The 101,125-nt window shown below is 47.0% G+C and overlaps 1 long non-coding RNA gene and 1 pseudogene across 1 annotated transcript; both read left to right on the top strand.

The window, feature by feature from the left end:
* The first annotated feature begins 32,456 nt into the window (after window positions 1–32,456).
* Window positions 32,457–76,616, top strand: LOC146049859 (uncharacterized). Its single transcript, XR_014466223.1, has 3 exons — window positions 32,457–32,547; window positions 41,192–41,273; window positions 74,986–76,616. It is a non-coding gene; the product is annotated as an uncharacterized LOC146049859 (long non-coding RNA).
* Window positions 71,975–72,110, top strand: LOC146050926 (U2 spliceosomal RNA; annotated as a pseudogene).
* Window positions 76,617–101,125: the final 24,509 nt, after the last annotated feature.

The raw sequence follows: 101,125 nt of genomic DNA, 5'->3' as shown, positions 1-101,125 counted from the left end.
TATAGTAGCTCTTAATAACTGCGTTGGGGCTCATCTACATTTGGATATAAGTCATTTTAAAAGATTCCTCTCAGATGTAGCAGTACACACCCACGCTTCTAGGTGCCATGTTCACAATCTCTTTTCACAATCTCTCCATATATGGAACTAGACACGCCCTTTGGGTGGAGCATGACACGACCCCTCAATGGGGTGCTGTGCAGAATTCTATTACCAACTATAATCTCCCTGAAACTAGTTTTCAAAAGTAGGCAAGTATGTTGTGTGTAGGCATCACCCAGATCCGGTCGACGGAACATACAATGTTTACAATGACCATGTTATGGGTGACCACGCTTACTGGAACACGTCTAGTTACACGCCTAAAGATAGTTGACCGCTTCTAGATGGACAGTAATGGAAGTTAGATGCAGCGTTAGAGCGATGGGAGCATGGTCGACTGTCTTATGGCCGACATGAGTTTTTCACGTTTTTTTCGGTGCTTAATGTCTTCGCGGGACAGTCCTGCTTTTGAAGACTGTACCGCTGTCCGACCCGCAGGCAGCAGTGTATTGCAGTGGGGGACCAGCTACTGGACCGGTCATTTTGAGGAACCATAGTTAAGATTTGGTGTTGCAACAGGGAGGAGTGCCTGGTACCTGGGGAATACTGGTCATCAGCAGCTTAATGATCACATGCTTGGTTGCAGTGGTACAGCTCAAACAACATACAGCTCATGTTTTCAGCATATCCTTAACTATGCCCCATGAGTTAATTCTGGGAAGGGTATCCTAGTACTTCCTCAAGCATAAATCCTCAAATACAGTATATGAGCCAAAGGGAGGTTGGGCATACCACTCAACTGTTCCGTTAACCGCAAGAACATCCCCCGGCTTTCAGTCCCACGGCGCGGGGGGGGGGGGGGGGGGGGGGGAGGATTGGGAGTCCCTGCTGCCACTCACTTGTCAGAGGGGAATAAACTCTACCAATGTGGATTATGAACTGGTTTCCTAGGCGCTATAGCAAACATCCAATTGAGTCCAGAAGATATACCCAGAAAAAAAGAGAAATGCTACAATAGTGTAATATTGTTTAGACATCAAATCAATTCCGGCATTATATGAAATAATGGACTCGTACCCTAAAGTATGGTCTACATATGGTGTAGACAACAGAGCATAAACATGAGGGACGATGCACGTCACACTGGATGAGGTCCTCTCCTTTCCTCCTCCGTTAAATGCGATATATGTCTCAAATATATAAAAGAGACTTCATGGTGTAGTATGTACACACTTTAATAAAACAATTTAAAAACAAAGAATAGGGATACAAGTGGACTCTCACCATATGGTTATGTCTACAAGCAGAGTGCAGACAAACAAAGCATGTGATGTTACAAGTTCCAATACAGGCGTCCCTGGATACGGAAACGGGTAAGAAGTCCTTCTGGATCCCCTTCACTTGTTCCTCCAAATGGCCCCATGCATGCGCACAGGCAGAGGAGCAGCAGCGGTTAAACGGGGTGTGACCTCACATAAGTGATGCGATTTGAAGGCCACCCCCCCCCCCCCCACCCCAAATTTGGTTGCGCCATACGCGAAGGTCCCGCTGGACCACCAATAAAAGTTGGGAGGTATGGGTAGGGGGTAAGTACGGCTGCTTTTCTGGAAACACAGTAACGTACACAATCCATCCTGGGACACCAGCGTTATGTGCTGAGTGATCATGTTTAAGCAAGTCACTCAACAAAAGTGCCGGTTCGCCTACTGTGTACGGGGCTTTACAGCCAATCAGATCCTGTCATTTTTCAAACACAGCCTGCAACTCGGAAGCAAGGAGCTGATTGGCTGGTACTTTACCTCTGTTCACTTTATCTCTCTTTGGGGATTACTACATAGACCCCAGAGTCTACTTTCCAATATGAAAACCTGCTGCGTCTGAGCTTAATGTACGGTCCTGGCGCTGAGCTGGATATTGCTTACCAGGACTGTTATTGTTTATTACAATGACTTTCTGTTGTTAATGGACTTTAATGACGTCTGTGACAGGTTCTGTGTGTGATCTCCTTATTGCTCACCTCGCGCTCACAGGCAGAGACTCAGAGTCTGCGATAAAAATGGCCCCTGAAATTATGCCCATTTCCAGCCTTTGAAGTCCACTCGGCAAAGGATGCAAAGATTTGCTGGAGTTCTTTATAGCCTGCGATACATTACCGCCAATGCCATGATTACTGTAGGTAGGGGGAAGAGAAGCATCGGGGGGGGGGGGGGGGGGTGTCTTTCTGTGTACACACAAGTGAAAATGCGACAAAACTTCACACAAATTGCACAGTGAAGCATTGTGCCGTGAGGAATATAGTGACTGAACACACAAAACTACTTTGAACAGTATCCCCGGGTCTAACAATAAATAATGGCGGTGCCTTAAAATATATGTAGTAATGCTTGGCAATATATAGATAGGGCTCTGCATATACATTACATGTGAATTATGTGTCTGTATATGTTGCAGTACAGTACATATAGATGCCATGTGTGAGGACATCGGTGTAGGGGTAAGCTCTACTGGGGTCGATGGGCTCACAGAAACACATAGCAGCCAGGAGAACAGCAAACCAGTCCAGGGTTTCTGTGCAGCTAGACTCTGTAACGAGGTGGGCAGAGCCCTCAGCCGGGACCACTGTTTAGATCGGTCATGGCGCACCCTACACTGGGTCTGTTGACCTCCTCGGGCAGATGACAGTAGTCTGCAGATAGCTAGGCTTCACCTCTAATCGCCACGTTCGAAGGAGCGAGTTAGGCCCGCTCCAACCCGATGCAACCAGGTCTTATGAGATGACAAATCTACGGCGATCGTCAGAGGTAGTGCCAAAAGGAGATCTTGCTAATAGGCGCTATCTGGAAGGAAAATCCTGACTGACGGCACCAGGCCAAGGATGGGGGGTGTGACCTAGTCACAGACACCAGATATTGATGGACTGGGGTGCCACCAAACAAAAACACACCAAAGCAAATACTGGATACTCAATAACTTAGGGTACCCCAAAACAAGCACACACTCACAACTGTGGACCTCTCCGTACCTAGGAGAGCCGGACAAAGAAAATAACAAGGACAAAGGACCACCGTAATAAAGAAAGTAAAAGGCTTCACTGGAGCATTTACGTGACCAAACTGCGAACCCTGGCAGCACGGGATGGAGTAGATCAGGCCAGGAACGACTGACAGGACTGGACGTGACAGCAACGCTGACAGGACTGGACCAGAACCGAACCAGGACGAGACAGGACCCGAACAGGACCAGGACAGGACCAAGACGTGACCGCACCAGGACAGGACCAAGACGTGACTGGTCCAAGACAAGAGCCAGACAGGTTCAGGACAGGACGAAGACTGCAGCATGGCCAGGACACACTGCTGGAAGCAATATCACCGGCGGGGCTGAGCTGGGACAGATCCCTTAAAACGGATACTCTGGCCAATCAGCCTCCGCCGTGAAGCCGGCCCCTTGTAATTAATATTATTCTCAGGTGGCCAAGCGCTCGCCACCCGGCATCCCCTGGTTGCTAGGCAACCGTCGGGCGATGCAGCCTGAGTATTCACAGCGTCCCTCGGCCGTTCGGAAGTGACGCGACCTGGCCGGGCGGACGTGACATTCCTGCAGCAGTGCGGATGTCAGCGCTCAGACTCACAGCCTTACGAGTCCCCAATATTCATTCATTTACGAATGAATTCGAATAACCCCCCACAATGTACATACCCTGATATCAATTACATTTCTGGCACAAGAGTGTCAATCAAGGTTAAAAAGAAGCCTGTGATTTCATGTTGTATTGAAGGTGGGGCAGAGAGAATTTTATAAGTGAGAGGGGCATATCTTGCTGTAGATCAAATCTAAATTGTTATATTAAAATCAAGCTGTTCAGAATGTGTTGGCTTACATGCAAAAGCAGACAGTATTTACCCTACATGCAAAAAAAAAAAAGCACTTGCACTCAGTACAGTACAATACAGTACCTCAGGGAGGAGAGTATGCCACCCACTCGTCTCAGGTAAATATCTGCACCACCGAAGCTCTGACCCATCTGCATTATTTTCTTGTCCCTTCTGGTATCTGTAATATCACAGCACCTAATAGAGATTTCCTTTCCCCAGAAATGACGAGCCCATCTGCTGTAACCCGCTGCATATGTTTGGCTGCTTAGTCAATGGAAATAAGCAGGAATATAGAATGGAGATGAAGTAATGATACTTGTAGGCCTGGTGTGAATCTCCTCCGTGCAGCCTTCCCCGCACATCTCATTTATGCAAGGGAAGAATCTTGCAGTATTTCGGATGATTGCAGACACATAGAGAACAGGATGGCGCTCTTCCAGCAGCCCCCTCCCCCCCGACACCTGTGATTTGGAGGTGCGATGGAGAGCGCAGGTGACAGACTTCATTACGCTTTGCTAAGATCATGTCTTAAGACCAGAACGGGGTCTAGAAGCCGATCCTGCTTAATTGGCAGCTCTAATTTACAAACCTGTTACATTCTTTTTTAGCGAGCCCAGCGGAATTTGGTGATTGGCAGCCCTGGGAGTTTTTGGGTTTATGCTTTATTTAGTAACAATGAACAGATCAGAAGTTTCTCGGGCTGCTAAGTAATATGCTGAACGCCAGTGATTATTGCCCGCGGAACGCAGATATAAAATGTGACTGACAGGACAGGCAACTTATCCCGAAACCAGCCTTTGGGGGCACAGCTGGAACTAAGGGGTCTATGTACTAAGCCTTGGAGAGAGATAAACTGGATGGAGATAAAGTAACAGCCATCAGCTCCTAACTGCCATTTTATAGCTGTTGCTTAAAAAATGACAGCTACAGATCTCATCTGAGCGGCTCCCGTCGCGCCATCTGCCATGCTCCACCAGAATGGGGCGCACGCACTTCGAGACGCTAGTGCTCCCCATTCTCGGCAATAGATGCATGAGACGCTCGCGAGTCCATGTCCCGTCTGCCAGATCGCCATCCCCCAGTATCCTGCGGATGGCGGTCTGGTGGAAGCAATGATTCTGGCCCCATCTGTAGGAGCTGGTTGGTTGGTTGCTACATTATCTCTCTCCACTTTATTCTGTCCTTGAAAAGACCTCAACCCTCAAGTTCCCCAGCAAGTCATATTTTGCAGGTTTCTCCCTGCAGAATCCCTCCGACATCGGAGCTGTAAATTTGGCGGGTCTAGCAAGCTGACAAATTACCGGTCTCAGTCCAACTCTGGAAATGACCAGATATGGGGACCAGGGACATAGTCCTGGATATATATACTCGAGTATAAGCTGAGTTTTTTAGCCCTTTTTTTTGCTGAAAAAGCCCCCCTTGGCTTATACTCGAGTCAATGGCTTTATTAATGTAGCCACAGCCTAGGGAACATGGCCGTGGCTACGGGAACATGGCGCAAGTCTCCTGCACTGAGGACTTGTCTAGTGCAGGAGGTCTGGATGCTACAGAGCCAACTCCAGTCCTTGGGCGAGATGTATTCCCGCCGCGATGCCAGCGCATATGTACTGGTATCGCGGCTGGTATCGCGGTGCGGTGACGGAGACGCCCCGCGATACCATACTATGGTGTGCGGGGGGGTCTCCATCATCTCCCTGCCACCTGCCTCTCCCCTCACGCCAGGGACAGCTAAGAAGGCTGTCCCCGGCGCCTCCTCCTCCCCCCTGCAGCCGGAAGGACATCCGGCTGCGTTACTAGGGGGAGGAAGGGCTTATCTTCCGGGTCCAGGAGGACCTGGACTAAGGTAAGCCGGGGGGAGGGGGGTGTCAGAGTTGGCGTCGGGCGGTGATAAAAGAAACTGGGGTTTTACTGCATTTTCCCCTTAGTACATCCCGCCCCTCTAGAGCTACCAACAGTTCATGTTTTCCAGACCACCTAGCAGGTGCACAGGTGCACTCTTTCCTCACTGCCAAATTACAAAAGATCCACAGGTAGAGATAATTACAGTACTTAACATGTGATTCTGGGAGGAGACCTGGAAAATGTTAACTGTGGGTTGCTCTGGAGGACTGCAGTTGGCTGCCCGTGCACTATGCAATCAGATTTTAGTCACATCCTTTGGCCGCTAATCTCACTGAACTCACTTTACTGACATGAAGTAAAATAACTGTAACTAGCGGATGAGTCACATGAAGGCCGTCTGCTCCGTCACAAAATAAAAGTTAATTCTATTTGGGATCTTGGACCCCGTTACACCCTACTGATCACTGGGTTAGACTTTGGTCTTTGCAGAATCACTGGTGTGCAGCCAAGGCTGGAAATAACAAGGGAAAATAATCAATTAACTGCTGTCCGTGCTGGCGGGTGTCGCAGACTTTAGACTGTAAGCTCCAATGGGTCAGGGACTGACGTGAGTGATCAAATACTCCTGGACAAGTGCTGCATAAATAATGCACTCGAAGTCTTCAAAACAGCATCCTTACTTCATTCTACACTTCACGGATCTCCGCCCCCTTTGTCCAGACCCCTGAAATGTAAAATTAAATAAAAATGTTGTTTTGAAAACTTTAGGAGTTGCGGGACAGATTTGTTCTCAAAATGGGCAATACGATGCTGCACTGCAGGTGGGGCGGATGTAACATGTGCTCATAGAGTTATGCTGGCCAAATATTAGGACAACCAGCATCTAAATTGTCTCATGATTTCTCTTGGACTCCTTGGCAGATCCCTGGAAGTCCCGGTCTCACGATTTGGTGTATTTTTTTTAACACTCAGGCCCTGATTGCAGTTGACTCGGATTGGGGCCAATTTGTTTGTTGACCTCATACACCCCACCTACGTAACACAGAGATGCACCACACAAACATCATTAAGCTTCCAGAGCCGTTGGCCGTTCCTAGCGTCTGTTCAGCTCTTGTATGACTTGCTGCTTAGCGTTTGGCTTCCAGAGTGAGCGGCACAAGACGCTGGACCTGTAGCACTGCCGGCCCGGCTGGATCCGTCTCTGGTATTAATTAAAGAAATCTTTCTTTATGTTATACAACAATTAGATGGTTTTCTGGCTCATCTCTCCCAAATGTTTCCAATCTCCCCTCGGGTTCCCATATGAGTAACAGAGTGAAAAGCTTGCCATTTCCTTACAGCAATTATACAGTTATTTTATTTCCAGAGAGGTAACCGGACGCAAATAACAGAGGAGACAGCGCCAGGAGCGAGCTACATACTGATACACATTACTGTAATGACTACAGGACAGTGCACTACATCTCAGTCAGATATAGATGCGACTTACTGTATCCTGTATCCATCAGCAGCTCCCACCCTCTGACACTGTATCATAGCTGTCATCTGCCTCTGATGTGGAGCACATGACAGATTTCTGCTGGAAATAATATTCTCTCTGTTCTTCATCTCATACAGTCTGCACTGATTCTGTCTACCATAAGATTTATACAACGTCTGCGCTTGTGAAACAATTGCAAAACTAGATTATAGTACCTGGTATAGGGGTAATTCAGACCTGGTTGCAGGACAAATTAGTTCTCAAAAGGGGCAAAACCGTGCTGCACTGCAAGTGGGGCAGATGTAACAAGTGCAGTGAGAGAGTTATGCCTCGCAATTTCACTTGAACTTCCCGGTAGCTCCCTGGCTAACAGTGTAACGGTAGTGTGTGGTCAGGAATCGGGCCCCTCTGTGTCTGGCCGCTGGCTGTGTACTGTCTCTGGTAGCGGAGAAGTAGTGTGCAGTCAGGAATCGGGCCCCTCTGTGTCTGGCCGCTGGCTGTATGCTGTCTTTGGTAGCGGAGGAGTAGTGTGTGGTCAGGAATCGGGCCCCTCTGTGTCTGGCCGCTGGCTGTGTACTGTCTCTGGTAACGGAGGAGTAGTGTGTGGTCAGGAATCGGGCCCCTCTGTGTCTGGCCGCTGGCTGTGTACTGTCTCTGGTAACGGAGGAGTAGTGTGCAGTCAGGAATCGGGCCCCTCTGTGTCTGGCCGCTGGCTGTATGCTGTCTCCGGTAGCGGAGGAGTAGTGTGTGGTCAGGAATCGGGTCCCTCTGTGTCTGGCCACTGGCTGTGTACTGTCTCCGGTAGCGGAGGAGTAGTGTGTGGTCAGGAATCAGGCCCCTTTGTGTCCGGCCGCTGGCTGTGTGCTGTCTCCTGTAGTGGAGTGGTGTGTGGTCAGGAATCGGGTCCCTCTGTGTATGGCCGCTGGCTGTGTACTGTCTCTGGTAGCGGAGGAGTAGTGTGCGGTCAGGAATCGGGCCCCTCTGTGTCTGGCCGCTGGCTGTGTACTGTCTCAGGTAGCGGAGGAGTGGTGTGAGGTCAGGAATCGGGCCCCTCTGGGTCTGGCCGCTGGCTGTGTACTGTCTCTGGTAGCGGAGGAGTAGTGTGAGGTCAGGAATCGGGCCCTTCTGTGTCTGGCCGCTGGCTGTATGCTGTCTCCGGTAGCGGAGGAGTAGTGTGTGGTCAGGAATCGGGTCCCTCTGTGTCTGGCCGCTGGCTGTGTACTGTCTCTGGTAGCGGAAGAGTAGTGTGCAGTCAGGAATCGGGCCCCTCTGTGTCTGGCCACTGGCTGTGTACTGTCTCCGGTAGCGGAGGAGTAGTGTGCGGTCAGGAATCGGGCCCCTCTGTGTCTGGCCGCTGGCTGTGTACTGTCTCGGGTAGTGCAGGAGCACAGTGTGGTCAGGAATCGAGCCCCTCTGTGTCTGGCCACTGGCTATGTACTGTCTCCGGTAGCGGAGGAGTAGTGTGCGGTCAGGAATCGGGCCCTTCTGTGTCTGGCCGCTGGCTGTGTACTGTCTCGGCTAGTGCAGGAGCACAGTGTGGTCAGGAATCAGGTCCCTCTGTGTCTGGCCACTGGCTATGTACTGTCTCCGGTAGCGGAGGAGTAGTGTGCGGTCAGGAATCAGGTCCCTCTGTGTCTGGCCACTGGCTGTGTACTTCCTCCGGTAGCGGAAGAGTAGTGTGCGGTCAGGAATCGGGCCCTTCTGTGTCTGCCTTCTGGCTGTGTACTGTCTCCGGGGTTACCGCTAATGCCTGCAGGATTAATGCTGCTACTTCCTCCACCCATATCAGCGCAGGGCAGATGATTGCTGATGTCTGAGGGCAGTGCGGGTAGCTCCCAGTAGATTGCTGGTCGGGCAAAAGCACGAGGAGACACTGATGACATGCACACCAGAACTTACACGACATGGTTAGTATTCACGGGAATGGGAAACTTCTTCCGCAATCAGGGGACTGGTTCCTGCCCTGCAATCTGCGTCTCCCTGAAAACGCCAATCTTGCGACACGTCTTGTAGTGTTGTTTGTAGACAGGGCATGTAATAGGATGTCTTACATATTGCACGCAGCTGGAGCCCGGAGTGTCCCCCTTGTCCCCATCCTAATGGCCTGCAGCAGGTTGGCTCCACTAACCTGCGTCCTACAGGAGACCCTCCCAATATCTTGCAGTAAATTAACGGAGGAGCAGGAGGATTGAGACAATTAACTTGACTAACGCAAACTAATAACCAAGGATTTCCTCCAGATTAGCCGAGATCTGTTTAATAACTTTCTAAATGTCAGCTGAAGAGTTTCCTGAGGAGACGGTGCGTAGGGTTTATATCGCTCTCCGGAAAATAAATGAAATGGTTTTCAAGTGCGGAAGGCTCCAGTCTCATAGATATCGCTTTCATTTCACGTTGTGATGTTTTCCACTTTGTAGTTTAATGTAGGGTGGCGGGAGTGAGGGTACAAAGCTAATGTTGTCATTTGTCACTTGGCCGTGCTGGTTAGGTGGCGCAGGCGGAAGATGTGTACTGTGTAAACATTGGAGGAATGTCTCTAACCTTTAGCTGAGGTGCAAATTTCTATAGTCACATTCTGCTTCTCCAGCGCTGCTTAGTGGTAGGGCTGCATATATCACACCATGACCTGCATATATCACATCATGACCTGTATATACAGTATCACACCATGGCCTGTATATATCACACCATGACCTGCATATATCACACCATGACCTGTACATATCACACCATGACCTGTATATATCACACCATGACCTGTACATATCACACCATGACCTGCGTATATCACACCATGGCCTGCATATATCACACCATGACCTGTATATATCACACCATGACCTGCGTATATCACACCATGGCCTGCATATATCACACCATGACCTGCGTATATCACACCATGACCTGCGTATATCACACCATGGCCTGCATATATCACACCATGACCTGTATATATCACACCATGACCTGCATATATCACACCATGACCTGCGTATATCACACCATGGCCTGTACATATCACACCATGGCCTGTACATATCACACCATGACCTGCGTATATCACACCATGGCCTGCATATATCACACCATGGCCTGTACATATCACACCATGACCTGCATATATCACACCATGACCTGCATATATCACACCATGACCTGCACATATCACACCATGGCCTGTATATATCACACCATGACCTGTATATATCACACCATGACCTGCATATATCACACCATGACCTGCGTATATCACACCATGGCCTGTATATATCACACCATGGCCTGTATAGATCACACCATGGCCTGTATAGATCACACCATGGCCTGTATAGATCACACCATGGCCTGTATAGATCACACCATGGCCTGTATAGATCACACCATGACCTGCGTATATCACACCATGGCCTGCATATATCACACCATGGCCTGTACATATCACACCATGACCAGGCTGTATATATCACACCATGGCCTGTATATATCACACCATGACCTGCGTATATCACACCATGGCCTGCATATATCACACCATGGCCTGTACATATCACACCATGACCAGGCTGTATATATCACACCATGGCCTGTATATATCACACCATGGCCTGCATATATCACACCATGGCCTGCATATATCACACCATGGCCTGTACATATCACACCATGGCCTGTACATATCACACCATGACCTGTATATATCACACCATGACCTGTATATATCACACCATGGCCTGTACATATCACACCATGGCCTGTATATATCACACCATGGCCTGTATATATCACACAATGACCTGTATATATCACACCATGGCCTGTACATATCACACCATGGCCTGTACATATCACACCATGACCTGTATATATCACACCATGACCTGTATATATCACACCATGGCCTGTACATATCACACCATGGCCTGTATATATCACACCATGACCTGCACATATCACACCATGGCCTGTACATATCACACCATGGCCTGTATATATCACACCATGGCCTGTATATATCACACAATGACCTGTATATATCACACCATGGCCTGTACATATCACACCATGGCCTGTATATATCACACCATGACCTGTACATATCACACCATGGCCTGTATATATCACACCATGACCTGCATATATCACACCATGACCTGCATATATCACACCATGACCTGCATATATCACACCATGACCTGTACATATCACACCATGGCCTGTATATATCACACCATGACCTGTACATATCACACCATGACCTGCATATATCACACCATGACCTGCATATATCACACCATGACACCATGACCTGCGTATATCACACCATGACCTGCGTATATCACACCATGACCTGCGTATATCACAATATGGCCTGTACATATCACACCATGGCCTGTACATATCACACCATGACCTGTACATATCACACCATGGCCTGTACATATCACACCATGACCTGTATATATCACACCATGACCTGTATATATCACACCATGGCCTGTACATATCACACCATGACCTGTATATATCACACCATGACCTGTATATATCACACCATGGCCTGTATATATCACACAATGACCTGTATATATCACACCATGACCTGTATATATCACACCATGACCTGCATATATCACACCATGACCTGCATATATCACACCATGACCTGCATATATCACACCATGACCTGTACATATCACACCATGGCCTGTATATATCACACCATGACCTGTACATATCACACCATGACCTGCATATATCACACCATGACCTGCATATATCACACCATGACACCATGACCTGCATATATCACACCATGACCTGCATATATCACACCATGACCTGTACATATCACACCATGGCCTGTATATATCACACCATGACCTGTACATATCACACCATGACCTGCACATATCACACCATGGCCTGTATATATCACACCATGACCTGTACATATCACACCATGACCTGCACATATCACACCATGGCCTGTATATATCACACCATGACCTGTATATATCACACCATGGCCTGTATATATCACACCATGACCTGCATATATCACACCATGACACCATGACCTGCGTATATCACACCATGACCTGCGTATATCACACCATGACCTGTATATATCACACCATGACCTGCATATATCACACCATGACCTGCATATATCACACCATGACCTGTACATATCACACCATGACCTGCACATATCACACCATGGCCTGTATATATCACACCATGACCTGTATATATCACACCATGGCCTGTATATATCACACCATGACCTGTATATATCACACCATGGCCTGCATATATCACACCATGGCCTGCATATATCACACCATGGCCTGCATATATCACACCATGGCCTGCATATATCACACCATGACCTGTATATCACCATGGCCTGCATATATCACACCATGGCCTGTATATATCACACCATGGCCTGTACATATCACACCATGGCCTGTACATATCACACCATGGCCTGTACATATCACACCATGGCCTGTACATATCACACCATGACCTGTACATATCACACCATGACCTGTATATATCACACCATGGCCTGCATATATCACATTGTGACTTGTACATATCATAGGAAGGCAGATTTCTCCGCCTGAATGTGTTTGTGCCATGTGCAGCATGGTATAACCCCAGCGCAGCCGCCATAACATTACAGGCACACGCAGTGCGGCATTGCGCCCTCCTCGCCATAGAGAAACGACTTATAATATGAGGGACCGGCGCCTTTGATGCGGTATCTGTACTTGTCATCGCCTTGTCAGCGGCCTAGCGCAGGAATAACGTGATGTATTTCACTAGGAAAGTGATGGTGTCTGTGACAGGGCTCCTGCAGTTGGCTGAAAGCATCAGCGCGCAGGTTACTGCCCCACTTTCCTTAAATATCCATTCTGTACTGACAGATCAGACAAAGAACTGTCCAATTATGATAATTTAGCATCTTCTCTCCCTGGTCAGCAGCAGCTTCCAGCAGGAGCAGGCGTTCTGCGAGATAGCCTTGTTTTCCTAAGCACAGAGCCCCAACAGCAGGGGAAGTGAAGTGTAGCGCGATGCCAGCCGTGCGCTGTGAGATGTATGCACAGAGCTGGCTGTGGCAGGAGACAGGTGTGATGTGTGTCTGTCATACAGAACCCACATCAAGAGCCGGGAGCTTTCATCATTTCTCCTCTCATCAGGACCAGAAGGGAGGCCGGGCGGATTTACTGCAGGAACTGTGTCCTTTAGGAATTGTAGATGCTTGGTTGGGAAATAGTGAGGAATAGATGCTAGGACTATTGTCCTGGATAATGGCAATTAGATCAGAAAGTATTTGCTAGGGGGATAGTGCAGCAGCTAATTCAGGGATAATCAAAAATTCCCGTTTGTATTGAAACTTGTGGTGTCACATGGTCCCCCCATCATGCTGCTAGGCCCCTTTATATATACCCAGACAATAAAGAAATGGGGCTATGGGTCTAGGGCAGTACAGATGGTGTAATGGTTAGCAATACTGCCTCACAGCTCTGAGGGCATGGGTTCCATTCCCACGATGGCCCTGACTGTGCGGAGTTTGTATATTCTCTCCTTACTTGCGTGGGTTTCCTCTGGGTACTCCGGTTTCCTTCCACATTCCAAAAATATACTGCTAGGTTATTTGACGCAGAACAAAAAAAATTAACCCTAGAATGGATGAGTGTGCGTATACATGTGGTACAGAATATAGATTGCAAGCTCCACTGGGGCAGGGACTGATGTGAATGTTCAAATACTCTCTCTGTAAAGTGCTGCGGAATATGTGTGCGCTATATAAGAAACTGTTAATAAATAATAAATAAATAAATATGGGTCATCACAGTAAACTGAGGCCCAGATACAATCTCACAATAAGACTGGAAATTGTAATTGGGTCTGTCCAATGTGGTTGGTAATCAGGTTTATCAATCTTGCTAGCAATCAGTGGTGGCCCGTACCTTTTTGGGGGAGGGGGGCTGCCTCTGGCCGCAGCCGGGGTACCGTGATGCAGACAAATCCCCAGGGCCAACGCTACCCGCTTCAGCAGAGGATGTAGAGCAGGGAGGCACCGGGCATTAAAGGCGCTCTCCCTGCTGTTCTCTCTCCTCTGTGGCTGCTGCTGTGCATGTCACACTTGCTGACAGGCAGCAGCGCTGACAGCACGTTCCCTCCCAGGTTCTAAACACCATGGTCAGACTCAGAGGGGAGCCGCGGCAGGGACAAAAAAGGAGGCGTGGCTACATGGATGGAGGGGGCAGAGCTATAAGGAAGCAAGACTGATGGAAAAAGAAATAGGAGAGAATGGGCTGCTACCAGCCTGTACTAGGTGAGTAACATGTGAGTATACTGCATCTGGTGTGGGCTGGCATATGTACAGACAGCACTACTACTGTCAGCAACTGGTGTCAGCATATGTACAGGCAGCACTAATACTGTCAGCAACTGGTGTCAGCATATGTACAGACAGCACTACTACTGTCAGCAACTGGTGTCAGCATATGTACAGGCAGCACTAATACTGTCAGCAACTGGTGTCAGCATATGTATAGGCAGCACTACTAGTGTTGGCAACTGGTGTGGGCATATGTACAGGCAGCGCTACTACTGTCAGCAACTGGTGTCAGCATATGTATAGGCAGCACTACTACTGTCAGCAACTGGTGTGGGCATATGAACAGGCAGCGCTACTATCATCAGCAACTGGAGTGGGCATTATGTATAGGCAGCACTCGTACTGTCAGTAACTGGTGTCGGCATATGTACAGGCAGCGCTACTAGTGTCGGTAACTGGTGTGGGCATACAGATGTAGCCACTGTCATCTATCCCTATAATAGGATTAAGTGAGTAATAGGATTACTCTGCTAATCCCCTACTGTATTGTTCTATGTATTGTATTGCAGCTGAGAACAATAGGATAGCCATGGCTAGCCATGCTGAGCCATGGCCTAAGGAAGATAGATGAGATGGACTCCTACTGTATGTATAGGCAGCGCTACTAGTGTCGGCAACTGGCGTGGGCATATGACTAGGCAGCACTGCTACTGTTGGTAACTGGCGTGGGCATATGTATAGACAGCGCTACTACTGTCAGCAACTGGTGTGGGCATGTGTATAGGCAGTGCTACTACTTTCAGCAACTGGTGTGGAAATATGTATAGCCAGTGCTACTAGTGTTGGCAACTGGTGTGGGCATATGTACAGTATAGGCAGCGCTACTAGTGTCGGCAACTGGTGTGGACATATGAACAGTCAGCGCTACTAGTGTCGGCAACTGGTATGGGCAAATGTATAGGCAGCACTACTACTGTTGGCGACTGGTGTGGGCATATGTATAGGCAGTGCTACTTCTGTCGGAAACTGGTGTGGGCATATGTATAGGCAGCACTACTACTGTCAGCAACTGGTGTGGGCATATGTATAGGCAGCACTACTACTATCAGCAACTGGTGTGGGCATATGTATAGGCAGTGCTAATTCTGTCAGGCAACTGGTGTTGGGGTATGTATCGGCAGCACTACTACCATCAGCAACGGGTGTGGGCATATGTATAGGCAGCGCTGCCACTGTCAGCAACTGGTGTGGGCATATGTATATGCAGCGCTACTACTGTCAGCAACTGGTGTTGTTGGCATATGTATAGGCAGCGTTACTACTGTCAGTAACTGGTGTGGGCGTTACGTTTAAGAACCGCTACTACTGTCGGCAATTGGTATGGACGTTACGTGTAAGCAGCGCTACTCCTGTTGGAAACTGGTGTGGGCATTATGTATCGGCAGTGCAACTCCTGTCGGCAACTTGTGTGGGCGTTACATATACATAAGTTGCGCTACTACTGTCAGAAACTGGTGTGGGCGTTATGTATAAGCAGAGCTATATATATATATACTGTACTGCAGTGCTACTACTGTTGGTAACTGTGGGTGTTATGTAGGCACATGCAGGAGTACTCAGGGCATTGGGTGGAGCATAATATGTGTCATAAAATTATATGGGCATTATTGTGTGTGGCATATTGTGTAAGGGGCATTACAGTGTGTGGCATAATGTGTAATGGGCATTACGGTGTGCTGCATATTGTGTAAGGGGCATCATGATCTGTGGCATAATACATAATGGGCATTACTGTGTGAGATATAATGTGTTATGGGTGTTACGATGTTATTAGTACTTTTATATGACCACGCCCCTTTTGCATGAAGCCACACTCCTACATTTTGCCGAGCACCGACGGCGCGCACTCTCCCTGCTTTGACTGTGGCGGTGGGGTGGTCACCTGGCACAGGATACCAAAATGGCTAGTTACGCCACTGGTTCTGTTGTGCTACTGTGTGGTGTAATTTGGAATGGGAGTACTATTGTGTGGCCATGCCCCTACCTTGTGAGACCACACGTCTTTCTTTCGGTGTGCGCTGTCCCTTTGTAAAGTTTGGGAGAGGTCAAATTTATAGTTTGCAGGAGGGCGCCGAACACCCTAGCACCGGCCCTGCACCCCCCCCCCCCTCTCCACCAATGCTGGTCCCTGCAGAGTTCCCAGCACCTGTGCTCTGATGACTGGCGCATGAGCAGTACAAACCTCTGTCCTGCGCATGCGGCCAGCTTCTATGGGCTGCTTCAGCAACAGCCCATAGATGGAATCATGGTCCCAACGCCTGTACAATACAAATGACAGGCACCACCGGGAACAGTGCGTGGGCAGTACTAATATACGTACTGCGCATGCGCAATCGGTTATACAAGGCAGGAGGGAGGGAACACCTCCCAATGGGACTGCCTTGGTGACTGGCAGATAGGACTTCCAATAGGAAGTCACTTCCAGTCACAGTGAAGCCAGTGCAGTCTCACAGACTCCAACTGGTTCCACTACAGCCAATAGGTAAAAACCGCCACTGCTTGCAATGCAATCTGTGTAATGGATCCATGGGCCAGATTCCAAGTTGATCGCTTTTCGGCGATTTGCAAGCAGATTGATTATCCAATGACATTGCATGCGTACAGTATGCATCGCTCATGTGCAAACCCGAATATTGACAGAAAATGAGTATGGATCGTAAACGCAATGTGGGCAGATGTTGACTAAAAGGAAGTCGGCATTTTTGGGGGGGTCACCGGCCATATTCTGGGAATGTCAGAATAAATGCAGGTGTGATCAGGGATGATGTGTGACATCATCTACGGCACTGATCAGCCTCTGTTGCAGGCTTAGAGGGAGAATATAATAGTGTGCCGAGGGCATTGAGGGGATCCGGTACACTAATACGGTGCCCACATCAGCCTTTGTCGACATTAGCAAAAAAAAATTTTCACATGTCTAAATTTTTCTTGTGTCGACTGGGTGCATGTTGACCTTTTTCCTGTGTCAACCTTCTGCTTACTGAATGTTGGCCTAGACACTGTCATCCAAATGATCCACAAATATTATTATTATTATTATTATTATTATTACAGGGTTGCCAACCCTCCCGGAATGGCCGGGAGGATAACGAAAATCGGGTCCCCCTCCCAGTCCCCCGGAAAGGGGGGCAACCCTCCCGGATTCTGTCCCCTTCCCTTCTCATGTACCTTGTGGTGGCGGAAGCGTTAAATTGCCATGATTCGCTGTATTTCGGCGGAAGGGGCGGGGCTAAATATGCAAATCGCGCATATTTAGCGCCGCCCCCGCATCGGAGACCCGCGTATTGCGGTATTTGCATTACTGGGGCAGGGACTGATGATGTCTCCATCAGGAGCCGCCCCTAGAAGTGATGCTGACAGTCTCCTCTCCGGGGTTGTCCCGGAGAGGAGATTGTAAAAGTTGGCAACCCTGTATTATTATTATTATTATTATTATTATGTATCACTCCAATAGCCTGCCCAGTGATTACTAACAGACATATTTCATTGATTAGGGGAATCCATACATTTAAAATCCAGAGTATACAGTATATACACACTGTACAGTAGATTAGATTGTTACTGACCTTTCCGCTACATGCTGAGACCACCCATATGAGAGCACAGGAAGAGCCTGCTCTGGTTACATTAGCTGTCCAGGATGTTAGTTACATGGGTGATACATGACAGTAACTGTGACTGACACCAGAATCAGTAAAGTAACATACTAACGATGTGTGTATTAATTACTGGGTTATATTTTCACCTGATAATTGTAATATCTGATGAATGCTGTTCACTGCATTGAAAAACACATGCAGTGGTCCTGAAATTAGCACATCCATCTGTATGTTAGAAGTGGTTGCATTATTGGTCAATTAACTTTTATATTGGGACCCTACCGCATCGCTGATTGGCCAAGACCTACCAGGGCTGTAAGTAGGATGGCGTAGAGAGTGCCACCACATATATCGCTGCTGGGTAGGGGGCATTGTGCTAGTTCTTGGCTCTGGGCAGCTGGAGGTTCCAGGTGCTGTGCTAGTTCCAGGCAGTGGGCTGTGGGTGATTACAGATGCTGTGCTAGTTCCTGGCTCTGGGCAGGAGGGGATTACAGGTGCTGTGCTAGTTCCTGGCTCTTGGCAGTGGGTTCTTACAGGCTCTGTGCTAGTTCCGGGCTCTGGGCAGTGGTGATTACAGGTGCTGTGCTAGTTCCTGACTCTGGGCAGCTGGTGGTTACAAGCGCTGTGCTTGTTCCTGGCTCTGGGAAACTGGTGGTTACAAGCACTGTGCTAGTTCCTGGCTCTGGCCAGTTGGTGATTACAGGCACTGTGCAAGTTCCTGGCTCTGGGCAGTTGGTGATTACAGGCACTGTGCAAGTTCCTGGCTCTGGGCAGTGTGTGATTACAGGTGCTGTGCTAGTTCCTGGCATGGACCCTGAAGAAGAAATGTTTTACTCAGTGCCTCCCTTATAGCCCTCTATAGTCCTATTCCCAAAGTACCGCAGAGCGCGTGTCTAGTGATGGTGCTGCAGCACAGATCGCAGGGCCCTTCCTGTCGGTCCAAGCCTGGTTAGTGAAGACGCCATTTTACTGGCCCCTGCTGAATTCTGATGCTGTAACCGATGGTGGTGATGTTGCCACTCTAAAGGTGCCCATACACTGAGGCGATTTGGTCCGATTTCGGTCAATTGCGACCAATTGGCCCATTAAATCAAACCAAATTGTCCCTCCCTGACATGCCGTTGGGTCCGATGCGCACGGGACCGCGCATCGGACCCAACCAGGTGGTCGGACCAGCAGGCCGTCCGACCACCCGTTCCTCCTGGTGGCGAGGCGGGCAGGAAGCAGGGACGCATGTGATCCATCACAACGGATCGCATGCGTCCCTGCCGCCGGGAAGGCTCGCAGGCTGTCGGGTGTCCGTACACTGCTGCGAGACATCGCAGGCAGTGTATGGGCACCTTAAGTCACCCTAGAGTGCACACCTTAACTATGTATAATGAGAGGTCCTACTGTTGGGACCTGTAGTTCCACACACAACGAGGTAAGATGCTGGTTAATAATGATTTTATTCAATCATTAATAATTACAACATTTTTTGCAATACATTTGTAGGGGGAAGTATGGTCACTCCCTCGTCTGTCTCAAACGTACTTGTGTATTAAAGCAGCGCCCCCGATGTACATCGCGCGATGTTTTTATCGCATCGCATGCCATGCACCCGATGGAATGCGATGCGACGCGATTTTGGCCCCCTATGCGATGAAACATTGTATAAGCACCCTAAAGGGTGCTTTTAAGCACCCAAATGGGTGCTTACAATGTTAAATGCACCCCCACGCCACCCCTCCACTATAATTGTGAACCCGAAGCGTGGCGAGCGCAGCGAGCCCGCGAGGGGCGGCGGTACGCATCCTCCGACCTTTTCATACCCCCACTATCCATGTCGGCATGGAGTTGAGAATAGAAAGTGTGGCGAGTGCAGGGAGCCCCGCGAGGGGACGCGGATACCTGTGAAGCCAGGTATCCGCGACCCCTCGCCACGCTTCCGGCTCGGTGGCTCGCTGCGCTCGCCACACTTTCTATTCTCAACTCCGACGTGGATAGTGGGGGTATGAAAAGGTCGGAGGACGCGTACCACCACCCCTCGCGGGCTCGCTGCGCTCGCCACGCTTCGGGTTCACGTTTATAGTGGGGGGGGGGGGTGGCGTGGGGGTGCATTTAACATTGTAAGCACCCATTAGGGTGCTTATACAATTTTTAATCGCATCGCAATTTTAAAATTGTATGACATTGTACAATATCGCGTCGTATCGCATACCATCGCATTCCTTATGGTATGCGATGCGATGGGCGCCGCTATAATACACAAGTACCGTCTCAAACTCTTATACAAATGTATATCAACAAATAACACCGTCATACAGTCCTTATAAAATGACCAAGTTTTATTAGCACATAAATGTAACAACACAAATACAGAACGTTATTGGAATTTCTATTGACAGCCACAATACTTAGGGTGTAAAGAACAAACAAATATGGAAACAGAAGGACGCACTGTACAGTTTCCTTGAAATAAATGGAACAGTAACAGAAAATGAAATTACTTTCCATGTCATTTTTTTGTTTGCCCGGGGAGGTAAATGGAATGAACTAACCTTCTGTTTATGACATATTTTGTTTGCTAGTCATAGTTATACATTTTGTTATTTTGTTAACTGATAATTAGGCCCTAAGAAGGAGAATCCCCCTCCCTTTACATATACCACCTTCACTAATTATCGATTGATGATGGAGCTTTGCATGATTTCATCAACAGAGAAGACTGTTGTCTAAACCAGTGGTTCCCAACCTGGGGGTACTCTACAGACCATTTGGGGGTACTTGAAAATACTGTTGGTAATAGCAGAAGAGGAAGAAATCTCCCGTTGCCTTGGAGATGAACCATGTCACGTCACTTCTGGTTCCGTCTGCAGTGTTATCAGCATCTCCTCGTGCATTTGCCTTCCACTGGAAGCTCCCCACGCTACCCTCAGACATCACCGATCATCTGCTCCGCGCTGACATGGGTGGAGGAAACAGCGGCATTAATCCTACAGGCGTTAGCGTGAACCCTGGAGACAGTACGCAGCCGGTGGTCAGACACGGGCCCGATTCTTGACCGCACACTACTCCACTACTCCTTAATATAAGACACGCATACTGCTCACTTCCACTCCACTCGTAAGTATATTCAAATTGAGAGATAGGGGTACTCATAAATGAAAAGTCTAATCAAGGGGTATGGGAGTGAAAAAAGGTTGGGAACTGCTGGTCTAAACAAATGACTATCGTATTGATTGACATGATGTGGCAGCTAAGGGCTGGCACAGCCATCATTCCAGAAAATGCATCCCACTAGCCCTGGCAGCGTAAAAACTAGAGATGTGCCTGAGACCATTTTTGCTGGTTTTCGGTTCGTTTTTAATTAGTCTACTGGTTTTGCCAAAATTGCCTTCACAAATAATATGCAAATTACACTGTACCCGCACAGGAAGGTCCATTATTACACCCCACAGTAGTGTCTGTTAAAAATATTATGCCATACATTACTGTGCATTAGTCGAATTACACAGTAGTGCCCTATACATGTTACACCACAGTAGTAGCCGCTTATACATGTCTCGCCAAAGAAGATCCCCTTACACACATTATACCATCTCATTATTCATCAGTCCTGCTCATAATTTCTCCTTCCCTTCTCCACTGCACTGTATCAGCACACAAACAGGAATATATATATATATATATATATATATATATATATATAAAAATATATATATATATAAACTTTAATGTATGAAAATCTACATTTTTATGCAGCAAGTACTGACTAGTATAATGCATAAGTACATCTCTACTGAGTGTGTGGGCACCGTGAAAATAAATGATACAGCAATAACATTTTGGGATTGGAACCGAACCAATACAGTACGGGGGACGTTATAGGTACATCTCCAACCATACATTTAATAAGTGGTTTTATTACCTATATACGACTAACATTATGATCACTGTTAAAGCAGAGTATCACCACTACAATTCTGTTTTATTGTCACTCTTTCAGGTGTTTAATATAGGAAGCTGGAAACTGTTCAGCGCTTCATGGATTAGAAAAAAAAATCCAAAAAAGACGCAGAAACTGTTAATAACAATAAAAAAAAGTATATTGTGATCCTAAATAGCACCAGGCAGCTGTGGGCAGGAACGTGTCGTTTTAGGAGAAGCCAATTGAGGACTACTCATGCAGTAAGGCTCCCGAAATTGGTTTTGGTAGTTAAGATAGTATTCAATAAAACATAGAACAAAAAATGCAGCAACGACAATAGAGATGGAGCAGAGTTTCAGCACCTAGTGTACACCATGCAGACCAACAACTCATTACCATAACCCCCTGAATATTATATATATATATATATATATATATATATATATATATATATATATATATATCCACCCCTCCCCAGTGGAGCCTAGAAACACCCCAAACACTGTTACACCCCAGTTAACACCCAGTCCTGTCCCTTTAACATCTGCGGCTGCTCCAGAGGGGGTGCTGCTGCACAGTAAAACATTCAAATAGTGAAGCCAAACCCACTGCTACCAACTGCTATTACATACTGACTGGCAGTTGGCGTTCCTCCCGTATTTGAATTTTGAACTGGCCCAGGTCAAAAGATGTGGACACTGACACAATAAAAAAAAAAAAACTCATATCAACCATTTGCTTGTGTCAACCTTTTGTCAATATCGACCTTTTTTTTCCCATGTAGTGTCTTTCACCCTTTTGGGGGTCAACATTTTGACTGTTGACCTAGATACTGTTGACCCTTAGATCGACATCGTGTGAACCAGCAAAGGCTGTTTGTGTGGGAGACATGAGTGGGAGGGTCCAGGACTCACTGCCGGCCCCCTCTCTTCCCTACTCCTCTTCTCCCACTCTGTCGCTTCGTTCAATAGCCCTTTCATATGAGCTCACATACTGGCAGCTTATTTATTTGCTGCCAAGCTGCGAGCGCCGATTGATTTGTGAGTTGATGCCATCTTTGAAATGGACGCTGGACAATGCAACTGGGTAGGAGAAGCATGTGCTCCGCTCTTCTCCGCTTAGTGAAGGCCAGTGGCAGGGTAGCAGCAGTGGTGGTAGAAGCCAATCCGGTGCAGAGCGCTAAGTCCTACTAGGGACATTATGTGTGTAAGAGGTACTACAGTGACATTATGTGTAATCTGCACTAAAATGTGCATAGCATAATGTATAGTGGGCATTATGGTGTGGGGCATAATGTGTAAGGGGCATTACAATGTGTAGCATAATGTGTAATGGACTTTATGGTCGGTGGCATAATGTGTAATGGGCATAGAAGTGTGACAATGTATAACGGGCATTATGTTATATGGCATAATGTGTAAAGGGTATTACAGTGTGTGACATAATGTGTAATGGGTATTACAATGTGTGGCAAAATGTGTAATGGGTATTATTGTCTGTGGCATAATGTGTAATGGGCATTACGATGCTTGGCAGAATGTGTAATGGATATTACAGTGTGTGGCATAATATATAACAAGCATTTGCAGTGTGTGGCATAATGTGTAAAGGGTATTACAGTGTGTGGCATAATGTATAACAGGCATTTATGGTGTGTGGTATCATGTGTAATGGGTATTTTGGAGTGTGCCATACATTATGTGTAAGGGGCATTACAGTGTGTAGAATAATGTGTAAGGGGCATTACGATGTGTGGCATCATGTGTAATGAGTATTACGGTGTGTTACATAATGTTTAAGGGGCATTAGTATAAGAAGGAACAATCACATGCGGGGTGAAACCATACCCTTGCCCAGGGCACCATGTCACCTAGCTACTACTCTGTCAGGGAGGTCCATCCATCCATACCCGATACTGTTACCCTGTATTTAGCAGACCTGTCCTCAGTGCACCCAGCTCACACAGAATGTAATTATTGCGAATGAGAATATTAGGGATCAGCATTTTCTCCAAGTCACTGATAAGAAGCTTTGATGTCTCCACAAGGCAGAGATAGAAACTTTCCTTGAGAAAATGAACTTTATCAGCGGAGTTTGGTCTGCACTGCAGACCTCCCACATGAGGGGGTGACACTTATTAGAGGAATGAAAAAAATGATCTCTCCGACACATTGAGTAAGTGCCTGGTGCTATCTGCTAAGGTATGCACCGGATCCCTAAACTGCCCATAAATCCTTATTATGACAGCCACTATCTGAGAGGAGAGGCAGAAACTCATTAGTAAGGCTTTTGGTATTCTCATCAAACTATCAAAGAAAATCCTCTTGGCCCAATATTATGTCTCAGAGGTTGTGACTCCGGCACTTAGGGGCTTATTTATCCCACTATTCTTTACTTAATATATGTGGAAATCGCCGCAGAATTGCTGTAAGTGTCCACATGTTATAAGATGGAAAGCAGGAGATATCGGAATTATTGCCTGCTTTATGGCGAACCTGGTAGTTAAGTGATCGTAAAAGCGGCCAATTTACTTTGGGTCCATGGCCGAAACTTCCAGACCTTTGATGCCCAGGCCGATACTCCCAAATCATCGGATCCCAGGCCGAAACTCCCAGAACAACGATTCCCAGGTCGATACTCCCAGACTATCTGTTTCCAGGCCAATACTCCGAAAGCATCGGTTCCTGGGCCGTTACTCCCAGACCATCGTTTCCCAGGCTGATTCTCCCAGAAGACCATCGGTTCCCAGGCAGATACTTCCAGACCGTCAGTTCCCAGGCAGATACTCTCAGACCATCGGTTCCCAGGTAGATACTCCCAGACCATCAGCTCCCAGTCCAATACTCCCAGACCATCGGTTCCCAGGACGTTATTCATAGAACATTGGTTCCCAGACCTTTGCTCCCAGACCATCGTTTCCCAGGACGTTATTCGTAGAACATCGGTTCCCAGGCCGAAACCCCCAGACCATTGGTTCCCAGGCAGATACTACCAGACAATCGGTTCCCAGGCAGATACTCCTAGACCATTTATTCCCAGGTCAATACTCCCAGACCATCAGTTCCCGGGCTCATACTCCCAGACCATCAGTTCCCAGGCCGATGCTCCCAGACCATCAAATCCCAGGCCGATGCTCCCAGACCATTGGTCCCCAGGCTAATACTCCCAGACCATTGGTTCCCAGGCTAATACTCCCAGACCATCGGTTCCCAGACCAATACTCCCAGACCATCGGTTCCCAGGCCAATACTCCCAGACCATCGGTTCCCAGGCCAATACTCCCAGACCATCAGTTCCCAGGTCAATACTCCCAGACCATCTGTTCCCAGGCCGATACTCCCAGACCATCGGTTCCCAGGCCAATACTCCCAGACCATCGGTTGCCAGGTCAATACTCCCAGACCATCGGTTGCCAGGTCAATACTCCCAGACCATCAGTTCCCAGGCCAATGCTTCCTGACCACTGGTTCCCTAGCCGATTGTGTTACCATTGATTCACAGTCCCTTTGTGTATCTACAGTTATGTACAAGGAGACCCAGGCAGAGGGCCACAACCTGACCATTGGTAACAGCAAAAATCATATCCCCTTGTGTGGTTTCCTAGAGGAGACCGCCGGCGGGTTAGACAAGTGCCTCGGTTCTGGGTATCTTCCAACTCCTTTGTACCATCTGTGCCCTCCATGTTCACTCTCTCTCAATCATATCATTTCTCCATTATATGCATCCATGTTACATAAAACCTTCCAAGTTCCAGTTCTCTACGTCCACCACTGGCCCACTACGGTCACGGCTGGGAACACAAGATCACCCATTCCTGACAGACATGACATATACAACAAGCAGTCCCTCCTGCCTCCAGGCCGTACGCTGGGCACGAAGTACAGGTATACAACTGATCCACCTGGGGGTCCGTCCTCTCGTTGTGTCGTGTCCAGACACATCATGTACCAGGGGAGGTTAGGCTGGAGGAGAGTGCATAGGGGCAGTGGGAGGGGGTTGCTGCTGGCTGAATGATGGGCTGCGGAGGGAGCTGCACTGTGGGTAGGAGAGGGGGCCACAGGGGGTGAGATGGGTGAGGTGGGAGATGGGGAATCATGCTGCGGGAAGGAGATGGACTGCAGAGGGTGAGGCAGGTGCTGGGGGAGTCGCACTGCAGGAGGGATACCACCGATAATCCAAGAAAAATGGATAATCGAGAACACTGCTAGAACGAGGGTGCTGGATTATCAGTGGTGTACCTGTGTATTGGCTGTATCTTGTTATCCACAAGTCGGTCCTCAGGACCCCACACAGTTCATGTTTTACAGGTCTCCTCACAGAATCACAAGTGAAATAATTAGCTCCACCTGTGGATCTTTTAAAATGTGTCAGTCAGTAATGAGTGCACCTGTCGGGTGACCTGGAAAACGTGAACGTATGGGTTCCTGAGGACCGAGTTTGAGAACCACTGGTCTAATGTGTATCCTCAATTCTACCCAGTTCATCATTTGATGAATTGGGTGGTTTCCCAGTCCCATCAGATGTGCTGCAAGTCATATGGGATGGGTGCCGGATGGGGTTCCGACAGTTGGGATCCCGACAGTCATTTACTAGATGTCGGGATCCCAACAGTCAAAACCCGGACACACTGGGCCCGACGGCCACCGGCTATTCTCTCTCTTGGGGGTCCACGACCCCCATAGAGTGAGAACAGAATAGGTGGTGAGCGTAGCGAGCCACCGTGCCCGCAGCGTGGCGAGCGCAGTGTGCCCGCAAGGGGCTTTGTTGCGCTCACCATGCTGTCTGGATCCGGCCAGTCGGGATAATGACTGTCGGGATCCTGACTGTCGGAACCCTATACCACACCCGATGGGACGACAACACCACCTGCTTCAAAGTTTTTTACTTATATACACAATATATTGCGCCATCATACATGTAGGTTACTTTATATCGGCCGGTCGCTGTCTCTCTTGTGTCTACCGGGCTTTCCCGTTCCTTTAATAATTTATCAGAAATTAACTTTTTTTCCCCCTCTTAATGATTTCAGCTGCTGTTCCGGCATTATCAGAGGTGCTGGGAACCAGAGCACTCTGCAGCAGTGTTATGGGGTCACATTGACGGCTGCTGAATCAGCGGACACAGGCTACTGGTTCCGGAGACAGGAATGTGCCACGTAGGCTCTATCTGAGGTCACCAAATCTTTAATTTTGCTCCAATTAGCCGATCCCGTCTGACAGCTCGGAATCCATGGTCTCATGTGGTTAACTTGAGACAGAACGCATTACAGGCTTCCAAGTGACAGTGAGTTTGTCTTTGAAGTGGGAGAGCGCTATTTGGGATTAGCGGAGGGGGATTATCACAGCTTCCTCTGGTTTGTTTTCGTACGCAGCTAATGATTCACATCTCGCTTGTTAGATCAGATCATGTCACGCGGTTTGTGCGGGAAGCGCTAGCACTACTATAATATGGCCCACAGGGGACGCCACATGCGACGGACAACCTTCTCTATTTGGCAGATGAATACGGCCCTCGCTCACCTGTCAGCCTTTTATTTGCATTAAGAACATTAGGAATGACTTAGCGCTGTGCGCGGACCACTCCATGGAGGCCGTTATGAGTTGTGTGTGGCGGATGCCGCTGACTTTGTGCTTTAGCGCTGCGTGACGCACAACTAATGTTTAAAATTATAGACAGTTAAGTAAAGTGACTGCTACAGGTGACACATGTCAGGCAATGTGCGCGTAATGTGCTAATGGGGTTATGGCGGGCCAAGCATGTACCCAAATAATACATTAGTATATTATACAGGAAAATAGCAGAACAACAAGCTGTGTATTGCAGAAATATACATATTGTACCTGACAGGTAGAACAATGCAACAGCGGGAGCAGGAGGTGGAATTATATCCTGTTGTCTGCTGCAGCAAACCGTACATACAGTATCTAATAGGGAAATATCAGTGGTGGATTTATAATGGGTGCAGTGTTTGCAGTGAACATGGGCAGGGGCGCTGACAGGTCGGCCAGGCCATGGTAAAATAAAGGGGCATGGACACCAGGACGGCCCACACCGCACACATTGCAACTTTGGTGCTGCACCAATTTTTACAGGGATCTGCACATGCGCTCTAGTGCTCAGACTCCGCAACGTTGCGCTGCTATCGGCAACAGCAGCGATACTACACAGCACCACTTACATTATATTTTTGCACCTGGGCCCACAACCCACAAAGCTCCTTATTATATGGAATCTTGGAAGCACGCGTCATTACCTGTATAAAAATACGGCCCAGCCTTCCCTTCCGCCAGGGGCGGATTTAGGGGTGAGGGCGCCCATAGGCACAAAAATAATGGCTGCCCCCTGCCTAATTGTATTATTTGTATTGATTAGCTACAAGTCATCATTTGATGATTGGCAATTTAATAGAATAATAAAAAGCCACCAACTGTAACATATTTTTTATTTTTATTATGTATACATATTTACTAAGTAGGACAACTTACAGGGGCAGTATATTTATGTCCTATCCATTTACACTCTATTCAAGATGGAACCTGGTGCAGGGCAGTGGAAACATTTTGCAGTAACTGGTACATTTCAGGCTGACAGTACTATCACAGGCATCCAAGTTCCACCCCCAAACATGTGCCGCCCCTAGGCACGTGCCTCACGTGCCTAATGGGAAATTCGGCACTGCCTTCCACGATACATGGAAGACTCTCAAAGTGACCAAATCCCGACAAAGAACAAAACTTTTCAGATTGTTTTGATCCAAGCTATACAATTAAATATGAGGAGGAAAAGCTCGTAATCGCCTGGCACCGTTGCAGCCCCTCGTCCTGCAGTCTGCCTGAGGCCTGCAAGTCCCGGATGAATGGAGCTGCGGCAGGTTGCAGAGGCTCTGACGAGGGGCCAGGTGCCTGACGGCATTCACTAAATTGTGTCTCTTACAGGAATTCAGCCAAATGGATGAACCACAATACCCCGCGGTCTTGGCTCCTCTCTAGCGGCAAAATGTCATCGTCCTCTATCAAACAACGGGATGGAGAGGAAGGTGGTAAATGAGAGGAACGTTTGCACAAAGCGATTTCCTGAGAGGTTCTGTATGTTATAGTGACAAGTCCATATCTCCTCCAGGCTCTGCTATATGCAGGGCAAACAGTGACTAGAGCTCTGCCCGGCCCCTGCGCCGCAAAGATCTAAGGGGTGGGGTTGGGGCGCCATGCTAATGAACCTTTCTGCAAGATTTAAGTATTAAGTAGTAGGAAAGGGTTAATGGAAGGGTATGGGTCATATGAGGCTGACATGCATTGGGTCGACCACTGAAGTTTGACGGCTTAGGTCGACATCGCTAAGGTCGACAGTGTTGGAAGGTCGACAGTCAAAAGGTGGACATGAGTTTTTCACGTTTTTTCAGAAGTGAACATGGAGTATACGGCATCCCTTCACATGGCTCACTGCACCCGGCACACTATTTTATTCTCCTCATTGTCGACTTAATGCTTGTGTTGACCTTCCAACCATGTCGACCTTAGTGAGTCAAGGAATGTACGAAAACCTTCACCTAATGGTCAACAGTCATTAGGTCGACACCACTAGGTCAACATACTGGAAGGTCGACAGGTGTCTAGGTCGACATGGCACAATGTCGACACAAGCATTATGTTGACATGGTCTAGGTCGACAGTCAAAATGTCATTATGGGTTTTTTTTACTGTTTTTTGAGCCGACATGTGCCGACAGGCGGTATTTCATGCCCATCTTTCCACAAGGGTGTGGTGGGAGAATCAAATAGTATGACGAGCACAATGAGCCATGCGAGGGGATGTGGTGCACTTAAAACTGTGTCCATGTTGACTGTGTCGACATTCGGGCAAAAAAAAAAAAAAACAGCGACCCTGTGTCGACCTTTTGACTGTCGACCTTGACCATGTCGACTTAATGCTTGTGTTGACCTAATGACCTGTCGACCTTGTGCCATGTCGACTTAGACCCCTGTCGACCTTCCAGTATGTCGACCTAGTGGTGTTGACCTAATGACTGTCGACCATAAGTCCAAAATGCAGCCACAACTCTAGAAATCCCCCTTTGGGAACTCTCCCCCATTCCCATATACGCAGCAAGCTCCGGAATACGATACCTCTGGAATGGAGAACCCTTATTATAGATCTCAGACCTCAGAGTAACGGAGAGACGTGCTAAGGAAAAAGCAATTAAACGTATAATAAAGAAATCAAATGTTATGAAAGTCGCACATTGTTACTTTGTAGCAAACATGGGACTTGCTGACTGCACGTAAGTAAATCTATCGCTCCCAACTGGTTTGTTTCTCTTGGCGTAAGAGAATGTAATTGACACTAACTCTTGTGTCAGATAAGATAAAATGGAATTATAATGGCTCTTTGAATGGGCCCTTTACGGTACTCTGTTTATTTTACCAACTGATCAAGTGGGAGAAAGTGACTTCATTGCGCAGACAGCGATACAAGAGGCCGCACTAACAACTTCTCAAATCACCCGGCTACTTAGCTGGGCAGGTGCCAGTGATACGCAGCTGACAGTTTAAGAGCACAAAGTATGTCTCGTCACCCTACCGATAGTGTGGTCAGCACTTGCTATCGGAGAGGGACTCAGCCTCCAGGGGAGAGATAACGGGAACCAGGATGCCTGTGGTCACATTGCTGCTGTGTGAATTCAGTGACAGCCGAATGTGTGCAAATGAGAGCATTGTATCGATCATTTATGTATGAGCCCCGGCTGGCGATGTTTGTTCAGGGTGGTAGTTACTGTATGGAATAAGGTATTAATATCAAACACTATAGATTGTCTATAGTATAGGCTGTAGCACACAGTTACATAATATAAATAAGTGGAGAGCAAAAGGTTAAGCATCCCATAATAAATACACAAACATAATAGAACCAGTACTGCACTTTCTAATCTCACCTTCTCCCACTTCATGGTAAGGCTCCTGTCTCTTCTTCCTGGTAGCTGTTCTCTGGCCCAGTGCACTGATTGAGGACTCACACACAGCAAACTTGGTAGAAGAAACTGCTACCACTGGGCATGTGCAGCAGCTCCGCTCTGTCCCTTACACTGCATGATGTGGCAGCCAGCGCTGCCATCAGAAATGATGGGGCACGGGACTGTCAAAAAAGACAGGGGCCCCTTGTATATATGTATGTATGTATGTATGAGAGAGATAAGGTGCGTACACACGGGGGCGATTTTGTGCAAAATCTCGGGAAATATGGTCGCTCAGCGACCATATTGCCTGCAATGGGAGTGTGCACCGGCAATATATCACCGGGTGCGCGCTCCCGTTTTTGCCCCTGTGGTGATCGCTGGTCGCAGGAACATGCTCCTGCGACCAGCTGATTACCACTGCCGGGCTCCCCCAGCAGTTTCTTTTTCATCAGCGACCATCTCTGGTCGCTGATGAACAGGAGAAACTGAGCAATATATTGCTCAGCCATATATTGCTCAGCACTATATGGCTGAGCAATATATCTCCCCCGTGTGTACGGGGCTTTAGAGAAGGGAATATGTGGAAATTGAAGAGGGAGGGTGAGAGAAAATGAATATGGGAAATTGGTGAGCGTTAGGGATGGCCATCGACCATCGATGATTCGAAATCATCAATGGTTCATGGCTGATGTCGAATACTTTTACCATCGATGGGGGAGAACCAGATGGTTTCCCTCCATCGATGGATCAGCAAAACGATGTTTTGCTTTTTTTTTTTTTCTTCAAAGTGCTGGGACACTGAGCATAGCTCCGCCCCCTGACACCCACAAAGCCCCGCCCTCGTGTTTTGATTGGCCCACAGGCCAATCAATCAAACACAATGGATGACCATTGATATGTAAAAATATCGATGGTCATCCATTGCATAGTTTAGCACTATCGATGGCCTGTTGCAGAATTGCCATCGATGGCAACCATCGATGGCAATGGCAACGATGGCCATCCCTAGTGAGCGTGTGAGAGAGAAAAGCAATAGAGAGATTAGCCTGACCAAGAATATATCATACAAGTACTCACTGTGGTGGGGGCTGACAGGGAAATCCATGCTGCAGTGTTTTCTTTGGATCCCTGTGACTTGCTGGGTCCTCCTCCTCACCTCATCCGCACAGGCAGTGCAGTGCACCATGATCTCCTCTTACCGAGAACTGCTTTCAGGCATCCATTAGTCTGGTCTGCTCTGGTCCCGGACAGCAGGGGCTGCTGGGACATGTAGTTTTGTTTTAAGTGCCTGGCTGCCAGACACTTAAAAAAAACTACATGACCCAGCAGCCCCTGCTGTCCGAGACCAGAGCAGAGTCTGGCTGCAGCAGAGCCGATGGACAGTGACACACCACGGGCGGGGACAGAAATCAGAGGCAGCTAGATAGCTGGTAAACAGCTATTTAATATTTATAGTTGTAGGATCATGTCTGGTCCCCCTTCTCTGTCAGGGCCTAGGACTCCAGACCCCACCTATCGGCGGGCCTGGTGGCAGCAGGTCTATGTAGTGTGCAGCCAATGAATAGAGTGTCTAGCTCTGGGGTAGCCAACCCTAGTCCTCGAGAGCTACCAACAGTGCATGTTTTGCAGGTCTCCTCACAGAATCACAAGTGAGCTAATTAGCTCCATCTGTGTATCTCTTAAAATATGTCAGTGATTAATGAGTGCAGCAGCTAGGTTGTCTGGAAAATGTGAACTGTTGGTAGCTTTTGAGGGCTAGGCCTGGCTACCACTGGTCTAGCTAAAGTACCACAGGTAGTGGGCTTGAGTCCTGAGTGCATCATCATCTTGAAATTTAGTAAGGGGGAGCGTGACTGGCAAAGTGCTCCCAATTTGGGTTCATGAATATTGAAGGGGAAGGAGACAGGGGTGGTCTAGAGATGCCGGACCCCATAGAGTTAAGTTACACGTGAAAGTAAATAAAACAGATCATTGACAACAGTGCCCTATCCTCGTGGTGCTATGTGCGGTAGCACTCTCCACACCCCCCTAGTTATGGCCCTGGTTACAGGAGCCAAACGCTGCAGTGTGACATTATAATGCTGCGTCTGGCTCCTGTCACTGAGAAGGAGCCGGCATTGATTACACTGTGGGATATCATCTGTGGTAATACTGGCTAGAAGTGATGTCGTGTGAGGGAAATCCCGCTAAGCCATGCCCCCTTAGTGACATCAGTGGGGGGGACTTCCTCTGGCAACACCCCTTTCTGTGGGGCTGCAACACTTTTTCAGACATGCGCCGCAGTAGCCTTGGAACCTGAATCAGGCCCCTGTTTTCCAGGCTGCCCTTATATTCTGCACATTGAAAGATTATCTGAACATCTGGCGCGCCCACATCTATATCTACATAACAATATTCCTCTGTGTCTGCTCCTCGGTATGTTTTCAATTAGTTTAAAAATAATCAGGATAGTACATGTGTGTATATGATATCACTCACTATGGTTCCTGCCGACGCCGAGGTTGTAGCTGTTATAGTAACCTAATGATTATACGATGTCTTCTCATGTAATAAATAATAGATCTCATTGCAATGTGTACACTATAAAGTTCTGGACACACAGACGCTATGGGGTTATCTGACAGCTTCAGGTCAGGTCATATTTCATTAATATCAATGAGGAACTTGTGGTGTTTACGCTATTTAATGGGCAATTAAAAGGGGATTAAATGAATTTACTTAATGGCTTATTGTAGCAGTGGTTTGTACGCAGTTTGGTTTAAGTACAGAATATTATGTAACTGATGCATAGAGATGGTTATATTAAACTACAGTATTTCCCATTTTATATTGTTAGGTGCATCGTATTCATCTAAAAACTGTGTCTACCTATCACTTCACTAACATCAAGACTCTAAGGCTGGTTTCACACACTCCGGCTCCTGCCGGACGGTGAAATCCCGCACAGCCTGGGAGCCGTGCCGCACACACTAGTTTATCATGGAAGGGATGACCACAGCCCGGCAGCCGTCCCTTCCAGTGGCGGGATCCGGCTGCAGCCGTGCGGCCGGGCCGTGGCCGTCCCGTGTGAATGGACACAATAGTGTCCATTCACAACTAATGTGTGCGGCACGGCTCCCTGGCCGTGCGGGATTTCACCGTCCGGCAGGAGCCGGAGTGTGTGAAACCGGCCTAAGAAGTGGAAAGGGAGCGTGTCCTCTACAAAAGGGGGCGTGGCTTTGTGAGTATGATGTGACTGTGAGCCACGCCCCCATTGTCATCACATTGGAGGCATGCCCATGACCTTCTCTGTCTCCCATGAATAGTCGCGGTGCGCCTGCATTTTTAATTAACCTTAAACTCATTTTGACCTTTTCACATGTCATGTCAACCTTTTGGTTGTGTCGATCTTTTGTCAATGTCAACCTTGTTCATGTTGACCTTTTCGTGCCGACCTAATGATAGTCTACCTAGATGCCGCCGACCTATGATCCGGATACCATATGAACTATACTGTGTTTTACATCTGCATTACACATTGGCACTGGAAATCAGACCATATACATGAATTTAACCATTTCAGTGACAATATTGCTGTGGGAGATGTCCAAAATAGCAGCTAAAATGCCTGAGATCGCACCGCATGCAAAAATCGCATGTAATCGCATGCGATTTTATAGGGTGCGATGCCATTTACTTTACTATACACTTATATGAGTTGCATTGAGATTTAGGCACCCCCCCACTATCCACGCCACCCCGAAGTGTGGCGAGCGCAGCAGAACGCGTCCTCTGACCTTTTCATACCCCCACTATCCACGTTGGCGTGGAGTTGAACTTCTATAGTGTGGTGAGCGCAGTGAGCCCCCGAGCCCGAAGCGTGGCGAGCAGACACGGAATAGATGTAACCAAATCCGCGTCCGCTCGCCACGCTTCGGGCTCGGTGGCTCGCTGCGCTCGCCACACTATATAAAATCGACTCCACACCGACATGGATAGTGGGGGTATGAAAAGGTCGGGAGGACGCGTTTCCGCTGTGCTCACCACGCTTCGGGGTGGCGTGGATAGTGGGGGGGTGCCTAAATCTCAAAGCATTTCATATAAGTCTATAGTAAAGTAAATGGCATCGCACCCTATAAAATCGCATGCGATTACATGCAATTTTTGCATGCGGTGCGATCGCATGTGATGCATCGCACCTCCCACGAGCAAAAAAGAGCAGTGAATAAATTACATAGGAAATTCGCATCGCATGCGATCGCATCACAAGCAAAAAAAATCGCATGCGATACGATTTGCCTACGGTGCCATACATAGTTAAATAGTAGGTAAGGCTGAAAAAAGACTTGCGTCCATCTAGTTCAACCTGGTATAGATATCCATTGCTGATTTGGTAGGTTCTGGTATTTTACAGACAGATTATATTTCTTATTTGTACCCATGGATGCTTTTCTCCAGTAAATGTTTGTCCAGCTTTGCCTTGAACGCATTTATTGAGCCAGCCGTTACCACCTATCTGGGAAGAGAGTTCCAGAGTTTGCAAATTGGGTGCTGTGATAATACACAAGTACCTTTTTTTTTTTTTTGGCGCAATATTTAACTAAAAATAATAAACCGGTACAGCGGGCGTGGCCATGGTTAAGGGAGCTGGCCACAGTTAAGGGGGTATGGCCATGGTTAAGGGACATGGCCACGGTTAAATGGATGGTGAGACAAGTTAGCACTGACTCCTCTCTGATGCTGAGGGTTGTCCCTGGGGGGCTACCGGCGGTGTCAGGGAAGGACGGCGGGAGCTGCCTGTCATTGAGCAGTGCTGCCGGAGTCCGTCAGGAAACGGACAGCATCACAGTTTATTAGGGTTACCTGGCTGCAATGGATATCTGTTGTTTTTTCTGCTGCTGTAGATATTGATGTCTTCTGTATAATATAATAATATTATAATGTTTTCTTGAGTTAGTGAAAGTGAGATGATTGAGGTCCTATATAATAAAAGGCTAACACTGCTCACGTCTATTGGGGGGAATTCAATTGTTTTGAACGCTGGTGGACGCTAGATGACAGCCGACGGTGCAAGCCAAGTGTTGCACCACACAAGCGCACAACCATTAGCAGGGTTCCAGCGTAGGGCTGACCCCCTCAGCTTTCTCCTGAGCGTCCCTGACTTTCCCAGCAGTCTCCATGACACATCATTTTAATGTAAAGGTAAATGGGCAGATTGCTGTAGGGCGGCAATGTCACACGGGAAACCCATCTGGTGCTGTGGCTGATAATGTCTGAGTGCTACACAGATTGCGCACTAATCTCACGCGATAAGGGCAGGGCCCCTGCACCCCTGACTGTCTGAGTACCATTACTCCCCCGCTTATCAGCCCTCTGCCTTATTTCAGTAATGTCCTGCTCTCAGCACTAAATGTCCCTTTCCACCGATTAATTATTATTATAACCGGCTCTGTCTGTTTGCGCAGGGCCATGTGTTTTGAAGAGATGGAGTTTGGGGCCCGCACTGATCTTTATTCCCAGTTTATTAAGCTATTTGACCTGGTTTTATGGGAATATATTTAGCACAGCGCTGACAGCTACAAATAGCTGGTACAATCTCCAAAATGTACTTTGTATTACGAGAAACTAAGAGCCCGGCTAAAGTCGTTAGAACTATCTCTGGGACGGAATGTATCTGCAAACCCTCCGCTCCACGTCTGCAAATCGCCTTCAAATCTAAGCAAAATAATTACCTGCGTGTGGGAACCTAGATTCTGACAAAGATCATTATTCAAGACGAATTGCCAACTTAAGGGCCGAAATTGTTTTCTGTCCATCGCGGAGTCATTTTTTTGAACATCATTTTTAGTTTTTGATTTGCACCGCGCGTTATAATACGGCTTTGAAGGAACCATAATTCCTTTGATAGAATTTTAAAATGTATTTTTATTTTATAAAATCATAAACACCTCCGGTAATAACCCAAAATAAGCTGGTTTCACATTGCAAAAACCTGCTTTCAACCCGTTTTTGCAAACGTGTCTTAAAACGGGTCAAAAGTCAGTTAGACCCCTTTCATATTGCATGTTGTAAAGGTATATTGCAGTTTCAATACCGTTTTTGTACCTTCAGATTCAACCTGTTTCACCTATAGAAAGCCATACAATGTAATTTTAAATGTTTTTTCCTGCTTGTGGGTGGGGACAGCGGTGTAGCTAGGTGTCATGGTGCCCGGAGCAAGGGCATATTTCGCGCCCCCCCCCGGTAATGAATTGGGGGTGTGGCTAACGGAATCTGCTGCGCTATATAAGAACCTGTAGCGGAATCTGCTGCGCTATATAAGAACCTGTAACGGAATCTGCTGCGCTATATAAGACACTGTAACGGAATCTGCTGCGCTGTATAAGACACTGTAACGGAATCTTCTGCGCTATATAAGACACTGTAACGGAATCTTCTGCGCTATATAAGACACTGTAAAGGAAGCTGCTGCGCTATATATAACATGCTGACAGCTGTAAATAAAGATAAATAAATAAAGATAGATAAATATATATACAGCATAAATAAAGATATATACAGCACAGCAGGCCAGGGCAGCAGCAGAAGCCAGAGATTCACTAACCCACCCCCCCCCACCCCCTCCTCGGGCTCCACAAAACCAACAAAAAAACAAAAAACGAGAGGAGGGTTTTGCGCCAGTCGCACAAGACAAATATTTAAAGAATTTGCATAACCCCTATTATATAAGAGAAATTATTACTAGAACACGTTTCTGAATAATAATGAATATATGTTGGGGGTGCTACCACAGGACATTGATAGAAACAATATTAACTGAGAAAGAAGAGAATGTCACTGAAGTGGTGCACTGAGTAGAAAAGAATTGTACACTTAAAAAGTAACTTTTAATAGGAGTAGCTGATAAAATGTTGCGAAATATAGACTAAAATGAAACATATAAGACACGGACAGTGTGGTTAAAAAGGATACTAGATCCTCGCACAGTGATCCCCACTGGTCAAACGTCCTCTGTATTTATTATTACTCCTAGTTTCAATTGGTGCGTCTTTTTAAAGTAATAAACAGATTAATTGATTCTGTCAAAAATCCCACGAGTACAATATGTCTGAGAGAATTAAATTATTTGTCCCATGTGTACTGGCAATAATGCAGGTACTCGTGTGTGTGGCAAGTGCTTCACATGTGCGAGTCAGGTAATACAGCTCGAGCCAGTAATATGAGGCAGCGTGCGTGTATTTTCCCTGACACTGGCTGGTTTGAAACTTAGACAGCCCAATCTTAGTACTGGCTGCTAAGTCAGCGCTGGGGTTCCCGGCTGTTATGATAGGACCCGCCGCTGCTGTTTGCCGAAGGGGTGTCTGGAGCGCACCGGACTGTCAGGTAATGACACTGCCGGTCAGGCACTGCCCTATTAGGAGCTGCGGTGAGTGGCGCCACCACACCGCTCTTCGAGCTCCACAGACTCACTGAAAAGTGACGTCCGTTCAAAAGTTTGCACCAATTATACTAGACATATACAAAATGCATTTCAAGAGGGGAAGGGAGACAGGGGGATTTATACTGCGGGTGCAGTCGGTCTGCGTACGCTTCGCAGTTAAGCTTCGTAGGACCAACCTGACACTGGTACGGAAGCCTATTTGTACCAAATCGTTCATGCATATTCATGAGAGCATGTCTTATGGGCGTGTGGAGGTTAGGAACGCCCATGAGTTTATGTTATGGATAATTGCGCTATATCGCATGTGTGTATAGTAGGTTCACTCTTGGGTGGTATGCAGGGTGAAACAGACTTGTGATTTTACAGTACGTGAGGGGTTCTAGTTCTCACACACACGGAATTGATCTCCTGTGAGATCGTAACTTGGGACACAGTTCGGTCCCTTGATGCACGTAAGTGTTAATTTCTATCGTTTAGCAGCTTGGATTGTAGGGGCATTATTACTGCCAAGTCTAGAGTAGAATCATATTCATATCTGAAGTGTATATACGTGATTAGTTGGTAGTGGAACAGCTATGATGTCCATTAAGCGGTTTTGAATTGTTCCCTTCATGCGATATCGTGTGGTGTGTGCGGGGTGCAGGTCATGAAGATAAACAATGTTAATTTAATATATTTTGGTCATAGAACAATTCTGTTATGCATTCAGCTGATGTTTATTTAATGGTAAGAGAGTATAGATGATTGCGGTGAGGTTTGTATGGGACAGAGAATTTCGTTGGGAGATAAATTCCTCCTATTCATATCCAATATGTTATGTGATGGGTAGAGGTACCAATTGGTGTGTGTCTCCATGGCTGATATGATATCATACTGGTGGTCAGTTTGAGATGTCAGATCTCATAGATCTGCCTATGTCTCCCGAGTGACATATCTGTGGGCGTGTAAAAATTTAACGTCGCCCATAGACCAAAAGTATGGAAAAATGCGCAGTAGCGCTGGTGTACAGTATAACTTCATTCCGGGGTGATACATAGGGTATAACAGACGTATCACCATATATTGCATACAGTGCCATTCCGATATAGTCAGGATTGATCTTATGTAAGATCGTTTCGTGTGGACGTGAGTGGATCCTACTTGTACGTTTGTTCCTGTTATTTAGTGACTCGGATTGTAGCGGCTCTGTGATTGCTAAGTGCTGAGGGCGAGTATATTTATTTCAGTAGTACACGTACACAATCTCTGGTTAGACGGCAAGAGGTGATGGGCATTGAGTGCGGTTTTGAATTGTTCCCTTCCTGCAATGTCGTATGGTGTGTGCGGAATGAAAACTTGCTGGTATTAGGAGCTTTTGTTCAAATATTCCGCATGAAATCCGTGGATGTTTGTTGAGCGATAAGGGAATATTGGTGAGTGCAATATGGTTTGTGTAAAACAATAATTTCTATCAGGAGAGATTTGGGCTGCTGTTCAAATGAGGTCATGATCCTGGTATAACGTGAGATGTGAGATCTAATAGTTCTGTCCCTCGATGCACACAGTTCGGTCCCTTGATGCACGTAAGTGCTGATTTCTATCGTTTAGCAGCTTGGATTGTAGGGGCATTATTACTGCTAAATCTAGAGGAGAATCATATTCATATCTGAAATGTATATACGTGATTTGTTAGTAGTGGAACAGCTATGATGTCCATTAAGCGGTTTTGAATTGTTCCCTTCATGCGATATCGTGTGGTGTGTGCGGGGTGTAGGTCATAAAGATAAACAATGTTAATTTAATATATTTTGGTCACAGAGCAATTCTGTTATGCATTCAGCTGATGTTTATTTAATGGTAAGAGAGTATAGATGATTGCGGTGAGGTTTGTATGGGACAGAGAGTTTCGTTGGGAGATAAATTCCTCCTATTCATATCCAATATATTAGGTGATGGGTAGAGGTACCAATTGGTGTGTGTCTCCATGGCTGATATGGTATCATACTGGTGGTCAGTTTGAGATGTCAGATCTCACAGATCTGCCTATGTCTCCCGAGTGACATGTCTGTGGGCGTGTAAAAATTTGACGTCGCCCATAGACCAAAAGTATGGAAAAATGCGCAGCAGCGCTGGTGTACAATATAACTTCATTCCGGGGTGATACATAGGGTATAACAGACGTATCACCATATATTGCATACAGTGCCATTCCGATATAGTCAGGATTGATCTTATGTAAGATCATTTCGTGTGGACGTGAGTGGATCCTACTTGTACGTTTGTTCCTGTCATTTAGTGACTCGGATTGTGGCGGCTCTGTGATTGCTAAGTGCCGAAAGCGAGTATATCTATTTCAGTAGTAAACGTACATAATCTCTGGTTAGACGGCAAGAAGTGATGGGCATTGAGTGCGGTTTTGAATTGTTCCCTTCCTGCACTGTCGTATAGTGTGTGCGGAATGAGAACTTGCTGGTATTAGGAGCTTTTGTTCAAATATTCTGCATGAAATCCGTTGATGTTTGTTGAGCGATAAGGGAATATTGGTGAGTACACTATGGTTTGTGTAAAGCAATAATTTCTATCAGGAGAGATTTGGGCTGCTGTTCAAATGAGGTCATGATCCTGGTATAACGTGGGATATGAGATCTAATAGTTTGTCTCTATATTTATAATAGGTCTATTATTGAGGTGCTGATTCATCGTGAAGAGGATGGGACATGTGTTCTAAAGTGCCAACCACAAGAAGATCAAGGCAAGGTAAGTCAAAGTGGGGTTATATGTTAGCGTGTCCTCTTAAAGATTGTGACAATGTAGTCCTTCTACATTAATTGGTGAGTAGGCTTGAGAGTAGGGATGTGATTGGGTGGCCTGTATTGTGAATACAGGTGGGATAAGGATGCGCTCTATTGTATTACATGAATACATGCGTGATTAGTGAAGATTGAAATTGTCATAACTGTGTTGATTGAGTTAACGACACGGTAAAACATGTGTCTGTTGACGCGACTGGTGAGATGGAGGGGTAGACACGAGTGTCTACCAAGATGTGATACAGAAATGGATTCCAAGACAAAATAGATATATATGTGAAAAAAAGGGGAAAAAAACACCGTGCAGTGAGGTGACTCAAATAAACCACAAACTGGTGGAGGGGAGGGAGGTGATTTTGTCAAGGATGATATAGTGGTGATAAAATTGTGAAAGGTGCCCTATAAGGTGAGTGCTCCAAATTCATGATGCCAAAAGGGGAACAGGGTTAGAATTGATATGAGATAAGTGCTAAATAGCTGAAGTAATATTTATAAGAAAACGGTGTAATTGTTTTCTTCATTGAGGCCTCCTGGTGACACAGTACCCATCAAAAAAATTAATCGGGTTTCCTGTTTGAGGAGTTCCTGGTCCCAGTCTCCTCTCCGTATTCCCATCTCAACTCTCTTCATTCCAAACACTCTTAGCCCTGATGGATTGCCTGAATGATGCTTAAGGAAATGCCTGGCTACGGGTGTAAGGGCCTTAAATTTTTCCCGATCCCTAGCTGCATTCCTGATGCTGAGATGGTGTTCGGCAAATCGTTTTTTGAGTGGTCTTCGAGTTTTACCAATGTAATGTTTGCCGCAGGGGCATTCCAAGTTGTAGATAACCCCTGCTGTTTCACAGTTGATATATTGGTTAATTCTCCACACTTTTTTGTATTTATCAGTGTAATTTTGCATGGGGATCATGTGAGGACACATTTTGCATGTTCCGCATTTGTATGAACCTTTTCTTATTATTTTGGTTCTGGTATCTTTGTCCAGATGGCTGTGGACTAAGATATCCCTAAGGTTACTGCTCCTTCTCCAACTGATTTCAGTTCTATCTCCCAGGATTTCCCCTAAATCCGGGTCTGTTTTAAGAACATGTAGGTGTTTGTTGAGTGCTTCTTGTACTCCCCGCCATTCCTGACAAAAGGTGCCAATGAATCTCACTTTTTCGGGCTGGTCCACATTCTTGACTTTGGGAACAAGGAGGGATTCTCTTTCGTATTTGCATACTTCTTTTCTGGCCTTCCGTATGGATCTTTTGCTGTACCCTCGGTGTTTGAGCCTGGTGTCAAGTTGATCGGCTCTCATGTCATATACAGTGGGTTTGGAGCAGTTACGTTTGGTCCTTAAGAATTCTCCTTTGGGGAGACCTTTAATGACCGGTGGAAAGTGAGCACTGTTGTTATGTAGGAGTGAATTAGTGGCAGTTTTCTTGCGAAAGACATCAGTAGATATTGACCCATCCATTTCAACAGTGATGCGGAGATCTAAGTATTCGACATCTTTTTGACTAGTATGGAAAGTGAGTCTGAGGTTCAAATTGTTGTTATTTAACTCTGTGATGAACTCAGTGAACAGACTGATGTCCCCTTCCCATACTATCAGCAGGTCATCGATATACCTGAGCCACAGTAAGATGTGCTCAGTATATCTCTCATTATGGTCGGTGAACACGTGCTCGCGTTCCCACCACCCCAGGTACAGGTTGGCGTACGTGGGGGCACAAGTGCTCCACATCGCAGTCCCCTGCACCTGGAGGTAGAAGTTATCCTCACACACAAAATAATTTTTGGTCAAGACAAACCTCAGTAGCTGGATAATGAATTCATTCAGGGGTGTGATAAGGTCCATACTCATGAAGTATTTGGAGGCCTGTATACCGTAAGTGTGTATAATACTGGTATACAGGCTCTCTACGTCGCAGGTGATTAACCAGGATTCAGAATTTAAAGTAATGTCCTGTATTTTATTTAATACATCCATGGTATCGCGTACGTAGGATGGTAGCGTGGGGACAAATTTCCTGAGGTATTGGTCCACAAATTGTGAGGCCTTCTCTGTGAGTCCTCCCATCCCGGACACAATTGGTCTGCCCGGGGGGTTATCCTCACATTTGTGGACCTTCGGTAAAAGGTATAGTGTGGGGATCTTAACTTCTTTTACAGTAAGGAAATCACGTTGGGTTTTGGTAATGACACCTTCCTTGTAAGTTGACTCCAACATCCTCTGATATCCCTCCAGATAGTCATTGGTGGGATTAAAGTGGAGTCGCTTATAGCATGAGGTGTCCCCCAATTGGCGTGCCAGTTCTTTGCGATATTTATCTGCTGCCCAAAGTACCACATTACCCCCCTTATCCGAGGGTTTTATGATGGTGTCTTTCCACCCCTGAATCTCCCTAAGGGCCTGTCTCTCTCGTGTATTGAGGTTGTCTTGAGGGTTATGTGATTTTTTGTGAATTTCAATCCTATCCAGTTCCCTACTAACCAATTCTACATACAACTTTACTTGAGGACATAAAGAAAAGTCAGGTGAGAATGTAGATTTCTTTTTCAATTTGGTATTAGGGGTATCTGGATTCACTGTTGGTGGGTCTGTGGTGGTTAATGGTTCATTGTCTTCATAGAGATCACCCAAAATTTCCAAAGCACTCAGATCCTGAGTGCTAAAAAATTGATCAATGCATGGTTGGGAGAGTTCTCTGTCTGACATATCATTAACCATAATGTCTCTAGCGATGTTATCCTGCCTTTTCTTGAAGAATTTTTTCAGAAGGAGTTTCCTCCCATACAAGTTGAGGTCTTTTTCAAATTCGAATCGATCTAGGGATTTGGAGGGGGAGAAGCTGAGACCCTTGTTTAATAGGGAAATTTGATCGTCATTAAGGATGTGGTTAGTAAGATTAATGATTTTGAGGGTGTCATCAGGGACTATCTCCTGTGTCTCCTGACATCCTGGCGGTCCTCCCGCCAATCCCTGGGTCCTCTTTTTGGTTTTCTTTTTTCCCCTCCTCGTCCTCCTAAATCCCGCCCCAGATTTTCCCTCAGGTCTCTGGGGCTGACCCCTAAAAAATCTCGTCTAGTTCTGGTGTTTGGGGTTTGATCCGATTCTTAATCGGATGAATCTACATCCGAGGTGGTATATCCCCCATTGCCACTATGTGTGGGTGCTTTTCTATTATTTGGGTTCCACCGGTATACCTTGTTGGTCTGGAAATCATTTTGATCCCTCAATAATTTGCTTTTTTTCCTACTGACAGTTTCTTTCTCTATATTGTCAAGGTCTAGTTTGATTTTCTGATATGTTTTCTGGAATTTGTCCAGGGATTCAAAATTCTTCAGTTTATCACTAAGTACAGTGATCTCTTGTGCATATTTGTTAAGCATGATCTCGTCATGCTTCACCAATATGTTAATAAGACTAAGAGAGCAAGTGGTCAGTGTTCTCTCCCATTCAATTTTAAGTGTCACATGGGCCAATTCAAAAGATGGAAATACTTTGGGTCTCAGACCTCTGGGGGTTATTTGCTGTTTGATATATGTCTCGAACGTGGCTTTGTTCCAGAAAGTGGATTTTTGACAGAATCAATTAATCTGTTTATTACTTTAAAAAGACGCACCAATTGAAACTAGGAGTAATAATAAATACAGAGGACGTTTGACCAGTGGGGATCACTGTGCGAGGATCTAGTATCCTTTTTAACCACACTGTCCGTGTCTTATATGTTTCATTTTAGTCTATATTTCGCAACATTTTATCAGCTACTCCTATTAAAAGTTACTTTTTAAGTGTACAATTCTTTTCTACTCAGTGCACCACTTCAGTGACATTCTCTTCTTTCTCAGTTAATATCAACAAAAAAACAAGCTTACTATGTTTATTTTAAGAACGTTTAGCTGTAAAAAAAAAAAATATCAATCCACCTTGAATAACTGAATAAGGCACGGGCAGCAGCCAGCAACACACCTTCTCCTCCAGGCTACAGCCAGCGCTTGGGAAGGCTGGTGATGACGCTGCTGTAGCCAGGGAGGGGGTCAGAGACAGGTGACTCTCTGGCTGCCGCAGTGCCGCTGGGAGGAGTGTGACATTGTTGTCACTCACGTCACTAGTGCTGCTACGCTGGCTGCCTACGCTGCCCGGAAGCCAGACCGAGCAGCAGCAGCAATTCACAGGCAGCCGTGACTGTCAGCCCGCCGCCCGGCCTCACCGCCCGTGATGCTTGGCGGCAGGGACCGGGCGAGCAGGCTGGGCAGGAGGGGAGGCAGGCGCAGGGCAGGAGGCAGACGCCGGGCAGGGCAGCCGCCGGCGCTGCCCGCCCAGGGCGTACGCCACACTAGTAGCAGGGACCATTTGCGGAGGGGGGGCGGGCCGGCGGCGCCAGCCAACCAATCGGCGCCCGGAGCAGGAGCTCCGGTGGCTCCGCCCTCCCTAGGCCTCTGGGTGGGGATCAAGTGTGGTTACAATTTGTAGAAAATACCGTTTCTGAGCTGTTCAGACTGCAGGAAAAATGGCTCTGAAACGTGTAGGATCCTGCTTTTAACACGTTTCAAAATACCGGTAAATTGATTGTGGAGCTTTCATATTGCAGCTGGTACCATTTTAAAGCAGTTAAAAATCGTCAATATGCCGTGTTAAAACTGCAATGTGAAAGGGGCTTAACTTTCGTCACCCGCTGCGGTATACCGCTGAGCCCTCTTGGGGTAACATTCCATTAATATTTTTATAGTACCTGCCGCTGCCAGCTCAGGTAGCTTATGTGAATACAGGCACTGTATGGAACGTGAGCAGGCAGCAATGTCTCTCTCATGCTAATTCATTCCTTAATTAATCTCGTACGCAGTCTGATGACCCAACCTCCATGTTTAAATTAAAATAGTCTTTTATAAGCCCAGGACACAGGGGACACTGTTGTCGTCTATTGCGAGGACCCCAGAAGACTTGATAATTCTCTGTCCTTCCACCCGTAGACCGCGGGCAGCCTGCTGTATTAAACATGCAATTGCTGAATGAGCGCAGTAATTAGATTATGTATTAATTACTTTTCCATCTGTGTTAGTGACTGTAAGTAGGCATTGCAGTGGGTGATAATTAAGAATTTGGTTTTTCTCTGTTTCCACTTTATCCAGGATAACACATAGGGGGTTATTCTGATTCACTCGGAGAGGCACAATCACTCTCTAATGGACAAAACCATATGCACTGCAGGTGGGGCTGATGTAACATGTGCAGAGAGAGTTGGATTTGGGTGGGGTTTGTACTTCTAACCCGGGGCTACAGGGCTGAAGAGTCCGGGGTCCTGGATCCGTAGTAATCCAAAGGGTTACCTGGGGAAAAAAATCCTACTCACCTGCTCCTGTGGCGACCACCCCAGCATCTTCTGTTGAAGTCGCGCTGCTCCCGGCTGCAGTGGTACCCGCTCTGCCTCCGCTGTACACTAGAGACGCAGAGATCCTTCTTCCTCTGCGTCTCTGCTCAAAATGATTTCTGGCCAATCAGGAGCCGACTTTCTCGGCTCCTGATTGGCCCGAAATCATTCTGAGTAGAGACGCCGATTAAGAAGGATCTCTGCGTCTCTATTGTACAGCGGAGGCGGAGCGGGTACCACTGCAGCCGGGAGCAGCGCAACTTCAACAGAAGATGCTGGGGTGGTCGCCACAGGAGCAGGTGAGTAGGATTTCCTTCCCCAGGTAACCCTTTGGATTACTACGGATCCAGGACCCCGGACTCTTCAGCCCTGGAGCCCCGGACCAGCCCCGGAACCAAGCCACCGGACCGGACCCTGGGACCTACCTACGGGATCAAGATAGGTAAGTATCAGTGTGTTTGTGTAATGTATGTATTCAACTTTTATTTTTCTAATGTGTCAGTGTGTATTTATTTAACTATTTTTTTTACTGTGGAACTACAAGACCCAGCGGGCCCTTTAATGCCCCGCAGGCTGGGACTTGTGGTTCTCCAAGTCCCAGCTTGCGGGGGAGGCTTGCTGGGACTCATAGTTCCACAGTTTAAAACAATAGTTTTTTCATCTATTTTTTTTACACAAAGATCAGCTCGATGCCCACCGCCCAGGGGCATCGAGGACAGCACCAGGCTTCAGCCTGGTCAGGTAAGTCCTGGAGGGGGGTCCCCACTTCCCCAGGAACCCTGGCCAGGCTGACCGGTCAGAGGGCTGAATGCTTTGGCCGCGGGACCTTATATAATAAGTGTCCCCCGGCTGTGGCATTACCCTGCTGGCTGGTTTGGCCTGGGGTGGTTCGTAAAATACGGGGGACCCCTGGTCATTTTGACCCCTGTATTTTGGGAACCAGCCCCGGACCTGGAGCCTGGGGCTGGTTTTAAAAAATCAGCGAAGCCCTATTTGTCGGGTTTCCTGATTTTTTAATACCAGCCCGGCTCTTACAGCCTGGTGCTGGTTACGGCCGTGGGGGGGACCCCACGCCGGTTTTTATTTTAATAGGTAAAAGGGTGACAGCTATAATTATGCCCTAACCCAGGCATTGTCCCGCTGCGGGGGGGTGACAGTTGGGAGACCCCCAATCTAGTAGAATAGACGCTGTGCGCATGCGCACAGCGTCTATTCTCGTTTGAAAATGAGGTCGCGGCTAATTAGCATAAGCCGCGCCCTCATTTGCATACGCCCCGCCCCCGAGTGTCCCTATTTCATACAGACAGAAGTTGGGAGGTATGGTACAGGTGTGTACGCGCGTGTCGGCTGTTGTTTGTGGACGGTCCGACAGGAGTACGGTCGGCCGAACGTTTGCAAGAAATAGGGATTGTATAGATGTGTACCCAGCTTAACTCTCTGCACATGTTACCTGCAGTGCATATGGTTTTGTCCATTTGTTCAATAGTAACACTGCCCACGGCTTATTACTCTAGGACAATGGTTCTCAAACTCTGTCCTCAGCACCCCACACAGATCATGTTTTCCAGGTCACCCGGCAGATGCACAGGTGTATTCATTACTCACTGACATGTTTGAAAGATACACAGGTGGAGCTAATTATTTCACTTTTGATTCTGTGAGGAGACCTGCAAAACATGCACTGTGTGGGGTCCTGAGGACCGAGTTTGAGAACCTGTGCGCTCAGATTTACTGAGATCTGTTAGGCCCCCACCCCAATCACGACCCCATATCCTGATGGTAGACCCCCAACTTCCGACCCCAATATCCCACCAGCAGACATCTTTGTGACGTTGATAAAAGGTCGACACAAGCAAAATGTTGACCTATACACTGTGATCCACACCCATTAAGGCAGATGACACCTTTGCGGACCTGGAAATCCCCACCGCATATCATGAGGGCTGACACGTTTGCGGACCACAAAATCCCGACGTGGTCTGTTGCCGGCAGGAAGAGGTTAATCCTACATTGGGACAATCACAGAGCATTGCATCAGTAAGACATTATTTACACCGAATGATCTCATTGTAATGTGGAGTAACCTAAATCATAAAATCCTACGTTCTCCTAATGGAAGAATTAATAGGTCAATTGAAGCGGTTTTATTGTGCACTGACAGAACTGAGAAGTATTTATTTGACAATAAACCACACATTTGTATCATTACTTCCGTTGTGTAAGTGTTATGATGCTTATGCGAAAATCCAGTTTATTTGTTTGTTTGTTTGATGACAGATCTTAATCATCGCTCCTCCTCCGATCCAATTATGTTCTCGCTAATTATACAAAAAGTTTTATTCTAAAGATTTATCTGTTCCGTGCTCATAAGGGAACGATTCGGAATTTGCTCAGATGTGTTTATTACATTCTGTACAAGAGATACAGATATAGCAGATTATTTTCTCTTTGTATAAAGGGATACGTGTCTAGCTCAGCGGTTCTCAAACTGTGGGTCCTGACCTCAAAGTGGGTCCCAACCTTCACAGCATGGGGTTGCGACTCCATGTTGCTGACCATCAGGCTGATGACTTTTCTAATCTCAGTCAGTGGTGTAGCTAGGTGCCACGGTGGCTCAGTCGGTGGCTCAGGGGCATGTCCCCCCCCCCCCCCGATTTGTAGTAGGCGGGGCTCTTGCACGGTGAAAAGGGGGCACGGCCTAACATTATACCACACACCATACTGCCCATTGCACATAAAGAGAACTTGTAATACCCATTACTCATAAAGGGGCAGATGTATTAAGCCTTTACAAGAGATAAATGCAAGGGTGATAAAGAGAGATAAATGCCCAGCCAATCACCTGCTAACTGCCATGTTACAGGCTGTATTTGAAAAAAGTCAGTAAGGAGCTGATTGGCTGAACGTTTATCTCTCTTTATCACCTTTGCATTTATCTCTTTTTAAGGCTTAATACATCTGCCCCAAAGCCACATGCCATAATGCCAATTACACATAAGGCCACACACTGCCCTGTCAGCCGCAATTTTCAATTAAGTCTCCCGTTCTGGAGATTGGCTAGCGGTCCAGCGGGAGACGTAATCGAAAATTATCGGCGAACAGGGCAGCACCGCAGCTCTGCTGGGCACAGCATGGAGCGGGCGAGAGAGGGAGCGGGCGAGCAGGGCAGGGAGAGGACGGCACAGTTTGCAGTGCACGGCTCCGGCACCCTGTAATCTTTCGGCACCCAGAGCTCATGCTCCGACCCTCCCTACGCCCCTGATCTCAGTCAGTGATTCAAGGAGTCAAATCAGTTGAATTGTCTGTTATGTTAGACTCCTCCCATCATGTTGTGCCTCCACAATGCTGCCATGTATGTGCTGTCTGCTGACTACACATGTGATGTGATGACCTTCTGCAGTAACTTGCTGGGGTCCTGTAATTATTTTCATTGTCTAATGGGGTCCCAGAGCAAAATAGTTTGAGGACCCCTGGTCTAGGTGAACAGTAAATGGTACTCTTTACTTAGCACGGCGGCCATCGCGGGCATTGAATGCACTAAAAAATCGGGTGCGACGCGACCGACGCGATGCCCGCGATTTCCCATAGGGAACAATGTTAAATGTCTCAATTGACCCGATTTTTCTGTTCAATGCCTCAATTGACCCGATTTTTTCATAGGAAACAATGTTAAATGGCCCACAGAGGCCAAATAGGCACCCTGAAGTGTGAAATGGCCCCCACAATTGATAACGCCACCCCACGATCAACGTGAACCCGAAGCGTGGCGAGCGCAGCGAGCCCGCGAGGGGTGGCGGTACGCGTCCTACGACCTTTTCATACCCCCACTATCCACGTCGGCGTGGAGTTGAGAATAGAATAGTGTGGCGAGGGGACGCGGATACCTGTGAAGCCCGCGAAGGGACGCGTTTACCTGTGAAGGTATCCGCGTCCCCTCGCGGGGCTCGCTGCGCTCGCCACGCTTCGGGCTCGGTGGCTTGCTGCGCTCGCCACACTATTCTATTCTCCACGCCGACGTGGATAGTGCGCCATGCCACGCTTCGGGTTCACGTTGATCGTGGGGTGGCGTTAACAATTGTGGGGGCCATTTCACACTTCAGGGTGGCTATTTGGCCTCTGTGGGCCATTTAACATTGTTTCCTATGGAAAAATCGGGTCAATTGAGGCATTGAACATGAAAATCGGGTCAATTGAAGCATTTAACATTGTTCCCTATGGGAAATCGCGGGCATCGCGTCGCACACGATTTTTAGTGCATTCAATGCCCGCGATTTTTTTACTTGCGATGCCCACGATCAAAATCGTGGGCGCCGTGCTAGGTAAAGAGTACCCAGTAAATAGTTCAACAGTCAATTGGTCAACACCAGTGGTTGGCATAAGGTCAACCTAGACATCCTTAATTTTGTGCCCCCCCCCCCCCCTCCCCTCACTGAGACATAACTTCCCCTTCAATCTGCTCTTGTAGCTCCACTACAGACTATAGGTGACCACTCTGCCGCATGCTCATAAAAGTCAGCAAGTCTTGAGATTTAAAGACATTTGTTTGAAGGTTCATATTTTCTTATTTTTGTCATTTTCCAAACACAGCCGGTAATATGTCAAATATAATTTGATTGGCTGGTACTTTATCTCTCTCTCCCTCCAAGTACACCTCCCCTATTTAATTGCGGATACAGTCAATCATGTGAGAGTCAACTGATGCGAACACCGGTCCTCAGCTGCCCAGGCCAACAGTCAGACACTCCAGGGGCCAAATGTAATAGGGTGAGAGTTTCAGAAAGTGAGAGATTTTGGGAGAGTTTTCCCTTTTTTTTTTAAAGCGGCAATCATTTACACTGCAAGACCAGGTTAATTTTGCCATATAATTGATTGCTGCTTTAAAAAACATGGGAAAACTCTCACAAAATCTCTCACTTTCTGAAACTCTCACCCTATTACATTTGGCCCCCGGTGTCAACTTCCGAGGAAGCCTTGGGCGCCCGAATCTTTGCACGTGTGCTCGGATTTGTCACAGTAATTCTAAGCTGTTGTGGAAATGAAAGAGAGGGCGGACACATTTCTGTGTACAGCCCACTCCTAGCGGCTGATATAATAAGCAACATCAATCATTTACCTCTTAATACAGCAAATGACAGTGCATTTAACCTGTTGCCCCGGCAACAGCGCAGCAGATTTAAGTCAAATATAAATAGAACTCTGCAGCCTTGTCCCACTGCGACCGCTTCGAATATTTACTCTGCGCTTAACACCGATACACATTGCGCAGAAGTCTTCATGGCCTTCATCAGAATGCTGCTCGGTCTAACTCATCCGACTGCAGAGCGGTTTAATAAGAAAGGGCGCACGTCACAGGGAGGACAGCGCAGGCAGCCAATGTCACCCAGACCCCGGTTCTGTGTAATTAATACTCATTGCCACATGCCAATGCAATTAGTTTTTTGAAGCCTGGTGTGTAATAAATAGGCTTTATGATTACATTTCTGAGGGATGGGAGCTGCTGTTTCTTGCTGCGGCTGGTGGGACGGTGCGGGCCAGGCAGGCAGGATGTTCCTGCTGGAATGGAGCTGTCAGTGTGGGCTGATTTATAGGGCTGGTTTCCCTGGCAGAGATTCAGCTACTACCTGAGTGCTAATACCAGGCTGGCGTTATCTCTGTGCTGCTCTCACCTTGGAGAGACGATAGAGGTGCTGGATACGCTCACCCCAGGGTCAGTCTTATGCATACAGAAGAGTACAGTATGTACATTGGTGATTAACATGGCAGCTCCCAACCGCAAGGTGTGAATGGCTGGGTCAGGGAGGTGGTGCTGCATGGCGCAGGTACCAGCGCTATTTTGATAAACTACTACCCAACCAGCTAATGTTATTTTTCAAACACAGCCTGTAACATGGCAGTTAGGAGCTGTTTGGTGCTGCTGTCATCATAACTGCAAAAAAAAAAAAAAAAAAAACATAACTGGGCAAAAACCAAATCTGCAGGAGGGGCAGATGTAACATGTGCAGAGAGAGTTGGGTGGTTATATTGTTTCTGTACAGGGTAAATATGGATTGCATTATTTTTACACTGCAATTTACTGTAGATTTTGGTTTGTTACACTGTAATTTCAGTTTGACACCCTTCCCCCCCTTCCCCAATCTTTATCTCTCTGCACCTGTTACATCTTCCCCACTTGCAGTGCAGCATGGTTTTGTCCAATTGTGTCCTTTTTTTGCTTTGCTTACAAAGCTGAATCAGGTTCAATGTGCGGTTTGGCGCAATATATAGTACGCAGGATGTAAGACTGGAATGTGGGTAATACTGGTACAGCAGTGACGGGTACAGGAAACATCCCTCCCTGTTACCCGGGACAGGCAGGAGGTGGCAGCTGACAACCTCAGGAGAGAATGCTGTCGCAACACCTTTGACCCCATCTGATTTAATGCAACATTTATATACCTGTAACATGACAGCTGATTGTGCAAGGAGGAGTCTCCCGGAGGATAACATTTACTCCTGGTGACTCTCATAGCCCTTACAAAAAAAGTCCTTATTTACCTGGGAGTATCCTTATTTTTGGTCCAAGAGGCATAAGGACTTTCCCAAAATCATATTGTGCCTATGGGACCTTGGAGAGAGATAAAGTAGAACAGTTGACCAAAGTAACCAATAAGCTTCTAGCTGTCATTGTATATAGACTGTTCTAGATACATGACAGAAGCTGATTGGTTACTTTGAACTTCTCCGCTAAAATTCTCTACAATACTCGTTAACCTTCCCCTATGGCCCAATTTTGAGCGATATAGTTAACAATATCGGCTGCTGGTGGCCGATATTGCGTGTACACACTGAACAAGATCGGTAAACGGTATTGTTCAGTGATGTCACCAAGACCCACTGAATCTGCAGGTGATTGGCTATATAGTTGTCCGATTCCGTTCTCCCTCTTCTTATCTAATGCAGGAGAGCCGGCCACTGTTACCCTCCCAATTCTCAGCAACCGATCCTGATACCATCGCTGCTACATCTATGACATTTCTCATGGAAGAGATGAGAGAGCGAGCAGCCTACCTAGAAATACAATTTGCTGAATTTGTCAAATCACATAACTCTTTAATGGAGGCTGATGAGAAAAAGGATTTGGAGATTACACAGCTACAGCTTAAAGTGGCCGATCCAGAGGAAAGATCCAGAGGAAATAAAATAAAAATCAGATGCATTCCAGAAACGGCGACCTGCATCCTACCTATAGCCTGACACTAATTATAATCCTCATAGCCACCACGTCTGGTAGAAATGTGATGATAGACAGAATCCGCAGGCTCCCCAGCCCATATCACTCAGGTGCGGATGTTCCCAGAGATGTCATTACACGTGTTCATTTACCCTTCATTAAGTAAAAGATCGCTGCGCCAGCTCATCAGGCCATAGAAATACCAGAGTATGCGATTGCAGCCACATCTACCACAGGCATCAGCTAGAAGGACAGTCCCATGTTAAAGAACAGACAGGGCCGACTCTATCATTAGACAGCTGTCTAGGCAGGCATGTCCTAACTATGGCCCTCCAGCTGTTGTGAAACTACAAGCCCATCATGCCTTGCCATAGTTTTGCTATTAGGGAATGCTAAAACTATGGCAAGGCATGCTGGGATGTGTAGTTTCACAACATCTGGAGGGCCACAGTTTGGACATGCCTGGTCTAGACGCTCCACAATCTGGGGCCATCATTCAACATCTCACAAAGGGCTACAAATAGCAATGACTAGATGGGCCAAATGGTTCTTATCTGCCGTCAAATTCTATGTTTCTATGAATATTTCTCCTAGATCCAAACAACGAAGATCTGACACCTAATGTTGGACAGCACGGATGGTGTAATGGTTAGCATTACTGCCTCACAGCACTGAGGTCATGGGTTCTATTCACACCACAGCCCTAAACTGTGAGGAGTTTGTATATTCTCCACGTGCTTGCGTGGGTTTACTCCAGGTGCTCCGGTTTCCTCCCACAATCCAAAAATATACTGGTAGGCTAATTGGCTCCCAACAAATTAACCCTAGAATGTCTGTGTGTGCATGTACATGTGGTAGGGAATATAGATTGTAAGCTCCACTGGGGCAGGGACTGATGTGAATATTTAAATATTGTCTGTACAGCGCTGCGGAATATGCGTGCAATATATATGAAACTGTTAATAAATAAATAATAATGTATTTGGGTTACAAAACTGACATCTATCTGTTTAAGGGCATTGGGTGGGCTTCCAGAGGGAAATAATGTTGCTTCTTTCAAATACTATATACATTAAGAATTCTAGAGACTGTACACCAGTGGTTCCCAAACTGTGCGCCTAGGCTCCCTGGGGTGCCTCTGAGCACTTGTAGTGATGCCTCGGTTTGGTTGTCCAGAACCAATTCAAATTATTTATGGTCAATGTAATAGGCAAAACCAGAGCTTGTAGCTTCCAGTTTTAAAATATGTAGATAAACAGAAGTGAATTCTGTCCCTCACCACATAACTGGACCTAAGCATGACATATAAGCACAACTTATTTAATTTAATATTGTTTTCTGAAATTCTCGGTAGCAAACTTTGCACCTAGGGGTGCCGTGACAAATATTCTGATAATCTAGTGTGCCGTGATGCAAAAAAGTTTGGAAACCACTGCTGTATACTGTAATGGATCTATGATGACGGAGATTACATTTTGCCAACTAAAAATATGGCAAAGCCTTCAGTATTGTATATAATTAACTTACTGGCAAGTCCAGTTCTTTATCAGATAACACCCGCAGCCAAACACCTCTAATCAACACTTATTCAATACACAACTTTGTTGAAAATATATCTTATCCTATCAGATGAGTTCTTACAGGCAGGACCAATGAGACATTAGTTGGGCACAAGTACTGCTGGCCTCAGCTGGGAAGTGTGGCCACAACTTGGACCATACTTGCCTACTTTTGAAAACTAGTTTCAGGGAGATTATAGTTGGTAGCAGAATTTTGCACAGTGCCCCATTGAGGGGGCGTGTCACACTCCACCCAATGGGCGTGTCTAGTTCTATATATGGAGAGATTGCAAAAAGAGATTGTGAACGTGGCACCTAGAAGCGTGGCTGTGTACTGCTACATCAGAGAGGATTATTTTAATGACTTTATATCCAAATGTAGATGAGCCCCAAAGCAGTTAGTAAGTGATACTATACTTGGTAAAGTGCTGGGAAATGGTGCTGATGATTCAATGTAAATGTATCTGTCTCTCATTCCTTTTTTCCCCAAAAATGTAACAGTGTAATGTGGGCTAGGTGACATGAGGGAGATTGCTAGACTAATGAGGGAGAGAGGGAGATAGCTGCTATGTCATGGAGTCTCCTGCAGAATGCAATTAGGTAGGGTAGTCAACTAGGACTTGGACCCTATTACATATACGCCTAGGGTGGCCAATCCCGGGATCGGGATCGGCGGGATCCCGGGATTTGGCCCCTAAAATGCCGGGATTTCAATCCCGGGATTGGAGTTTCCAATCCCGGGATTTCAGGATTAGACTGCCGGGCAGCATCTGAGCTAGTGCTCAGATGCTGCCCGGCTTCTCCCGTCCCGGGCAGTGTGGCTCTGCGCAGCGTCAGAGGTCACGCTGCGCAGGCCACATAACAGCAGCCGCATCCTGCGTGCACCGCAGCCGCGCTGACCTCCTGCCTCCTTCATGATAACCAGGCTGGCTGTCTGCCATCGCCTCTTCCCGGACCCCCATACCAGCGCCGGACGCCCGCCCAACAGCAGCCTCATCCTTGTGTGCACCGCGGCCGCGCTGACCTCCTGCCGCCTCCATGATACCGCCCACCAACCCAGGCTGCCTGCTTGCCTGGCATCGCCTCTTCTCGGAACCCCATACCAGCGCCAGACACCCACCCAGGCTGTATTTTACTGCCTAAACCCCCAGCTCCATCGCCCACCCGCCCGGCCGCACCGCAACTGTAAGTAAATATTAGGGCGGCCGGGCCGGGTTTTTGTATAAAGGAAGCCAATCCCGGGATCCCGGGAATCCCGGGATTGGGCATTTTTCAATCCTGAATTCCGGGATTAAAAAAATGCCCCGGGATTGGCTTCCCTATATACGCCGCATTGAACGCATCTGTTTCATTATTATTGAATATCTGTCATTTTGGAACCACTCAAATTGTGCTTTTGGGCCTACTGACCAATATCACTGCCAGGATCTCAGCATGAAGAGTCCACAGCTCCATGGATTCTTGCCCTAGAAATAGGGCATTATAGGGGTACAGTTGAGTGTACTGTATCTAACATGGACTTTTAATGAAAACCCTTTAACTTAATCATGATTTCTTATTCTCATGCCCCTTTCCCACTGCAGGCTTTACACGGTAAAATGCCGTTTTTTTAGGCTCTTTAAACGGCTAGAGCTGCAGTGGGAAAGCTCCAGGTTGCTTTACACGGGTAACAAATACAGGTATTTGTTAACCGGGTAAAAAGCAGTGTTTTTACCGTGTAAGAGCCGTTTTTTTGGCAATGGGAAAGGGTTTTAAACGGTATTTAGAAATGATAATAAAGGTTAAGAACATGATTGGTGCATGTGATGTTTTTAATGACAGGCAAGGTTTACTAGAGAGTTTAAACGTGTTGCTTTGTGGTTTACACGGGTAAGTGTGAATAGGACAAAAACTGCTTTTAAACGTTATTTTAACGTTTAAAAGCTGCAGTGGGAAAGGGTCTTTGTGGCTATTACCCGGGTAAAGACACGTTTAAAAAAAACGGGTCTTTACCCGGGTAGGCAGTGGGAAAGCAGCATAACAGATATACTTCTTCATAGTTCACCTTGAATAGAGTAATAGTTTTATGATTATTGTTACAGTAGCGAAATAATAATCCTAATGTGTTAAATCAATTCTAAGCCTTTTAAGAAATATTAGGAAATTGCTAATAAGCTTAGTATTGTGCCACAATGGTAGAACTTTCCTTGTTAAATAATTTGGACAATAAAGTAACACAAGCAGCGTAGCAAGGTGCAGAATGATCTGCAGAGTAGCAATGTGAGGAAAATTCTGCAGCGTAGCAAGGTGTGAAATGTGCTGCAGCGCAGAAAGTTGTGGGATGTTCTGCAGCCTAGCAAGGTGCGGAATGTTCTGCAGTGTAGCAAGGTGTGGAATGTTCTGCAGTGTAGCAAGGTGCGGAATGTTCTGCAGTGTAGCAAGGTGTGGAATGTTCTGCAGTGTAGCAAGGTGCGGCATGTTCTGCAGTGTAGCAAGGTGCGGCATGTTCTGCAGTGTAGCAAGGTGCGGCATGTTCTGCAGTGTAGCAAGGTGCGGCATGTTCTGCAGCGTAGCAAGGTGCGGCATGTTCTGCAGCGTAGCAAGGTGCGGAATGTTCTGCAGCGTAGCAAGGTGCGGCATGTTCTGCAGCGTAGCAAGGTGCGGAATGTTCTGCAGCGCAGCAAGGTGCGGAATGTTCTGCAGCGTAGCAAGGTGCGGAATGTTCTGCAGCGCAGCAAGGTGCGGAATGTTCTGCAGTGTAGCAAGGTGCGGAATGTTCTGCAGCGCAGCAAGGTGCGGAATGTTCTGCAGCGTAGCAAGGTGCGGAATGTTCTGCAGTGTAGCAAGGTGTGGAATGTTCTGCAGTGTAGCAAGGTGCGGAATGTTCTGCAGTGTAGCAAGGTGCGGAATGTTCTGCAGTGTAGCAAGGTGCAGAATGTTCTGCAGTGTAGCAAGGTGCGGAATGTTCTGCAGTGTAGCAAGGTGCGGAATGTTCTGCAGTGTAGCAAGGTGCGGCATGTTCTGATACAGGATTAGTCTCTCCTTTGTTGGAGATTTAATGCATCCAGATTAATTTGGAGGAGACAGAGTTAAGAAATAAGTGGAGCTCCGGCATGGTGCAATTATAGCAGTAGGCAATGGAGTCATGACGGAACTCAATATAGCTCAGACCTGTCACATTCCTCTATAGAATGACATTGCTGTCACTTTCCTTGTACTCGCTGGCAGGTTCTGCCCCCTTGGTAGGAAACATGCGCTTAAGGCAGATTTTATTCATCCTATTTCTAAATGATCAATCAGCTACAAAAGTCCAAAACCTCAACGTATGAGATAAATGCCGGGAAGTAACACAGAGAGGTCAGCCTTCATTTTACCTATTTAATAGGTACAAAGGACCCACATTGTGTCGCTGAAAAGGTGATACACTATATGGGGTAATGCGGTTCATAGGCAAACACAGGGGGGTTTCTGGTTCAGAAACCCCCTCTCCTCTTGGCAAATGCCTTAAATGATGACAAAAATAGCACTTGTGACAACAATAGCACTGGTATATAATAGAGCTGCCACCACATCATGCATTGTAAGGGACAGAGCAGAGCTGCTGCACATGCCCAGTGTACCAGCTCCTTCTACCACATTTACTGTATGTGTGGATCCGAGCCCTCAAACATTGCAAAGGACCAGAGAGCAGCTGCCAGAAGGAAGAGACAGGAGCCTTACCATGAAGTGGGAGATTTAGATATTAGAAAGTGCAGTGCTGGTTCTATTATGTTTGTGTATTTATTTATTTATTTATTATGATATGTTTAACCTTTTCCTGACCACACTATACTATAGACCATCTGTAATGTTAAATATTAATACTGTATTCAATACAGTATCCACTGTATGATAAAGACCAATTTTCAGGTTGTTACCGCTCCCCCAGATTCCCAATGCACTGCGGAGTGGGAGACTTTGGATAACATTTGGAAACCCCCCCTCTAAAAATCCTTCATTTGCCACTGGGGTTTACTGTGCATCATTTCACATAAGAGAGGGGTTCATCTAGACAAGAAAAACAAAACACAAGTTAATGTATAATACAAGAAATGCAGAGATCTCGGTAACATACATTTGCACATACTGTATAAGCCGCCAGCCACAGTAAAGCGCCACTGCTCCAGTGGTCCTAGTCTCAGGAAGGCAGCAAGCCTGGCTGGGTGCCGGTATTTTTCAGGGTGTGGCCAAATCATGAGAGGCGTGGTCATGCACCCTTAGAATAAAATACAGGAAGAATAGCACTGTAAGCCCAACCTGGGCAACCCCCCATCTCTCGGGGCCACTGCCTACTCTACATGATAATAGCCCTGTATATTGGGTCATGTAATGGGTTAAGATGAGGATAACATACCGCCGGTCTTAATCTGCAACCCTGACTGCCGTCATCCCAAACATAAGTGGTACAGGGCAGGGAGCATTAAGGTTAGGGTTAGGCTGCAGGAAGGGAGGGTTAGGTTTAGGCACCCCAGTACTTGTTTCCTAGCACGGCGCCCATCTTGTTGATTGTATGCCTTAAGTTTAAGGCACTTAAGGCATACAATCAACGCGATGGACCCGATTTTGTGTCAATCACCAGCTAATTTGCCGGTGAAAGACAAAATCGGGTTGAACGCGTCCATCGCGGCCCCTAATAAGGGGCCGCGATGCGACCAACGTGATTTTCCCATAGGGAACAATGTAAAATTATTTTTAAAGTGAAAATCGGGTTGATCGCGTGCGATCAACCCGATTTTACATAGGTGACAATGTGAAATGGGCCAATATGGCCCATTTCACATTGAATATTGTTAAAAAGTATGTTTAATGCCCCCCCACTATTGACGCCAACCAGAAGCGTGGCGAGCGCAGCGGTACGCGTTGTCCGACCTTTTCATACCCCTACTATCCTCGTCGGCGTGGAGTTGATTTTATAATTTTATATAGTGTGGCGAGCCACCGAGCCCAAAGCGTGGCGAGCGCACGCGGATACCTGTGAAGCCCGCGAGGGGAGGTATCCGCGTACCCTCGCGGGGCGCGCTGCGCTCAACACGCTTCGGGCTCGGTGGCTCGCTGCGCTCGCCACACTATATAAAATCAACTCCATGCCGACGTGGATAGTAGGGGTATGAAAAGGTCGGAGGACGCGTTCCGCCACCCCTCGCGGGCTCGCTGCGCTCGCCACGCTTCGGGTTGGCGTCAATAGTGGGGTGGCGTTAACAATGGGGGGGGGGCATTTGAAACATGAGGGGAGGTTTGGTATTAAAATGGGGGGTTTTGGGGCTTTTTACATTGAAATCAATGTAAAATCGGGTCTCGGGGACCATTTTACATTGATTCCAATGTAAAAATCGGGTCGATCACGTCGATCGCATCGCATGCGATTTGGTTGGCATGCGATGCGATCGACCCGATTTTTCCGACTTGATGGATACAATCAAAATCGGTGGCGCCGTGCTAGGAAACAAGTACCGGCACCTCATTGGGTCATATATTATCTATGTGTTTCTATAGCAGGGCTTGACAAATTTCTAAAAAATCTAGGAGCCAGGATGAAAATGTAGGAGCCAGAAAAAAAAATAGTGACAGTGTGCGCCAAAAAGTAACACCATAATACCTATTACATATGTCACATACCCATTACACATACCACAATGCCCATTACACATTATGCCACACTCCGAAAAACCTTTTGCATACTATACCACACACAATAATGGCCATTACATATACAACACACACCGCAATGCCCATTACACGGTGAACCAAACACCGTAATGTCCATTACATATAATACCACACAACGTAATGCCAATGGCATATTATGCCACAGTGCTGCTTACTTACATGCTCATTGCTATGGGTTTCTGGCTTAATGCCAGGCAGGGGCAGACAGAGAAAAAAAATAAGGGGGTTTGCCTCTGGTGTCTGGTGCCTCATGTCTCTGGTGCCTCATGTCTCTGGTGCCTCATGTCTCTGGTGCCTCATGTCTCTGGTGCCTCTGCGTGAGCAGCAGGTCCCCGTGGCTGGTTATACTATAAGCACTTACAGTAGCCTCGGGCAGGGGCGTAACTAGTACATTGTGGGCCCCATAGCAACATTTTGAAAGGGGCCCCCCTCACTACTGCCACTACAATCTCTCTTGGGGGTCAGAAGAAGGAGTGAGAGACAAAGGGGTCAAGTTAATTCAGCACACTATGAATAGTGCCGGGATGGCACTCCCATGGCTATTCAAATCAGCACGCTGTTATATCGGAGAACGCAGGTTCTCACAGGTGTTTAGATGCAAGTACTGCCATTCTTTGACTAATGCGCCCTGACGCATTGCTGCGTACACCGCACTAGGGCACAAAACAGCATTGCGGAGTTAGCTCTGGGGTGCAAGCAGAAATGCACTAGTTAGGACTTATCATTCCAGTGACTTGAGGGAGCTCTCTCATGGCGATATTCACTGTACGCTGAATTGAATTGACCCCAAAGAGGATGTCAGATAAAGAGAGAGAGGAATGGTCGGAAAAAGAGAAGTGGCTTCATGTGAAAAGTGGGAATGAGAGAAAGAGGATGACAGAGAGATAAAGGTGGTGTAATTAGATAGAGAAGTGGTATTAACAGGAGTGAGAGCGAAATATGGAGGGAGAGAGAGAAGAGGAAGAGTGAGTGTCAGACAGAGAAAGAGGGAGAGACAGGTTCCCAGGGAGAGACAAGGAGTGAGAGAGGTGGTCAGGGAGAGACAGGAAGATACAGGGAGTGAGAGAGGGGGCCAGGGAGAGACAGAAAGAGACATGCACTGAGAGAGGTTCCCAGGAAGAAACAGGGCATGTCATGTAAGAGGGTTCCAGAGAGAGACAGGGAGTGAGAGAGGATGCCCGGGAGAGAAAGAGGGAACGAGAGGTTGCCAGGGTGGAAAGAAGTAGACACAGGTACAGAGATAGGGTGTCGGGGAGAGAATGGGGGAGGGACAGGGAGTGAGAGATGGTTTCAGGGACAGAAAATAGAAGACTGGCAGGGTGTCAGGAGGGGGGTAAATGACATGAGGTGGAGGGGTAGAGGATGAGAGTGGCAGGGGTGAGAGAGGGATGGGGGCAGAGCACAAGAAGGTTGATAGAGGATGTACCTCCATCAGCACAATTCTCCGGAGCAGGCAGCAGAGGCCTCACTCTCCCGGCATCACAGGGCCATGGGCTCCCAACTGCGGCGCCGGATCTTCAGCTCTTGATCCCCAGCACCGGCAGGCAGCGCAGACCTCCCTCTCCCGGCATCACAGGGCTGTGGGCTCCTCACTATCTCCTGCGCCGGGTCTTCAGCTGTCAATCCCCGGCGCTGGCAGCGCAGGCCTCCCTCTCCCGGCATCACAGGGCTGTGGGCTGACATATCCTGCGCCGGGTCTTCAGCTGTCAATCACCGGCACCAGCAGCACAGGCCTGCATCAGAGCAGGTCCGCAGTGCACCGATTTCAAAACTCAAGCACGGAGCAGCATTGGTTGCTCCCGATTAGCTTGTGAGCCGACTTGACTTATGAAATAGTCGCGCAGCGGACCTGCTCTGATGCAGCGTCAGCCGGGAGAGTTGTGCACCGCTCTGCCGGGCTGCCTGCTATAATGAACATAATAACCCACCGCGGCGCCATCTGAAACGGGCACCCCAGGCTGCTGTATGTGCTGAAAGGACAGCAAGCCACGGGGACCCGCTGCTAACGCAGAGGCTGCTACCAGCTCCCAGCCTCTCCATGTTCCTCTCCCTGCAACCGGGAGAGTTGTGCCCTGCACTGCCGGCTGCTGCCGTGGTGGCTTTTACCGTATATCTAACAGTATAACCCACAGTGGGGCTCGCTGCTGTAAAGCCACCACTCTGCCCGGGGGTTCTGCTTCCTGGCAAATCTGGTCGCCAGGAAGCAGAATCTGGTCGCCATGGCGACCTGGCCCCCGGGTTTTGTCGAGCCCTGTTCTATAGAGTGTAAGCTTGCGAGCAGGGCCCTCCTACCTTTATATCGTTCTGTTCCTACCCAATTTGTTTTATCCCTGACATTTCCAATTGTAAAGCGGAACAGAATATGCTGCGCTATATAAGAACCTGTAGCTATGTAACTCTGGGGCCCAAATGTAAAAGTCTGTGAATTGTACCCACTAAGGTGATTCCACTGAATAACCGCTACCATTAAAGCCGCAATACTTAAAAATGTAGATTATATGGATGCTATATAAATATATTCTAAGAATATACATCGCTTCATTAACATTGCTGTTAGAACTGTATCAGCTCAGATCCTATAGGAATAATTTGCACCGCTGACAGCTACAGGTCTACGGCTGATCTGTCTCTTTAATAATAATAACAACCTGTTATTGTATAACACGAGCGCCCAGCAATATCTGCCTGCGCCCCATTGGTCCTTCATATCCTAATGTGTTCTGTGACCCAGCGCAGCCCCCAGACAGCTGTGTCGGGAGGCAGAAAGCCTTCAGGAACCTAGGGCAGTGCGGCAGGACGTGCCGGGCCCCTTATGACCGCCTGATGACAGATCTAACACTAACTAAGACACCTGTCCCATGTCAGCGAGTACAAATGGCCAGTCAGCCGGAACCACGCTTCAATTAAAGCTGCTTAAAATCCCTCTGTGGGAATTCTGTTAATTAACTATCTCATTAAAAGTGTCATCTGATTGGGCTGGCGGGAATAATGTCAGACCGGACAGACTGGGAGGACAGTGATGAAGCTGGTTACATGATCTGACTCTACAAGCCGCCATAATGCGATTTGAACCTTTTCTACACGATTTCGACTCATCGCACCGGTAAATCATAAGAAGAGTCTTTTACTTACAATTCTGATCCGATGCGCGGTCCCGTTACACATGATGATTTACTAAGGATACGAATAAAGGATCAGTCGTATTCTTAATATGAATACATAGGACTGGCATCGGCCGTATTTTTTGCGAAATACGATTCGTATATTTACACCCGGTAATATCTGAAGAATGCTGTTCACGGCCATAGGAAATTATATAAAGTATAAAAAAACACATGCAGGAACTATTTATTTATTATTTATTTACAGTTTCTTATATAGCGCAGCAGATTCCGTTGCGCTTTACAATTGGAAACAAAAGTGATTAAACAAACTAGGTAGATACAAACCGACATGGAGGTAGGAGGGCCCTGCTCGCAAGCTTACAATATATAGATTGATCTATAGACGAGTCCCAGCAAGCCTGCACCGGATGCAGGGACTTGGAGAACCACAAGTCCCAGCATGCGTGGCATTAAAGGGCCCACTGGGACTTGTAGTCCCACAGAAGTACAAATAGTTAAATAAAAACACACAAACATCATTAAAGTACAAGTTTATTACACACTGAGCCCATCCATACAGATACTTACCTACCTTGGCATGTAGGTAGGTATCCTCCATCCATCCGCTGGTCCTGAAGAAATCCAAGTGTCTGTATGAATGGGTCCGATTGTAATAAAGTTTTCTTTTTTGGTGTCAGTGTGTATTTATTTAACTATTGGCTCTGCTGTGGAACTGAGTCCCAGCAAGCCCATTAATGGGCCACATGCTGAGACTTGTGGTTCTCCAAGTCCCTGCATGCGGTGCAGGCATGCTGGGACTCCTAGTTCCTCAGCAGAACCCAATAGTTTTTCTCTATTTTTTTACACCTTTAATCAGCCCGGTGGCCACCGCCCCAGGACCACCGGAGACAGCCACAGGCTTCAGCCTGGGCAGGTAAATTCCTGAGGTGGGGGATCCCTTCATTGGGGGGTCCCTACTTCCCCAGGATCCCTGCCCAGACTGACCAGTCATGGGGTTAATGCTTTGGCTGGGGGGACTTATATTAAAAACTCCCCCCCTGCTGTGGCATTACCCTGCTGGCTGGTTGGTCCTGGGGCTGGGTCACAAAATACGGGGGACCCCTAGTCGTTTTGTCCCCTGTATTTTGGGAACCAGGACCGGCCCTTGGGCATAGTGCAGGTTTTAAAAAATACAGGGAATCCCTACATGTTTTTTTCCCAGATTTTTTTAAAACCAGGACCGGCTCTATAAACCTGCGTCTGGTTATGGCCATGGGGGGCCACACGCAGATTTTTTTTTATGATTTATTTATTTTTACACTGAAGCCTGCATCAGGCTTGCCTACCCTCCTGGAATGGCCGGGAGCCTCCCGGAAATCGGGTCCTTCTCCCGGCCCCCCGGGAAGGTGGGCAAGTCTCCCGCATTCTGGGATTTGCCCCGCTCCATCCTTGCCCGCTGGTTAAAATTACATGAAATCGCGGGTACGCGGGGAGGGGGCGGGGCTTAAATGACGCGATCGCGGCATTTCGCGTCATTTCGCGGCATTTAAGCCACGCCCCCTCCCTCTCGGCCCGCGAATCACGGAGGTTTTCGTCATGGGGGGCGGGGCCAAGTGATGTCAGCCTTGCTCCCGCCCCCCTGATGTGTTGCCTCTCCGGGCTTCTCCCGGAAAGGTGAAGATAAAAGTAGGCAAGTATGGCCTGCATGGATCTGACTGAAATGAAGTGTATTTTCCAGGCGTATTTTGGCAGCAATTAGCGGCCATATCCCGCTAATTAGTGGACGTATTTTAAATATGGCTGATTAGCAAATTAGGAATCGCCATTCAAATGAATGTGCCATTAATCCGAATATAAATGCATGTATATTCGGCATAGTAAATGCTGAAAATATGAATACGAATATAATACAAAATAAATACGCCTATTTTAGCCGTATTTTAGCTTAGTAAATTTCCCCCCGATGTCTCTGGTCTTTGGGTTAGATGTACTAAGCCTTGGAAAGAGATAAAGTATCAACCAACCAGTTCCTAACAGTAATTTTTTCAAATACAGCCTGTGCAGGCTGCCTAAACCCAACCCTCCCTCCCCCGCGAGTGCCTAACCCCAGTACCCCATCGCCTAAACCTAACCCACCCACCCCCTTCCCCGGTCTGAACCAATCCTGTCCCGGCATCCTGATACGGGATGTCATCTGTTGTATTCTGGCATCAGAATCCTGATTCTTTAGGTACACTGACCGCCGGGATGCTGCAGCCTGGGAATTCCATCCCAGGCTGACAGATCCAGGTTGGTGTTTGATTTGGGGGCCCCTAGTCCATTTTCTGTATCCTAGTAACCCTAGTGAGGCCTACACAGACCATAGTGATGTGTACCGTGCTACTCCCACACTTGCCTGCATGGCTGCTGCCATATTACCTTCATTTCTTGATGTTTCTGCAGCTTCTGTACTTCCCTTGATAGTTTAATGTTCTAAACTTGTCAGATCTTTGGCCGTTTTCTACTTTTCTAAATGGTCAGTTTTCAAATCCGACGGTGAAACGGACAAAAAACGGACTAAAATCCAACCTCGGCCTTCAGTGAATTGACCCTTTAATCTGTTTTCCTATTTAATTATCCTGCAATGCTCCGTTATTAAAGCAAATGTTGTAGCAAACTGGATTTGTTTGTCATGTAATCTCCGACTTACTCCAATTTCCTCGTCTGTAAGGCAGCAGAACGTCCGCGGGTGGCAGGTGTCCTCGCAGCACTTAGCAGACCTTGCCGATCTCCCAGATGTTACATGTCTGTGTTCTGCATTTCCCTCCATCTGCTCTGTGATCTTATCCCAGGATAGACATATAGATTTCCCCCTGTGCCTTCTCATTAATTCCCAGCCATACGAGCATTAAATAAGTAATAACTGGAAATGTAAAACCTGTACAGTTGCACTTTCTCCCACCATAAAATGCTGACCCAGGCCACCATAAACCCTCCAGTCCGCTAGCCTGAACATTCCTGTCTTTTTATTGGACGGCACCCTGGGGATGTTCTAATAGGATTTGCAGACTTTCTCTGTCCTCCGCTCATTGGCTGCTAGAAACGAACAGTCATTACTTATACAATATGTAGATAAATAAATATTAGCTGTGAAATTATTTTCATTGCTTTCCGGATCCTGTGAGTTCTGATAATATAATATAATATAACTGCAAATCCCATACTCGTTACCCATGTGTTCTGGAATAAGATTGCTGAATAGCCTTCATTGGGTAGAAGGCATCTGACCATACTACCCCCATCATCCTCAGTGATAACCAGGAAAGGAGATATATAAGTCTGGTACATTGGCGGATTGGCCCACCGGGAAACCGGGGCATTTCCCGGTGGGCCGGCCCAAAACTCTTAAAAAAGGGGCCGGCAGCACTCTCCCCTGGGCTGACTGGGCCGCGGGAAGCGGCCGCAGCACTTTGCCCAAATCAAACATGGCCAGCGGGAGGGCTGCAGCACATGCGCGCACAGCACTTCCCAGCTCCCCAGCGCCCCCCCCCCCCCCCCCCGGTGCCTGATTCAAGATCCCCGCCGGAGCGCCAGATACAGGGACACTGGACGCCAGGAATAAGCCGCCTCAGGTGAGTCCCCCCCCCCGGGCCCGCATCACTATCGCTGCCAGCCCCCCCCCCCCCCCCCCCGGCGCTCATCACCATCGACGCCACCCACCCCCGCCCCCCCGCTCCCAGGCCGGTTTCAGGAGCCAATCCGCCCCTGGTCTGGTATAACATGTCGACAATGTCTGTGTCTACCCCAAAAAGTCATCATCATGCATACCCTACAACATGTCCCATTCCATTAGGTACAAAATGCTCTGTTTCTGGACTTCCCAGAAGGTGGTTCAGAGGTGGGGCTGCAGCACAGTCCAATATTCAACAAGGGGAGCCACACCTACTGCCACTCCAAACATCACTGTCCTGGACTCACTGGCAGTTGATGTGACCCCCCTCTTTGAATTTTGGACTGTGCTGGAGTCCAACCTCTGTAACTGCCACTGGCAGGGAAGTCCAGGAACAGAGCATTTTGTACCTAATGGAATGGGTCATGTTGGAGGGTATGCGTCATGCACAAGGTCGACATGGAAAGTGGTTGCCGCTGAGTTTAGCGCACTTTAACATTTCCCAACCAGAATCCCAAAAAATCCAACGAACGCATGTCGACCTTTTTATGTGTCAACCATAGCTATGTTTTTTACGTGTGTCAACCATATTGCCTGTCAATGTAGACATTGTCAGCCTTCCGGATACCGAGCTATTTTTTTAAATTAATGTTTTTTTTTTTTTTTTTTTACAATGTTTATTGATTTTTATCAACGTTAACGATTTTTATTGTCATTTTTTGTAAATATTTATAAATGTAATCTAAAACTGAATGAAACACTTGAGGGTGGTCTTGCCAAAATCGTAAACACGAGGGTCCGGTTACATCTCTAACAACAGTGCAGCTCCCTGTATTCTGTACCTTGTGAAATGATTGTTGGCCGCGAATTACACCAAGCCATTGGTTTCCTATCATTTAATTTACATACTGTAGGCTGTAAGCTCTTCATATGAGGTTATGGACAGGATCGGCGTATGCGCAGTACCGACCTAAGGGCTGCACATGCCTCATGTTTTGTGGGTTGCATCACCTGCAGCCCATAGAAGCCAAAGAGGCAGCCCAGGTGGCAGGAAACTCCTCCCAATGGCACTGCTTTGGGTGATTGGCAGGAAGGACTTCCAATAGGAAGTCACTGCCAGTCTCAGCAAAGCCAGAGCAGTCTCACAGACTGCGTCTGGCTTCACTTGGGCTGAGTAAAGTTGCTGATTTTACCTGATGCGCACTTATGCCTTCACAGTGGACGTCAGTACTGTAGCCGCCTTGATATGCATTGAGGGTGTCAATTACGCCCCTGAGTAACCCTATAATGGCGCATAATAGCAGGACGATCTCAGGCGCTGGCGCCATGATTTGTGCATACGGGGTCGGAGCTGTAGACTAAGACACACCCTGACAACAGTTGTAACACGCCAGAATTTTTGTCGCCCCACCCACTGCCTACCCCAAATGGTTCCCGGTCTTTCAATTACTTTACAAAGAATTCCTCACTGCGAGCAGCATCGCTAAGGTACATTGGCGCATGCACAGTGCAACCATGACCGATAATCGATCCACTGCACAAATATCGGTACTGGGTACATCTTTGAATGAGGCCCAATGCACGTTATAGAAGAGATGTGAGGAGATACAATTTATTATATAATATAACGAGCTTTGATCAGTACATGGTATAATCCGACAAAATATTTATTATAAAACAAAGGTATGGTCGATACCGGATATATTTTAAAACTGCATGCATTGAGGTTTGTGAGCATGTGAAATCATTACACAGTAAGGTTTACTCATGCAATGTTAAACTATATCTGGTATTGAGCATACCTTTGTTTTATAATTGATTTTATGGTGTGATATGTACTATATATATGCACCAATCAAAGAGCCACATTCAGTAAAGCAAAAAAGCAAGTAACTTAGGGGTTTATTCTGGTTCGGGCGGCTGGGCCGTAAGCGTACGTTCCGGGTTTTTTTTTATCTGCGCATGCGTACCTTCCGCAATGCGCAGGCGCGATGACTCCACAACGCTCACGGACGGTTGTTTCCGTGCGAAAAAACCTGTCCGCAAGAGTACGGTCATTGTGGGTGGCATAGGGGCGTGTTGAGGGAAGAGGACCAAAATAATGAGGAAAACTGGGCGTAAACATGGGCGTACACGGGGGTGTGCACAAAAAATGTACGCTGCTACAACCGCTCGATCGGCGAAAGCAATGTGCATTTCGGACACAAAACAGGCGGCCGCCACCTCCAGACCACCCCTACAGATACCGCATGAGAGCGTACGCCTGGGTCTGCTAATTAATGCTGATTACTACTGAAACACATACACCTGAATGTAATAAGCAATGCTGCAGCCTATTAAGTCACAACCATTATTTCACAACGTGCAAGCCACACACAGCCCTCAAACACATTGGAAGCATATCTTTCTACATCATTTTAGTTAAGATTCTTTTTAAGACCTGCTTATATATGCCAAGGTAGTTATTTGGTAACCATTTACACACATTCAGTAAGTGTTTTCATATACTTTAAACAGCAGCACACTCAATCTACACAAGTCGACGTGTCAACGTTTTCACTCGAATACAAACTTTTTTTTTTCATTTTGATAAAAATACATAAAACAATAATTGAATAACAATTAGAATAAATCATTTAATTGTTTTAATCATAGTTGAAAGGCTAGATTATGAGGGCCATATATGTGAAGGGTATGCCAGCGTGCACGGACGTACGCTAACTCTCACGATCGGTGACATACGCTGAGTTTTCCATTGAAAACAGGCGAGACCCGTCCGTACAAGGTGGCGAACGCTCTGATAGCCGTAAGATGTCGGTGTGAAAACGGAAGAGTCCCGTCCGTAAATGGTGGTGTACGCTCTGTTTTACGCCAGTTGTCGGTGTATAAGCGGTGATCTGTCCGTGTACGGTGGCGTACGCTCAAGTGTACGCCACTCCCCTTTGTCGGTGTTTGTGGCCGTCCGTATGCGGATGTTTTGTGGGTGGACTTTCTCTCAACGTCCGCGTACGGTAAACGTACACTGATACGGAACGTACGTACGTTTGGCCGCCACAACCAGAATAAGGCCCTTAGTGCCTGTAACAAACCATGTTGCAATGCAGGGGGGAGAAAATACATTTATATTGTTTGTGTGCAGGTTAAATAGCAGCTTCTTTTGCATGTAACCCACAGATGTTAGCTTAATTTTTACACTGCAATTTAGATTTAAATTTGAACACACCCCACACTAATCTAACTACCTCTCCGTGCATTTTACATCTGCCCCACCTGCAGTGCAGCTTGGTTTTGCCCATTTGCTCAGGCCCCAAGTTTGTTTGATTTTATGTGAAAATAAGATGCAGGGGAGGGAGGGTTGGGTTAAGGGGGGCAGAGGGAAGGTCATTTTATTCACCTGATTCCCTCGATAAGGATTCCGATATTCAGCTGACATCCTCACCGCAATTTCAAAAAGTAATGAAAAACTCATGTCTACCATATGTTATGTCGATCACGTTGACCTATTGACCATGTTGACATATTAACCACATTGATTAATAGTGGTCGACTTGTTGACTGTTTACATAATGTCTGGATGTCATGCTCTCTTGGTAATTATTCTAGCTCCAGTGGAGCGTAAATAAAGGGGTGTACACACGGAGCGATACATAGTCAAAATTGCTTAGAAGGTTAGTAAAGGTCGCTGTCAAGGACAAATCTCCCTATAATATCGCCTAGTAAACAAGAGTTGCCAGGCAAGAATATTTTGACTAGATCGCTGGCTGTCTCGTCAAAATCGCTGCTATTCACTGCTGAGGGAGATATTCACTAGGCGATCTGCAATGAATACCAACCAAGTACGTTAATTCTAGTATAGTCAAAATCGCCCATAGACAAAATCGCTTAGTTAAAATCGCTGTTGTATCTAGTAAAAACGCTTTGTCGAAAATTACTTAGTCAGAATCGCTCCCTGGCAAAAATCGCTCCATGTGTACACCCCTTTAGGTAAATGTTACACATAATGATCTGATTGCTGTACAAATTTGTTCTCAAAATGGGCAAAACCATGTGCACTGCAGATGGGGCACGTTACATGCAGATGTATCGCTTCTCAGCCTTTTGGCTCAGATCAAGTGTAGTATCTGTACTTATCAGTGGGTATGGAATGGCCTCTGGCAGAGAATAGAGAAAGGCTGGACTGAGTAGCTGCTCTGATGGGTGGAGGGTTTGGGACCCCTCATCAGGGCCGAAACTAGGGTTTCCGGCGCCCGGGGCAAGGCAGTCATTTGGTCGCCCCCCAAATGACTGCCTTGCCCCTGGTGCCGGAGGCTGAGTGAAACCTGCGCCCACATACCTCTGTTGTGCAGCGGGGTCCGGGGATTGTGGAGTAGTCCATGATACGGGATATACAGGGGGTCGGTGCTGTGTTTGCCGCAGTTTCTCCTACAGCTGCCGTGCATAGGACTGTTACATATCCATCCCCCCCCTCTGCCGGGATGTACCAAGCGTGTGCGCGTCGCAGATGCTCGCAGGGCTCTGGGACATCCCCACAACGCGCCGACGAGGGGTGCACAGAACGGGCTTTGAGGGGATTAGCGGCTGTGTTGAGCGGTGTGCTATCTGTGTCAGTACCTCAGGGAGCCGGCCAGTGAGCGGAGTGTGCGTGCCGGGGTGCTGGCAGTGGCACTCTGTGTCCGACCTGCGCGCGGGGAAGCTCCAGCAGCGAGGTCTCCGTCAGCGGGGGAAGGCTGATATCACCCCCCGCCGCCATGCAGAAGGTAACACAAAGGGAACGTTACTCCCATCGTCCCTGGACCCCCGCTGCCTGGCCCGATAGCGCCCCACCCATGTAGCGCCCGGTGCGCGTGACCCCCCAGCCCCCCCCTAGTTACAGCCCTGCCCTCATGCCTGGGAGTGGTGAAAAGTCTGGCTGAGTACCTTCACCTCTCCCAGTGGTAGGAGGTGTTGTTTCCGTAAACCCACTGGTAGGAGGGGGGAGAAACACTGGGCCTAGTAGTTTGGCTCTCTTGACGGGGTTCATAGCCCCCGAAGGATGAGAAAGAGAAAGGCTCAGTCTAGTATCCATTCCAAGGAGCGGAGAAAGGCTGGGACTGAGTAGATGGCTCCTGTTCCAGAGGTTCGTAGCCTCTGATGGGGAGACCGCGAAAAGCCCAGCTTAGTACCTTAACCTTGGGATCGGAGAAACACTGAGACTGAGTAGATTGCTCTTCCGAGTGGGCCTCAACCACTAAGGGAGTCATTCAAAAAGCCCAGTGGAGTACCCATTCCCATGCCAGGGGCTGAAAAGTGCCCTACGATGGGAACAGAGAAACACTTGGTCAGACGCTGATCGGTCGGCTGCCTGGAGACCAAGGCTGCACTGTGCCCCCGGGGAAACTCGGGGGTGTCAAACATGATCCCAAAATCACCATGCACTAGTAAGCTCTAGCACTGCGCACTTCCCTTTAAGTTAGTGCTTCATGTCCTTACCTCGTCCTTTTGGATGGGGTAGGACAATTCTTCACACCCCCACCCCGGCTTTCTGGCTGGGGTCTTTTTATTTATTTATTTTCCCTCTCACGTTTGTCACTTTTCACATCCTTTGTTTTCTGTAGTTTGTCACGTTTTTTTGGGTAGTTTGGTCGACCCTTACGGGCCTTCCATTTCCCCAATGTGCCGAAGCTCTCATCCTTTTGGGGAGAGCTTCGGTCCCCTCGAGGGCAACCCCGAGCCGCAAGGTGGAGGGAAGCCTAATGCGGGTCTCTCCAAACCTTCAGGCTCGGAGGACCCACCGTCCTAACCCTTCTGAGGGTTGAGGAAAACGGGTCCCTCTAAGCTTCGGCGAAGCGGACCCACCGATCCCTATTTTCCCCTCTTCGGCGTTATGGTTGAGAGGGGTTAGGGGAAGGTACATGTGTATTATCACGGCACCCCCGATTTCCATCGCAGGTTATTGTACAACCAAAAATCGCGACCGATTTTAAGTCGCACATGCACCCAGATGCCTAATTCCTATGTTAAATGCCCCCCAGACCCGATTTTAGATTGTACACCCACCCTGATGGGTTACTGACTATGTTAAATGCCCACCAATTGTTAACGCCACCGCACTATCAACGCCAACCCGAATTGTGGTGAGCACAGCGAGCCTGCAAGGGGCGGCGGTACGCGTCCTCCGACCTTTTGTACACTCTGCCCGGGAAAAGCCTCAAATCGGTCCAATCGCATGCCATCGCATACCTTAATTAGTGGTATGCGATGCGATGGGCGCCGTGATAATACACAAGTACCAGGGGAAAAACGGGGCCCTTTTCCTTTGGGAGAGAGCCTATTCGATCGCACGACCCCCTATGCACGTGTTTAGGCACAGCACTGGTGGTAGGGAGCACACCTCGGGCTCCTGAGTTTATTTTTTTCAAACTCAGATGTAACGTGCAGAGAGAGTTGTGCAAAGTAGATACTGACTGCATTATTTTTACACTGCAATATAGATTTCGGTTTCAACACACTCTACCCAAATGTTACCCTCTCTGCACATGTTACATCTGCCCCACCTGCAGTGCACATTGTTTTGCCCAGTTTGAGAACAAATTTGTACTGCGATCAGATCTGAATATGGGCCAATACGTGCTGACATACAGTGTAAGTTGGTTTCTCAGTTCCCAGCATGTACTCTGCTGGCAGTGATGGAAGTGGACCCTACGCAGGATCCCTTTTTTATACCCAGGAATTTTACATTAGATTGGTTGATGGGATGGATGAAAGTCTTCCTTACTTTCATACAGCATAATAATTAATAGGCAGGTGTTTCGCTGGCAGCGGTAAATACCCAGGCGGTTCCCATGTACTATCTTCCAAGTTTGCTACATGACAATAAAAAAAATCCCCCAACCCACCTTACACTGTAGGTGACTTGGCTGTGGACTCTAATAGCAAGGATTTGTACTCATAGAGATGTTACAGGTCATGGAATTACAAGTCAGTCTTACCTTTAACCCTTTGAGTGCCAAGTGAATTTGTCAAAAAAAGGTGTCAAAAATGGTAGAGCAAACATTTATATTCATCATAATGACCGGTAATGTGACTCACCAATCTCCTTTTTGTCCATTTGCAGATTGCGTTACCCCATATCCACTTGGATGTCTTGATGCCACTTAAATCTCAACATGTCCTACTCTTCCGGGCATCTGAGAAAGCCACCCAAGATATGAGACATTCTAGGGGAGTAGACAAGAACGATTGAGCTAGTTTGGAATGCTGAAAGTTTCTTGGGTTGTGGACACCTTGCTATGATACTAAGCTTAGGATATTTACTTGCTCCTATTATACTGTATATTCTGGAAAAGTCTACAAATCACACTGTCCTAAAATACGAGGCAGTTGAGAAGTAGAAGAGAAGTAGAAGAACAGGATATCAGGTCTACATGGACTTTCCTGGCCACTGCAGTCCATCCATCTGTGGATTTAGAATGACCACAGAATTTATCAATAGGGTCTTGTTCTGTAGACCATAGGCAATGAGGGTGTACAGTTGTACATCAAGTATTGGTACCTAGCCAGCGCTAGGTTGTGTTTGCAATAGTGGCGTAACTACATATGTGGCAGACCTCGTGGCGGCTTGGGGGAGTGGTGTCAGCCGGGTCTGTGGGGGGTGCCTCTGGCTGAACTGACAGGTGACCCAGGCAGCAATGAGCTGGTCCTGCCCTGTATATATCTAATGAGCGGGGACCCAGTGGAGTGAATATTGAATGAGCGGGTCCCCATCCCGTGCATATGTAATGAGCCGGTCCCCAGCGCCCATTGCTGCCTGGGTCGCCTGTCAGTTCAGACAGCGGCATCTGTAGTCCATTGCCTCGTTCTTCTTTGGGGGGGGGGGGGGTGGCGGGGAGCGGGTGCGCCGGATTTCTAGCCACGTCACTGGTATGCAACGATCTAATGTATGATACTTTGCGACTTTGGAATTTTCAAGCTGGGCAGTGAAAAGTTTATGGAGAGACAACTAATTAAATCTCAGCCCTTCAACTGCGGCCTGCCTGATAAACAGAAGCGATTTCCCTCTTAACCAGAGAATCCTTTCATCTTCTGTTATTATATAAACTCAGGCAATTTCACCTCAGATGTTACTTAATCTGATTAATCTCCCTCCACTTGCAGTGCTGTGAATGGTTTAATGACAGTCTGCATCTTGGCTCCGGCCATATCTGAAGTTCATTATTCACAGTGTAAATGAAGTGACTACTTTACACACTTTCCTCTGTGAAATCAAAATGTATTTTGTATTAATATATTGTTTATCATTAATAATGAGCTTCCTGGATGCTAGGTTGCTCTTCTTCAGGTAATCGCTGCTAATTATCTGCGTACAGGTCGGGGAAAGGGCAGGTTTTACTGGCTGAAGTCATGGGATGCCCTTCTTGTCTGAGATCTGAAGGGGTAACAGTATTTGATGTGAGTCGGACAATGTGAGAGACAGCTCTCCTAGTAGAGGACCTCCAGAATCTTCTAATGAGACGCCTGGAAACTGAACCATCTAAGTAATTAAGGGCCTTATTCTAGTTCACTCTTTCTGACAAAATCCTGATTCGATGGACAAAACCATGTGCACTGCAGGGGGGCAGATGTAAAATGTGCAGAGAGATTTAGATTTTGGTGAGTTATTTTGTTTCTGTGCAGGGTAAATACTGGCTGCTTTATTTTTACACTGCAATATAGATCTCACTTTGTAGTAAAACCCATACCTCCCAACTTTCTTCATTGTCGTTGCGCGAGCGCCCGAAAAGGGTGTGTGGTATGTGCAAATGAGGGTGTGGTTTATGCTAATTAAGCCGCGCCCCCATTTTCAGCCGCGAATAGACGCTGTGCGCATGCGCACAGTGTCTATTCGTTCAGATTGGGGGGAACTCCTAACTGCCCCCCCACCCGCAGCGGGACACCGACGACCGCGGGAGGGACGCGGGAACGTCCCCAAAAATCGGAAGGTATGAAAACCCCACCCAAATCTAACTCTCTCTGCACAACTTACATCTGCCCCACCTGCAGTGCACATGGTTTTGTCCATCTAAGAAGGATATTTTGTCAGAAAGAGTGAACTAGAATAAGGTCCTAAGAGAGGCCTCGTTGAAAAAACGCATTAAGGATGTTTCAGGAAGCCTAAAGTGAGGCTTGTGAAGCTTCATCAGTATGTACATACTTCATGGTACATGTGAGAAGGAAAAGCAGTTACCGGGATAGGAGATGGTTCAACATAATCCCCTTCATCCTTGTCTGCTTATAGATGCATTGGTGCTGGATAGATTGTGTATATACTGTAAGCTGTCTTTGGGCACGGCAGGGGTATTCAACAGCAGTCTGACCATACCATGTGTTCAAACGTCAAACATGAACAATGACCAAGTCCATATTTTATCTGTCTTGATGGAAAATGTATATTTTATAAATCACAGGTATAAATCACCTGATGCTTGTGGGCGTATAGCTTGGGAGATATTTAAAGAAATCACACATCTCAGATTAATGTGAACATTCCATGTTTCATGTGGTTACTACACAGGGGACATGATGTATAGATATTTGTACTTCTGTTAAAGCCGGCGATCAGGGACTTTGTCAGTACAGCAATATGGGGGTTGAAAAAGTTAGAAAAAAGAGGTATGGGAGCCAGAGCCAGATTAAGGTCTAAATGGGCCTGGAGCTGAAAATTATCAAGGGCCTATTATGCGCAATAATAGGGGTTGTGGCCAGCACCTAATAATGTGGGGGGCGTGGCCAGTGTTCTGGTTGGGTGGTCTGCTCATGGGTGTGTCTCTATTTGTGTAACTACTTTCAACTAATTACATATGCCTGGAAAAGGCAGGGGGCTGGCATAGGAAAAATGCAGGGAGATATATTGGTGGGTGCCCTCCAAAGGTGCACCTGCAGGATGCTGATGTCCTAAGATACTTGCGGGGTGAGTCGGCACTCCAGTCATAAAAAAAATACTGAAAGCCAAAACTTGGTAGACAACATTTCAGCACCTTTTATGTGGTCACCCAAGTTTACCACACCGTATAATATGTCGGCGGTCGAAATACTGATGCTGGAATCCCGCCCGCCGCAACTTTGTCCCTCTTTGAGTGTCCACGACACCCATAGAGGGAGAATAAAATAGTGTGCCGAGCACAGCGAGGCACCGGGCTTGCTGCGTGGCCAGCATAGTGTGCCTGCAAGGGGGAGCAATCCACAGCCCCCCCTTGTCGGCATTGCGGCTGCCGGGATTCTAGCGTCGATATTTCGACCGCAAGGATTCCAACCACCGGCATATCATACCGGACCTCATATACTCCTTATACAAATCATGCAACAAATTAGTAACCCCTTTATACTGTACTTGCTTCTTACACATTATGCCACATGGAATGAGCAAAAATTCACACAGACTAAGCCGAAATTCACACTATGGCACACGGATTGAGTCAAAATTCACGTTATGCCACACAGATTAAGGCAAAATTCCCATTTTGCCACATGGATTGAGCCAAAATACACACTATACCAAACTGATTGAGAAATAATGCACAATATGCTTCATAAACAGGGGCATTGCGCGCCAAAGGGGCACATTTAAAATTTACACCATAATGCCCATTGCATGTTAAAACTACCCCCCCCCCCCCCCCCCCCCCCCCCCAGCCCCTTTAAACAATTAGGTGTATCTTCGGAACAAACTGACCCATTTACATGTGGGCTTCAAATGGTTTTCAAATTATTTTGGTCCTGTGAAACTGGGCCGTTTGGTTCCAGAGAAATCTGTCCTCAAACAACACAAACAGCCATAAAATTACATTTCAGAAACGAAAAAATCGTTTTACCCGCAATATCTCTGGAACCAATGAACCCATATGGACCAACCTGGTATCAGATTGAAGGTCCAGCAATTTGGGTTAGACAGAGATCAACCTCGAGCTTCTGTGATGCCGTTGGAACCAGATGGGGGTCGGAATTAGCAGGTCTCATGTTATCCTATGGGGAAAATGTTCCAGATTTGCCTGGCCGTATCTCCAGTTCCCGGGGGGCTAGCAACGCATGGCTGGGCTTGTTGGAAAGCCCTGACCCTCAGCTACAAAATAGGCCTATTTGGAAAGTGGGCCTGGAGCTGTAGCTCCATCAGGCCCATTGTTAATCCGGCCCTGATGGGAGCATTTTACGGTGTTTCAAATTTTAGTGGATCAGTTCTAATGTGAAGCTTGGATCAGCTTTTCCTGCCATTGATCCCAGCACAGATTAAGTCAAGTGTAATTCTGTTTTTTTTCCTTTTTAGTTTTGAAATTGTAACACACAGGACCTTATTCTAGTTCACTCTTTCTGACAAAATCCTTCTTAGATGGACAAAACCATGTGCACTGCAGGGGGGCAGATGTAAAATGTGCAGAGAGAATGAGATTTCAGTGAGTTATTTTGTTTCTGTGCAGGGTAAATACTGGCTGCTTTATTTTTACACTGCAATATAGTTCTCACTTTGAAGTAAAACACCACCCAAATCTAATTCTCTCTGCACAAGTAACATCTGCCCCATCTGCAGTGCACATGGTTTTGTCCATCTAAGAAGGAATTTGTCAGAAAGAGTGAACCAAAATAACCCCCATAGTCTGTATGTAATCTGTAACCTAGTCCGAGTCAAACCGGGATACCTATATGGGCCCCATACCAAAGGAAGCTACGAAGAATGTACAAACTCCGTACATATAGGCCCTTATTCAGATCTGATCGATTTTTCTCAAAATGGCCTAAACCATGTGCACTGCAGGTGGGGCAGATGTAACATGTACAGAGAGTTAAATTTGGGTGGGGTATGTTGAAACTGAAATCTAAATTGCAGCGTAAAAATATTGCAGCCAGTATTTACCCAGCACAGAAACAAAATAACTCACCCAAATCTAATTCTCTCTGCACATGTTACATCTGCCCCACCTGCAGTGTACATGGTTTTGCCCATTTTGAGAACAAATTTGTACTGCGATCAGATCTGCATAAGGGCCATAGCTCCATGGGTAAAACCTAAAGCACAATCTCAGTTCCATCAGGCAACATGGCTAACTGCTGTTCCACCCTGATGCCCACACTAGAAGACTAGACTTGGAAGTAGGATGTCGGACAGTGCCGGCCCGGCAGAGCTACAGTAGGGAAGTAGAGTAAATGAGAGCTAGAAGGAGAATAAAACCTAGAAAGCCTAGAAAAGAAGATAAAAGAACAAACAACTAGGAGAACAGAAGCTGGAACTTTGGAGAAGTCACCCGGGAACATAGAGGCAGGGAGAACAAGGCGTTACTCCTGAATATACACAGGGCACACATCTCCGTTAAGCTCACACTCGCTGCTCTCATTTGATCTCATCTGAAAGGAGATGTAACAGCAAAGCTTTGCAGAGGAGCAAAAATGTTTATTTCATATCAGGCTCCAGCCAGAGATAGAGAAAAAAATTCAACTTACCAGATGGATCGACTTCTCGAAGCCAATTTCATGCTATAAATCTACAGAAAAACAAAACCTCAGAAAAGCTCAAAGGGAAAATGTCAAAAGAAAACAGACTGTCGAAGGATAAAATAAGATGTACGAAGAGAACAAGCCATCCGGAAAGCGCACTACAAATACAGATACACGAAGGGTCGCCGGCACAGAACATCAGGGAGCTGCTGGTGGTGCATGAATTGCAAGCTTATGGGACAAATCTAGTGGTTATCCAGAAACCCCATGCATATATATTTATATACTTGGGCCCTTATTCAGATCTGATTGCAGTACAAATTTGTTCTCAAAATGGGCAAAACCATGTGCACTGCAGGTGGGGCAGATGTAACATGTATAGAGAGAGTTAGATTTGTGTGAGTTATTTTATTTCTGTGCAGGGTAAATACTGGCTGCATTATTACACTGCAATTTAGATTTCAGTTTCAACACACCCCACCCAAATTGAACTCTCTCTGCACATGTTACATCTGCCCCACCTGCTGTGCAGCATGGTTTTGCCCATTTTGAGAACAAATTTTTACTGCGATCAGATCTGAACAAGGGCCCTTATGTGTAATTAGTAAACCAGATCGAAGCAAAAGGTATCTGCCTCTGGGAGAGAGAGAAAGAGATGTAGTTTCACTCGCTGCCAACAGATGGCAGTGTTTCAGAGATACACAGATACTAGACATGTATATGATACACCAGAGATATCACAATGGCAATGTCAGTCTTTGTGGGCATTATTATATAACAGCGCTATGTTTAGTGGTATAACCACTATGGTGGTTTATTTTCCCTTATGGCCTTTGTGTATTTCCCACAGCTTACCGACATGTAATCACATTGGTAATTAGTTATTCAGATAAAAACAAGTTCCTCTGTTCTGCAGTTATACAATTGAACCTGACATAGCTCCTTATCCACCCACACCCTAATTGCGAGAACTAGCGCTGCATTGTTTAGTGCGGCCTTACTATGAAATATAATTATAACTGACGGTCCCATCTCCGCAGGAATCCCAGCAAATTTTCTATATACAGTAAGTGCTGGAAGAGATGAATTCTGGGAAAAAAACACTCCCCCTCTCCATTAAATGCAATAAAGTTAATTAACATTAATATTATTTTAACTCTACTTTGATTTTTGTCCTGAAGAGGAAGCGGCGAGCGATCGGATTAATTCAGGCATTGTGGATAAGACATGTTGTAATATTCTAGGTAAGATAAGCAAGAGATATCTATTACATTGAGGTAATTGTAGCATTGAACATGGGGCCCGATTCTGGTTTATGCGTAATGAGCCCGGATTGCACATGCTGCATGTAAGCTCCGTCGCATCGCAGCCAAGCCAGGTAGCCTTGGCTGGGATCACAAGCAATACATACACTGCATACAGTGTATGGAGGGGGGTATGGCCAGCTTTAGTTTTTTTTAAGGCATCTTGTGACCAGGGTCGCTGAGAGGGGGGAGCAGGTACTAATTACCCGGGCCCGGGCTTGCTGGAGGGGCCTGGCAGGGGCCCTGGTCTGACCCCCTCTGTCCCTCCGGGCGGGAGCAGCAGCACACACGTACAGCATGTGGTGTGCTGTCAGCAGGCTCAGCATGGGCGTCTCACTGACAGCGTGAGAGCTGATGCTGATCCTGCTCCTGTGGTACACGCTGTAGGAGTGTCCTGCTGCTGAGGGGCGGGGGACAATAACACTCTCCCATCGACTTTAGAGTGTTTTTTCACACACACACCCCCTAAACATTGTTGGGGCATGGCCTAATCACGGGAGATGGCCATGTCTCCCCGCGATTCGGCCACACAGGTATGCTGGGCCCCCAAAATTTTACCGGGGCCCGGCCACCTCTCGGCGGCCCCGCTTGTGTCTAAGCAGGTGCAATTATCAGCAAGAAGTTTCCGGTCCTGACTCTCCTCTTGGGATCCTGATGTTTCTCCAGAACTCCCGGGTTCCCGATCCTAGCTTGACCTGTCTTGTATCCTAATCATGCTCTGGCGCCTCTACTTGTGTACTAGACAGTGGCTCACCTGTCCTGCATTCTCTGTTTTTGGGGCCTCATTTTTAGCAATCTAAAACTCGTCGCATTGATAAACGATGCCCCAGCCAATCAGCCCCCAACTGTCATTTTTCAAACGGACGGCAGTTGTGATCTGATTGGCAGGAGCAACATGTATCATACAAGTTTGGTAACTCATCTGGTCATTAAATTCTGCACCTCTTAGTGAACACATCCCCTCGCATGGTACCAAGGGAAATTGGCGACAACTGGGGGCTGCGGGTGCTCCGTATCAGCGCTCAGTAAGCTGCGACTTTTGCTGCTTACCCAGCCATCCAGAATTAGGCCCTTTGCGAGGCCACAAGTGGTGCAGAGTGACCTGCATTATAAATAACACGTTCCCTCAGTATACGTCTGCTGGGACAATCCCTCCACGTTCCATACTGTGCTCAGCTCTGACATTCAGACGCATGGGGCTGACAAATTGCATGGCATTTATGTGCACAAACAAATACATACATTTCTTTTATTGGAAGCAGGAGAAGCCTCTAATGTACAATGAGTTATTGTCAGGCGCAATTCTTACAAATGTCATGGTATTAATATTTGTCTTCTCGCTATTTCCCAGAAAGACAAACGCACCCCGGGAACTGCTGAGACGCCATCAGTAAATAGTATCAATCTCAGTAAGGTAAAGGTAAAACACCAGCAATGAGGAGAGGGGGCCACGGGCTCCTGGGGGTTACACCTTTGCTATGTGCATTGTCCTGCCCTACGGACTGTGCAAGGGAGCTGTATTATCAGGGGGGTGACATGTGGGGGCACTGATTGGAGGAGCTGGTATCATATACAATCCATTATTTATTGTTTTACATTACCGAATGCAGCCGATAAACACAACACGCAACAAAGTATCAAACACTGCAAATACTGGCACTGTATCCTTTACTGCAGTGTTTTTCAACCACTGCGCCTTGTGCCAGTGTGCCCCCAGATCTAGAGATGCCCAAACCAGTTTACAGCCACCACCAGTTCAACTGTTATTTACTGGTCTCTTCTTTTCATGTAAAGGGCCAATGTATTTTATTTTTGTTACCTGTGGGGACCAGTGGGATAGTTTTTTTATATGGAGGCCAATAGGTTTTTTTTTCCTGTGGGGGCCAATGTGTTTTGCCCTGTGGGGATCTCATGGTGTGCCTTGGCAATTTTAAAATCTTATTTAGTGCGCCTCAAGGTAAAAAGGTGGAAAATCACTGCTTTACTGGATTACAAATCAGTACAACATCGGCCATGCGATAAATAGATAGATAGACATGGGATAGATAGACAGACAGACATGGGATAGATAGATAGATAGATAGATAGATAGATAGATAGATAGATAGATAGATAGATAGATAGATAGACATGGGATAGATAGATAGATAGATAGATAGACATGGGATAGATAGATAGATATATAAATAGATAGATAGATAGATAGATAGATAGATAGACAGACAGACATTAGATAGATAGATAGATAGATAGACATGGGATAGATAGATAGATAGATAGACATGGGATGGATAGATAGATAGATAGATAGACATGGGATAGATAGATAGATAGATAGACATGGGATAGATAGATAGATAGATAGATAGATAGACATGGGATAGATAGATAGATAAATAGACATGGGATAGATAGATAAATAGATAGATAGACATGGGATAGATAGATAGATAGATAAATAGATAGATAGATAGACAGACATACATTAGATAGATAGATAGATATGAGATAGATAAATAGATAGATAGACATGGGATAGCTAGACAGACAGACATTAGATAGATAGATAGACATGAGATATGTGCTTGCGTGGGTTTCCTCCGGGTACTCCGGTTTCCACCCACAATTTAAAAATATACTGGTAGGCTAATTGGCTCTCAACAAAATTAATCCTAAAATGTCTGTGTGTGCGTGTACATGTGGTAGGGAATATAGATTGCAAGCTCACTGGGGCAGGGACTGATGTGAGTGTTCAAATATTCTCTGTACAGCGATGCGGAATATGTGTGCGCTATATAAATAACTGGTAATAATAAATAGATAGATAAATAAACATGGGATATATAGATATGATATAGATTGATAGATAGATAGATAGATAGATAGATAGATAGATAGACAGATTTCCCCTGGTACAATGCATGTGCTGTAGGAGTCAGTAAGCGTGTCCCCCAGGAGTCAGCATGCATAATGTTCCATACATGTGTGTATCACAGCTCGCCCGTGTGGATTGCTGTTTAAACAAACTATGTGGAAAGATGATAAAGTTATTCTGTGTGATTCTGGCGCTGGGACAACTATAACAGCGTACAGTATGTTTGTCAGTGACACTGGAAGGAGTCTTTCTCTGCTGGTGGGAAAACAAGAGTCCTCGGCTGGGCAGCCAAGTCCGAGCTGCCTTCCCTGATGGAACAGTACCAGCATTCATCAGCAGATGGATGGGAACGACGGGAAGACCTGGCGCATAGAAAGGAGATATTGTAGCATTTGGGACGTTAGAGCGGAGCGAGATGTTTATACATCAGTGCTGCGGATTTCTGCGCTCGCTAAGTGATGACAGACAACCACATGGAAACAACCAACATGTTCTATGCAACCCCCTGGTAAACCGGGGGCGACGGCGGTGTTATACATAAAGAAATGTTATCACAAGCTGCAGGGCCCTCTCAGCACTCCGAGCCTGACAGTCCTGTGTGTGTGTCTGTTAGGGATGGCCATGGACCATCGATGATTCAAAATCATCGACAGTTTATGGCCATTGTTGAATACTTTTGCCATCGATGGGGGAGAACCAGGATGGTTTCCCTACATTGATGGCATAGTAGAAGTGAGCATAGCTCCGCCCCCGACACCTGAAAGCCCCGCCCCCACATTTTGATTGTATCAACATTTTCCTGTGTCAACCAATTCCATGTCAACCTTTTGCTTTTGTCGACCTTTGTCTATGTCAACCTTTTTCATGCGTCGCCAAGTCGACGTATTGGCTGTCGAGCGAGACACTGTAGACCTAATAAAGATCTCCCATTAATCTGGCCCCGCCTGTAGCACATATGTCGTCTGACTGGCATCACTTGGCGCACATGCTACTGATACCAACATTACTGGACGAGTTACACTTTTGCATATGACCTTTATTTTGGGGGGCAATTGGTCGGCACCACCCCAGATTAAGATGGATCCGGGGCTGCCTCTTTTGCCAATGCTGCAGCTGATGTTCTTCATACTGAGAAGCCACATTTGTGCGTCTTTAGACATTATATACATACCTGGCTAAAAAGCACAAAATAACCGGATATGGGTAAAAACCGGACCAGGACAAAAGACCCCTGACCGGACATCAAAATCTGCAGTCTGGAGCTTGTAGCGTCCGGTCTGAGGGGTGTCCTGTCCGGGGGGTGTCCTGTCCAGGGGGGCTGCCTGTGACTCCTGTCACCAGGGAATGAAGGAGGGGGAGAATAAAGCCTCCCTGTATGGTCCGGGCATGTAGCAAAAACCGGACGGGCCGGACCACACGGGAAGGCTGTAATCTCCACTTCCCCATGTCCCCCTGATGATAGCTATCACAGAGACCCCCCCCCCCCCCCCCCCGATAAGACACCCCCCGGACAGGACACCCCCCAGGCCAGACACTACAAGCCCCGGACCTGCAGATTTTGATGTCCGGTCCAGCGGTCCGGGGTTTAGTCCGGGTCCGGTTTTTAAATAGTCCCCAAAATAACCTTAGATAATTTGGAAATATAGCAACACATACAACATGAAGTGTACGGTATTCGAGTACTGGTATTTCTGATTTTATATATCTATATATATATATTTATACTTATTGGAGCAGAAGGCCTCATTCCTCCGCAGGAACCACCGGCAGTGCTACATATGATAAATTACACCTTCTGTAACCTGTGTTCCCTGCAGCCCTCAGATAGCACAGGCAGGCTCTGGGGTTCAGAGGGTCCTGTAGTCTGACCCGCATGAGGAAAGGATAATTGGAGACCACTTCAATGCAGCTCAATTTTCCCTTTCTATCTCACATGAAGGTAACGCGTGCAATTATCCTATTACCTCATTAAACTATTACACTCCCAGGGTGATTATTATCATTGTATAGGAGGATCCCAGCATCACTTACATTTGGAGTGTACTAGGTGCAGTGCAAATATTTACTTGACCCTTTTCTGTGACAGCGGCGGATGATGGCACGTCTGGATGTTATTATATGTGATAGATGCCGCATTAATCAATATGCAATAAGGGACATGTTATTATAGGTTCTGAAGCTCTGTTTTCATAACATTTAAATAAAGTATTCATGAGCCTGGTTATTATCTGCTGGTCACTGACAGAGATCAGCCTCTAAGTGCTCCGGGGGCAGGATTTAAAAGGAACGCGCCAGATTGCGGTGAGATCTGCTTGGTGGCAACACAGCTGCAAAGTTCTCAAATACAAGAACAGATGTATAAAGCAGTGATAAGGGAGAAGATCCCCATGGCAACCAATCAGCACTGAAGTAACATCTATAATTTGCATAATATAACATAATACAGAGCAGCGGATTGGTGGCCATGAGCCACTTCTCCTCTCACTCACTTCTCCTTCCTTATCACCGCTTCTTACATCTGCCCCACAGAGACTTGCTTTGCCTTTCGTTTTGCCATTCCAGGCAGTCTGGCTGAGTCTGGCAGATCTCGGTGTATGGACGCAAATGGCAAGTGTTTGCAAACAGCTCTAGCACTGACGGGAACTTATGTATACTGTAATAGCAGATTTTCTTCCTTTTCTAAAATGTCCAGAACTCGCTCGGATCTGTTTTTCACTAAAATTGGGCAACAACACAAGCAGGGTGTCACAGCCAGGTGTGCAGCTACATTCTGCATGCAACTCCGCGTCGTGCTTATTGGTGATAAGGGGTCTGTATCTGGCAGGCCTCACCTCTGGGACATAGCACAGACTCTTCTATATGGCCCAGGTACAGGATACATACAGATGACCGGCGTTCAGGTTGGCGTTGGTCAGAATACCAATGCTGGCATTATGAAAGAGGGAATCCCGATGGCTAACCCTCCCTTCCCAAGGCCTAAACCTAACCTTCCCTCCCCCACGCAGCCTGGCCCTAACCCTCCTTCCCTGAGGCCTTACCCTAATCTTCCCTCCTCCATGCAGCCTGACCTAATCCCCCCGCTAGTACCTAAACCTAACCACCCGTCCCCAGCAGCCTAACCCTAATCCCACCTTCTAAGTCTAACCAAACCTTATCCCTCCACATATCCTAACCATGCCCTCCCTGCAGCCTAACCCTAACCTTCCCTCCCCCCGCACAGCCTGACCCTACCCACTAGTACCTAAACCCATCCTTTTTATGCCTAACCCTCCCATCCTGCAACCTATCCCTCCCCTACCTGCAGCCTAACCTTAACCCCTGAACTCTGCCATCTTAACCTAACCCCCTGCCCCGCAGTCTAACCCTAATCCCCCCCCATTCTAAGTGCCTAACCTTCACCCTCACCATATCCTAACCCTAACCTTCCCCTCCCTGCAGCCTAAACCTATCCCCCTTCCCTGGCCACACACTAGCGCACCCAGCGTACTTATCGTTCGGCACCCCAGCAGTTGGGATTCCGGCACTGGCATCCAAATTGATGTCAGGATTAAAGTGCCGGTCTCCCAATGTTAGTTGGGATTCCGTAGCTGGTAAACTGACCGACTGCATCCCTCCCAGGTACGGGTGTGGTATAACTTACCTGCAGTCAGGATTCCGACGGTCATTTCTCCAACATCAGATTCCTGACTGTCAAGATCCCAACAGGGGGTCGAGAGCATTCATGCCCCTTGCAGGCTCGGACCCCACGATGGAAAATATCCTGTGTATGTTGTGATTCTGACTGCTGGGCTCCTTACGGGATTCCGATGTCGGAAAAACTACTGTCGGCATCCGACTGTCGGTGAGTCATCCGGCACCCCCAGGCATAGGCGAATCTAGAATTATGGTAATGGGTGGTCCTAGATCTAGACATAATAGTAGGGGGACCTTTGCGCGGCGTAGCCGCGCCGCAAAAAGGGGGTGTGGCCTCATGGGAAGGAGGCGTGGCATCTCAAAAAGGGGTGTGGTATTACACTTTAGACCATACACAGTAATGCCCATTACACATTTTAGCATACTCCGTAATACCCATTACACATAAAGCCACACACCATAATGCCCATTACACATTGTGCCACACATCATGATGCCCATTACATACTATATAACAAACCGTAATGCCCATTACATATTTGCCACATAAGTGCTGCTTACCTACGTGCTCATTGCTAGGGGGTTCTTGCTTGATGGCACCATAGTACCCATTACACATGATGCCACACACCATAGTACCCATTACACATGATGCCGCACACCATAGTACCCATTACACATGATGCCGCACACCATAGTACCCATTTCACATGATGCCGCACTCCATAGTACCCATTTCACATGATGCCGCGCACCATAGTACCCATTACACATGATGCTGCACACATAATGTCCCTTACACATGATGCAGCACACATAATGCTGCTTACACATGATGCTGCACACCTTAATGCCCCTTACACATTAAGCCACACATTATGCGTAATGCCCCCACATACAGTTACCTGTAGCGTCCCTTAAGCAATGCCCCCAAAAGTGCCACTTACTGTAAATTTGTATATGAGCCTTCGCTGCTGCTGCAGGGAGAGATGGAGAGCGGTGGAGCCGCTTCTATGGGGAGAGGAGCAGAGCGCAGTGCAGTGCAGAGCGCGCTCCCACTCCCCTCCTGGTGTCCCCTCTAGCCGAGTGAACATTTGAAATATTGTGCGCGCTGTTGTTGTGCGTGACGTCGGGGGAGCACACAGAGCGCCGGCACCACATGATTAAAGGGGGGGGTGGGCTGAGGTGAAAGCGGGGAGAAGAATTGGAGCGGAAGCTGCAGGGATGACAGTCATTGACAGCTTGGCAGAGAGCAGGGGGCTGCCCGGCTGTATTCAGAGCACTACAGGTCACGGCTGTTTGAAATAATACCCCTTTCACAACAGAAAATGCAGGGATTTACCCGGGAATATGGTCCCAGGATCATGCAGGGACATTCCCAGGCTGACCCCTTATACACCAGCCTAGTCCCTGCATTTTCTGGTGTGAGGGGGAGAGACAACCACTCCCCTCTCCCTACCCCCCAGGTTATCCTATAGGGAAAACGTTCCAGGTTTGCCTGGCAGTATCTCCGGTTCCCAGGGGGCTAGAGACACGGGGCTGGGCTCGTTAGAAAGCCCCATCCCTCAGCTACAAAATGGGCTAATGGGTGGTCCTGTGCACCCCCGGACCACCCCCTAGATTCGCCTATGCCCCCAGGTACATACTGTATACTAGTACTACTGTTCTGCTCTAGAGTATCCCAGAAGTATATATTTTCCTTGCCAAGCTGGGTGCATTTCTGTATACAGCCAACACAGCAAGATAAGAAAAATTGGCCTTTTATTGTGGCGAAAATTCTGCCAAAGTCAACATTAGCCCCTGTATGTTTTATTGGGCAGGAATCTCGTCTACACAGAATAATTTGATATACACTCCATGTTCCGCAGGATAATATATGTACTGCATTACTTTCACTGTGCGATGTGCGTACATACCTCCCTGTCCATAGAAATTACACACATTTCATTGGGCTCATTTTACAGCCAACGTTTTCAATGATATATTTATTTTTGTGTCTGTCTTTCATCTGTATAAATTCTATGAGACATTTATACGTCTTGCCGGGAAAATAAATAGATAAAAATCCCAGGATTTACACTCGAGCGTTGCAGAGGCCAAAGTATTCTCTGCGCTGGTCTCTCGCCAAATCAACTTACATTTTCTGCTGCGTACACAAACCGCTTTCTTTATAAACGATGATTACAAATATGATCCTTAAACATCTGCATTAGAATCCCTGGGGGGGAGAATCCTATTATTAGCTGCGTGTACAATGTATTATTATCATGTACACTGTAACACATCAGAACATTGTAGGTTAGGAATGTAACAGCCACAGGATGCGGAAAGCAGGGGCAAAACTCTGGGAGGCAAAAGAGTCATCTCCCACTGGGCTCCTGCTCCCAGTGGGGCACCTCTCCTCCCTGCCAGTTTAAATCAGTTAACTGAAAGCCGTTGATATCACTTCAGTAGCTGAGTTCTGAAATATGTGTCGTCTCTCTCTCGATATGTTATATAAGGTTGTGTGTGGTGGCACTAATATATATATCTTGCCTCCAGACGACTGGGATGAACTTACGCCACTGATGGGAAGTACAGCGACATGGCGGCGACACAGCAGTTAGCAATATCCTGGGATAGAGATCACCACACCTGAGAGATGAGACTGTTATGTCTGATAAGTTATTAGTAGCAGAGGGACCATTACATCTGATAGGCAGGGGAGAGCATGTTGCCTTCTGGAAATCGCCCTCATCTTGCTGGGACAAGAAAAAAATAATCATTTTGCCTAAATTGCCTTTTTAAACCTGCATCCACTGAGAATTGAATCTGCCGCTTTTCAATTCTGCAGGAATATTGCAAAGAATGATAATTACCAGATAAATAACTCAGAGGGTAAGAAATACAGGTTTATGTATGTAGAGGCAGCACTGTCCCCAAATGGCGGCCATTTCTGCATCTGGTACGTGATAATAAAATGATGGGGGGGGGGGGGGTTATTACATAAAAAACAACCTTGGAGGCATGTTGCAAACACTGGAGACAAACCCCCCTTCAATGGCATGTGCTTCAGCTGCGGTACAAGTAACGGTCATTTCTCCCAGCTTCTCCAATTGTCAAAAGCCCAAAAGGATCACTTCATTTGCTAGATTCCCTCAGGTCTCAGAACCTCAAAGTGTTTTCTGTCACTGTTTTTATTCCTCTGTTGTTTTCAGAAACTGTGCTGCATTTATATTGTCTATATTGTGTGTCTAATTGTTTTCCTTTTACAATTAGCATTGTGATATCTTTGTCATATTAAACCAGGGTTGCCGACTTTAACTTTCTCCTCTCCGGGAGAAGCCCGGAGAGGAGAGTTTCAGCAGCCGCTCAGGGGGCGGGGCTTATGAGTGACATCACTAAGCCCCGCCCCCATACTGGTAAAAGCAGCTAATTCAGGGATTTCCATGGAGGGGGCGGGGCTAAAATGACGCGATTGTGCCGTTTTAGCTCCGCCCCCTCCTCTGAGACCCGAGGATTGCGGCATTTTAATGCCGCGATCCGGGGGTCAGCGGGGGTCCCCCCTGAATCCGGGAGGGTTGCCCACCCTTCCGGGGGCCGGGAGGGGCTACCCGATTTTCGGGAGACTCCCGGAAATTCCGGGAGGGTCGGCAACCCTGTATTAAACCACCATTTAAAAATGTTCTGTTTTTGTATGCTTAAATTCATGTGTTAGATAGGCTTGGTTATTATAACCGGCATAGGTGCCGATTCTGTAGGTGCTCAAGGGCCTGAGCACCCATGGAAACTGTTAAGCACCCACAGGCCCGAGTCCCGCTGCTGGGCCGCCATATTAACTTGCTAATTTGCAGCTGCAGCACCCACATTGCCGGACCCCCCACCTGGGAAACAGTATGCCAGGAAGAGTGTATTCTGTCCGCGGAGTACCTGCACTGTGGGGGCATTTATATACCTGCTCTGTGGGGACAGTTATGTACCTGCACTGTGGGGGCATTTATGTACCTGCACTGTGGGGGCATTTATGTACCTGCACTGTGGGGGCATTTATGTACCTGCACTGTTGGGGCATTTATGTACCTGCACTGTGGGGGCATTTATGTATGTGGAACTCTGTTGCCGTGATTTGAATATTGGAGACAACTGTGCTCCGTAATATAAATTGGTATTATTTTGTGGCCACAACCCTTCCCCATGATGCCACTCCTCTATATTTTTGGCTTGAGCACCCACCAGCAAAAACATAAATCGGCACCTATGATAACCGGTGGGGCTTTTTGTCAAAGACGCAGAGTCCGCACAGTGTGAAGATGGGAGGCAGTATAACACTTCGGAAGTACAGAGAATGTCAGCCCTTGAGACCAACTACAGCCTACACATTTTCTGTAACAAAGAACAGTGCTAGAAAATGAAAGTTATGTCACTAAACTACTGTTTCATCCAGACAGATGATCTGTTGCTCAGTGATCCTAGCAACTATGATTGTGTTGCGCTACTACTACTGTATCACCTCCTCACTATCTTGTTACCAGCTGTGGCACCTGTATCCCTTATACCAGCCACAAATTCAGATTTGCTATCATCAATTACTGAGAACGCTGCTCTTATCCGAGATTCGGAATTCAGTTCCGTGAAGGAGAACGAGTTCCCTGGCGAGACTGACATAGAAGAACACTGAACTCTCCCTGGGGACCAAGGAGTAAAGGGCAACTTATGCAGAACCTCTTGTGCTGCTTCATATGGTTATAATATGCCATGTGATAAAAGCAGATATTTGGTATTGCAGACCTTTTTGCCGGCTGCCATATTGATTTCTGACCCCAGCCAGCGATGTCAGTGATTGTTGCACCAGTTATCCCCAGAACCAATTTGTTTATACTCACATCAAGCTCGTTACTCCAGTAGGTCACTATAACCTCAGAGTGTGAGACAATCCTTCTCACAGCACGTGCCCTCTCTCCGCACTTTGCAGCTGGACGTCTCTGTATTTCCCAGGTAACGAGATGAAGATTGAAAAACCTCTATTATTGCTGTCAGGTCTTAGGTTACTGCACCACAATGTGACATCTGCCTCCTGTCCGCTCCTTCACGTGTGCCCAAAACAAGCGCTTTAGAAATCCTGCATAGTATGTAGGACTGTAATGTAGAATTTAATATGCAGTCACACACTGAATATACAGTAGGCATACCAAATAACAATAATCAGCAGATGCTGCTTGTGCTTCCTTTTCACTAAGACAAATTTTCATTGTAAAAAATTGCAAAAAAGGCACCTCCCAAGATTAGAACAGCCCCAAGAGAATTACTGGGCCCAGCCAGGCTCTCTACTGCTCTGTATATAATGTGTGGGCTCTGCAGAGTGGCATGATGTGTGGGCTGCAGTGAGGTATAATGTGTGAGCTGCAGTGTGATATAATATGTGGGCTCCAGGGCAACGGTAAAATTTTGGGGGTGTGGCCTAATCACGTGTGTGACCAGCGGGAAAAAAGTGAAAACCATTTAAACAGTCGAGAGGGGAGTGTTATCAAACCCCACCCTCCCCCTCCCCCTGCTCAGCAGCGCTGCAAACCCCTACAGCATGTTCTGTGCTGTCAGGCTTGGCATAAGCCTTTCATAGGCTGTAACAGACTGACAGTGTGAGAACTAATGCTGCCCAGAAGGGAGAGAGGGGGGGGGGGGGGGCAGTTGGACCAGGGCCCCCGTCGGGCCTCTACAGCAAGCCCAGATAGGGACTGGGCGCAGGGCAGGCAACAGGGGGGGTCGTAGGGGATGCCTGTACCGGGCCTCAAGCTTGTTAGGGGCCCCAAGGTTCTGAGGTGCTCAGGGGCTGTTAGCATAGCTGTGGCAGTGCAGTGCCTAGCAATGGTTTATAAAGGCACCCCCCTGGTTCCTGTAAGGGTACTTACTCGAACCCTCCTCCGGTATTAGTGAAATATTGTAACAATAAAAAAAAAACATTCAATATGCAGTATACTAAAAATGTTTTGCTCAAGGGGGCGGGGTTAGGGGGGGCCGCCAGAGATATCAGTGTATCGGGCCCCAAGATTTCTGACTGCACTTTGTTGTGTTCTGCAGATGCAGAGCGTGTAGACAGACACTGTGCTCACCGCTCTGCATCGCTCTATTCCTCTCTGATTGAGCTGTCAGGCTCTGCGTGTTCTTCCATCTGCTTAAAGGGCAGTCAGCAGCCGGTTATAGAGATTCATGCCTCACTGTCCAGTATATAATCAATAATCTGCAGTTCGTCTGTCTCTGGCTGCTGAGGACTAAAGGCAGCTGTAACAAGAATAAAGATGTTTCTCAATGTTATATAACCTAGAACTAGTAATAATTTCATACATTCTATGGCTGTGATACAGTATCTAATTATGTAACAATGGAGTTTGCTCAAACCGACCATAGAAACGCTGGGCGTACCCCTGCGAACGCGGGTTGGGATCATTTGGTCTAGAGCACAGGTTCTCAAAGTCGGTCCTCAGGACCCCACACAGTGCATGCTTTCCAGGTCTCCTCACAGAATCACAAGTGAAATAATAAGCTCCACCTGTGGACCTTTAAAATGTGTCAGCGAGTAATGAGTGCAGCTGTCAACATGGACACAGTTTAAAGGGCACCACATCGGCTACGCTTGGCACACTATTTTATTCTCCCATCATGCCCTAGTGGATGGTAGGGCATGAAATACCGCCTGTCGGCACATGTCAGCTCAATAAACAGTGAAAAACTCCATGTCGACATTTTGACTGTCGACCTAATGATTGTGTCGACCTAATGACCTGTCGACCTAAATCCATGTCGACCTATCCCCATGTTGACCTAATGGTGTCGACCCAATGCTTGTCGACCAACATGCTGTAGATCAAATGACCGTATCCCGCAAACGCAGGTGTGTCGAAGCCTGGGGCAGGCGGCTGACGTCACATGGTGCCATTGCCCGCCCCGAATTCGGCCGTCTCCGGCTACAATAAAAGTCAGTCTAGACTGACTCTTATTAATGGCATGTTCCTGCTCGCTAGGCTGGGAATATCTCTGAATCAGGCCCTTTGTGCTGCAGTTAGGATATTACAGACAACAGACAGGATTCCACCAAATGCAGAGAACGCTCAGTAATTGCAGCTTATAAAGCACAAGAACCAGGCAGGGAACGTGCACCTTCGGCATTAAGTGTCGGGGGGAGAAATCTACATTTGCAGCTATTATGTCGAGTTTTTATTCAGATAATTATTTCCAGAAAATAAAACATTTCCTTCTGTTTTATACCGAATGTTTCAGAATATTATTATGTTTGACCTTTAAGCCTACGCCGCGCTCGTACATTAATGTTATTACAGCGGTGACTTCTGCATCTCCGAGACATTACAATCACACAATATAATGGGCTTTCTCGGCCTTTTCATACCAAAGAACAACATTTCTTACATATATTATACCCCTTGTGTGTGTTCCTTCTTGTTATAGATGACACAAATCAAAAAAACGCAGCTATATGAAAATGTTACCTGGCTTATTAGCTACTGCGCTAAGAGGTCTATTTACTAAGCCCGGGCGAGAGATGAAGCGCAAGGGCAGATGTACGAAGCAGTGATAAGGAGGAAGGGAGCCAGTGGAGAAGTTACCCATGGCAACCCATCAGCTGCTCCGTGTAATTTTATATTATGTTACATGACCAATCAGCTCCCAACTGTCATTTCTAAAACACATCCAGTGTCGTGTCAATTAGGAGCTGATTGGCTGGTACTTTGGACCAGATGTATCAATCTTCAAAAAGTGATAAAATGGAGAGTGAAAAACAGCCAGCCAATCAGCTCCTACCTGTTATTTTTCAAACACAGTCTGTGACATGGCAGGCAGGAGCTGGTTGGCTGGCTGTTTATCACTCTCCATTTTATCACTTTTGAAGCTTGATACATCTGGCCCTCAATCTCTCTCCAAGATGCGATTAATAGGCCCCTATTACATCCCTATATTACTAACGAGTATTATTCTGAAACCTACTAAATGATTTAATAAAATATTAACCAGATTCTTGTATACTTTGTATCAAACATGTCTTTAACATTAGTGCCAAGGAAGGCAATGTTATTATTCTGCTGCTCCCGGCGCCCTCACATGTTATATATGAAACATGTGAAATGATTTATTGCACCACTTAGTGGCATTTGTGTTGCTGTACAGTAAAGGTAATAGGATTTTGCTGTCCACAGTAGCTAAACGGCACCCCAGCAGCTGAAGGGTTAATCTGGAGCCCCCCTATTGCAGGCAATGATAAGTCCGGCTCCAGTAATCACAAGGAACAATTATCACAGCAGCAGAAATCACACAGCTCTCTGTGGCCTATCAGGACTGAGCCTTTGTCCCTGTGCTGACTACCACAGTGTCCGAGGGGTGCCTGCCAGCCTCTCTGTGATCCGACCCACACTTACACTCTAGCATGTGGGCATAGCTGGGGGATAAAGGCATGCATACATACATTGGCTGAACTACCATTGGTGCAGTGCATCAGGGACCCTGAGGACTAAGGGGCCAACTGCTGCCTCTGCCACCCTCTTCCTGTCACCCACTGTTTTTCCCTGTCACACTTTGCCTCTCCTTGTCACCCTCTGCCTCTACCTGTCACCCACTGTCTCCCCCTGCCTCTTCCTGTCACACTCTGCATCTCCCGGTCACACTCTGCCTGTCACACTCTGCCTCTCCTTGTCCCCCTCTGCCTCTACCTGTCACCCACTGCCTCCTCCTTCCTCTCCCTGTCTCTCTCTGCCACACTCTGCCTGTCACACTCTGCCTCTCCCTGTCACCCACTGCCTCTCCCTGTCACACTCTGCCTCTCCCTGTCATGCTCTGCCTCTCCCTGTCATGCTCTGCCTCTCCCTCTAACACTCTGCCTCCTCCTGCCTCTCCCTGTGACATTCTGCTTCCCCTTTCATCTTACTGTCACACTCTGCCTCCCCTCTGCCACACTCTGCCTCCCCGTCCTCTTCCTGTCACACTCTGCCTCTCCCTGTCACACTCTGCTTCCCCCTGCTTCTCACTGTCATACTCTGCCTCTCCCTGTCACGCTCTGCCTCTCCCTGTCACACTCTGCCTCCCCCTGCCTCTTCCTCTCACACCATGACTCCCCTGCATCTCCCTGTCACACTCTGCCTCCCCCTGCCACCCACTGCCATGTTGAATGTTGTGAACTTGGTAGGGGTGGAGATGAGGGACCCAAATTATATTTCTGCACCTGGACCCACAACCCATAAGTTCTGCCATGAGGTTAACTCTGTTGCACAGAGGAGATGGGAAAGTTGGGCAGCCCAGACTCAGACACTAAAAGCTACCTCATTCGCTATGAACCAATGGTGGAGGGGTAAATGTGTCGTGAGTCAATATACATTGTAACCCCTGTCCATTGTCACCAAGGCCTACAATGGGTGGAGCTTGGGTCGATGGCCCAAAGTTGTCTTGTCTTATGTGCTCCATTTACCTAGAGAAGAGACATCACCAGGATTGTGAGGAGAAAACAGGCCCGTAGAGTGTTATGCTCTGGGCAATATTTGCAGACCAGATGCCTCCGATCCTGGCAACAGTAGTCTCAGCATTCGGCAGAAGAACGGTTTGAAGAACAAGATGCTCAAGGTGTTGCCCTGGCTCCAAATTCAATGTATTTCAATGCCATCAGGCACTTGGGGTGTGTGTTTCTCCTACCTACCCACTAACAGGGCATAAAGAATCTGCTGGGCACAGTAACATGCTGGAGACCAGGTCTCTCATGGCACCTTCAGAGGTCTTGCCTGGTAAAAACAAAAGCGCGATACAAAGAGAGCACCTCTGTGTAGGCCGCTGTCCCATCCTGAAACCCAATTCCCTGCAAAGTTTAACACAATATACAAACTTTTCCTAGACCCTTAGTGAACCCTGGCTCTGGTTGAATGGGTGGCACAATGAATCCTTATTTTTGACATTGAAAATGCCCAGCGTTTTCCAGTGACGGAATAATTCTCCAAGCTCTTACGGGAAACACCAGGCATTGTACCACCTCACACCTCCAGCAGATCTCAGGTAGGCTGCAATTAAAACAGTCAAACGCACACAGGCGTCACGTTGCTCTGAAATAGAATACCTTATAAAAACTAATTGTAATAGAAACATTACTAAAATTAAGTCATGTTGGCATCCGCATAACTTGACAAATGACCCCCAAAGGTCACATGAAATATTTTCACGTTGTTGTCACCGACGTGTGATTCATTCTGTGCCCGGTTGTAAATAGTCTTCAATTAAAATCTTAATATTTAGTCAGTTTTATGTTGAGTTTGTGCCAGAAAAAACAGCTCCCAGTATTCGGAAAAACAGAGGCGTAAGCCGCTCCTCCTTTGAACAGTCGAGAAATGAAAATATGGACTTTCTGCTCCCTTCAACTGTTTCAGCTCTCTGCAAACACCAATTTTCAGAGTAATTATTTAAAAAACAACCCCAGTTTAATCCTCGACTTTCCCCAGCGGCTTCACCTGGGAATATGAAATTAAAAAGTGACCTGGGAAATGTGCAAACGCAGAAAGAATTCACTAATCTTTTTATAACTTTGCTCCGGGGGCAAAATCTGGATTGCACTGTGCTCCGGTAATTGCTCCGGGGGGTGGCTGCCTTTCACAGCATCCCCAAGACACAGACCAGAGGCAGAACATCGGAATTCCATCAGGAGCAAAGAGAGAACTTGACATCGTCTCTTATTAAATGCAATTCTGTTTGCAGCAGAGGCTGCGCCCGCGCCGCGGCGGCTGGGACAAGTTCTCATAAAAGAAAGTTTGAGAAAACTCTTTGTAAGATCCCCAGGAAGATATATCTCCATCCGCGGGCGATGACTTCCAATCATCATGAGTCACACTTATGACTTTCCGGAGGAAGACAATACGATGCGCTCCCCAGCCGTATATTAGAGCCAGTAACTTGTTCCGAGAGATATATGAACTCAGGCGGCTTGATTTGTGCTTTTCAATAAGAGGTGCCGGCAATAGGGAGGACACAGGCTGCTATAATAGGGTATTACAGGCACAGCCATTCTAGATGATAGACATATAGAGAGGATCATTTATAGAACAGAGTAATGCAGACGTGACCCATCCCATCCTGTGCTGCAGACAGCATTGTGCCAGTGCGGGTTTTATTAAATCCTCTTTATAATAAAGAGTTACTAGGCCGCCAGAGTCTCTATGGGCAACAGAATCTTCTCTCCGTGAAGCAGGCTGAGGAGCTGACTCCCCCCCATGTATGCTTTTGTTATGCCCCGTACACAGTGCGATTCTGACTAGCTTTCGATTCAATTTTGACTCTATAGTAAAAAACAAAATCAAAAAGACTTTGAACGGTTTTCAGCCGCCTTCGATGCCGATTCAATCCCGATGCGTGGCCCCGCGGCATCAAAATCAATTACAAAAATAGACTGTGCAGGCAAGACTATAGAGAGCAGATCTGTACCATATAGTCAAAATCAAATGCGTTGTGAGTGTTCTAATATTGTCACAAAAGAGCAGGTTTCCCAGCAGGCAATACACAGGCTTCAAAATATAGGTACAACACTTCAGAGGTCCTTGGTGTAGTCCCCACACCCCAAACCTATTGCTTAGCCACTAACTGGCATTGGGGACCCTGATTCTCTGCTCTGAACAGACATGTAACAGGAAACCACAGGTGTTAATTAGCCAAACCATGGGCCTTATTCTGGTTGGAGCGTCCGGGCCGTACGCGTACGTCCCGGGGTTTTTTACGATCTGCGCATGTGCAGATACGCTAATGCGCCGGCCCGAACACTCCACAACGCTTACGGCCGGTGTCTCAACGTGCGAAAAAACCTGTACGCGAGCGTACGGGTAATGGGGCGGCATAGGGGCGTGTTGATGGGAGCGGCCGAAATAATGAGGGAAAATGGGCGTAAATATGGGCGTACACGGGGGTGTGCACCAGAAATGAGCGGTGCTACTACCGCACGATCGACTAAGGCACCGTTCGTTTCGGACACCAAACAGGCGGCCGCCAACCGCCAGCTAAAACCACCCCTACAGATACCGCATGCCAGCGTGCGCCTGAGTTGGCTAATTAACGCTGATTACTACTCAAACACATACACCTGAATGTAATAAGCAATGCTGCAGTCTATTAACTCCAAACCATGATTTCACTGCCTGCAAGCCACACATGCAGCACGCAAACACATTGGAAGCTTATGTTTCTATACTTCTCCACATTTAAAGGTTTGTTTAATTTAAGGTAAGAATCTTTTTATACGCTAAGGTAGGTATTTGCTAAACAGACACATTCACTACCTGCTTTCATAGACTTTACGCAGTAGCACACTCAATCTACACAAGTCGACATGTGTCAACGTGTTCACTCTAATACTAACATAGGTTTTGTATTTAGGATACAATAACATAAACCACATCTAACACCTACAAAGGATGTTTCAGCAATGTTTGAAGCCCATGACCACTATTTTCCACACAATCTTTGTATAGTACCCAAAATAATGACCTGTACCACTATCTCATCTGCTATGATTTGGATTTCACTACACTCTGGATGTAAGATGCCACCAATCACATTATTGCACTCTCATCTCTCTAACAAAGGATTCCTACATCTGATTATGACACTGTCAAATCATATATATTTTAAAAGTTATGCATGTTTGTTCACAAGCTAATTTATCATGTTTGGCCCATTCACACATCTTTTTTTAGGGAGGACACATATGCATTCCTACAGAAATTTACCTTTTCACCCTTGTTTGTCTGCCTCACCCACTCCATGAGGAAAGCATTGTTCTGGACCTGCTTTTACCTACTACTGTAGGAGCTACCTCACCTGCACACAAGCTGCTTTCTCACCTATTAAGTTGCTCTGCACATGTGCTGACACAAACTAATTAGCAGGGAAAAGTTGGATAGGAACATGGGAATGGCCATGGAGAGGGTTACACATGGGAAACTTCCACCACAGTTCAACAAATGTTCAAAAATACCCTG

Source organism: Crinia signifera, chromosome 12, assembly GCF_055691185.1.
Source record: "Crinia signifera chromosome 12, ASM5569118v1, whole genome shotgun sequence".
In the NCBI taxonomy this organism is placed as follows: Eukaryota; Metazoa; Chordata; class Amphibia; order Anura; family Myobatrachidae; genus Crinia; species Crinia signifera.
This window is presented reverse-complemented; position numbering and strand designations above follow the sequence as displayed.